This window comes from Trachemys scripta, chromosome 4 (genome assembly GCF_013100865.1).
Source record: "Trachemys scripta elegans isolate TJP31775 chromosome 4, CAS_Tse_1.0, whole genome shotgun sequence".
In the NCBI taxonomy this organism is placed as follows: Eukaryota; Metazoa; Chordata; order Testudines; family Emydidae; genus Trachemys; species Trachemys scripta.
In genome coordinates this window covers 120,450,229-120,592,425 of record NC_048301.1, presented here as the reverse complement: position 1 = coordinate 120,592,425, position 142,197 = coordinate 120,450,229, and the positions used below count along the sequence as shown (strand labels likewise).

At 44.9% G+C, this 142,197-nt stretch overlaps 6 protein-coding genes across 25 annotated transcripts in view; 5 read left to right on the top strand and 1 right to left on the bottom strand.

Moving 5' to 3' along the window:
* The window catches only part of LOC117875725 (bile acid receptor-like), an 18,071-nt gene extending 3,891 nt beyond the window's left edge, over nt 1–14,180 (bottom strand). The window contains exons 1-4 of one of the 8 annotated variants that reach the window (XM_034767052.1): nt 13,929–14,180; nt 7,354–7,486; nt 6,571–6,697; nt 2,816–3,178 (exon numbers count right to left, since the gene is read on the bottom strand). In XM_034767052.1, the coding sequence (XP_034622943.1) occupies nt 2,816–3,178; nt 6,571–6,661 (454 nt within the window). In that variant the 5' untranslated portion in view covers nt 6,662–6,697; nt 7,354–7,486; nt 13,929–14,180. Of the gene's footprint in view, nt 1–2,815; nt 3,179–6,570; nt 6,698–7,353; nt 7,487–8,953; nt 9,093–10,075; nt 10,100–13,928 lie in introns of those variants that run through there. The other 7 variants (XM_034767053.1, XM_034767054.1, XM_034767055.1 and 4 more) reach the window with 7 other exon arrangements.
* A 17,072-nt stretch (nt 14,181–31,252) lies between these two features.
* Nucleotides 31,253–36,558, top strand: SIKE1 (suppressor of IKBKE 1). Of its 4 annotated transcripts, XM_034767050.1 has the most exons (6): nt 31,347–31,503; nt 32,020–32,186; nt 32,274–32,379; nt 33,166–33,308; nt 33,732–33,845; nt 34,512–36,558. In XM_034767050.1, exons 2-6 carry the CDS (start codon nt 32,028–32,030, stop codon nt 34,611–34,613), a joined length of 624 nt encoding a protein of 207 aa, XP_034622941.1. In that variant the 5' UTR covers nt 31,347–31,503; nt 32,020–32,027; the 3' UTR covers nt 34,614–36,558. The 4 variants fall into 4 exon arrangements, with proteins under 4 accessions (XP_034622938.1, XP_034622941.1, XP_034622940.1 ...); XM_034767047.1 differs by lacking the exon at nt 31,347–31,503 and adding an exon at nt 31,253–31,339 and having other exon boundaries at nt 32,020–32,379; XM_034767049.1 differs by having other exon boundaries at nt 32,020–32,379.
* A 2,001-nt stretch (nt 36,559–38,559) lies between these two features.
* CSDE1 (cold shock domain containing E1) lies at nt 38,560–86,653 on the top strand. Of its 5 annotated transcripts, none has more exons than XM_034767044.1 (21): nt 38,560–38,710; nt 44,323–44,713; nt 48,308–48,334; nt 50,394–50,592; nt 51,457–51,566; nt 51,941–52,033; nt 52,677–52,774; nt 54,046–54,127; nt 55,135–55,263; nt 55,376–55,501; nt 56,626–56,838; nt 60,034–60,174; nt 60,253–60,411; nt 61,101–61,208; nt 64,867–65,042; nt 65,949–66,061; nt 67,628–67,747; nt 68,041–68,219; nt 72,302–72,465; nt 74,769–74,901; nt 85,390–86,653. In XM_034767044.1, exons 4-21 carry the CDS (start codon nt 50,394–50,396, stop codon nt 85,435–85,437), a joined length of 2,391 nt encoding a protein of 796 aa, XP_034622935.1. In that variant the 5' UTR covers nt 38,560–38,710; nt 44,323–44,713; nt 48,308–48,334; the 3' UTR covers nt 85,438–86,653. The 5 variants fall into 5 exon arrangements, with proteins under 5 accessions (XP_034622935.1, XP_034622934.1, XP_034622931.1 ...); XM_034767043.1 differs by having other exon boundaries at nt 48,243–48,334; XM_034767040.1 differs by having other exon boundaries at nt 48,185–48,334.
* A 361-nt stretch (nt 86,654–87,014) lies between these two features.
* NRAS (NRAS proto-oncogene, GTPase) lies at nt 87,015–93,416 on the top strand. The gene is made up of 6 exons (XM_034767046.1): nt 87,015–87,148; nt 87,447–87,573; nt 89,601–89,779; nt 90,296–90,455; nt 92,098–92,221; nt 93,046–93,416. Exons 2-5 carry the CDS (start codon nt 87,463–87,465, stop codon nt 92,215–92,217), a joined length of 570 nt encoding a protein of 189 aa, XP_034622937.1. The 5' UTR covers nt 87,015–87,148; nt 87,447–87,462; the 3' UTR covers nt 92,218–92,221; nt 93,046–93,416.
* Nucleotides 93,417–113,334: 19,918 nt separating this feature from the next.
* On the top strand, nt 113,335–127,027 carry AMPD1 (adenosine monophosphate deaminase 1). The gene is made up of 15 exons (XM_034768789.1): nt 113,335–113,396; nt 116,428–116,637; nt 117,828–117,990; nt 119,271–119,436; nt 120,110–120,329; nt 120,754–120,883; nt 121,147–121,341; nt 121,651–121,782; nt 121,912–122,075; nt 122,257–122,383; nt 122,974–123,137; nt 124,977–125,097; nt 125,776–125,949; nt 126,234–126,344; nt 126,695–127,027. The coding sequence occupies exons 1-15, from the start codon at nt 113,335–113,337 to the stop codon at nt 126,851–126,853; spliced, it is 2,298 nt and encodes a 765-aa protein (XP_034624680.1). The 3' UTR covers nt 126,854–127,027.
* A 3,608-nt stretch (nt 127,028–130,635) lies between these two features.
* The window catches only part of DENND2C (DENN domain containing 2C), a 49,995-nt gene continuing 38,433 nt past the window's right edge, over nt 130,636–142,197 (top strand). For 2 of the 6 annotated variants that reach the window (XM_034767039.1, XM_034767031.1), the window contains exons 1-2: nt 130,639–130,702; nt 135,874–136,074. The gene's annotated coding sequence lies outside the window, so the exon portion shown is untranslated. Of the gene's footprint in view, nt 130,703–131,264; nt 131,486–135,873; nt 136,075–141,370; nt 141,494–142,197 lie in introns of those variants that run through there. The other 4 variants (XM_034767032.1, XM_034767037.1, XM_034767033.1 and 1 more) reach the window with 4 other exon arrangements.

The window sequence follows — 142,197 nt, the reverse complement described above, 5'->3', positions numbered from 1 at the left end:
AGTTGCTGCAGCAGTGATATAGTCAGGGCAGCGGGCATAAGGACTGCCTGACGCTGCTTGTGCAAGGGAACTCAGACAGACCCCCTGGAAGGGGAAATCACAGTGTGACCTGGCCACACTGCCAAGTCACAAAGAAGCCATACTGCGACTCAGTGAGCAGGAGAAGAGCTGCAACAGTGGAATAGAAGAAAGGGGGTAATCCCCAGAATTGCCAGAAGGGGGTGCCACCCAGTGACGAGTAGACCACCTTGTGACACTGCCCCGTCTCAAAAAAGATACATTAGAATTGGAGAAAGTACAGAGAAGGACAACAGCAATGATTAGGGGTATGGAACAACTGCCATCTGAGAAGAGATTAAAACGACTGGGGATTGTTCAGTTTAGAAAAGAGATGACTAAGGTGAGATATGATAGGGATCTATAAAATCATGAATGGTGTGGAGAAAATGAATAAGGAAGTGTTTTTTATCCCTTCACATAACACAAGAACAAGAGGTCACCCAATGAAATTAATAGGTAGCAAGTTTAAAAGAAAAATAAGGAAGTATTTCTTCACACAATGCACAGTCAACCTGTAGAGCTCGTTGCCAGGGAATTTTGGGAAGGTCAAAAGCATAACTGGGTTTAAAAAAGAATTAGCTACGTTCATGGAGGATAGGTCCATCAATGGCTATTAGCCAAGTTGGTCAGGGACGCAACCCCATGCTCTGGGTGTCCCAAAACCTCTGACTGCCAAAAGCTGCAACTGGATGATGAAGGAGGGATCCCTCGATAGATGCACTGTTCTGTCCATTCCCTCTGAAGCATCTGGCACTGGTCACTGTAGCAAAACAGGATACCGGGCTAGATAGATCATTGGTCTGACCCAATATCACCATTCCTGTGTTCTTATGAATGCACCACACCACTTTGTAGGGATTTGGCCATTCTTAGAGCTGTATTATCTGGTTCCTGAGAAATGAGTTGGTTTCCATGAAAGAGGAACTTTGATAAATGCAAAATCGCAGTGATCCTCAGGAATCCAAGTCCAGCAGAGAGAGAGAAAAACACAGGGCTAATACATAGGCATTATGAGCCCAAGTCACCACCAGCATAAGCAGACACAACTTCATTGAAGTCAGCCAGACCCGAGAGCCATGTGTAGCATTGTGTGAAATCAGTTTTCACCTCACATAATGTTTACTGTGAAAATAGATATTAATTAAATTCCACAAAAATGTGAAACTGGGACCAGTATTATAATGTATTATCTGTTTCTGATAGCTTCCACAATGTGCTAGGCACTTTTCAAACGCAAAAGGGTGCACAGTCCTTGCCCTGAACAACTTAGAAGCTAAAAGACAAGCAGGCAGATAAAAGATAGAGGAAGAGGAGTAATGTGGATAAAGTGGTCAAGGGGGTAGCTGTCCACTGCAACATATTGCTTGAATAACAATAGCTTTGTGTGTGTGTTGTATGAGAGAGTTCCAGAATTTGTCCAACCTATAGTTCTCATAGCAGCAATAGATCTCTAGGAGGGATTTTAATGTGGTGAGTGTAGTGGTCTTACACATAAGCTCAGGAAGACTTTGTATGCAGTGGGGGAAGCAGGGAAGGATAAGGGTGGTGATGTTTTTTTTACATACCTGACAAATGAGTGGATGAGTCTGGCATCATTGGTGGAACAGAGGGGATGGGGAAACATGTAAAGAGACAAGGGTAGATAAGTACAGAGGAGTTGAGTTATGTAGATCCTTGAAAGCAAAGACAAGAAGATGGAGTCTGATGTAGCAGAGAAGGAGCAGTCAGTAGTGGGATTCAAAGGAGGGGATCCCATAAGTTATTCCACTCTTCAACTAGACTGCAGCTGTCCTCCAAAATGTCAATTGAAAATTAACATAAATATGTTAATTTAAAATTGCACATGTGGAATTTCAGCATGCTGCACTGATTAATATGAGGCACTTTTCTTTTAAATCACAAAATAAAACTACCATATATACTTGTTCATAAGCCGAATTTTTTTAGTAAAAAAGGGAAGCACCAGAGAAGGGAGTCGGCTTATGAACGAGTATACAGAGGGAAAGGTGGGACACAGCCTCTCCCCCCATCAGAGGGAGCAAGGAGAGGCAGCACAGCCAGAAGGGAAGACGCGGGGCCAGAGTCTCTCCGCTTCTGGCCACGCTGCTCTCCACCCAGCCTCCGAAGCAGCTGCAGCTCCAAGGCTGGCGGGCTGCAGCCGCGCCGCTCGGCCCCGCCCCCCAGAGCAGGCTGTGGCCGTGCCGCCCGGCCCAGCCCACTGGAATATGCTGCGCCCGCACTGCCTGGTCTGGCCCGCCGGAGCAGCCTGCAGCCGCGCTGCCCAACCTGCTGGAGCAGCTCCAGCCAGGCCAGAGACATCCTTCCCAGATAAGGTGGGAAGGGATGGGATGGGAAGAGTGTGGGGATCCCGGGCTAGGGGTGGGGTCATGTGGGGGTGGTCACAGGGGTTACTCCCCTGACCCCCAGCTTCTCCCCCACAAAAAATGTCCCCACCGGTTGCTGTCCTGGCCCGTCAGGGTAAGCAGCTGGTGCACCAGGACACTTTGTTTACTTAGGTTTATCTCCGTGCCTGAGGATGCTCGAGGTAAACAAACCATCTCGGCCCGCCAGCAGCTTCTCTTCATGGCCCGGGAGCCAAAGTTTGCTGACCCGTGAACTAAAGGGTTGGCTTATGAACGGGTCATAAAAATTTTCCATTTTTACATATCCATCTTGAGGGGGGGTCGGCTTATAAACTAACCGGCTTATAAACTAACCATCTTATGATCGAGTATATACGGTATTTCTCCCTTACCTTTACAGCCTTCACAAGTGAGCGCATTGTAGTGGTATCCTGAGGCTTTGTCCCCACATACAACACAGAGCTCTTCCTGACCCTTCATTCGCAAGGAGGAATGACTTAGTCTTGGCCTTTTTAGTCCATGATATACATCATCATCATTATGGGCAACCATGCAGGGGGGCTTGTTTAATTCACAATTACTGATTATGTACTGCCCATCATTGTACTGAGAATCCAGGCTGTATGTGTTGTATTGTGACTGGGAAGGTTGTGACTGTAACACTGGAGGAAACTGAACAGTTGAATACTGGCAGTAAGGAGTAGCCTGAAAGTCTGAGTCTTGCAGCTGATAATTGATGTGCTCTGGCAAAACATCTAGATAATGAAAAAAATGAGAATAAAACAAAAAGGTTGTGGAAGAATTTGTGACTTCATATACTGAAAATATTAAATTATTTTTATAATGTGTCAACATTAAGAGAAATTTTCAGAAGGGTAGCTTCACTTCTGCACCTAAAAATTGGTGCCTGCAATTTTTCTTAGTAAATTCTTTTCGTGTGTTTGGTCAGTGTCATATTGTGGGCTACTGGAATCCTGTAGATTAGTAATTTCATTTTCCATTGATCATTAAATTGCAGGAAATTCAGGTAGTGAGAGTTTGGTATACTCACACTTATGCCTGTAGTTCATTAATGTGGACTAAGGTTGAGCTCCAGAAAAGAGGCTGGGTATCAGCCCAGCAGAAAATTTACCCTTAAATAAGTAAACATTTTAAGTAGGGAAACATTTATGTTTTGTATTAAAACACATTCCAGGCACAATATATGAAAATGAAAAACATTAACAAGCAGAGAAGGGCATTTCAGAAATTCCAAAGGGTGACATATTTTACCATCACATACACATCTCAAAGCTGATATTCAACAGACCACAAATGCCAGAACATGTTTTATTTAATATTTCTTTGTGTAACCCAGATTTCATATAGTCATATTTGCATTAATATGTTTGTACAGCATTGTGATAGCAGTTGTTTTTACAGTTATTTATCATGTTTGCAGTTGATTTAAAAATGAAACAAAATATACAAGAATCACAGAAATGTAGGGCTGGAAGGGACCTTGAGAAGCTATGAAGTCCAGCCTCTGTGCTGTGGCAGGCCAAGTAAACCTGGACCATCCCTGGCAGGTGTTTGTCCAACATGTTTTTAAAACCTCCAATGATGGAGATTCTACAACCTCCCTTGGAAGCTCATTCCAGTGTTCAACTACCTGTATAATTAGGAAGTTTTTCCTAATATCTAACTTAAATCTCCCTTGCTAAAGACTATGCATATTATTTCTTGTCCTATCTTCAGTGGACCTGGAGAACAGTTGATCAGTCTTCTTGATAATAGCCCTTAACATATTTGAAGGCTTATCAGGTGCCCCCCTGTCTTCTTTTCTCAAGACTAAACATGCCCAGTTTTTTAACCTTTCCTCATAGTTTAGAGTCTCTAAACCTTTTTTAATTTTTGTTGCTCTTCTCTGGACTCCCTCTAGTTTGTTCACATCCTTCCGAAAGTGTGGTACCCAGAAGTGTATTTAGTACTTTAGCTGAGGCCACTCCACTGCTGACTAGAGTGGGATAATTACTTCTCATGTCTTACATACAACATTCCTGTTAATATACCACAGAATATTAGCTTTTTTCACAACTGCATCACTTTGTTGACTCATATTCAGTTTCTGATCCAGTCTAACCCCCAGATCCTTTTCAGCAGTACCACCACCTAGCCAGTTATTCACCATTTTTAGTAGTCCATTTGATTTTTTTCTTCCTAAGTACTTTGCACTTATCATTACTGAATTTCATCTTATTGAATTCAAACCAATTCTCCAATTTGTCAAGGTTGTTTTGAATTCTAATCTGTCCTCCAAAGTGTTTGCAACCCTTCCCAGCGCAGTGTCACCTGCAAATTTTATAAGCATACCCTCCACTCCAATACCCAAGTCATTAACAAAAATATTGAATAGTACTGAAGCTATTACTGCCCTTGCAGGACTCCACTAGATACGCCCTCCCAATCTGACAGTGAACATTGATAACTACTCCTGGCTTACAATCTTTCAAACATTTGTGCACCCATCTTACAGTAATTTCATGTAGATCACATTTCCCTAATTTGCTTATGATGGTCACATGGGACCATGTCAAAAGCCTTACTAAAATCAAGATATATCACATCTATTGCTTCCCCCTTATCCACTGGGTTAGGAACCCCATCAAAGAAGGAAATTAGGTTGGTTTGGCATGATTTATTCTTGACAACTGCATGCTGACTATTCCTTATCGTATTATCTTCCAGGTGCTTACAAACTGATTGTTTAATAATTTGTTCCAGTATTTTCCAGGTATGAAAGTTAGGCTGATTAGTTTATAATTCCTCATGTCCTCCTTGTTCCCCATTTTAAAGAAAGGTACTATGTTTGCCTTTCTCCAGTCTTCTGGGACTTCACCCGCCCTCCAGGAGCTCTCAAAGATAATTGTTAATGGTTTTGAGATTGCTTCAGCTGGTTCCTTAGCTACCCTAGGATGAATTTCGTCAGGCCCTGCTGACTTGAATGCTTCTAGTTTATCTGAATATTCTTTAACCTGTTCTTTCCTCTTGTTAAGAATATGTGTGCATATTTCAGTACATTATGTATCATGTTTCAGTCTACCTTTCAAGCCTGATCCAAGGAGCACTGAAGTATCTTGAAAGTCTTTTTGCCTTAAATGGGCTTTTGATCAGGACTTTAGTGTTCACTCATTCAGAACCAGATACTAACTTCAATTTCACAATCACATTGGAGCGGAAGCAATAGTCATAGGGCCTTTACAGTATGTCTGGAATAGTTGAATGACATCTAGACTTTTAACCTTTGTGTGCCAGAGGACAACAAAAAAAGTCCATTATCAAATATTTGTTCCCCATGTAAGTACTTATAGACTGTAATCAAGACACCCCTTAACCTTCTCTTTGTTAAGATAGAATCAAGGAGCTCAATCTGTTTATCACTATAAGGCAAATTTTCTAATCCTGTAATCATTCTCGTGGCTCTTCTCTGAACCCTCTCCAATTTATCAACATCCTTCTTGAATTGTTGGCACCAGAACTGGACACAGTATTCCAGTAGGGGTCACACCAGTGCCAAACACAAAAGTAAAATAAGCTCTCTAGTCCTATTTGAGATTCCCCTCTTTATGCACTCAAAGATCACATTAGCCCTTTTGGGCATAGCATCACTTTGGGTGCTCATATTCAGCGATTATCCAGCACGACCCCCAAATCTTTTTCAGTCACTGCTTCCCTGGATAGAGTCCCACATGACATCCGGTAAGTATGGCCTACATTCTTTGCTCCTAGATATTACATTTAGCAGTAATACAACACATATTGTTTTCTTGTGCCCAGTTTACCAAGCAATCCAGATTGCTCTGTATCTGTGACATGTCCTCTTAGTTATTTACCACTCCCGCCAATTTTTATATCATCTCATACTTTTTTATCAGTGATGACTTTACCTTTTCTTTGAAGTCATTAATAAAAATGTTAAATAGCATAGGGCCAAGAACTGATCCCTGTGGAAGCTCAATAGAAACATGCTTGCTTATCATTCCCCATTTGAATGTATAAGTGCCTAGATCTTTAAGGTAGGCACCTTTTGTAATAATAAACCAAAAGAAAAGAGTAACTGCTGCAGACAGTCTGAGTTTTCATAATACTTTCATTTTGCTTTACTCACCATAATATTGAATGGGTTCAGCAAGACAGTACCCATCAGATACAGTTACAAAGGTATTTGCCATACTCTGCTCCAGCTCCCACTGTTTCATTCACTTCGGTGTATGATGGGCTTTTAAGAAGAAAATCTGAGGAAGTAGAACATTGCCAGTTACTTCAAAAGGCATGACTCAGGCTTTCATTAGAAAGAAGACAAACATTATTTCAGAAAGAATTGTTGTGGGAGGCAGGTTAAACAGCCCTGAAAAAAAAGAAACATCTCCAGATAATGAGGCCATTTGCGAATTATGAGAGAAATGCAGATAGGTGGAAAGTCACTGTGAGTCTACAGCATTTCAGACTGTGTTGGTGCTAATGAACAGGGTTGAGGATTCATTTATAAGTCTTCTCATGTCACTGATTTTATTCTAAACTATGTTCCCATTCCAAATAATTAGCCTAGGATTAATATTCTCCAACACTAATCTCATAGCAGCAGTGGAGTTGCTCTGAAGCCACTACTGCAGCCTAAAGTCTGGTGTAGCTGCCATACATAGCCTTAGTGTCCTTCTCTTCCCTCCACAGTGGGGAAGGATTAGGGGAACTGCATTGATTAAAGGTACCAGTCAATTTGACTTTTCCAGAAGAGGTGAGGCTCCAAAGGGGGCCTCACCACTAAAATATTAATAGTCTCTCCTTTAGCAAAGAGGAGGGATGACAAAGATGAAGAAGGCAAATAATCATTGGTAAAAATAAAAAGTGCATGATAGGAGTGAGTACAGAGGGTCAAAGAGATGAAAAGTACCAGTCTGACAGCCTTGGACTCAGAAGTTCTATGCATATCCCCAGAGCAAGTACAAGATGGGCAGTGGCAGTGCAAACTTCTGGCCAGCACTGTCCCCAACCAGTATGCTTCAACTCAGCTCAGGAGGAACCATCTGTAGAGATGAGAAGGGACATTAACTCTCCATGGCTCACTTGGTTCTTGACCCCTCTGCTGAGCTTTGTGACCAGTAGGGGGGTGAGACAGCAGACAAGGGTGGCAAATTAGCACTAATTGTGATGTTGATTTTGCTATTTTATACGTCACAGAATATCATAAATGAAAGCTCATTCTGTTAACTGTGAAGTTGCTTTCAAAGAATTACAGGATTTGATTAAATATAAAGTCAATATTTTGCAAAATCCAAAACTCAGCAGTTATTTTAGGTAACAACAGGATAATGTGGGCTTTAACACCTATGAAAATGCTGCATGCTAGAGAACTTCAGATTAACACCTACTGAACTGGGCTGAAAATACTGTAATTAAGCCACATTTCTGACTATTGAAATCATCACAGTAAAGCTATTTTAGGTAATATTTAGAAGTTTCTAAAGTTGATTAATCATCATAATTTTCTCTCTAAGTACTGAACAGTTGGACTCATGATAAATAAGGCACCTTACTTCACAGGAGGAGGGATACAAGGAATGCCTGTCTAAAAAAATGTAAAATGTCTAAAACATTTCTAAAATAAACTTTATGTAAAATATGTAGTGTGTACAAAACATATGCTGTAACTGAAAACTTGTATGAAATGCTGAAATGTGCTACAGAAAAAGAATATAGTATATACTCACACTATGGATACATCTGTATTTGAGCTGGGAGATGTGATTCCCAGCTCGCACAGAGGTACTCACACTAGCTTTGCCTCAATCACATCCCCAGGATCAAATGTAGATGAACCCTAAGAGAGATGCACTTTTTACATTTCTACTGAAACTTTTATCCCAAATTTCAGAGTAGCAGCCGTGTTAGTCTGTATCCGCAAAAAGAACAGGAGTACTTGTGGCACCTTAGAGACTAACAAATTTATTAGAGCCTAAGCTTTCGTGGACTACAGCCCACTTCTTCGAAATTCACAGTTGATACAAAAATTATTGAACAGCAGCCACTAAGCACATAATATGCTCCACAATGGTTTGGGGGAGATCCTAGATTAAACTCTTACGGTATGTCTACACTGCAGCTTGGAGCACTACCCCCAGACTAGGGAGACAGACTAACTTTGCTCTAACTAATGCATTAAAACCAGCAGCCTGGGCATCAGCATGGCCTAGCCACCTGAGCTTGGAGCCACAGGGTCAGGCAGGCTTGTACTTGGGTGGGTAGCTCATGCTGCAACATCCATGCTGCTATTTTTAATGCTCTAGCTTGAGAAAAGCTAGCATGTGGCTCTCTGCCTACCCAAACTGGTAGGCACACTTTCCTCTGCAATGTAGACATAGCCGTACTCTGAAAGAAAATGACGGCATCATGGGATCAGTAAGGACTCCTGCAGAGCAGATAAGAGCTTGGATCTTAAAGGCTACCTGAAAGATGGTCACAGCAGGGTACATGGAATAGTTTATCTACTGTACCTGAGAAGATGATTTTATGACTCCAGGGAATCTGAACTGAAGCCATATCTTGAGGCATATACCTCCTCTCCCAAAATATACATTAATACCCTCCCCCAGCATAGACATATCCATGGAATAGAAAACTTTCCCCTCATGTCACCAGCACAAGGAGAAAAGGTGCTGTGAGGCTGGAATGCTGCCATTGTGTTATCTCTGCTAGTAAATATTTGTTTGAAAGAGAGTGACTCAATGAATCCTGGGTGGGGGCCTTATCAATCAGATCAATTTGGCATGGACAAAGTCTAAATTTTTTCCTTCGGTAAATATGCATTTTTTAAAACTGATGTGTGTGTTTCCAACATCCTTTTGTTGGTTGTTCTATGTGAAAAAGTATTCCAAAGTAAAATAAAGTTACACTGATCCAGTCTATCAAAAATGTAAATTGAGCATACAAAACCCACATTCACATCTGTAATGTGTCAGATTAATTAAATTGATCCTGATATAATGAATTAGTCTTTATTCAGGCGAAGTTTCCACGGACTCAAATGAGTGTTACTTGAGAAAGGATTTCAGGATTGGGCTCTTTGTGATGGTCTTTCAAGGTCATGGAGAAACAAAAGTTAAATTATGTTCTATATTTCATCCAAAAAATGACATGAGAACATTAAGGTTGCATAGCAAAGCTCTCCACAGTTAGGAAATGCCAAAGTTAAGATTGAACATTCAACTTTAATTCTATCATCTTGTGTTGTATGCATTACAGTATGGGGCTAGTTCCACAAGAGGAGATAGGTGCCAACATTTAGGCACCACGGGGATCCTCAAAATTCTTGCTCAGCTGCTGCCATCTAACCCTGGAGGCACCTTAAGTTCCTACATATCTATATTTCCACTGTTAAATTCCCAAGTCACGTAATTTTCTGCTAGTGAGCATACCCACAGCTGCCTCAGTCTAAGCACACGGTGCCTATCTCACACTTAAGCCCCAGTGGGATACTCAAATTAGGCATCTGTCTATCTACCCTGCGGGATGCAACACAGTATGCATAATCAGAGCATGTCTGACCCCACATAAAACAGCCAGGCTGAGAGAGGAGATGGCAGCCTCCCTTATAACCAAGTGGTTAAGGAACTCACCCAGGATGTGGGAGACCCAGACTCATTTCCCTTCTCTGCCTGATGTGGAGAAGGGATTTAAACTTGGGGTGTTCCTCTAGTTAGCTGAGTCCCCCAACCACTGGACTATAGAGTCAGTCTGACATGCTCTCTGACCCAATACATAGTTAATTATGTATACAAAGTGGTATAACTTTAACAGGGGAAACACACAGCCAGTGGTTAGGGCACTCTCCTGAGAAGTGGAAGACCCAAGTTCATATCCATTCTCCATAGCAGGTAGATGGGGGAATTGAACCTGGATTTCCCACCTGCTGGTTGAGGGTCCTAACTACTGGGCTAAAGATAAGAGGACTACTGCTGCTACTGCCTCCTGCCCCCAACATTTCATGTAAAAAACAACTTAGGTGCCTAACTCCAGGAGAAGATTCTCAGCTGAGAATCCCTGCAGAGATAGGCACCCAGCTCCTTGCAAGGCTAGGACTTAGCGCGCTCCCCTTTCCTTGGCATTTCCTATTGGCTAACTTGGCAGCACCCTGCTCAGCATGTTGGTTTTTGTGGATCCTAGTCTGAGGCACCCAACTCTCCCCAGGCATTATATAGGGAGCCTAGGTGCTTAACTCAGGTCTGTGGATTGCACTGGGTGACAAGGCACCTACAAGTTAGGCATTGCAGTGCTAAGCACTGCAATAACTAAGTCCCTTTGTGATTCTAGCCCAGGATCCTTAATTATATGTTCACAGTTATATATGTGAATGTCAGCTGTGACCGCTGAATTTTCAGCTTACACTGGGTCAGTGTAAACTGGAGTATTTCTTCACTTTAGAAAACAATCAAAATTATATTAAAATTAAGAACCACATGTTTATTTGAGAATTAACTAAAGGCTGTATATTGTCATCATGATGCATATGCACAAGGAACTGGAATTTCCTGACTTTGAGAGACCATTTTTAATATAGTTTTCAGGTATGAAATTGCCTTGGAGGGGTGAGTAGTAAATAAAAAATATGGAAAATAGAAAAAATACTAAAAGAAGGAACGTCAATCTCCAGGACATTAAAGCTCTGCTGGTTTGCAAAATTGACAATAGCATGTGTATATGCTATAAACTGGAATCTATAAACTCTATCTTTCACACTTGAGGAGGTCGGCAAGAATGAGGCCTTCACCTGCAAATCGTATGAAGTGCAGAGTTCTTGTGGTGCCTCAGAGCAGAGCACCTACATGCACATCTACAATGGGTGCAGCAGCTGTCTCTAATCTCTTACAGTTTACGAGGTCTGGAGGGACTGAACCAAGAACTCTGTGGAAGTATTTCCTCACCCCACATGTCTACCTGCAGTATTCCTTTCACATACTCTAAGTTAGGCATGCATACATACAGAACACAGCCTTCCTTAGTTGCCCATGCTGAACTTAGCAAAAAAAATTCAATTGCTCCGCATGCAATTTTCAAAGTATCATAACTTGATCAAATCATAACCAGATTTCATGAGAACACTCAAAAGCTCTTCTCCTCAATGACAGCTGTTTCTCTGACAAATTTTAATGTTTTACCCCAGTCAGAAGAGTTACAACCATTTTTTTTATAATGGAAAAAGAATATTACACACACACACACACACACACACTTCTCTTATTCAACCATTATTACTTACACTTTAAAAAGAAAAGAGAAAAAAATCACCTTTGCACAGAGATGAAGTCTGGGGAATTTTAACCTAAAAAGTAAACGTTTCTGAAAGTTGCGACTGAAAACGGGGTGTTAGACTGGGAACTGTGATGCACACCTTAATGAGAGCAATCATATCAGTTATCTAGGGTCACAATTAGTGCCACATTTAGGGCCCAACACTTTAGTCCTTAATTAGGCTGCTTTAAGGCGAGTTTTTCATATATAAAGATACACATTATGCCCTGCTCATTTTTTACTGTTTCTGATGATGCTAAGCCTTTTGTATGGAAAGTCTTTTTTCATAGTTATTAGGAAGCATATAAAAGAAATAAAATGTCCTTTCCACAATGAGTTAGCGAAAATTTTTAAAGTCAATGGTACTTAGGCTCCTAAGTAACACAGGCACATCTGAAAATCATACTGTTTTACTTTTCTAACCTTACTTTTGATAGTATTAAATCTCCATCAGGTGACAAAATGTAAACTGGAACATCTACTGAAACAGTAGGTTATCCATCCACTGTAAATCTTGCGTGTCATACAAAGGTTCAGGAATATTCAGCTATTAGTCCTAATCAAAGGATTTGTCAGTCATCTTCAGTTTATCAAAAGTGAAGGGAAAGTGACGTTTTAATGGTAAACTCATCAATGTATAAAAAGTAAAGTATGAACTCGTGACACAAAAACATCTGAGTCACTTACCAGAAGTCACGTATACAAACTGAAGACATACTGTGCATCTGTTTTCATGTTATTAATGGCAGAAGATGCTATGTTGTTTTTCATAATTTTATTATGATAACTATTACAATGTGGAACATATTTCTTTAAGGAGACCCTCCAGGGAGCTCTTCAAAATGTCTGAATTGACAGTACATTAACATCTATCGTAAATATTTTGACAGTTGTGTCAAAAGGGAAATTTCTTGTTCCAAAGGAATGTCAGGAACTTGAGCTGAAGGTCTTTTAGATTTATTTAGTGCACCCTATATCCTGGGAAAGAAAGCATGAATGAACAACTACACGAATTAGGCAGTGGATTTCAATCTCAGTTTTGATTCCAGCTTTGTTTTGTCTCCGGAATGGGAGTTGTACTTTCTGAAGTTATGAAAATTAAACCAAGAATTGACAAGAAGTTACCAGCCACTCTCACTGGCTATTATATTCTGATATGCCAGGTAGTATATTTGGCTGCACTCAAAAGGCAATCCTCTAACCACATCGGTGATTAAACTAAGAGTGGATTCATTTTGCAAAGAAAGCTAATAGAATCAGATAACATAGTGCTGCATAAATCAGGCCTTTTAATAATATGAGCTCTGGTGGGGATTTTTGTTTTATTTTGGATTTTTGTTTTCTAATATGTGAAGAATCCCAAATCAAACTGCTCTCTGAGGAAAGCTTACCCCCCCATCCCGTAAATGGTATTTGCTCTGTTCATCTGTCTGTATGGTGTCTTTTTTGGGACTTTCCGTAACAGGGATTGCTTTATCCTATTGATGGATAGTTTTGTATGTGACGATTTTGTAATCTCTGCTATTTACTTTTAAATAATTGCTATGTGTGTAATTATTTAAAAGGAATAATTTAAATTAATTGGAAAAATAAAGGGAGACAGGTCCTTTATAACTGTATAGCTTTGATGTCTGCCTGTCTGGTTTGTTGAGAATGGGTAACATTGAAATGGATCCACCACTAAAAAAAAGTTAGTTTAGAAGGACATCAACAATTAAATAAATTCAATTTTTACACAGTTAACAGAAACATTTGTACTTCAGACACAGGATTAATTTTACCACCAAATCTAATCCTGAATGTCACACAGAATCCTTGGGGCTTAGAAGCTGCCATTGCATAATAATTATATGACTAAAATACTTCTGATTATTATTGCACTGAATTTTGCACTTCCTTGTTATCTTCAGGAGGGAAAAATGCATCTCTTGAATGGCCAGTATATTGTAGGTCACCAAAGCAGTTTACATATGTCTAATACTCCTAAAACAAAACGATTGGCAGTAAAGAACACCTTATTTAAAAGGTATAATTTTTTCTATTGTTCCTTGATCAGCATTTTAAAAATCAGATGACAAAAGTGTTCTAAACTGCAAATATCTTAATAGAGCACAGTTAATTTTTGTGTAGACTGATACTGTAAAATACACAAGATTTTAGAGAACTGAATAAAATACTTACATACAGTAGTTCTGGAGAGAATGCCCTCTCTTCCTAGAGTGGGTCTGTGAGGATGCAGCAGTTACTTCAACTTTCTGATTTCCAGCTGGAGCAAACTGGGCCTTTTCCCTATTTATCAGTTTCTTTGCATACACTTAGGCTCCAGACACTCTGCAGACCAACGCTTCAGCCTATCTGAGACACAAACTTCCCACACAGCCCTTCCTAGGGTCAAAGCAAGGGCAGCTGCAAGTCCACATAAATCAAATAATAACTGTATCATCAGGGACAGAGGCCACTGGGAGTCTCACGTCATATTTTCCCAGAGTTCTCTCTAGGCAGCTTACTAAATATTTTGCTTTCTTGATAGAGTTTGACATTCTCCTAATTTAATTGCTTAACACTGGCATCTCTGCACATTAATAGATAACATACGTTGCTTAGTAAGAGAGCACAGCAATAGTATTATTTTAACATATATATGTGCCATAATAAATTGAATTTGGAAACTTTATGTGAGGCCAGTGTCTCTAAACTATGTAAACATTACACTTTTTCTACATATTTTAATTTTAACATACTATGCTGCTGTATTGTACAGGAAGATTAATCCATGTCTCCACTACACATTGGCTATAGTTTTGCCATTTGTTTGTAAGCACTTAGGCAGCTGTTATGGCTGTGTATTTCATAATTTGAACATACCTAGAATTTTACAGCTCAGGATCACTCAGGATCCCAACAGCACATAATTCTGATGGGCACACCTCCAGAATGGGCTCCAGAGAAGTTTAGGAAATCTCTGTATGTGGGTCTTTTGTAGTGATTTTCTGTTGTTTCTTTTCATTTATAAAATGTTGCATAATCTGGCCCTTGGCATTCTTTAATTGCCCATGAAGAAGTTAGTGCTACTTTTTTCATTAAATTAACCAGAATAATTTGTGCTACATTGTATTATGCACACTTTTGTAGTACGGTGCTGTTCTGTATTCTAGCATATTGCATTGTAGTTGAGCAGTCTTAGAGAACAGTTGCTTAGCTATATTTCTTTATACTAATTTCACTTTTGTGAAAGAACTCAAAGCTCCTCCATTCTGAAAGATTTTTGTTGATTTAGCTATTACAGCAATGGGCTTTCAGGACTTCCTAGGGTACAATATAAGAGTTTTGGGGTTCAGGGCCTTCTCTCATTAAGCATCATGATTCTCTTACTCCCTGCCTGATATGATGTTAAGGAAGCATCAGATGGTTTAAATTTGGACTCAGGTCACATTTCATATTTGCCCCTGGTTTTACTGACATTTCACATTTACAACAGCAGTTTTTGATGTTACCACAGGATTAGCTGCTCGTTTCTATACTTTTTTTTTTGCTATGACAAAGCCACAACTTTTCTCATTTTTTGCTATAGATTGTTCACAAAAACCAGTCAATCTTGATAGCATATCTTAGTTCCCAACACAGCAAATTAATTCAAACAAACAAATCAAAATAATCATATGAGGCAAATAATCAGTATAAACTGATTACAAATTGTTTAGCAATAAGGCATAGCTCAGGTTTGAAAACACTACTAACCCTATCTGGTCGACAGCATGATGGCAAAGGAAATCACCCAATTCAGTGAACATGCTTTGCTTGACTGGGAAGGTTTACTTCATTTGACTTATATATTCAGGCTCCAGAGATTGATAGAACACGTTGTGTATGTCAGGAGCTGGAGTCTGGAAATACCACGGTACAATGTATGGAAGGCACATGTAAGTTCATATTCAAGAATAATCAGCTGTGATGATGCTGTGAGTCTGACCTGAAAGACCCTCTTATATTTGTCATGCCACACTACTTTAGCAACCTCATTTCATTCATTAGCATCATTGTGGTCCCTTCTACAGGCCATCCGATGTGGTGAAGATGTCTCTATCTATTCAATGGTCTAAGAAATGTGATGAGCGTCTTCTGGAGTCTGAGCTCAGCAGACAGCTTGTACAGAAAGTTGCTGTTCCTAAATCCTGTTTTATGTTCCAAGCCCAGCATCAATTAGAACCATAGAATTCAGAACTCTTATGGGTTCGAGTTCTCAGGAGATCTTGTCTATAAATGGTTTGGTATTCAAATAGTTAAAGGAAATCATATCTGTTCCAGCTGGATCTTTTCTGCATAATTGACCCTTCCTGCTTGATCTGGCATTGGATTGTTTATGCCACGTCAGTAATTAACCACTATCAACCTCATTAATGAAACATAAACCACCTCTTTTGCTCATTTATAAAGCACTTGTCAAACAAAATTTAAACAAAGGGCAGAATCTCAGAAAAGTAATAGTCCTTTAAAAGCTACTGAGACTTTGATTGCAAATCACTGTGGTCACTTTTTGTTGTTTTTCATTAAAAATAAAATAGAAATTATGGAGTCATCTATTGCTTTTGGCTAACTCTCTGAGAGTCCATCTGAGAGCTGTTATATAGGGGCAACAGTGCCTGGATAGTAATGTTGGCCATTTCAATGTAAAATACTGATGTTTCAGTTCTTTACTGTAAATCACTACATGATAAAAGAAGAGTCAAACCCAAAACAATCAGGAATCCTTGGAAAACTCATTGTTGATTGCACCACAATGACTGTTGTTTTGTGTGGGACAGAAAATATGTTAAGATGATTGATTATACTATTAAATCTTTTTTACTATATGCCATGTAAAAGAAGCATAACTGATGGCAGCAAAATGTTCAAAACTGGGAAAGAGAGCAGTTAAAAATGAATGTAATACTTGTTCATCAAAAATAGTCTAATTTTGGCTGTATGTATTTTCAATTTTACAGGAATAAAGACAGGCATAAAGGTATACTGAAAAAAATAATAAATGCCAAATATACTGTGTTCTGAGAATTACAGAAATTTTATTGGGGAAACTGCGAAATCTGCAAGTTTTCTGCTCACCTATTTCTTGGATGAATAATTGCCCCCATTAATCTATTAAGGTGATAAAGGTACAGATGTCCTTGCAGTGTTTCTGGTATGGGTATATTTTTCCAGTCATGCAGAAGCTAGTGTACAAAATTCTATGAACTAGGGGTGAAATTCACCCCATGCAGAAGATCAGCCCCAGAGCCTATCCACTACTTAGATTCCACTTAAGATTTCTGGGTGTAAGTGGTGCCAAGCACGTCTGCTGGCTCTCTGCATGACAATCAGTTTCAACCTGATTGGATACATTTTTGTTGGCATTGCACTTGTAATGATTAGTTCACATGTACCAAGATAAAAATATCCGAGCCAATATCTGCCAAAATGGAAATTGTCCTTCAGCATGTTCTGGAATTTTCTGCAGCCACTCATGTAAATGGCAATGCATATGAAAGGAAAATAATTGCCTGCCCCGCACATTAGGGGTTTCATGGCCAGAATGGGGAGATGACAGAACAGTACGATCTCTGAAGAAATACAAGCTCTCAACTGCTTGCTCTTCACTTTATGGCACCTTTCATGATACAGTACAATCATTGATGGTGACTAGAGGCTCACTCCTTCACCACTGATGTCAATGGGTGCAGCTCAGGCCCTAGGAATCGTAGAATGGATGAGGGTGGCTTTTGTAGTGATGTCACTTACTCATATAAAGTTACTGATTACAAAGAGGCTGGGGAGTAAAGAACCAGAAAAAGGGTTCTAGCCACATGCTGTATTGTTACGAAAAAGAGAGGAATAGTCAAAGGCAGGGGTTCTCAAACGGGGGTCGGGACCCCTCAGGTTATTACATGGGTGGTCGCGAGCTGTCAGCCTCCACCCCAAACCCTGCTTTGCCTCCAGCATTTATAATGGTATTAAATATATTAAAAAGTGTTTTTAATTTATAGGGGGGGGTCGCACTCAGAGGCTTGCTATGTGAAAGGGGTCACCAGTACAAAAGTCTGAGAACCACTGGTCAAAGGGATCTTAATTCTTTGTTACTGTTCCTTGTTAAAGGATCTAGGAGGGTTAGGTGCATACAGCTAGTCTGTGAGAAATGTTACTGTTACCCCATCCCCTCTCCCTGGCACCTGATCCCCCTTTGTTTATTTCACTAGCCTGTTGCATCTTGTCTTAATCTAAAAATGCCTGCTCAGTGGGCCAGGGTCTATCTTTACTATATGTCTACAGCACCTAGCAATATGGGGCCCCAACCTGATTGGGGTTTCTAGACCCTGCTCTTATACATATAATAAAATAATAATAATCTAAAGCCCTGAAATCTGGGACGAGGGAATAGTTTTGATTGCAATACAAGTTCATCTTGTGGTTTCCTTCTTTGGCAACTTTCAGGCTTGTGCTCACTTCTGTAGCTCTGGCAACAAGATTTGTTTGGCATTTCCTGACTTTTGAGCACTTACTTATGCAATCTTAACCTTCCCTTTATGTAGTTTTTTGTACAATGCAGTTAAATCAAAAAGAAGAATAGTCTTCAGAAGGCAGAATTCGATGTTATAGCATGGGGGTGAAAACCAGAGATTGAGCTTCAGCCATGGAAATGTCATCAGGCAGCACCTTTCAACTAGGATTTACACAGATTTCAAAAATTCCATTACTCAGCTATGACCCAGGGAGAAAAAGCTCTGAGATACAGTGAACAGCTCCTGTTTAGCATTAGAGGGTGTTCATTCTTCTCTGGAGCTTATTCCAGTTGGCTTGGTGTTAGATAATATGAAGACTCTTCTGTTTAATGTCAAAGACATCAGAGAAATCTTCCTAGTAAAATTAATAGAGAAATAATGTCAATGGAAGATATAAATTCTCATTAAGTTCTCAAATGCTTTCCTAGAATAAAGTGGTGGGAAAATATCTCAGTCCAGGGAGAAAGATGGGCTTGAATTATTTATTCTTAAAACACTGCATTATGTTCTCTTGCAATCATGAAAAGCAAAGTTTTATTCTTATTCTCACTATTCATCCATTATACTGTCAGGAATGAGGACTGGGTGTTTCATAGCTACCTAAGATAGTTAGGCACCCAACTCCTGCTACATTTCAATGTGATTTGAGTGCCTAACTGCTTTAGGCTCCTTTGAAAATCCTATCCTAGGTCTCCGTCCGCTTTGGAAATGGCATTATTCCATCTACAAAGATGTGGGTGTTCAGAAACTGGGTCAACTGGGTAGGCAGCAGAACTGGCACAGTCCCAATGTGCATGGATAGGATAGGAAACAGGGAGGTTGCATAGGGTGTCTGCACCCCTTCACCTCACAGAGCTGTGCTGAACTTTGCTGTTCCGTGGGGGTCATTTTGAAGCACCATGATAGGATGGGATAAGGGAGCTGGCTTCCATGATAATACAGATCCTTTGGCCAAACCTCCTCACTATCCCACTTGGCCGGTGGGACAACAGCCCCAGAGCCTACTTCAGCATTGAGACTCCAGTAGTGGCTGTGGATAGTAATGCTAACAAAATGGCAGGCTTGCTTCCCCTTCTGCCATGGAACACCCTGTGCACACTCATGTACTTGATCTAAGCACAGAAACCCAGGTTTGTTCCTGAAATATTACAATGCACAGATATTTGCGGATTTACATATAAAATATTAAAGCACCTACATATTAAAGCAAGTGGCCAATTTACACCTAATCAATGCTAGATCACAAATTCTTGTGATGCTGGTGAATTTAAATGAACTTATAGGGTAAGATTTGAAATATTCAGCTCATTACAATACCAAACTATGCTTTTGTAAGTACATCAATGAGATCCCAGACTTCAAACTTGCTTTCCATAAGGCAGAGTATCTTGACACCCTATATTAAGCACTGCAAAATAATTATTGTGGAATGCATCCATCAGCATTTTATCAGGAATGGAGTGTAGCTGCAGGGAGACTAAAATAGCTAGATGTATATTTCATCCATTTATCAATGATCATGTTTTTCTTTTCTTCCAACCTGGATTCCATCTTATGGAAGTTTGTTTTAATTATATAAAGAATATTAGACTCATTAACTTAAACTACACAGTGTTATGGGTGATTCTTCCAGATTTGTCAAAACTGGGTAATTAAGATTAACAATGGGGCTGCATTTCTTAGTAACTTTGAAATCCATTTCCTCCAATATGTACTCCTTTGTCACCGAATTTCTGTTTTGCACAGCAATGGTACACATTAGAATATAAGGATAAGAAATGGGTAGATAGGATTTAGTCAATGAAGTGAGAGAGTTGTGGGGATTCTGTGGATGCTGCTAATTGCTACAGTTTTTGTCAAGGTGAGTAGCAATTAAATCACAACATTACCTGCCCTTCACATTAATACCATAATCAAACAGCTTTTTAAAGTGAGCCATCCAAAAATTGCAAATTACATTTATATAATAATTATTTAATTATATTTTAGGTTCAATTTCTAAATTGTGAGCCGAGATATCCAGCCTGTAAGCACCTCAAGGCAAGAATTGGCTTCTTTTGGGCCTAATTCTTTTCTCACTTCCATTGGTGTAAGTCCAGAGTAACTCCACTGAATCTAATGGATTTTCCAACTAGCAGGGATGTGAGGAGAAACACTTCCAGCCAGGGACAGAGCCCATTTCTGCTGGCAGTACTCTATGAGAACTAAACCAGCAGGGAATTTGGCCCATAGTCTCTTGTACCATGCTGATCCCACCACTAATAGTGATTATTGGTGCCAGTCTAATGCTGTTTTTGACTAAATGCAAGAATCTCCTGTGGTGAGGAGGCCAGTTTCTTCAGTCATTCTCAGCTACCATCCACATCTCTGATATTGTCTCGTCCTTCTCCTGACACTCACTATACAAAGAAGCAACAGAGGGTCACTTCTGAAGAAGTGAGGTTCTTACCCACGAAAGCTTATGCTCCCAATACTTCTGTTAGTCTCAAAGATGCCACAGGACCCTCTGTTGCTTTTTACAGATTCAGACTAACACGGCTACCCCTCTGATACTTTATACAAAGAAGGAACATTTGCTTTATTTCCACTTCTCCCAGTTCCAACATTTTGGCTGCCAGTGGGGCACCATGGATGAGGAGTGGCACACATGATGGCACTGTTTTAAGGCCCCTAGGACCAGTTCTTGAGGTTGCCCCTCATTTTACTGACTTTGTTTTGCACTCAGGACTCTATAAAACCCCTCAATCCTGCCCAGTGCTGAGGAATTCTCCAGGCTGTTTTGTGAATTCTTTCTCTAAACTGCAAGTCTGACCCAAAAAAATCCATTCCTTCCTGGTTTATGCTGTGAGCTACACCTTGTAAAACACTTTACATTAATTTCCAGTGCAGAAATACTATGTGTGACTTTTCAAGATGGCCTAGAAGCATTTTGCATTGTAGCACTTTTGTTCTTTTTGGAAGCATCATTTCCTATCTAGCACATGCTTTTCCTGGTAGAACCCATGTTCTATTTGACAAAATACAGCCATGTGGTTAAGAGTTATTAAAAGCATTAAAGCATTAACCTCTTGTAACCTCATTTTTCACTTTGTACACATACATAAGTGTTTAATCGAACTGAAGTTAAACACTGAAAAGTTTGAGAGGCCAACTTTATACATTCTCTGCAGTTTATACAGAGTCAATGTGATAAGAAGCCAAAGGAATTAGAAAGAAGACTCCACAGTACAGACAATGCTCATCACTTGATTTGTAGTATAAGCTTTGCTGCTGCAGTTTTAAAAGGACTGCTCCATTTGTGGTGTTAGACTAAAACCTCAACTGATGAGAATTTCCAGTGTTCAAATGAGTTCTGTATTTCTGGGACATTGGATCCCTGCTCCTATGCTGCACTTCTTTTTTAATTTAACAAATTATTTTTGTCAAAATATTCTATTGGGGGAGTGGAGAGCCCAATCCTTGAGCCTGAGAGAATGCAGATTGGCCTCCGTAAGGCACTTGCTGCTTCTGCCCTCTCTTCACTTGGCTCTTATATCTCAGCCAGTGAGAATCTTAAGCAGGGATGCCTTACTTCTTGAAATGGAAACCTAAAACAGTGATATACTCCATTTTACCCCTCTTCTTGGTTTTGTCCTTCTCCAGGAGTGACAGGCCTTGAATCTTCTTTAAAGTCAGAAAAATTAATAATAAATAATCATTAAAGCCCAACAGAAAGACAAATGGCTTGAAGCCAGGTATTGTGGATGCCTGGAATGGGACAGGCCAGAGACAAAGACTGTTACATAGAACTATATAATTATATTGCAGCAGAGGTGATGGACTTGCTGATGGTCTGCTTGCTACTCTAGTGAAGCTGTTCCTTTAGCGGACTCAGCAGACTAGAGTTCTTGGCACTGAAGTTCTGAATGGTTCTTAAAGTTGTATGCACTGTATGTAGGATATGGTTCATTGCAGATGGTCTCCTGACTGTGGGACTGAACTCCTATTAACCCCCTTATATTCTACATTCTTTGGGCTACACTAGCCGGGGGGGTTCAAACCAAGATACGCAACTTCAGCTACGCTATTAGCATAGCTGAAGTCGAAGTATCTTAGTTCAACTTCCCTGGCTGTCCTCATGGCGGCAAGTCGACTGCCGTGGCTCCCCCATTGACTCCGCTTACTCCTCCTGCTGAGGTGGAGTACAGGCATCAATTCGCGGATCGAGATGCGATAAATCGATCCCCGATACATCGAACGCTACCCGCCGATCCAATGAGCTCTTCCTTATACTGGGCAAATAGGCAGAGTACTGTTTTTTGTACATATGTACGATTGCCCCCACAGAACCATATCAGATGTACTCTGTATAACAGTTCAGGAGCTCTGTCAATTTGTAATGAGATGCACTGAGAAAGCTGTAGGACACCCAGTATATAGCAGAGCCTGCTACAGGTCAGATCTGAGATGCCTCAGCATCAGCAGAGTTGAGATTGGGTTAGGACTGGAACAGCAGGAGATGCTGTGGGGCAAGACAGAAATGAATTGAGAGAGTTAGTTGGAAGCCTAGGACTGGCCTAACCCTGTGTACAGTAGGTCAGGATTAAGATGCATTGATAGAGCTGTAGGCCTGCAACAGTAGAGGTGTGCTTTAAGTAGGACTGAGGGGCACTATGCCCATCTCAGACCAGTGTCATCAGTCTTTCACCTGTCCTCTTTCGGTAATTATAAAGTGCCTATAGTATCACTGTAGCATGTGTGAGCATTCAAGAATGTACCTTATTCACCCAATATGAAAAAGGAAAACAGATACTAAAAATATTCCAAACTTAACATACAGCAATGAGAAGGCAACTTAGAAAAATGTCCAGAAAGTAACAGAAAACTACGCTATAAAACTCAGGCCGGTTTCTACTTCCATAAAAGACCTACCGTAGTCAAAGTGACATTACATTTTCCAGGATTGCCAAATGAGTCACTCTAATATGTTACTAATTATATAAATGCTGTATAAGTATTCCAAATATGGCTGCTCAAACGATACCTAACTGACTCGTAATAAAATCCTAAAATTCAGTTGTTGATCTGAAATTGTCTTATTCAGCAATTCTTGACTTGGCCCTTTGGAATATTTGTCTCTGTGATAACAAAGAAGCTTTTATCCAGTAAAGAGCCTTCAAAATTATTTTTCTGTCTCTCTGTTGACAGATTTTGAAACATTAAGGGATAAATTTATTTAAGTATTGTAGATTTAGCTCACTACAGTCAATGGGAATCCTGTGGCTATAACTGCCTTATGCTTTGAAAAATATAATATTTTTGGTAATAATAATGGAAAGCTAAAAGCCCTGTAGTAAAAGGTACATTAAGCATCAAGGACAGTAAAATGTCACTAACAGTCGCTTCACTTAGCAAATAAGTAACAAAGAATCAAGTCAGCATAACAGAAATTCTGTTATTTTAACTTGGAGGATGTTTACTGTGAAAAGGAACAAACAGGAATATTAGATAAGATGATAGATCAACAGAACTCAGCCCAGAATTTATCAAACAGTGTTTAAGGGGGTATTTAAACAGGTAACCAGAACCCCTTTGGGTCAAGGATGCGTGCCCTGCTGCAAATATACAATGCTGCATGGCACTGGCATTCATTATATACCAACATAAGTAGTAAATACTGAGTCAAAATCATCCCAATAGAATTCCATTTACTGAGTGCTACATTAGGGATTAATTTTATTTATTATGTTTAAAAAACCCCAAAGTCTTTTAAAATTGCTTATATTCTCATGTTCTTAATTAGGGGAAATGTTTATTGTAGTCATTTTCACTAAGATTTATTTTCTCTAGACAAAAACATGTTAAAAAGACTTAAAAGTCTAATTTGTTTTTATTCTGCTTTCCAAGGCTATGTCTGCAGTGAGTGCCTATGGGGGATGGGGGGAAAGGGAAACAACCCTAAGGAACTGTTTTCTGAGAAATCTGAGTTTGTTTAGAAAATACATTTTCTAGTTCAAGAGACTCAATCACAAAACATATATATATTTATACACAACCTATTAAATGAACTAAACCAGAGAAATGTTAGGGTCATCTTTATGCAAGGACGTCACCACATAATTTTCACAATGCTACTGGGAGTTACACCTATGCAACCCTGCAGAGTGGGGTGCAGGCGGTGCTTACCTCAAACGGCTCCCGGAAGCAGCGGCATGTCCTCCCTCTGGCTCCTATGTGGAGGCGCAGCCAAGCATCTCTGCTGCACACTGCCTTGTCTGCAGGCGCCACCCCTGCAGTTTCCATTGGCCGCAGTTCCCGGCCAATGGGAGCTGCGGGGGCGGTGCTTTGGGTGGGGACAGCATGTGGAGTGGAGCCCCCTGGCTGCCCTATACGTAGAAGCTAGAGGGACATGCCGCTGCTTCCAGGAGTCAAGCGGAGCGGCCCACAACCCTGCTCCCCGGCTGGAGCGCCGGAGCAGGGCAAGCCCCAGATCCTGCTCCCCAGCAGGTGCTCGAGGGCCAGATTAAAATGGCTGGCAGGCTGTAGTTTGCCCACCTCTGTTGTAATAGAATGCTAAACTGTATTATACTGTTCAGCCACTAGGTGGCTCTGTGTGTAAACTACCTTATTTAAATGAATCTCACCGATACCGGGCAGAATATTAAAGGCATAAAGCAACAGAGAGTCCTGTCTTAAAGGTGCCACAGGACTCTCTGTTGCTTTTTACAGATCCAGACTAACATGGCTACCCCTCTGATAATTAAAGGCATAGGCGCCAACACAGGGAAAAATTGGTGGGTGCTTAGCACCCACCGGCAGCTCCCCACCCCGCCACCCCCGCCCCAGCTCACCTCCACTCCGCCTCCTCCCCTGAGCGCGCCGCTGAGTCCTGCTTCTCCCCCCTCTCTCCCAGCGCTTGCACCGTGAAACAGTTGTTTCGTGCGGCAAGTCTGGGAGAGAGGGGGAAGGAGGGGGAACGCGGCGCACTTGGGGGAGGAGACAGGGTGGGGATTTGGGGAGGGGTCCAAAAGGGGCAGGCAGGGGGCGGAGTCGGGGAGGCGCGAGCACCCACCGCCGCCAACGTAAGTTGGCGCCTGTGATTAAAGGATCTTATGATGAAAACACCTGGTGCAAGCTCTGTGACCAGTCCATATCTGGCACAGAGAAACATGGCATGGTGTCAGGAGTAAACCAAGAACAGGAACAGCAGGAACAGCAACAAAGGTTGCAGGATCTCATCAACATGCCACTCATCATTGCCCCAGAGAACTTTAGCTTTGACAAACCTTCACAACGGACAGACTGGAAGCAGTATTTTGCAAGATTTTTGAATTGCAAACAAACTCCACAAAGAAGCTGGAGATAGACAGGTATCTAATTTATGCTAGAGGGAAGCAAGCAGAACATATATTTCAATCCTTTGACTTCACTGAAAACAGTCACAAAGGTGACCATGAAAGGTTTCTGGCTATGTTTGATGCATATTTTATACCCCAGAGAAATGTTGTTTATGAAAGAGCATGTTTTCCCCAATAAATTCAAGAATGAGGGGGAAATGTTGAATGTTTTATAAGAGCCATGCATACACTGGCTGAAAACTGTGATTTGGGGAATGCAAAACATGAAAATATCAGAGACAGGTTGATTATTGGGTTACCAGATAAAAAACATTCACAGCAGCTACGGTTCAAGAGGGATTTAACTCTTTCCACAGCTATATTGAGAGCAATGTATTCTGAGCTGGAAACAGCAAAACCTAGAGCAACCTGACAAATTTGAAAAACCTGAAACTATCTTAGACTGTATACAGACATTTGAGTGTTAAAAGTCATGATCATAAACAGCCTGAGGCAAAGAGAGAGCACTCCCAGGCTAAGAGGGACAAATTCCAGCCTACATGCAAGAGATGATGCATGTCTAGCCAGAGGCACACAGTATGACATATGCATGAAATAGGAACATTTTGCATCAGTTTGCCACACCAAAGCAGTTAGGAGGTTGACTCATATTACAGACAATCAATAGCCATTGTTTCTGGGATCTATGATGTGTGATGGCATACAGCCTGCCTGGAGAAGGAAACTGAATATTCAGGGCAAGACTATTGATTTTAAAATTGACTCGGGAGCTGACTTCTCAGTCATCTGTGGTTCAAACAGGGTTAAAAAAAAGAACTAGATAAATTCATGGAGGATATAGGTCCATCAATGGCTATTATCCAGGATGGGCAGGAATGGTGTCCCTAGCCTGTTTGCCAGAAGCTGGGAATGGGTGACAGGGAATGGATCACTTGATGATTACCTGTTCTGTTCATTCCCTTTGGGGCACCTGGCACTGGCCACTGTCAGAAGACAGGATACTGGGCTAGATGGACTTTGGTCTGACCCAGTATGGCCATTCTTATGTTCTTATCTCAGAAGGGATTTACAATCACTTTCAACCCTCCCATAGTTTAAGACACCTGAAAGAACTCTGACTAATCCTGGAAGTATTCTGAACTGCAGAGTTCAGTTCACCACAGAAATAACATACAAACACAAAAGCTTTGCATTCAGAGTGCATGTGATCAAAGGATCAAAGACCACCAGCCTTCTCAGATGCAGTGTGGCCACCCTGATGGGCCTATTGAGACAGGTGGAAGAACTTGGAGGATTTGATGATATTGGACTTTTGAAAGGAGATCCAGTATAAATCAACTTAAGAGACAACGTTGAACCATACAGTTTACAAACACCTCTACCAAAGAGATCTTGGGAGAGGCTAGCTGCAGCTTTATGCAAAATCAGAGGACATCATTATCTGGTCGTACTGGACTATTTTCCCAGGTATATAGAAATAATGTAATTAAAGACATAAGATGTTGCAGTGTTACCGAGAAACTGAAGTGCACTTTTTCTCACTTTGGTCTTCCAGAACAACATGTGATGGACAATGGACCATAATTCACTGCAGCAGAATTTAAGTCATTCCCAACTAAATATGATTTTGATCATATTATCAGCGGAGCACTTTAACACCAAGTGAATGGAGAGGCTGAGAGAGTTGTATAGATAGCTAATAAAACCCTACATCAGGAATATCCATTCTGTGCTCTTCTGAGTTACAGATCAACCCCAATAGCAACTACTGGATATAATCCAGCACAATTCCTGATGGGAAGACAAATCAGAACTGCTGTTCCAACTTTGGAAAAGAATCTATCTCCAACGTTGCCAGACATGAAGAGAGTGGCCAAATCAGATAAAAAGGCTAAAAGAGTTTATGAACACTTTTATAACTGATGTTACTCAGAGAACTGCGAGGTCTAGAATATGGTGACCATGTTCATGTCAAATTGGATGGAGAAAAAGGATGGATAACTCTAGCTGTCATGATGAAAAAGAATTCAGCGCCCAGATCATATGTAATCGAGACTAACAACGGAGTTCAACAGAAACCATCAACATCTACAGTTTGTTCCTCAAAAAGAACAATCAGCAGAGTAAACTCTGTAGATGGCAGAGGGAGAACAAGAAGACTCGAGGATTCCAATAGGGTGACCAGATGTCCCAATTTTATAGGGACAGTCCCGATTTTTGGGTCTTTTTCTTATATAGGCTCCTATTAGCCCCCACCCTCTGTCCCGATTTTTCAGATTTGCTGTCTGGTGACCCTAGATTCCAGACTGACCACAGCCCATCATTACAACTAATTGACAGCCAGATGACCAAGATGCTACACGTTCAGGTCATGTAATTAGAAAACCAGTATGATTCAGAGACACTTAACAGACTGATATGTATTGAACTTCAAAAACCATGTGATAGTGTAAATATTATAAATGGTAGGAATGTAGAACTTAAAGGGGAGATGTATTATATTGTTCAGCCACTAGGTGGCATTGTATGAAATACCTTATATTTAACTTCAGCCATGCCTGGAAGAGCATTCAAGGATCTAATGATTAATGGAATGCATCTGGTGTGTATAAGAAATCTCCTGTGACCAGCCCTTATCTGGTACAGAAGTACATGGCAGGCCTGATCATCCAAGCCATCTGCATGTGCAATTCCCACTGAAATCATGAAAGACTTTAAAAATTGGGCCTCAAAATGGTAAACTCTTGGGGAAAGAGACTGTGTCCCTGTTTTGAACAGCACTGAGTAGGATGTCGGTGCTGTACAAATTATAATGGTGTGTAACTTCATAGCGTGCACAATATCCTAGGTTTCAAACTTGCTCATATACAAGCACCTAGAGGCCACAATCAGGAATCAGAGCCGCAGTGTGATAGACACTGTTTACATATATAATTATATACAGATACAATAAAAATATATGCCTCTTACATAAAGTTTATCCGCACTGGTTTGGGATGTGCTGCATAACTAAATGTGTGACCGGGTCACTTGTGGAGTAACAAACTTCCCAAACTCATTATGATGAAATTTCCAGAAAGTCTGTCCCATCATGGACATCATGTGCGCACAGCTGCCTCACATTGAGATGTAGGTCTCAGAAGATGCACACCAGATCCACCCAAGCACCACCATGTGAGCTGTCCACTCTTCATGTTATGACTTTTACTGCACATCCTTGTGATACAGCATTGTCACTCGGTGTGTGTGTGCACGTGCATGTTTTACAATTGTATTTACAATAGACCCTCAGAGTTACAAACACCAGAGTTACAAACTGACAGGTCAACCACACACCTCATTTGAATCAGAAGTACACAATCAGGCAGCAGCAGGGACCAAAAAAAAAAAGGAGCAAATATAGTACAGTACTGTGTTAAACGTCAACTACTAAAAAAGTAAAGGGAAAGTTAAAAAAAAAATTGACAAGGTAAGGAAACTGTTTCTGTGCTTGTTTCATTTAAATTAAAATGGTTAAAAGCAGCATTTTATTTCTGCATAGTTGTTTCAAAGCTGTATTAAGTCAATGTTCAGTTGTAAACTTTTGAAAGAGCAACCGTAACATTTTGTTCAGTTACAAACATTTCAGAGTTATGAACAACCTCCATTCCCGAAGTATTTGTAACTCTGAGGTTCTACTATACATAGATGGTGGTCAAGTCAAGGTGTCAGTCTCAGTGTCTGAACAAGTCAACAGCTGAGGGTAGGGCACTGTGCCAGTCCACAAGTGAACCAGGCAGCCCTTGCTGATGGGCCCAGTCTGCAAGTATGTGGCCTACGTCCTCTGACTGGCTGCAGTGCCAAAGGGGGTGTCAAGAGGGCCCCACGTATAGTCATTAGCAACACATCTAATCAGGGCACATCTGGAGTGATTGAGTACCACCCAGAGGTGGGATGACATCACACAAAGGCATGATGACATTGTGATGCTGGCAGGCCAGATGCCAGCTCTTGCCCAGGCTACAGGCATTCGTTAAGAACTGACAAACGAATAGCTGGAGTTCAGACCAGTTCATCTGTATGTTAGTTTTCCTCAAAATAGCTGTTAGTCTGATAAGAATGTATTTAGTGTTTAGACTCTGTGAAACGCTTGTAAGCTTCTGCATGCATTAATCTCACTTGTAATGTCGGTATTCCATGCAATAAGAAAATATGTACGTTTTGCTTTATAACTTTGAAAATGTTTGTTCTTGAACTTGCAAACCCAGGCACAGGAATGGTCCCCCGCCCATCCAGAAGAACTATCCAAATCTCATGGGCCATCAAGGCATAGCATCTGGTTAACAGCCTTATCATACCTGGAAAATGCTATGTGCAAGGAAGCTGAATGAAGGAAATAAAACAAAACCACAGGAAAATGTTTCGTCTGTCTGCACACTGACCCAGCTAGCGACCCCCGCAAAGCCGGAGATTGCAGGACTGCCTCCTGGGCGTGCCCTGCCAGACACCTGGCCTTAGTGATCGCTGGCACGCTCAGCAGTTCGACGACAACTCGTTTGTGTTGCTCGCTTTGGCCTGTAACAAGCCACCTATGACGTGCTGCTGCAGCAGCAGCTGCCGGCTCCTAGCGGCCCGGGCTCAGCGCCTGGTCAGAAGGTGAAGAATGAAGTAGAACCGATCTATCTAGGTGTGACCTTAGACCACACATTGAGTTACCATGCCCACCTGAAGAAGACAGCAGTTAAAGTTAAGATGTGCAACAATCTTCTTAGCAAACTGGCAGGTTCGTCATGGGGTGCTCGTGCTCCAACTTTGCGGACATCAGCTCTTGCCACCTTGTATTTGGTGGTGGAGTACTGCGCACCAGTTTGGAGTTGATTGTCACACACCAAACTGGTGGATACACAGTTACGTGCCGCCATGCGTATCATCTCCAGCACCCTGTGTCCGACTCCATCCCTATGGCTCCCAGTTCTGAGCAATATTGCTCCTCCTCATATCAGATGAGAGGTTGCCACTGGCTAGTTACTGGAGAAAGTACATGCCAACTCAAGCCTGCCACTGCACAATGACCTTTTTAAACCACCAGATGCACGTTTGGCGTCACATCGCCCATTATGGTCTCATCCGCCATGCCAGGATGTTAGGGCAGAAACACTCTGGCGAGAGGAATGGATCGGTTATAATCCCCAACCAGTCCCTCATCGCCGACCCCACAATCTGCCCCGTCGCCAATGGGCCCTGGTGAACAGGTTCCGGACCGGGCAAGATCTCTGTGCAGCCAACCAGTATCGCTGGGCCGTCGTGACAGCCCTTGGTGCAGCTGCGGCGCAAGAGAGAGGCCGCCGCGCATTGTCGATGACTGCCCGCTGGCTAGGTCTGTGTCACGCCACTGAAGATGCCCTGGCTTGGCTGGACGACTCTGCACACGCTAAAAGCGCCCGGCCCTGGGACTGACGGGTGGGGGCCGAGCCCCAGGCCAGCCTGGCTGGGAGGCAGCGCCAGGCTGGGGTAGGGCCAGGGTCACAGGGTGGGGTCGGAGGCAGAGGTCGGGGGCCGCTGCACCAGTGACTCCGGCGGGACCCTGAGCGAGGACTGGGGAGAAATCTGCCCAGGCACTATTGCGCATACTGCGCATGCGTAGATGCCCGTAGCCCGCGAGGGTGCCAAGACCCGTGCTAGGGAGATACCACGCATGCGCCGACTCCCGGGACCGGGTGGGGGCGCGGAAGCGGCGGCTGAGGAGGTGAGTGTCCGCGCGCCGGGCTTCCTTTGCCCCCGCCCCGCCCCACGTCTGTGGGAGGGGCCTAAGCAGCGTCCATCGCCGCGGCCTCGGGCACCTGCCCGAACCCCTCCCTGTCCCCTCAGCGCCCTCCGGCGGGGACCGGATCTCGCCCCGCTCGGCCTGGGGTAAGCGCGCTGCGTTGCGGGTGCGTGTGGCCGGGCTGGGGGGTGGCAGCGCTGGGGGTGGCTGTGCTGGGGGGTGGCAGAGCTAGGGCTGGCCGGGCTGGGGGGTGGCAGAGCTGGGGCTGGCCGTGCTGGGGTTGGGGGGTGGCTGCGCTGGAGATAGCTGGAGTGGGGGGGAGGGTAGGTTGCAAACCCTCTAGGATTGTCCTGGAGTCTCCAGAAATTAAAAGATTAATCTTTAATTAAAGATAATATCATGCGATGAAAACTCTAGGAATTCATCCAACCAAAGTTGGCAACCCAGGGGCCAGCAGCGCTAGGGCAGTTCCCCAGCTGTACTGCAGGGGCAAACCCTACACAGCGGGCTGGGGACAGACACCCCCATCATAGTGTCCTCGGCATTCCCCGATCTCCCCAAATGGGTCCCGCTAGAGGCCAATCTCCTGTTAATTCACCTGGCACAGGAGGGCACGCTTCCCACATGGGAAGCAGGTGCCTACTACCGCTGTTTGTTCTCAGTGCTCACTATGACCTGCACAATAGAGAAGATCTTAACAGATGCCAAGACCTTGCTTGAAAGGCTGAAGGACCATGATAATGCAGCAGAGTCTCTCATTGATCAGTCTACTGTTCTCCATAAACGGGTGGCAGCCATGAAGGAGATTGGAACGTCACTATCAGAAAAGGTTAGTGCAGGAGACACCATTCTTCTACGCAAAAGAGTTATACAAATGTATGTTATGCTTGGTAAAAGCGTCCCTTTGTTTTGCAAGTACCAAGAAGATGCAACTGATCTGAAGGACATATCTAAATACAAACCTCACATCTTGCTATCACAAGAAAACACACAGATCAGAGACTTGCAACAGGAAAACAGAGGTTAGTAGTCTAGAGCTACATGAGTGCTCTTCACACTTGAATGCCTAGAACCTTTAGAATAGTAAATTATATACCTATAAGCAGCATAACATGAAAGGGAATGCAGATGCACTAAAATACCTAGCATCTTGTGCTTAACTGTATGTGGAAAGGTAAGGCATCACCAACAAATATGACTTCACATTTTACCCAATAGCTTCTTATAATTCTTAAGTGGTATAACCCTGTCACTACGGTCTCAGAAGAAAGAATCCCTTCAGTGGACTTTCTTGATGGGGTTTTATTGTGAAGAAAGTGTGTTAAAGGTGGGAGCTTAGAAACATGCATTTTGGAAAAATGTGTAATGACTTGAGGAACAATGAAAATAAAGGCATCCATCTTCTATGAAAAGGCTATTTCTTCTCTGGAGCCTATTATATTGAATAAAATGTTTGCTGCATAAATAAAACGTCAGGGTCCTGAGGCCAGTAACTTTTCCATCATAGTGTAATGTATTGGTTTATTTTTCTCTAGTTTGTAATCAAATGTGCAATTCTAGGTGGAGGGAAATTGGGTTGCTTGAAAACTTTACAGTATGTTCTTTTTGAAGTAACTTAATTGAACAAAAAAAGAAGAACAGGAGTACTTGTGGCACCTTAGAGACTAAGTGTGGGAGATTTTACACACCTGCTAGGAACTTGCCTTTATTAAGTTTGTGTGTATAATGGAAGGTAACCTCATACAACTGTAGTGAGGAAGGTGCCCTTCAAGATTGTTGTTTCATGATGCTTGTATTGTATGTTGTAGAGTTGTGGATCTCCTTGGAGGAACATCAAGATGCTTTGGAACTTATCATGAGCAAGTACAGGAAGCAGATGTTGCATTTAATAATGGGAAGAAAAGATGTGGATGCTGAGCCAGTCCTAAAAGTGCATGAGGCTCACTCTTCGGTAAATTGGGGAGGGCGGTAATCATTATTTTACCTGTTTCTGGCAAGCGTTGGGAATAAAGTTTGTACTTTAAAAACCCTGTGCTCTGCCACTATTGTTTACCTTTATGTTTGCTTTGTATCCTTTCCCACAAACAACTCTGCTCTGAAATATCCTTCCTGATTCCATAAGCCATGGAACCTCCTGCACCTTCCATTCCTTCCTATAAACACTGCAACAATAACCCAGAGTTCCATGCCAACTTCAACTTAATAAAATCTACATTTTAAAAAGGAACTAATAAAATACATCATAAACTTCATTCAAGAAGGGACAAGTAGGACTATTTGTCCTACTTGTAGCTATTGGAAAAGTATTTGGAAGATGTAAAACAGTGTCACTGTGAACTGAGCATAGTATTGTCCTGCTTCAATGTATTTGCAGGAAATTGAGAATCACGTAGACAGAATCTGTGAGATGGGGGAAGCAATGAGAAAAGCTGTTCAGATGGATGATGATCAATTCTGTAAAATTCAGGAAAAACTAGCCCAGTTGGAGGTAAGACCTTGGTGTGGCTTTGAAGTTGGTTGTGGGATGGACCTGTTGCCTACTTGTACTCACTAAGGGTAAATCTAGGTTTTGGGATATTGACTGATTTAGAGAAATCCTTTCTGCTTCATACAGGGATATGACCCAGGCTGGCTTTTTAAAGGGAAATCCTAACAATCTCTTTAAATTTTGCATACAGTAAGTAAATGTTAGAAAAAATTGACCAAATAGCAAACAACTTTAGAAAGACATGTCTTTCTATATTTAATATTTCTGTAGCAGTCAGCAACTAGGATTTTACTTCATAGAGGCTGCTGTTTTGTATAGTATGCACTAATCCTGTTCTGAAATGCTTCTTCTATTCATGAAGAGCAGAAAATAAGGGACAGAGGGATACCCCATCTGTGCTCACTATTTTTGTGTATTGGGCACCAAAATAAAACATTTAAAAGTGGAATAAAGAGCACAGCCCCTATGCCTCTCCATTCACCCAAGGTTCTTCTGTGGTGTGTGGGGGTGTGTCTGTATGTGTAGAATTAAGAGAATGTAGTTCCCCACTCTGCCAGTGCAGAGATGTTCCCCACTGCACAATTTCAGTATTTTAGAGCTATTTAGTACTGTCATTTAATTATGAATTAGTTCATTTCTGTTTTAGCCAAAATGTCGATTTTGCAGCTTGAAAATAAAGAGCTGCGGGAGCTGTTATCCATCAGCAAAGAAACTATCGAGGTGAGGCGAGAGGAGCTGCCTGACATTGCATCTCAAGCCACAAAATAACTCTCTCTCCAAACGCTTGACTTTTCAAACTCTATGGAAACCAACCACTGTACAGGAAAATGTTTTATCTTAGTTATGTTTTATTACTTCATGTGTTTCCTGGTATCCCTGTCTGATGTCACCCTCTGATGGCAATGGTTTGCATTGCTGCTCAGTCTTAACAGTATTCAACAGCTTAACAATGAGGCATTTATGCAGCTATACTCCTTGCAATTGTTTGTTTCCTCTCATGAAGAATGTTTCTGGATCAGCCCCAATGGGAGACATCTAACTCTGTAGGCAGCAATTCAAATCCACTTTAGCATTCTCACTTCATCGGTGGTTACAGAGCATTTTACAAGTTATGATTGTTTTTAATCTAATAGATATGAGTGAAAGCATTTATTGGAGAAGTTGTCTTGTAAATATTAAACATCACACATTTAATTTTGCTTTAAATAACTCTCCAAACAGTATTTGGCTGGGTTAACAATGTCACTTAGATACAGACTCTCTGCTTTTTATTGTAAACAGACCGAGAGAATGGCAGAGCTGTAGTTGAGCATGTTTTCTAGCTCTTGTGTTGGAAGGAGTGAACACACCCAAAGCCCAGAATACTAGGTAATGTTTAAAAGCATCACTCTTAATCCAGAAACAATCAATTTTTAAATGCAGGCTTTCCATCCCTGTTAGCAAGAATTCAAAAGATTTTTCATGAATTAATACTAAACGTCTCAGTTCCAACACGAGTGTACTTATTACTTCATCCTCTTCTGTGAGTGAGGGTTCTGTTGGACACGGATATAGGCCTTATGTTTTTGAGTGGAAGAGACTTCCTTCCCTCACCCCAGGACATCTTTGGCAAGTGTGAGTTGGGTAGAGACAAGGGCTTTCTGGAAAGGAAAATAATGGGAGAAAAATTATCTCTTCTCCTTTCTTCCATCTCAGTTGAAGAATAAATGAAATAACCTAGTACGCTATTTTTCTGAAGAACTCAGTGCTTTGAGACCAGACAGCAAACAGAGTAATTATTTATCATGGCTCTTGCTTTTATGGCAACGTGTGCTGTGAGATTGGCGTAAATGCATTCCACCTCATGACACGACACGGGGTCGTACCACAGCTTGATTAAGATGTGGAGTTTAAGGAATTGGAAGCTGAGCAGCAGTCGCCTTCTCAGACAGTCATCGCTGAAATCCTTACGAGGAAGAGGAGTCAAGAGGGTGCTGTTTTAATGAGTACTTCTGCTAGTCCACTTTTCTAAACATAAATGTTCACTGTAGAATCTGAGACCCTAAATGTAGTGAGTGTGACTTATTGCTGTTGGAGGGATTTCCAGAAGAGCATAAGATGGCTTAACTCCCATTGAAGTCAGTCAGTTAGGTGCCTAACTGTTGAAAATCCAACCTTTCATCACAGCCCCTGAACTTCAGTCCAAGAGCAAAATACCTCCTTGTTGCTTCACTTTCCACAATTGATCTTCCCCAATGGAAGTGCTGAGGAATAATTTGGCACCTTTCTACATCCTGTATGACCATACTGCAACCACTAGGAACTGGGATCCTGAGTACAGAATGTGGAATTGACAGGAAAACTGCTGCTACTCTGTGCTATACAAACATAGACTAATTAGTAGAACTGGTTCAAGTTTAGTAGAAACTTCCTTAGCATCAGTTGTAGCTTTATGCCTTTAAATATGCCATCAGTGCCACTTTCCGTGTCAAATGAGTTCCTGTAATGAGCAGATATGTGCTCAGTTTGTTTGATTCTGATTTATACTGTAAATATTCTAAGGGAGGAGATACTATGAATAAATTAGTGTTACTGTGGTGTGCTACGATAATTCTTTGTCATTTGCCTGCTCTAAGCGGTCGGCTGACTTGAAACAGTTTTCTTTACAGCTCAGGTTTATCAAGTATGTATATTGGCTTTTTATTTTTCTTGAAATAAATCTCTTGAAGTATTACCATGTGACTGTGCTTTATATAGATGGCTATCTACCAACACTTGTAACCCCATGTAATGCAATTACTTTGACTAATTACTTAGAAGTTATAATAGAGGCAAAACAAAAATGAGTGCTCTGTGCACAAACATCCAGTTTGCATAAGAAAAGGGAAAAAAGGAGTTAGTTCCACTAATACAAGGAGTCTGGTGGCACCTTAAAGTCTAACAGATTTATTTGGGCATAAGCTTTCACGGGTAAAAAACCAACTTCTTCAGATGCCACTGGCCTCCTTGTTGTTTTTGTAGGTACATACTAACACGGCTACCACCTGGTACAGTTCCATTAATGTGGCCTTCGATTTCTATGAGAGGGTGACATATTGTATCTGCAGCAATGTCTCCTGAGAAATTCCAGCTGTCTGTCAGATTTGACTGAGGAACATTCTCTGAATGCTTTTACGTTGCAAGCTCTCTGGGGTACAGGACTGTATTCCTATATGTCCACATAACCTCTAGCACATGATGAGTTTTACTGTAATACCAGAGCTGTGAATTGGTAAAATTACATGTGTTTATATTGTATGAGACCATATACTCCCCTACTGTAGCTTTACTGTAAGAGTGAAGTGCTCTTATGGATATTGATGATGGAAGTTGTGTAACTGGGGGCCAACAATGGAAAAGCCCTGCTCCCCCTCCCTATCAACACAAGATTAAATGGGCTATCCACATCTGAAAGACCACTTTGTTCTTCCTGTTGCTTTCTACTTAGCACTTTAATCCACGGAAAGAAAGGATACAATCCCTTCTCCCAAAACTTTGAAATGTCTCTTTAGACAAAGTAGGGCCCAATTGAAAAAACCTGTAGAGAACAGCTATCAAATCTTTATTTCTATTCCTAATAATAGACCCATAATAATGAGTGTTTTTGTTTTAGCTTTCAGGTCTGAACATTTCTGACCCTTAACAGAGTAACAGGACAAATCCATCCAGCATCAGTATCTTTGTTTTTTTTTCTGATGCTTCATTTCTTGGAGTTATTTCAGGCTTTTATGTGAGCAAAGGAATCCTGCAGTTTACTTGTTGTGCTGCTTCTCGTGTCCCTGTTAACAATCCAAAAAAGTAGAACAGCTGTCTGTAACACAGTATGGACATTGCCAGGAATAGATCTATTGCATAGGGCAAGATCAGCAATTTAAGGTCTCATGACTGACACTGAAAGGCTATTTTGAAATAGTACTTTCATCCTGGATAGTAGAGCACTCTGTGGCTTTGTAAGTTATTGTAAATAATTTTCAAATGCTTAGAACTGAATGCTGTCAACTATAGATGTTACACAATTGGAGCTGCCTCTTTTCTAGAAAAGCAAAACTTCACAAAGATTTCCTACAGTTAGCTAGACCGATTAACTTCATTGCTGTGAGCACCGTTGGAAGCCATAATCTAGAGCGAATGCTGTTTTAAGCACTGTCTCGTTTAAGCCTGTTGGCGCGAGTCTTGGGCTGGTGTAAAACACACCAGCCCTGCCTGCCCATGCGTGCAGAGAGCCAGGGGGCTGGTGTGAGGCTGGGGGATTGTTGCTGAAGGGGCCGAGCGGAGCAGGCGCTTGGTGCGGGATGCGGACGGGCGGTCTTGCGATCCCGAAGCAGCAGGACCGGCGTGCCCATGCCGGCAGCGTGGCTGGCACTCCGCCGAGACACGCCCTGCACGTGGAAAGCCGGGTTGTTTTGCCGTGCCGAGTCCCGCGCTGCCACTAGGGGGCGCTGCCGCTTCTCGCCATGCAGGCTGGCCCTGGGGTCCCGCGCCCCCTAGCAGCGGCCTGGGCACAAGGGGCCCGCGGGGCTGCGCACGCGCGACCACCAGTTGCTGTCACGTGCTTAGGGCCCTAACACCTCGCCCGTTGGCTTCGCTTCCCGCACAAGCGCACATCGCCCCCTGCCCCAGGGATGGGGGGGGAGGAATGCGCGCATGCGCACTGTCCCCAATGAGGGGGCTTTATGCGCTTGCGCATTCCCCTCATTCCGTGAGTCGGGTTCCCCGCGCGCACGCGCGTCTCTTCCTCCGTTGCCGGCCCCTCCCCACGGGTCTCTCGCGAGAGGCCGGGATTTATTCCTACGTGCTGTGCCGTGCTGCTCATGGCGGCGCTGGAGCGGGGGCGCTGAGCTGTTGGGGTAAGTGCGGCCTGAGGCGCGGCCCTGGAGCGCCCTTACCCGCCTAGGCGGGCCCCGTGAGCTCTGAGGGGCGGCGGGAGGGGCTGGGGCGGCCTGAGAGCCCGCGTCTTCATCGCCCTCTCCGCCCAACGGTCCCGAGCGGGCAGAGCCCCTCCCCCGCCCTTCCTGTGGTGAGGCGCGGAGAGGCCGATGGGGCCCGGCGCGGGAGGCCGCGGCCGGCGCGGGAGCTGCTGGGGGCCCGGGGGTGGTGGGCCGATGATGGGGCCTGAGTAGCGAGAACACTACAAGTCCCAGCGTGCAGTGGGCGGCGGCCTGCCGCGGGGACTGCTGGGGGTGTAGTTCGAGCTGCGTGGGGCCGCGGGCCGGGGCAGGTTCAGGACTACACTCCCCGAGTGCCGCTGAGCAGGGCCGCCTGCCGGGGCTGCTGGGGGATGGAGGCCGGGGCGGTGCTGGATTAGTGGGGCCTGGGCGCGGGGAGGGCGATAGGTTCCAAGGTGCTGCATGAGGGGCCCGCCGAGGGCTCTGGGGGATGGAGTGTGGGCCGCTGCGGGTCTGGAGCCGGGGAGAACTACAGGTCCCGGCATGCAGCGCGCAGTCAGCCCCGCCCGGGAGGGAACGCAGGCCTCTCTTCCTTTGTGTGTGGGGGAGCAGCCGCCATTTTCCTTTCTCTCCCCCCCCTCCCCTTTGTATGCGGCGAGGGTCGCAGGCCCGGCCCCTGCTGGCTCGTCGGGGAGCCGTCATGGCCGGCGGACCCATGGGGCTACGGCCTGCCTGAGCGGGTCTGCGGGGAGGGGCGCCCGCCCGGGCCGATGCTTTGTCACGCTCTGGGTCTCCAGTCCCTCACCCGCTTCCGCTAAACCCCCGGCAGGACTGCGCTACTTCTCTGCTACTCACGTCCGGGACTGAGGAGTTCGGCACCACCCCGAGCCAGGGCGTCCCTGGGTTTTTTTTTTCTCCTCAGTCTTTCACAGTCGCCACCATCTTGCTGCAAAGTAACATGTGTTGTAGCCAGTTTGGAGGCCTGGATGGGGAGGCTGCTGCTCCCTCCAACCTAACATACGCCTGGATACCATGGAGTCATAGAATATCAGGGTTGGAAGAGACCTCAGGAGGTCATCTAGTCCCATCCCCTGCTCAAAGCAGGACCAATCCCCAACTAAATCATCCCAGCCAGGGCTTTGTCAAGGCTGGCCTTAAAAACCTCTAAGGAAGGAGGTTCCACCACCTCCAGATGTAACCCATTCCAGTGCTTCACCACCCTCCTAGTGAAATAGTTTCTCCTAATATCCAGTACACTGTAAATGTCTGCATAGGCCACTTGGTTTGCTGCAGGCCCTAGTGTGGGGGCCCTGCTAATGAGAATGATGCATCAGATTCTGTTCTTTGTCTGGTGTAATAACGTCATTCTGCAAGATACACTGGCTAGCTCTAAACCAGTTTAAAGGAAAAAAACTAACTTTGCTTTAATATTTACCCTTGTTTCAGTTTGAATTGTTTTTAAATACATCTGTTAACTTGCATGGCCCACTAACAAATTTGTCACTTCAACCTCTGTCTTGATTCTCTCCCCCCCCCCCCCCCCCTTTCTCTCTCAAATGCTTTTAAACAATCTCAGCTTCAGAGTAATGGCATCTGACAATTGCTACTTCATTGGCCCAGGTTTGTGGATATCATATGGAGCTCTCTGGAGTTCTTACTGTTACCTTTAGCTGATAGGTGCTTAAACAATGAAATATTTGAAAGATCTCCAAAAGAAACCTTACTATAAAATAATTATTAGTATTATGTCTTCAGAGCTGTGGCTTGCTAGCTAAAAATGAAACATCCAATTTCCATTAAACATGGCAGCATTGTTCTCTTAAGATATATTCTAAATAAACACATTTGAGTTAAACAAATGGTGTTTTAACCCCATCTGTTGCCGTGTGTGAAACTACATGAGAATACCCATTGTTTCAAAACTGGGATGTAACAGAAAATGGCTGTGGCTGCAGCCTGGCAATTTTTTTTGATTCTGGTGAACTGAAAACATGCATGTGCAGAGTACTTAATAACCCTCTTATTTAAATTAATTAAAACTTGAAAGACCTTAAACTGCAAAACATGCATAGCTTTAGCTTTGTCTCTGAGTTAATCCTCTCTGCTGTAAATATACAAATGCAGAGACCAGTGTGACAAGGGCTGGGCAGCTGCTCTGTGTTTATGGCTGGGAGGAGTATTTATAGCAGATGAGTTGAAAAGTAAAGAATTTGAGGCAGACACAAATTCAGATTTTAGTGAGGCAGACAGAACTTGACTAAACCTTTTTCAATACTGTAAGAATGGTAAACTCATCTCTACATCAAACCAAAATTATGAAATGAAAGTATGTGCTAAAACTTTCTCCATATCTAATTAAATTAGCCCTAGGCAGACATGTAATTAGGATAAGAAATGTTTTGAATTGCTTCATGAAAGAACTAAGTCATGTTCCTGCAGGGCTAAAAAGTGTTTAATGTAGCATTAATTTAACAGTAACCAATAGTGTGCTAGGCAATTTGGATTCAAAATATTTTAATAAGGGGATCCTGGCTTGTTTGCAAGGCATCTCCCCCCACCCCCAAATCTCAATAGGTTCTCTCCATTCTTATTGTGTCCCTTAAGTTTCCCCGTTGTCTTCTGTAGCAAGTCAGTATAAAATCTTCATACTGAGACATGAAGCCCCATTTGCACTGATGATGTCATGTAGTACCAATTGGCCCTCCTTAAGACAACATGGTCTCTGTACATTATGGGCAAGTGGATACTGTCACTTGATTTTGGTAAAGCTTCTCAATTTACTCTCTTCTGCATCTCTCAAATAGCTTGATTTGTTGCAGGTGTTGTGTGGGTGTAGTGAGGGGAGAAATTTTAAAAACCTAATGCTTGGAAACATTTGTAAATAACTTCAAAATTTGGTGCACATTCTCAGCTTTTTATGACAAGCTGGATGAAATGCAGAGCTGAGAGAGACCCACCCATGTTTCACCAAAATGTTAATTCAAATTCCCTGTTCCTGACAGAGCATTAATGATATGGCCATAAGCTTAAACTTTCAAGAAACATCAAAAATCAAGTCTTTTTTTTTTTCCAGGCTGGATCATGCAGAGAGATGCAAACTTGTACTGCTGGTGTGTTTTATGTGGAAAATTACTGAGATAAACTAGGACTGTGTATATCTGAAAAAAACCTTCATTTTGAGTGCTAAGGTGTGTGTGTGCTTTAGTGCCTTGGGGGGCCTCTAGCCACAATACAGTGGAGTCTATCCTTGTGGATCTGGCTCTGTGGATTTATTTAGATACTAGGAGGTTCTGGAATCCCCATCAGAGGTTTTTAAGAGGTTTTCAGTGGATCCCTGAAATAAAATCTTCAGGGATCCACTGAATCAGAGCTATTTGCATAGAGGCCTTATGCTTCTGCAGTACCTGAAACCCTCTTGTATCTCCATAGTAGCATAGTTGTGTTAACAGTTATGGGTTGTCTTACAAGTTTCTGATGATCAAAATTTCCCTCTTGGGGTATGGTATTTTAAGATTCCTCCTCCATAATCTGAAATCAGTGTGGACTCAGTCATTATTATACTTCACAGTGGATGATGGTTTCTCAAGTCCTGCTGGGAGAAAGGGGGAATGATGCTTCAAAGAAGGCACTCAGGCTGAGTTGCTGTCCTCAGCCTCCGGATGATGTGGGGAATATCATAGAAATATAGTGTTGGAAGGCACCTCAAAGTCATCCTGTCTAGCCCCCTGCACTGAGGCATGACCAAGTAAACCTAGACATTTCCTGACAGATGTTTGTCCAACCTGTTCTTAAAAACCTCTGATGGGGATTCCAGAACCTCCTAATATCTAACCTAAATCTCCCTTGCTGCAGATCAGACCCTTTATTTCTTGTCCTGCCTTCAGTGGACATAGAGAACAATTGATGACACTCCTCTTTCTAACAGCCCTTAACATATTTGCAGACTGTTATCAGGTAGCCCCTCAGTTCTCTTTTCTCAAGCCTGATTTTTTTCATCTTTCCTCATAGGTCAGGTTTTCTAAATCTTTGATCATTTTTGTTGCTGTCTGCTGGGCTCTTTCTAATTTTTCTACACCTTTCCTAATGTGTGATACCCAGAACTGGACATAGTACTCCACCTGAGGCCTCACCAGTGCTGAGCAGAGTGGGATAATTTTCTTGTCTTACTTACAACTCTTGTGTTAATGTACCCCAGAATATTAGCCTTTTTTGCAGCTGCATCAACTGACTCACATTTAATTTGTGATCCACTTTAACCCCCTCCCAATACTTTCTAGCAGTATTACCACCAACCCAGTTATTCCTCATTTTGTTGTACCATTGGTTTTTGCTTCCTAAGTGCAAATTACTTCACTGCTTTATTGAATTTCATCTTGTTGAATTCCGTCCTATTCTCCAATTTGACAAGGTCCTTTGGAATTCTAATCCTGTCTTCCACAATGCTTGCAACTTCTCCCAGCTTGGTGTTTGGAAATTTTATAAGCATGCTTTCCATTCCCTTATCCAGATTGTTAATGAAAATATTAAATACTAGACCCAGGACTGACCCCTGTGGGATGCCACTACATATGCCCTCCCAGGTTGACAGTGAGCCATTGATAACTACTCAATGAGTAGTGTTTCAACCAGTTGCGTGATATGTAACTTCACTGTTTTCCTACCCAGGGAACACACTTCTATCCTTCACACAAGCCAGTACACTTATGCCCTCAATGGTTTCTTTCACCTAGTAGTCCAGTGTATTAGATGTCAGTTTCTGTTTCAAGCCCTCTGCTTGTGGAAATTGAAACAGTATGTGTTCAGAAAGGATTGTAATGCCCAGTCATTACTACAGAGTGGAATAGTCTAATAGTACAATTATGCCGTTCATTGGCTCTAGGTGTTGCATAATGAGGTTTTGAAATGTCATAAAATGACAAATGATGGTACAACTTGTCTATGTTGTGTCAGAATATGCAGGCTGTTCACTTACAGCAATGACAGACACCCTTCAAGGGACACCCTCCGTTGCAAAGCAATTTTGTTTGTTCTAGGTACTAGACCTGCACGTATATCTCCCTGACCATATTGTTTTTTTTTTTTAAGTTTCTGGTTGTATCAAAGACCCATACCAACAGCAGGGGAGGCTTGTTGATTAAACGGTGTAACTGACTAGACATAAAGTGCTGTCAAATGGATCATATAAACAGTTTAGGAGAAAAGGTTCAAATTTACATAAACTACCCCTTTCATTCACTTGGTATCGATCAAAGCAAGGTTACTGTTGCAGTGTGTTTATATGTAATAAAATTTGGAGCTTTCTTGGAAAGCATTACTGCATCTGCATAGGCTGTCATGAGTTGGAAATGTTTCTGTTCCGTCCCTGTTTGGAGGTGGATCCTCTTGGGAATCTAAGACCAAAAATGGGAAAACTAGAGTGTATCTATAAAAGCAGATAATCTTGTCCAACATGGGACAAACCTGCAGCATTAAGGTAGTGGCAAAGTACTTGGTGGTAGGAATTTATGGTTTATAATATGTTTATTCCAATTATACTTAGTGTGTATTGTTTTTTTTTTTTTTTTCTTTTCCAGTATGAAGTGTAACAGAACAGAATTTACCACCTGAAACTGCTGCTTCAAGTTCAGATCAGGAAAGGAAAACGCCACATTGTAACAACAAAACAAGACCAAAGAAGAGTAAACCTATACTGAAGACACAACACTTGATCTGAAACAAGAAGTTTGTGCCTACTCAACAGCTTCAAAAGAGCACGTCCCAACGCTGCTAGTAGTCTTTGTTTTCTCCAGTGCTGCACTGAAACTCCCCAGTGCAGCAGCAGTTATATTCTTTATTAGCTTCATAGATCATTTTCCTCTCGCTGTCTTTTTTTAATAATAGCAGTCTTCGTACTTTGAAACGTGTGCTGAAACAGAAGAATCAGCGAATACTACTGAAAGTGCAATATTTGAATATCACTGCGAGGTTGGTGCATGTACTATCTCTATTAAACAGTTATAAATGGTTCTGAACTAAATCCTTCAATTATTTGGAGTATAACACAACTTGTTAACAAATGTTCACTATTGCCTAGACTAGTGTTTATTGGTCTCAAATGTATGAGGGTAGAATTAACAGAACCCGATTGCTTCCATTTAAAATTATTTATGGAGTCTCTTTAAGAATTGTCACTTGTAGCTTGTGGTCACTTGGCCAGTAATGGAAAGCAATCTTGTAAATGCATGCAATCATTTTTCAAAGCTTCTACAATTTTCTCCAGGTTTCTCTTGAAATCAGTTTACTCTAATGCTTTAGATGGGTATCTTTTATTAATAAAATTCCTATTTATCCTCAAATACTGATATTGCTGCAGTTGATAGTCCCCACTTCTGTAAACTGGCAGGCTAGACGTACAAGATGACTTCTTTTGCTAGTGGACTCCTGAGTTGGAGAGTACCCATGGGTCCAGTCTAGCAAAAAGCATCTGGCTTCTGCATTGCAAAAAGCGATCCAAGCTTCTGTAGACTAGTACAGCAATTCCAAAGAGGCCAGATCAAAAAAAAAAAAAAAAAAAAAAGTTGGAAGTTGCCTCAAGAGCACCTTTTGTGATGGGACTCTGGATAAGTGGCACATGTAAATCGACAAGGTTCTTATTTGATTTTGTTTATTCAGCATTATAAAATGAAGTTGAAATAGGCGTAGAAATATGTCAAGCACTTGGAAAGAACTTGTTGAATTTTCCTTGCTGTTTTCTCCCCTTACTGCATACCTTAGTGCCAACCTGGGCAATGCATCTCCTATTGGACTGAATTTATCATCTAATGGCCAATCAGTAATTTTTTTTCACCGTTCTAGAAATAGTCTTAACATTAAACCCAAACTAGCTCAAATGATATAATTCAAAGGAAGTTTTTGTGTAAGAGAAGTTACAGCAAAGTGTTTTTACCTTGTTAGTTGAGGTTTTTTTGAATGTAGTTTATAATTTTTTTGCATATTTGTAACACTTGAATACCTCTAGTTCCAATGGCATTTACTGGCAGTTCTTCAGAAGCATGCAGAGGCCATTTTTCAAATGGATTTCATAAAACTTGGGACCCTTTTATCAATGTGAGGTGTCTCTCCTCACTATAGCTCTTTCAAAGTAGGTTAGTTGCTTCACCCATACTGTTGCTGAGCTGTTTTCAGTTTGAAAACCATTTCATTCCCTTCCCCCAACCATTTCCTCACTATTGACCATTTGCAGGACACCAGCTCCTCTTTTTTTAAATAAATTTTAGTGCTGATGGCTGTTAAAGCCAATCAGTAGGGAGTACTTAAAGGTGTTGCCTTCCCTTGATGCTGTCTGCCTCACAAAGGAAGGTGCCCTAGGGGTTGCACCAATTTGAACATGGGTATCCCAAAGCCTGAAATTCTGGTCTGGTTTATGCTTATGGCAGAGGGCTCTGCTACAGTGTAGAACTGTGGAGGGCATTCTGATCATTGTAACATTTAAGGAATAAAGATACTTTGAGCATCTGTCTGAATATACCAAGATTATGGTTTTGAAGCTTCTTGTAGTTTTAGAATTTTGCCTTTGGAGCTAGTGTTGTAGTGGTAAGTGCATTTGATATTCTCTCCATTATATCATATATTAGTACATTTTGGCATAGCTACTAGAAATTCTTTAGGTGTTCTCTAAAGCTTGTACTACTTGCTAATATTTAAACTGAGGATGTAACTGTCTTGTGTTAAGCTTTAGTTGATGTATTTCTTGGTGCTTGATTTGTTTGAAACACTTTATTCAGTCATAAGTTATGAACCTTGGTTATTACTGAGTTGAGAAATTGCATCAGTCTGAACAAGACTCAGGTAAAGTGGTCAGGTTTCTTAAAAGCTTTTCACTCTTGGGTGTTACTTAAAAGAATGAATCCATACAGAATTATGACGTATCAGAAAGCTCTAAAAATTCCAGTGTAGCAGAAAAATCTCTCCTATTCTGATGTAACTGCATATGAAATCTTTCCTGTCACTTGGGATGTCCCAAGAAAATAGTAAAAATGGTTTTGAAGCGGCTTGGTGGAGTTACTGTTTTCGCAGAAGAAGGAAAGTGTTCTGCCCCACATATAACTTTACTTATCCAAACTTGTTTTTATTCAGCTACAAGTTTTAATGTGGTGGCAACAAAACCTGGGATAGTTAACTTGACTGTACAGCAACTGTTTATAAAACTCAATATTTGCATTTTTTATCTAATATTTACCATAAATGATTAGTTTTCAGTATTTTCACTTGTACCCTAGCTCCATGGAAGAACAGATCTTTCTATGACATGCTTCAAGGCTTTTTAATAAAATGCTAAGTATGGCTGAAGAGAAATCAACTGCCTAAACTAAGGCTTGTAGCAAAGTTGCTGGCCATTGTACTATACCAAACGGAGAACAGTTAAAATCCTGGGCAGTAGAAGGGTTCAGCTTGCTCTTGACATTACATGAAGGGCCAAATCCTGTGGGAAGTGTACCACTTGCAGTTCCCAGTAAGAATAGATGGAAGTTTTCAGGTGCTCAGCACCTCTCAGGATTTCTCTGTCTATGTTCTGCCCTCTCTCTCACAGAGAAGCTCTTGTAATGAAAGACATGGAAAGTTGTTAAAAATGGGAAAGGAGAAATACTTAAGCCTTCCTAAAATTGTAGGTTCTCTCAGACTTAACTAGTCTCTCAGCTTTCAGATATTCCAATTTGAGTTTTGTATTGCTAGACGCAGGATTTCTACAGAATTTAATTTGGGGGAGCTCTTCACTGGCATAGATACAAAGCAAACCCCTGATCATGTACCCATTTAAATCAATGGGAATCTTCCCACAGGTTTCAATGGGAGCCATATCCAGTCCCCTGACAACTGTTGGTAGTGTCAGGTTCAATCTTGCTGAAGTGGTAACTACTGCTTCCCTTAAACTAACCTGTGCAGCTCTCCCTTTAAAATGGAACAATAAAACACTACCTATCCTATTTTCAGTGGGGAGCATACTGTACAATGGAAGAAGTTTGAAGATGGAAGGGGCTTTGAATTGAGTTGACTTTTAGCAACTGCTATTATAATTGCAGTTTAGAGGATTTTAAATTAGTCCATGTATAACTACCTCTGCTGTAGAGGTACTTCTATACACTTCTCCTGCCAGTGTTTATCCCCTTTTGGCCTCTAGCTTTTGTGTAGGCTCTGGTTATGCTCCTGCTAGTTTGAGCAAGCCTGTGAGTGGAAAGAAAATGGAAATACAGGACTAGAAACGTAGCCACATATGCTTTTCTTGAAAACAATTCAGAAAACCTGTGCAAACAACTGAAATGTGGGTTTAATATTTTTGTGTGAAGTTCTAATTAGTTTAACCTCTTATAGGATATGGACTTGACTAACAGTGACTTGCGTGTGTTTAAAGTTGTGCTAAATATTGACTAGTTATAATATTGTACTATGTTATCACAGCTGTATGAGATGGAGAACCATTATACTGTGTCATCAGATCCTCTCCCCCCTCCTGCAGCTCCCCTTCCTTCTCTTCTTTTACCTTTCTCTTCATCTTCTACCTCATCTGGGTCTAAAAAGCAGAAGAGGACCCCCCTGTATCAGAGATCTGTAAGTCAGGGCAGCAATCTATACATCTGTGTTTTAATAGCATGGGGAGTCTTAGGGGCTAACAACTTTGCACATACGTTCTCCCTTTTCAACTTTTCTAATATCAAACCTTTTAACAAGTTAAAGAATCCAATTCCTTCTGAGCCAATTAGAAATCCTAGCTGTTTTTTGTTTTCCTGTATCTGTTTCAGAAACTTTTTTACCACATGAAGATGCCATTTTTCTCTCCTCCCCTACCCTCCCCCCCTGCACCCCCCGCGCCCCCCCCCCCCCCTTTATTTGGTGCTATGTATGTATGTGTGTGTTTAACTGCCACTTGGTCCAAGTACATCCTGTGGGGATGTATATTATTGACTTTGACTATTTCCTGGTATAAGCTACCCCATCTGCCTTTAATCTTAAACTATAAAATGAGGGGCTGGGATGGATCATAGAACTAAAACAGCACTTGTGGTCTGTGTTGACACCCTTACATGACACTCCTTCATTTTTAAAAAGCCAGTATGTAACAAATATGTTCCAAGTGAAGTCCTGTTGAGAAGCAGCAAGCACAGTACCCTCAGTTAGCAATAACTTCCAGACTGGAAATCATGTCACTCTTCTCTTATGCCACCACCCAAAGCATTGATGTAGTTTCTCTTTGCAAAAGAGTCAGAAGCTGGCCCTTGCAGGCATTTGATTGCCCTAGGCTTACTGTCCATTCTACTTAGCAGGAAATCCATTACTGTTTTGTGGCTTAAGAAATTTACAGCCAGAGTTGCGCTACCTGCCTCGAGATCAATAACTTCACTCTGGCCGGCAAACTCTAATATGCACTGCTTTAACCATAGATTTGAGTACACAGAGTGCCTAATGCTCTGTTCTATAGTAAAAAGTATTGCCATTATACGAGCTATTCTGAAGCCTTTTAACCCTATTAATGTTAACTGGTTTTGAATGTTACTCTGGTGCTGTGACAGATCAGAATATATAGGTATCTGAGAACAAAAAGGAAACCTGCAATCAGTTTCTTAAACAGATACATTGGAAACTGCAACAACTGAAAACATTAAATGTAGTGTCTCAAACTGCATGTTGATGGCACTTTGTCTTGAATGGTCTCTGTGAATTGCACGATGTTCATGGTTTCTTGTAATGTTAGGACCTCTTTATAATAGCTACTAATTTGGTCATCTTTTAAAACATAAATAGCACACTTCTACTTCCAAGTATCAAAGTGTTAAGAATAAGAGAGTCTTATGGAGGGCTCCCACGTTGCATATTTATAAATCTAAAGAAATAGTTTTTAATGCATTTCAGAATTGTGTGTGTCTCTCTCTAAAGAGTCTTATAGAGAAACATTAAAGGATGGTTGAATTAATCTAACTTTTTTCCTTCTAACTCCATTATTATTCAATGAAGTTTTTAAAAGCTCTGCCAGGCTCCAGCCAACATTTAATTACTATGACAATCGGGTTAAACTTTTTCACTGGTTTGACAGTCACCAAATGTATGCGCAAACACAAATAAAATTTGGCTATTTAAAAGCCTTAAATATTTACTGGTTCCATGTGGGAAGAATCTTAATATTGCCTAATTTCCTTAATGACCAACTTCATCAGTGAAACCAGGTTATATTTTACCTGGATGCTAATTCTAGTTTAAGACTGTCAAATGTAAAGCAGTGAATATAAGAATTCTTCTACTGAGGATGCTCTTAATACAGTCTTTAATTTAAAAAAAAAAAGAAAAAAGTCTAGGTAAATTAGAATGAAATCTGACTTGATGAGCAAACTTTATTTTTATGTAGTCATTACAGCATGTTTTCTGTTAAATCTATTAGTTTCTTAAATTTGAGTATTACAATCTTAAGTTAAACTACTTTAGAGATGTTTTATCATGAAGAATTGTCCAAAATTCTATTTGCCTGTTGGTCAGTTGTTGCTTTTTCATAAAATTCAACAGGCTCTTCACTTCATATTTATTATACTTATCATGCACTGGCATAAGATTTTCAAGGGTGGGGAAGAGAAACTTTGTTTTGGAATAGTTATAGCTTACCTTTCATTTCTTTAAATAGATGAGCTTTGATCCAAACCTTCTCCACAACAATGGACACAACGGGTACCCCAATGGTACTTCGGCAGCACTGCGTGAAACTGGGGTTATTGAAAAACTGCTGACCTCTTATGGATTCATTCAGTGTTCAGAACGGCAAGCTAGACTGTTCTTCCACTGTTCACAGTATAATGGCAACCTGCAGGAGCTTAAAGTAGGAGGTAATAAGTCAACCAATAAGATTCTCTCCATTCTAAATTGAGAATTGCAGTCTTATACCTTGTAACACAAAGTTCTGATACATCTAACCACCCCTACAGACACATACAGTTACTTCTGACTGGCTAAACTGACAATTGAATCAGAAATCTTCCTGTAGAAAGGAAAACCAAAGAGAAAATTCTGGGTAATTGAAGTCTTTTGTCTTCTGTCAGTGATACTGTTTTATGGCTACCTTTGAGAAGGAGTCATGCTGGGACAAATTTAATTGGTAGGGATAGGGAAACTATATACAAAAAGCAATACATCTTTTGCCTACTTCCCCCTGTTCGTGAGTCCATAGGCTATGTTATTCCCAGATGTACTCCATTAATTTCAGTGGAGTTGCACTAGGGATGGATGACCTTATTTCAATAGGGAGACATTATTCCCCCACAATTCTGCTTGATCTGGCAGTAAAGATTAAAAACAGAATTTCACAACGCATCTGTCATGGAATTGAGTCTAAAGTGTCTGGAATTGAGTCAACTGAAGGTATTAAAATTAGGTTGGAAGTGGCAAGACTTTAAAACATAGACCTTTAGATCCCTAGCAAAAGGGGCGAATAAACTGAGTATTATCAGGAGAAACTTCCACAAGCAAAATGACCTCCAACAGTAGTAAGGGAGTTGAGAATTCACTTATGGTGTTCAGACAGCAGAGTGTAGAGCTAATAAATGTCATTACTGTATGCATGTTTCTCCTTTCTCTCCCCTTTTTTTCGTTTCATCCTTTTGTTCTCTGCTTATTTTTGACTCTTTTTAATTTTTAATGTAAACATAGAGCTGGAGGGTCCTGTGTCACTATTATGGTTTTGATTCTTGCAGATGATGTTGAATTTGAAGTATCTTCTGACCGCCGAACTGGAAAACCCATTGCTGTTAAATTGGTGAAGATAAAACCAGAAATTTTACCTGAAGAGCGAATAAATGGACAAGTTAGTTGCTGTGATGTCTAATTTCTATATGCAAATTTATATCCGTTTTACTCTAATACAAAAGGACAAATCCCATTTTTGCACGCATAATCTTAGTTGCATAAATTTTTCAATTAAATTGAAAGTGTTTTTTACCTGACTTTGGCAAAAATATGAAGATTCAGTTTGGGCTTTTATTTAACCCCAAACACTTCTTACAGTCAACAGAAGTACTGTGAGTTTAAAACTTTGCAGCATGGCATCCTCTTGTGGATTACATTTAAAGTGCATCCCTGAGTGTGTAGTAGAGGATATTAAAGTTCAGTTTGTATTGCACAGTGCTGCTCCTGAAATGATTAGCAATGGATATTTTTTTTTTTTTTTTTGACTGGTAGGTTGTGTGCGCTGTTCCTCACAATTTAGAGAGTAAATCTCCAGCTGCCCCGGGTCAGAGTCCAACAGGGAGTGTATGCTACGAACGTAATGGGGTAAAACTCATGTATTTTACTTAAACTTTTGAGTGACCAACCAGTGTGATCTGTACACAGAAAAAAAAAAATTAAAAATTGGCACTGTTTTTGAAGTAGACAGTTTAAACTGCAGTTGTCACCCAGTCTTAATTTTTTTCTAAGAACTACAAACACTAATTAATTACCACAAATATAGAAACCTCTGTTGACTTCCATATGTTTTTGACAACTTATTCTGCCATAATACCTTTGTTAAAGCATTTAATGTAGAACTAAAGACCTAGTTATAGATTCTGACTAGTTATGATTATGATTTAATGTCAGTTAATATTAACAACTAACTGTTCATAGGATCTTTATTTTCTTGGACTTAACTCTTTTACCCTTTGGAAATCAACTTAAATGTAATGGCAATACTGTGTACAAACCTTTCAACTCCTCAAGTTGCTGGGTATGGACTCAGCAAAACCACGAGCACCAAGGAACCAAAACGTTCTCGCATGCAACGTTTTCACAATTTCCAACTTTTCACAAATGTTGAAATAATGTAACTTGAAATGGAAAATAATTTATTAAATTAATGCCACATTGATATTTAATCTTGTTTAAAGCACGGCTGCATTTTGCAAATAGAGTAATGCTAGTGAACCTTAATTTGCAGGAAGTGTTTTACCTGACTTACACCCCTGAGGATGTTGATGGAAATGTACAGCTGGAAACTGGAGATAAAATAAATTTTGTAATTGATACAAATAAACAGTAAGTTGATACTTCTATTTCCTGATTACACACCGAATTAACAATGTGGTGTTTCAGAAATGCAGGGCTGGAAGGGACATTGAGAAGTCATGTGCACTGAGGCAAGACCAAGTAAACCTAGACCATCCCTGACAGGTGTTTGTTCAAACTGTTTTTTAAAAACCTCCAATGACGGGGATTCCACACCTCCCTTGGAATGCTATTACGGAGCTTAATTATTATTATAGTTAGTAAGTTTTTCATAATATCTCACCTAAATTTTCCTCTAGATTAAACCCATTACTACTTGTCCAACCTTCAGTGTACATGGAGAACTGATCACAGTCCTTTTTGAATCAGCCCTTAACGTATATCTGAAGACTGTTATCGGGTCCTCCTTCAGTCTTGTTTTCTGAAAACTACACATACCTGGTTTTTTACTTTTCCTCAAAGGTCTCTAAACCTTTGCTCACTTCTGTTGCTGTCCTCTGGACTCTTTCCAATTTGTCCCCATGTATCCTGATGTGACACCCAGAACTGGACACAGTACTCCAGATGAGGCCTCACCAGTGCTGAGCAGAGTGGGATAATTACCTCGTGCCTTACTTATGACACTCATGTTGTTAAATGTCAGAATATTAGCCATTTTTGCAACTGTATCACATTGACTGTTTGGAAATTATGGAGAGAGGGAAATCAGATTCTTCTCAGCAATACTACTGTTTAGCCAGTTATTCCCCATTTTGTAGTTTTGCATTTGATTTTTTTTTTTTAATCCTTCCTAAATGTAGTAGTTAGCTCTGTATGTATATAGTTTCATCTGGTTAAATTCAGACCAGTTCTTCAATTTATCATAGAAGTTAGTGGTTACACACAAGATTTAGAAATCAAAACTTGTTTACCAGAATTCCTGAAACTGTTTGGCGTTGGCCAAAGGCACCATATGTCTGATGTAATTACTTTATCATCAAGTTTAAAAGTATCTTGTATATTTAGTACTGTAAAGATCTATCGAATCTCAAACATAAGTCTAGCATTTCTTGCTTTAGTTCAAAGATCTTAAATTGCAAATGGGTGTATATTTAAAGCAAGAAAAGATTAGCTAATAGACCTTTACTTAAAATTTCTAGGTTTATTTGGTAAGAGTAGTATGTTCTAGTTTTCTCTACCTTGCCCAGTCAAATAGCAAATAAGAAGGCTGCGTTAAATCTGATATGATTATTAAATTTGTCTCATTGTTTAGAGGCACTGCTTAGGTCTACTTTGTCATCGTAATCTACCCTTTTTCCTAGTACTGGTGCTGTAAGTGCTCGTAACATTATGCTATTGAAAAAGAAACAAGCCCGCTGTCAAGGAGTAGTTTGTGCCATGAAGGTAAGCAGAATTTACTCTTAACTTTTTAAAGCTGTTTGAAAGGAGCAATATATGTATATGCTCTCCATAGTAAAGGTTGGGCACAGAGGGCACTTAAACACTTCAGAACTTGATCCATTAACAGTTTAACACAATTACTCTTCTTGACTATTCCTTTTCTTTAAGATGGCTGTAGTAATGTGTGTTTTTCCCATTATGTGTGTCTTAAGTTTCAAAAATATCTTTATACGAACGGTTCAGTAGCTGTAGATCAGCGTTTCTCAAATGCGGCCACCAGGGGCTTGGCTTTGCAGTCACAGCCTCCTGGGCTGTTATAGGGGGAGGGAGGGAGGTAGCAGCCCCGCCCTCTTGCTCCTGGATGCATTGTCTTGGTGTTGGTTGCTGGGGCCGCCAGCAGTGGTTGGGCCCTGCTCTCCCTGTAGAGACACCTGGGGCACAATGCTGGAGGACCAGGCAGCTGGTGAGTTCCCCATCTTTCCAGGGGTGATGGGGTTCAGGTTTTAGGCTTCAGCCCTGGGGAGGCAGGCTCTGGCCACAGGGCTTTGGGCTTCAGGCCCCCACCCCCATTACCCCAGTCCCCGCTGCCTCCACCAAACCTCCCATCCAGGGCTTAATTTGTCCCCAGGCTTGACAGGGCTGAGTAAGTCTGCTGTGAAAAGCAATACTTGTATGCTTGTTAATATCACTTTTCACAACAGACTTACTGCAATAAATAAATTACAATGATTCGGATGTGTATATGCACATATTTAAGTATTTTAAGAAAAACTGAGAGTGGCCACCAGCAAGAGTTGGAGGCTGCACTCTGAGGCCACCAAAAAATTTGTCCTGAGAACCCCTGCTGTAGATCATCTGGGGGCACACTTAGTCTGTAACATTTTATTTGGCTTTTTCTCATTGCTTGGTTTTATCTGAGAACTTTGCTTTTTATCAGAGTTCAAAGTACAAGCTATTGTCTTGGTGTTTTAGACAGTTGACTATTTGCTAAACATTGTATGTTCTCTTAGGAGGCCTTTGGATTTATTGAAAGGGGCGATGTCGTAAAGGAGATATTCTTTCACTATAGTGAATTTAAAGGTGACTTAGAAGCCTTACAGCCTGGTGATGATGTGGAGTTTACAATCAAAGACAGAAATGTAAGATCAAATCCAGTAAAATTGAAGACAAGATTCAAATATATATAAAAGAGGAGTCTTCTAGTAACTTATAGCGCTTCCATCTTTGTTTTGATTTACTTTCTGTTCATAGGGTAAAGAAGTCGCAACAGATGTAAGACTACTGCCTCAAGGAACTGTTATTTTTGAAGATATCAGCATTGAACATTTTGATGGGACTGTAACCAAAGTAATCCCAAAAGTACCCAACAAAAATCAGGTAAATTTAAATATTTCCTAGAGGTCTTCTTCCCAACACTTGCATGTCTGAAATAGAAGAAAGGTATTAATCTAGTCCGAATTGTATAGTGCTACTCGTACACTTCAGCACAAATGCTGAAACATGAAAATACTGCTGTAGAGTGGTATGAATGAGGGCTTTATCTCCAACAGCACAGCTTAGACTCTGGCATCGTAGTCCCATAACATCATTCAAAGTAAAATTATTACATTATTATGGCTATGTTACTATATAATCACTGTATGTATCTGTAGTGGCTGCTACCAATGGGGAAGTTAAAGAACAAGTGTTAAGGTGACTCCACATATTTATGTGAATGTTAAAAACTATCATCTGAATGTAAAGAACTGTTGTAGAAATGTGAGCTAAAGAAAGGGACTGTGGTGAGGGGAAAATCCTGCCTTTTAAAAGGAGAGAGACAAAAGGGGAGAAAGATCTTTTCATCTGCTGCTGGGTTGAAAAGTTTGGGGGTTGGGGTTTTTTTGTCTTTTCTCCTTGAGGATAGTTGTGGGTGATAACCCAGACAACATCTAAGGTCCTAAATGCAGACATCGTTTGATTTGATTTGCCCTTTGAGGAAAGCCTAATAGGTGTATGCTTGGTACCTTACCTTTCAGAACAGTTTGTGTTGCTGTATCCCTGTTTCTTCAAGAAAGTACTCTATCATAGAAGGTATCTCAGTTTCCTATTATTGTCTTGAGGCTAAAGGGACTCCTACATTAGACATACTACCCCATCTGTAGGTCAGAAGACTGAATATAGAAACAGGTAGACATTCTTATTCAACAAGTGCTTGAAAACGTTAATTCTGTTTTGGGGCAACAGCTGAAGTCTTATTAGTTTTATGTAGGCGGCAGACAGCATAGGCCACTGAATTGCTGTAACACTGGGCAGGTCACTTAACATCTGTCTTAGTGTTCCCATATGTAAATCTGAGGTCTGAAGTCCTAAGTAGTAACCTACCAATACTTCCAGGAAAACTCAGAGACCAGTTCATAGTCAGTTGAAGTACAACTAATTAATTTCTTACAAGGCTCAGTTTACAGTCTGGAAGGAATGGCTGGTTCATGAAAAATTTCTTTTTCTTTCCACATGGTCACTAGAATGACCCATTGCCTGGACGCATCAAAGTTGACTTTGTGATTCCGAAGGAACTTCCATTTGGAGACAAAGATACAAAATCCAAGGTGACACTACTGGAAGGTGACCATGTTAGATTCAACATTTCTACAGATCGACGTGACAAATTGGAACGAGCCACCAATATTGAAGTTCTTCACAATACTTTCCAGTTTACTACTGAAGCTAGAGAAATGGCAAGTATCTTTTTTTAAAATGGATCTGTGTACATAGGCATGTACTCGGGGGGGGGGGGGGGTATGATGGCTTAATCAGGATTGTTCTGAGGTTTTTTTGCTTTAAGTTGATATATTCTGATGCATCTTTTGACATCTTCACTGAAAACTACTCTGAAGAAAAATGCTTTCCCTTTATTAGTAGTTTACGCTTAATACAGTACTATACTGTATTTGCTTTTTTCCTCTACTGCTTCCTGATTGTGTGTTTCTGGTTCCAAATGATGTGTGGTTGACTAGTCAGTTCATATTGCTGAGGTTCTACTGTATTTTAAATTAAGGCTTCCTGCTTGCCAACTTTTAAATCAATCCACTCGCCCTGAGGTTCAGACTCTGTAAACTGATGTTAACCCCAGTTGTTCCTCTCTAAATCCACATAAGAACTTGTTAGCTCTTCAAACTGTGTATGCTCTCTACTTCTAGTTTAAGAATTAAGCATAAAAAATTCCATGTTTGCTCCAATTCACAGTGGAATTCAGAGAGCTGTTTTGGATGCAAAGTCTCTAACAGCATACTTGCAAGGGATAGATTCCTGAAGCTTAAGGTAAAAGCTGCTGCAGGATCTACTTGACTGCTACATAAGGTTCTTCCTAAGGCTTCCTGCACATGTGACACCTTTGGTATGGTGTAATAGAAAACTGGTTAAAAGACTTCATTTTCTTCTTCACAGGACAGTTTGCTTCCTAGTGATTTCGGGAGCTCAGACTCTGTGGTGGACAACACCAAAGAATGTGTGCTGAGGGGGGTGCCTTTCATCCCTATAGACAGTTGAAAAGGAATTAATTGTGGTTTTCAGCATAATTTGGGGAAGTTGCTTGGGCCACCATATAATTCAGTATCTCTAATCCAACCAGACATCATAAAATATACTAAATTCTAGGTGATCTGCCTTAAAGAACTTTTCATCTATAAGTCCTGACATGCATTTTCCATATATTATAGAAGTGGACAAGTAGGAACTTGCTCTTGGTATCCATGTTAAGAAGCTGTTTGAGTAGCATTTTATTTACTCAACAAAGTCGTGGAACTAATTGACTTATTAAAGAAAAAATATTTGCTGCTAAATAACTCACTCTTCCTTTGTTGGTCATACTGTTTGAGTAGCTGGATGACAACTGGCACTCAGGAAAGTTTTCACAAATGTTTCATGTTTCCTGAAATTCTCCCCAGATCTGGATTACTCACCATTGGCCTGTTAGTCTCTTTTCTAGTAACAGAGTAGAAATAATACCACGTGACCAGTTGCATGCTGTTTATTGCAGAGAGTGGATACTTGTAATGAACAATTCACAAAGTATTCAAGGTCTGAACTTAGTCCAAACTATTTGGCAGAAATCAGGAATTACTCACATACAGAAAGACCTAAATTACTTGTGTTCAAATACTGTTTGACCAGCTCAAGCAAAGAAAATACCTTGTGAGCCTACCTGAGCTGAAAATGCAATGTTGAATATGAAGTGTCTCAAAGGGATTGATGTTTGTCTTCAAATGTCTCCTTTGTAAAAACGATGTATTTTGAGTCCCTACTTTGTTAGACAGTGGAATCTAGTCTCTTATGGGATGATTTTTTTCTTCCCAGCTACGTACTAAACTTCAACTTCGGTTTCTCAGTTTTGCTAGCATCAAACCTTTGGTTCTTCTGCCAGTTCATGTAGAGGTCCTGTTGCAGGCAGGTTCTTCACCAAGATCAAATATTTCTGGCAGCTGGGATCAAGGCATTAGTCATGAGGTCAGATACTGATTGCTAATGAGAAAATAAATAAATCTTTCTAGGCAGCCATAAATCTTTCACAAGAGAAGCATATGCTTTAAAGCTGAAAATATAATATTTGGTTTCAGTCAAATGTTCCAGACTTTCCCTGAGTTCTGTTAGGGTCACTTGGTAGCTGTATCTGCATACAACTACGGTTGTGCATGAATCCTCTAATAGTACATCCTATTAAGTTCTTACACGGACTACTGATCCTTCCTCACTTGAGTCTTAGGATTTCTGTCCATTGCTTGCAGAGCTTAAAGACAGGTTTTGAGCCTTGGGGTGATGTCTTGGAAATTTGGAATTACTTTTGTCCTTTGGACCACCCTCTAAGAGTTGTTACTGCTAGTTGCCCAAAATAGGATCTATATCAGCAATTCTGAAAAGGAGAAAGATGCTTCTTTATACTGTAACTCTTCTAGGTGAAAAGAACAGGAGTACTTGTGGCACCTTAGAGACTAACAAATTTATTAGAGCATAAGCTTTCGTGGACTACAGCCCACTTCTTTGGATGCATATAGAATGGAACATATATTGAGGAGATACATATATACACACACACACACACACACACACACACAGAGAGAGCATGAACAGGTGGGAGTTGTCTTACCAACTCTGAGAGGCCAATTAAGTAAGAGAAAAAAAAACTTTTGAAGTGATAATCAAGTTAGCCCAGTACAGACAGGTTGATAAGAAGTGTGAGAATACTTACATGGGGAGATAGATTCAATGTTTGTAATGGCTCAGCCATTCCCAGTCCTTATTCAATCCTTTGTTGATTGTGTCTAGTTTGCATATCAATTCCAGCTCAGCAGTCTCTCGTTGGAGTCTGTTTTTGAAGTTTTTCTGTTGTAATATAGCCACCCGCAGGTCTGTCAATGAATGACCAGACAGGTTAAAGTGTTCTCCCACTGGTTTTTGAGTATTATGATTCCTGATGTCAGATTTGTGTCCATTAATTCTTTTGCGTAGAGACTGTCCGGTTTGGCCAATGTACATGGCAGAGGGGCATTGCTGGCACATGATGGCATATATCACATTGGTAGATGTGCAGGTGAACCAGCCCCTGATGGTATGGCTGATGTGATTAGGTCCTATGATGATGTCACTTGAATAAAGATCCATACTTACACTCATCTCCCTTTTCAAAGACTTTGAGATGCAAAAGAAACTGGTTGAACCTGTTTTGCATCTCCTCTTGTCCCTGGGGTTGAGTACTATGATCTACAAGGGAACATGTGCATGTACCAGCAATCATTCTTATAATGCTCTAGCCATGCACTAAGGATGATATACATCCCACAAGTGCAGCTCTGTTCAGACAGACATCTAAGAACTCTAATTACTTTTCACTGGCTGCAGCAACTGACAAGGTGTCCTCTATCTTTGTGTGTCCCCAGGGTGTGATTGCAGCAATGAGAGATGGCTTTGGTTTCATTAAATGTGTTGACCGGGATGCCCGCATGTTCTTTCACTTCAGTGAAATTCTGGATGGAAACCAGCTCCACATTTCAGATGAAGTAGAGTTTACTGTGGTTCCTGTGAGTAAAATTACAACTTTTAAAATACTAATACAAGTATTGTGTTCATTTTAAAGTACTGTGGGTCTTGTTTTCCAGGATATGTTGTCTGCCCAAAGAAATCATGCTATAAGGATTAAGAAGCTTCCTAAGGGCACAGTTTCATTCCACAGCCAGTCAGATCACCGCTTTGTGGGCACTATAGAAAAAGAAGCCACTCCTGCCAAAGCCACTAGCCCAAATAAAAGCAAAGAAAAGGTAATGCTGTTTCTCTAGGTGTGCATTAGCTATTTAGTGTTCTGCTTCGAACTGAGGATACACTTACAAAATGTATTTAACTTAATTTCTGGAAATATTTGCCTATTCATGAGTGACTGTATTGCATGGCTAATGGTAAAAGTCAGCCAAACAACTGGTATGGTATTTGGCTGAAGCAGAATAATAGAAGTGCAACTTCTGGCTCTCAGAAGGGATGTAGTAGCTGAAAAAATTAGTTCCAGTTTTGTGTGGGATAATTGTCTTAAGAGACTTGTGGGAAACTTCTCCTCTGGTAGTGGTTTGCCAAGATGCGTGAATTTTCCAAAACACAACCTAGAGGTAGAGTAGGCATATCCGTGTCTCCCAAGTGTTTAAATTTGCACCATCAAAAGTGACAGTGCTCGCTACTTAAGTTTCAGCTAAATGCCTATTTGAAATAGTGGCACATGCCCATTTCAAAAATGTTGTATAGGTAAACAGTGTTTAACTGATAGCATAAAATTTGGGACTGTTCCTGTTTTCAGGTTCTGAATTATGTCTGCCATTTGGTTATTGCCTTTACAGAGTACTGGACAGCTGTCTTGTAAAACATGTTACATAAACTGCATTTGTATTGACTCAAGCACTTAAAAAGCATGCATCTATCAATTAGTCTCTGCTTCATAATGAATCTTGCTATTTCTCTTTAGGAAGCTGAAGAGGGAATAATCGCATATGATGATTGTGGAGAGAAACTGACTGTTCCTTATCAGGCAAAGGATGTGGAAGGATCTACTAACCCTCAGATAGGAGATAAGGCAATATAACTAAGTTCCCAAAATATATATATATATGATCTTTCTGTGAGCTACAAAGTGTGACTTTTGCTTTTCATAGCTATTGCAGTCAAAGACTAGTTCAGAAAGGAGTGAAGAATGTGTGAATTTTTTTCCTTTTTACTCTACTCTTCTGCAATGTATTCCCTTTCCCATTTTGGTTATCAGAACACTTCTTCAACCAGACCCTCCCCCCCCCCCCCCCCCGCCAATTATACAGAAGATATTTCTGAAGCTTTTAAGGTGTGCCTCATCTAAGAGTTATACATTGCTTTACTGGTAATTACTTATATGGCATCATACATGTAAAGGGTGTTCAAATGATAAGAGATTGTTCCTGAAGAACATATACTAATTCAGTCTAATATGCATGGGACAACTGTCTACATGTTTTCCTGTGAGGACTGTCCAAGAGGAGATGGATGAAAGAAGACTTTATGCAAAGTGGATTTGAAGGAGAAGGGAGACTGCTTGTTCATGGTATGTAGGAAGCTATTCTTACTGTGAGTGGTAGTATAAAAGGCAGGGACCAATGAAGATCTGGAAGGAATCCCAGGTACAGAGAGCGGGTGGTCTTCGGATGGCATACTACGAAGATACTGTTTGTTCAAGCTAATAACCCCCTTCCTCGCCACAAGACCTAAACCTGAAATGGACAGTGTTGTGACACTCAAGCTTCTTGAGGATGGAGACAACTGTAGGACAGAAAGGTGAACTATAGGGAAATTATGCCTTGTATGTGGGTAAGAGAATTGATACATCATGCTACGTGGTTAGCCTGCCTTTAGCAGTAGCTGCTTACTGCTCACCTGCTGCTTCAAATGGAGTAAGGGAAGTCCAAAGGGAACCTATTGAAGTAGATATAAGTGTAATGGGCAAATGTTTGAAGAGCAGTCATCAAGAATGCACTTAGCAAAGGTCCATCGCACTTGGTGTCAGTGGCTACACTGTATAGCTTTATTCCAGGTGTCTAAAGGCTTGACAGGGTTATTACTGATCCAATGCAACCAAGTTAATGATGGACGATTATGTGACTGCCATCAGACCGTGGCCAGGTAACTTCTTCTCTTGAGCTCAAGTCCAGTCTTGAGGGCTAAATGTGTGGGACTTTATCTCTGAGGCAGAGTATATGGTCAAAAAGTGCCAGACGGTGACTTCAGTCTTCTGAAGGCCTGTTCTCATTGGGATTCTCTGTCCCTAGAGGAAGTGTGTGAAGACGGGACAAGATTATGATGATCAATAGATGGCTCAGGCAGTGGTGGTATAAAGAGGGTTTGGGGATGTTTAACCACTAGAAAGTATTTCTGGACAGAGGACTGTTCTTATGGGATGGACTTCTGGGATGGAGGTTGGCAGAACAGCTTTAAACTAGGAGTTCAGGATAGATGGTTGGTAGATGCTAATATTGAGAGGGAGGAAAATAAACTCGGATGATACAGTAATGGGGGAAAGGAACAGAGGATAGGCAAACGGATAACGAGGAAATATGATGACAGTAACAGGTAGGCAATACTGACAGTAAAATTACTATGTAATTGGGTGGGGAATATGGGTGAAGCCAAGCAGAAACAGGTGTCTGTACACCAATGCAAAGACACTGGGTAACAAATGGAGGAGCTAGAACTACTGGTGTAGGAATTGAAACCATATATCATGGGGTTAATGGAAACAGGGTGGAATAGCAGTCAGACTAAAATATAGGTATTGAAGGGTATGTGCTGGTCAGAAAAAGACAAAAGGCAAGGGTGGTAGAGTAGCAGTTTATTAATGATGAGGTAGTCTAGGGCCTGGTCCCCACTAAGCCCCCACTTCGGACTAAGGTACGCAAATTCAGCTACGTTAATAACGTAGCTGAATTCGAAGTACCTTAGTCCGAACTTACCGCGGGTCCAGACGCGGCAGGAAGGCTCCCCCGTCGATGCCGCGTACTCCTCTCGGCGAGCTGGAGTACCGGCGTCGACGGCGAGCACTTCCGGGATCGATCCCAGAACATCGATTGCCTGCCACCGGACCCTCCGGTAAGTGAAGACATACCCTAGAGAAATGTAGCAGTGATGGAATAGATAAAATGGAAACTGGGTCAAAATCACTTGAGAGAGAACGGTAACAGAGGCTCCACTGGGATAGTGCTTGTGCATAACCATTTTAGGGTTAGTATTGTTAAGTCTTGAGGACCTCAGAAGAACTGGTTGTAGAGGACAAACTTGGTTCGAGTCATCGTGAGTTAATTCAGTTTAAGTGGAGGGATAAACAAGAATAGGTCTCCAACTAGGGTCCTTGATTTTGAAAGGGCAAACTTTAAAAAATTAAGGGAATTAGGGAAGTGGAGTTGATTTTGAATAATTCAGGGATCTGAATGTTGGAGGAGGCTTGAAATTAGTTTCTGCAACTTAATAGTCTCGGAAGCCTGCATCCCAAGCAAGCAGAAGAAATTCGTAGGGATGGATTGCAGATCAAATTGGATGGAAAAAGCGTCTGAAACAAGTTACTGTGAGGAAAGCAGAATGGATGGATCAGCAAGGAACGCTACCTCTCGAAGGCCTTAAAGCAGTGATCTCCAAACTTTTTTGAGCACGCACCCCCTGCCGCTCTGGCTCTACCACTTTTGCCAAAGCGCCCCCAAAAAAAAAGGCCACTCGGACTCCCGCCCGAACTGCCGAAGCGCACCAAAAAAAAAGCTGCTCGGATGAAGGAAAAAACGCTCTTCCTGCTGCGCACCCCCAAGGATCCTCTTGCATACCCCACTTTGGATACCACTGCCTTAAAGTGTAGGGGGAAAGTGAGAACTGCTAAAAACCATGCATCTTTGGACCTTGCAAAGGAAATTAAATATGGCTAAAGAATCAGCTTTAAAGAAGAAAAAGGAAGAAATGGGAGTGCTAAGCATTGAGGATGGGGTGGAGATTTGGGCCACCTCCTAAACAAATACTTTCTCAGTTTTTAACAGGGATAGTGAGGAGCTTGGGGGCAGTGGCAGGGTGACTTGAGGGATAAGGAAGTAGAAATTACCACATCTGAGATGGAAGCCAAACTCAAACAATGGGACCATATCCACAGGCCTGTATAATCTCCATCCAGGAATATTGGAGGAACTGCAGCATTGTATCACTTGTTGCTTTGAACTAGAGTAAATGGTGGATTTTCTGTAACTGGAAGTCATCAGTAACTCAACCAGTGGTTATGGGCCTCCTGCAGAAGTGGGTGGTTGAGGTTCTCTGGCCTGCAATACATTCAGGAGGTTAGACTGGATGATCATGGTGGTCCCTTCTGGCCTTTAAAATCTGAGTAATGCATACCTATTGCTGATAAAAATCAAACCATCATGTGCATAGTAGTCACTGAAATGCTTCCAGCTTCCTGAGGTCTTCTGTAAGCAATGTCCATGTTTTTGATCTGTATAAGATCAGAAATGCAAAGGTTTGATAAATGTGTACATTTGTATTGTAGCCAATTATTTTAGTTTATTCATTTGTGTGATGTTATAACTTTACCTTGTTTGGGTGAAGAGCAGTAGCTGGAGTAATACTGCTTTCTCTCTTCCTCCCCAGAGTGCAGACATTTCATTAACCCTTCTAATAAAATAAATACGAAAGTTACTTTTTTCTTCATTTTGACAAGTCTCTCTCTCTTTCTCAAACAGGTTGAATTCAGTGTTTGTGAAGTGAAGAGAACAGGTTCACAGACAGCAGTTTCTGTCAGAATGCTTGGTCGCAACTACAGCTCCAAGAGGCTTGTGGGGTATGTGGCAACCCTGAAAGATAACTTTGGATTTATTGAAACGGCCAATCATGATAAGGAGATCTTCTTCCATTACAGGTGAGTAACACTCAGCAATATAAAAGGGAGTCAATCTGTTTTCTACGCATCACGTGCATAAGTTCAAATATCTGAGAAACTTCTCATTAACCACTTCCACAGGGCTGCTGCAGGCTTTGCTGTTTAACATCCTATATCTTAAGTATTCAGAGATTATACTGTAGATTAGTAGTATAACTACAACTAGAGGATTGTACTTTCTTAGAGCTTTCATTGGTGGTGGCTTATGCAGGTTGAGACTCCTGGTGCAAAGGTATGCTCTCAGTATTCTGTGAGAGGACTTCCCTTAGGAGAAATGGGAATGACAGACTTCTTTTCTGAATCAGTCTTAACTGCCTGCTAGCAGGTTGAAGACACTCTGGCAAGCATGTGTAATGGTAAGGAACCAATATCCTACATCAGGTAAGTTGCCCAGCAGAGAACTTGGGAATTGATCAGAGATGCAGTCCTGACTTCTAACGAGCTGGGAAACTCTTGGGATTTGGAACAGCCGTTTCATTTAACATGGGTTTATTTAAGGGATGCTCAGTTTGTCTGTCCTTCATACAGAATTTAATGCATTATCTTAACAGTTGCTGGTTCAGATTAAGTCTAGTTATTCATGCCCTGAACTTGGATTACTGACAGTAACCTGCTTCATGGGAAGCATAATTTATTTCATTCTGTTCCAGTAGCCAAATGGATTACTGCAAACTTCTTATATGAAGAGGAAAATGGCTATTGGGCAGACTTAAATAATCTGTAAACACTGAGCAAAGTGCTTGCATCCAAACTGTAAAGTCTTGTAGTAATGAAAATGGTGAGCCAGCTGAAGTGTAAAGGTTCTGTCCCTTCCACTTTGTTGCTGAGTGGCTTAGTTGATGAGCATGTAACTAAAGCAGAACGTGTATAACTTCTCTCATGCAGTGAATTCTCTGGTGATGTCGATAGCCTGGAACTTGGGGACATGGTGGAATACAGCTTGTCAAAAGGCAAAGGAAATAAAGTCAGTGCAGAAAAGGTGAACAAAACACATGCAGGTAAAACTATGTTCTGTAACTTCTCTCTTAGCAAAAGGGCACTTGCAATTTTGTAAGGAGTCCTGGATTAGTGGAACTCTGGTCTAAAGTACATATCGAACACGATTGCAGAAATTGTGATGATGGTGCACAGCAGACCAGAATTGGGCTGATCACTTTAGGATTTCTAAGAAGAGGGGAGAGATTCCCTCAGAAAGAGCTCTTTGAGAGCTGCTCATTGTGTCAGAAGTGGGAGCTAATCGAGCAAGAACAGTCTGTAGACAGCAACAGCTCAAAGATAGTGGCCCTTACCTGATTCCAGCTTCTAGAGTATGCTGCCTGAGTTGTATCATGATTGGATTACTCCTGTCTACCAAATACTGACAACGTGCTAGTGACTGTACAAGACAATTGGCAACCCATGCTATGAAAAGCTTAGTCTAGGAGGGGCGTAAAATAGATTGTGTGAGGCCCTGAGGAAGAGTTGTTGGGTAACTTTCCTCAAACTTTTAAATTCTGTTCATTTGTTTTGGGGGCTGATTCCTAACAAAAATAGGTCTCTCGAAAGGATTTGAGGAAAGGGTTGTTGCCCTGATATTTGGGGAGTGGGAGGGAATTCAGTGCATAGAAGAGAGATAAAATGATGAGCAATAGAAGATCAGGGTGGAAAGAACATGTGAGTGAGAAGTCATGGTTGTGTTAAGCAGAAGAAAAAAATCCTTTACAAAAGAGCATTTAGAAATGTCATAGTGCCTCTATATAAATCCATGGTACAACCGTATCTTGAATACTGTGTGCAGATGTGGTCACCCTATCTCAAAAAAATATATTGGAATTGGATTATATTTTCAATTGACATATGCTGAGCAGATCAGTCTCACAATTAAGATTGTGCACCAATAGCTATAGGTTGTGCACCATAGTTTTGTACTGCATAATGAATAGATGTAAATGTGTGTGAATTCCTAACGTAACGTTTCTCCGTTTGTAAGCCTAGAAGCTGGGAACGAGGGACAAGGCATGGATCACTTGATTACCTGTTCTATTCATTGCTTCTGGGGCACCTGGCATTGGCCACTGTCAGAAGACAGGATACTGGGCTAGATGGACCTTTGGTCTGATCCAGTACGGCCATACTTATATTCTTTACTCCTGCACATAAATTAAGTACACCAGAAAAGAGAGCTGCAGCTGAATAGCCTTGGTTCTTGTAGGAAGAATTTAAAATGAAATGAAAACTATAGAATGCCTGTTGAGACATCACAGATTCCTGTCTTCTACAATGGGAATGATTAGAATGGCTCAGGATGCTCTAACCCACTCAGCATTCCTGAATAGGCTGTCATGGGGTAGAATGAGAATACTTTGACTCTTTGGTTTGCTATCCAGTTTCTAGAAGCTTCTGGGTTCTTGATTAACACTTGCCCATCCCTCTACTAGATTCTGTGTGTCTCGGGTATTGGGCTGAATACAGAAACTGCTAGTAATATTGCGGTGTTATCGAATGGCCCCAATCAGGGGTAAAGGTCTCATTGGGTTAGGCTCCAAATTATGTAATCTAAACAGTGTGTACTGTCTGTTTTACAGTGAATGGTGCTACTGAGGAAGCTGATCCAACTGTCTACACGGGTAAAGTAATTCGTCCCCTGCGGAGTGTAGATCCCACACAGACTGAATACCAGGGAATGATTGAGGTCATGGAGGATGGTAAGTAGAAACAAACCTGACTCAGCACTTCTCTGATTAAAGTGCCAACATACTGTTTGTAAAATTGAGATTACTTTTTTAATGGGTCTGTTCAGCTCACACTTGATGTAGTTTGACAATGAGCTTTGGCTGTAGCGTAGAAACCTATAAACTAGCAACTTATGTAAACTTTTTAATTCTTCGAGTTTCTAGCTAGAAAAACCATTGTGTCCAATGTAGAAACACTTCAAAATACTTCCTCATGAAGGAACAGAAATAGATCTTAAACTGTGTTTTCCTTCCCTCTCTGCTAGGGGAGATGAAAGGAGAGGTCTATCCATTTGGAATTGTGGGGATGGCAAACAAGGGCGATTGCCTGCAAAAGGGGGAGACAGTCAAGTTCCAGCTCTGCGTCCTTGGTCAGAATGAACAGACGATGGCTTGTAACATTACACCTTTCCGCAGAGCCACTGTGGAATGTGTGAAAGATCAGGTTAGTGGATTCTTCTTTGAGACAAGAGTTTTCACATAATCCTAGAAATACAGGGGTGGAAAGGGCCTTGAGAGATCATGAAGTCCAGCCCCCACATTGAGGCAGGACTAAGTAAACCTAGACCATCCCCAACAGATGTTTGTCCTATCTATTCTTAAATTCCCAATGATGGGGATTCCAGAGCCTCCCTTGGAAGCCTCCCAGTCAACAAATTCCAGAACTTAATTATGAGGGTAGTTAGTTTTTGTATTAGGAAAGACTTCCTAACTACTACATGAGTGACCGTCAAATGGTTCTAACTTGTGAAGATCTGAAATACTGGGACTTGAATTTTGAAGGAAAACAAAATTACATAGCAACATTTGTTCTGTTATCCCATGTGCCCAGTCACAGTTCCCTATGTCAAGGAGTCATGGAAGCTTGCATCATTCAGCCTCAGTAGGCATGCGGCAATTCTCTAAAAAGAGCCGTATTTTTGGAGTTTAATGTACCCACACTACACACCCACATCATGTATCATTTGAAAGCTTATTTTGGGTATGTTTAGATGAGGTAATATGTAGAGCTGTTAAGTGGTGCCATAAGCTTCTGGGGAAGATGAAACAATGGTACCCAAAATGAGTGACTTTGTGCACAGTTCCAGAAACACTCCAACATGATGGATTGCAGTTTATTGTTGATATTAATTTCAGTACTTTAATGTGTGTGGTGATCAAAGCTACCAAAGAATGGTGTATTGAAAGATTTGTATTGGTTTTGCAAGGACAGGTATTTTTTTTCCAGAAAGGAACTTTAGCATGTGGCAAAAATGGCAAATAGAATACTGCAAATGTTAACATGAACTGTTTTCATATCACATCTTAGTTGTCAGAATATTGTACAGTGATTATATTTTCAGTTGACATATGCTGAGCAGATCAGTCTCACAATTAAGATTGTGCACCAGTAGCTATAGGTTGTGCACCCTAATTTTGTACTGCATAATGAATAGATGTAAATGTGATAATTCCTAATGTAATTTTTCTCCATTTGTAAGCTTTGTACATACAATGTAGTTTCTAGCCTGTTTGCTAGGTTTTTATTTGTAATTTGCCTAGGCGTGTAGTACTAGTCTTTAAAATATTCTAGAAACTAGCTTTTTAATTGACATTTATGCACAAGTCATTAGTGTTGGAAATGACAGTACACAACTTCATACTATGAATGTGCAAAAGGTATGAGAGAAGTGGCCTAACAAGAAGTAGTGAGGACAGTCCACAAACAAGTTCTTACCTTTGCACTGAAGAGGGATGAAGAGCATGGTACAGTTCTTGACCAGCCATGTCACCAACAATATGACAAACCCATTTGACTCTGAATCCCATCCAGAGGTGCTTATTAACTTATGTACTGGACTGCATGTAACCTCAGATTTACAACAGTCTCTACTGAAAATACCAGATGTTGAAGAACAAATAGAGATTTGTGAGAGGTGTACTTGATTCTGATGGGACACACTACTTCTTCAGCCCAGTCAATAAATCTGTCATTAAAACACTTTGCTGGCATGGCCAAGATGACTGAATTTAAGTCTGGCAAGCAAAGGACTTAATCACAGCAGCTGTCAGTCCAGAAATTTGTTTTCCACAGAGCCTTGTCCTTCACAAGATGCAGAGATAATGTTTCCATGGCAACTGTTAGTCACACAGTCTGACCTGTGCCGCTGCCCCTCTTCCATGCTGATGGAACACTTAAGCTTGGTCAACACTACCAACTTACATTGGTATAACTGTCATTCGGGGTGGAGGGTGTAGCGTTTTCAGAGCAACATAGTTATACTGACCTAACCCCTGGTGTAGACAGTGCTGTGTTGATGGGAGGGCTTCTCCTATTGACATAGCTATCGCCTCTTGTGGAGGTGGAATATGTACATTGATGGGAGAATCTCTTCTGTCTGTGTCGGTAGGGTCTCCACTAAGCGCTACAGTGGTGCAGCATGGTGCAGTGCTCTAAGTGTAGACAAGCCCTTAAAAGGTCAGACTAAACTGAATTAGGGCATCACCTGGAAGCTCAAGCTGAAAATTCAAGAGCTAAGAGCATGCAACAAAGAAACCACGGTGTACATTAGAAATGCCCATGGCTGTCATACAAATGGCTGGAGACTCATTCCACGCTTTCACTGAATTGGCTGCTGAGTACTTGAGGTAGGTCCTAACAGGATTTGACAAAGCTAATTCTGTAATCAAAATCTTTGACAAATATGACAACAGTAACTCTGAAAACTTTGGAAAGACTGCACTGGATAGGTTCTAAGATTGGATGCAACAAATAGCTTGACTGGCGAATGCCCTGTGCCTCCATAGAAAGTTTCTAAACTAAAGTGGCAACCAGCAAGCAGTCGCTTGTAAAAATTTCTGACTACATGGTTCAAAATGCACCTGAGTATAGGAGCATATCTCCTCCTCTTCCCCCCGCCCCTCCAGCGATGTGACGGTTACCCCTATTTGCTATATGTGGGGGAGGGGAGGGAACCTTTTTAATGTTGTCAGAACAAATGGAGCTCACTGCTTCAGAGATCTACCAAATTGGGGGAGAGCACAACTCAGCCACAATTTCTGCAGCAAGGATGTTGGTAGCAGTGCTGCATGACCAGAAAGAGAGAGAAGGAGCTCCACAGAGACCTGAATTGCTTGCACCTCAATCTGTCCATCAAAGAGGACAAATCACTGGCCAAACTCTCCCCATGTGAGGACCGTTCTGAGAGCATTGTAGAAGAGCATCTTGGCGAACAAAGATTTGGATGCCTTCACACATAGGCAAACCAGATATTGGATCACCATTGCAACATGGGTGAAAAAAATGTGGATGATCTACTTTCTATGTTCTTCAAGGGTCCAATAGCATTTGAGCTTCTGCAGGAGTTTATTTTTGCAGTGATGCTACTGTTTAGGCACAATCAACTAATTATCTGTAGTTAAGTCTTCCCTGCACAGAACTGTGTACATTCCAAGGCAGTGAAGACTGGTATCCCATATGCACATGACTGATAACTAGAAATGTCACCAGCACTATTACATTTCAGTGATACCTGTACAAACTTTTGGCTATGTTTAGCTTTTAGATTGTTGCTTTCAGGTCCCAAAGAAATCCATTGTCTTGAAATAATACATAGTAATTTAACACAAATTAATGCAAACAATTCAAAGTGGTCTTTAACATGTTGATGGTGTCATTGTTCATACCCACATCCATGGTAACAGCACCACTGGACAGTCCCATATCCTACCTCATCTTGGAAATAAGCTTTCAAATCATTTGATATGCATGATGTTTTTCTTATGGGAGAAGTCTGTTCCAACCTCAAGTAGTTAGTCGTAGCTGTGTCCTGAAATATAAGGGCTGATATCCCTTCAGTTTTTATCCTAGCTAATGTCACTGCCAATAGATTATTCGTATAAATGTCTAATCCTTTTTTATTTTTCTACTAAACTTTCTGTGTGCAAGTATCTTGTGGCAGTAAAATCCACAATCTGCTTGGGAAGAGCTGAGTGCAGGAGGTGGAAGGATGGAATATGTTGCCACCTTAATTTCACGGGGCATTCGCTTCTTGTATTAAGAGTCGTTAGGAGCACCTGATGGAGGTTTTTGGCCACTTATTGTGTATACTTTCAAAAGAGTTGAATATATTACCTCCTGCCTCCTTTCATTTGCTTTCTCTGGACCCTTTCTGCTATCAGACTTCTGAGACTGAGTGTCTGCAGTTTAACTCAGTATTCCACATAAGTGTTCCCAAAAAGAAAGATGACAGTATCCGTATTAGGCCACGATTTTAAAAACGAATACATAAAAGTTAAGCTTCTAAGGCCATATTTCGGACCATAAGAGGCCTGACTTCCAAAAATGATGCTGCAACACTAACCGTGCCCTTTGGCTTAATAGGTGTCTAAATATGGATTTAGAAGCCTGATGTCAGGCATCCATTTTTGAAAACCTTGCCTATATTCTGTCCCTTTTTAATACAACATATAAAAGTGGAGTTGAAATGCAATAGTGTGTCCATTTGAAATGACATAAATGAACTAAATTGCACTGCTGTTTTTCAGTTTGGATTCATTAACTATGAAGTGGGTGACAGCAAAAAGCTCTTTTTTCATGTGAAAGAAGTTCAAGATGGTGTAGAGCTGCAGGCTGGAGATGAAGTAGAGTTCTCAGTGATCCTGAATCAGCGCACAGGGAAATGCAGTGCCTGTAACGTATGGCGTGTCTGGTGAGGAATTGGGATTATCTGGTTTAATCAGGAACAAATACCCAAATATCTGCATTTGGGGGGAAAAAGCACAAAGTTTCCTGTGTGGGAAAGTGATGCTTGTTTTACATGACAGACCTTAATGTGCTTTGTGTTAACTGGGTATATTTGGTAAATGACTGCCTCCTGTGTTATCAAACATATTGTATAAATCCTGTTCTTAATAGCCACCGGATGGACAGCAGCATTCCTGCCTATTGAAAGGATTAGTATTGTAATTTACAATGGGAAGCACAGGTAAACCAAGTAAAATAATTAAATTAGAAGTCAATATTTACTAGAATGTGCCACAGGGCTCTGTGAAGTATGAGACAAGGTGGATGAGGTAATATCTTTTATTGGACCAACTTCTGTTGGTAAGAGACAAGCTGCATAAGTTTGAAAGCTCTTCAATCTTACGGAGCTTCTCTTATCAACAGAAGTTGGTCCAGGTAAACCACCTTGTCTCCAATACCCTGAGACCACCATAACTACAACAGCATTGCATACAACATATGCAAAATGTGTGGCAGTTCAACAAGGGTTGGAGTCAAAGCTTATGACTAGCATTTTACTGATATTCAAAAAACTTCATTGTAGCTCTGCTGTATTTAGAGGCTGCACACTTGTGTTATAAACTTCTTTCCACTAATCCCTTACTGGTAGACATTTAATGGCAAGAAAATATGGCAGGCAGCCAACTTTGGGTGCTTTGGAAAATTGAGTGTTATGCACTGAGGGAACTTTTGAAAACTATGCCAAACTGAGGGAGAAATCACCCTGAAGCAAGTGTAGAACACAGAGAGAAGAAATACTTTCCTGCCCTGTGCTGGCTAAGAGTGCACAAATCAAGGTAGAGATTTGTAGATGTTTGAATAAATTGCTTTGATTTTTTTTAATAGCTGACCATTAATACATCAGTTTTACTTTAAAAAGCCTTTTGCAGTAGTAGCTAGGCACACACAAACTTTAAAGCCATGTGGTCACTCTCAAAAATGGGAAAAGGCTAAATCAAAAAGCTTCTTGCATTTGAGTTAGAGCTAATAGCCTTTGTTTCTGTCACACTCAAGCGAGGGGCCCACCAGGGAGAACACTGCCACCATTTGCAAAATGTTTAACAAAGAAGCTGACAGCAAGAGCCTCCCAGCTATTCTTAAATGCTGTGAGAGGTATGGGCCAGTCAATCTTAGATAACTAGGTCCCAGACAATTGTTTTTCAATTAACTTCAAGTATTGAGAGTCCAATGTAATGACTCGAATGTAGGAGTTGTGCAGTCACAGTGGCCTGCCCCACTCAGGAAGCAGGCAATTCAGGCTTTCTGCTGGATCTTCCAGATGTATTTCAAGCATATTCCTAAAGAGAAGGGCATTAAGGAGCAGCCAGGCTAGGGTGGGGAGTGGTGCTTTTTCCAAGCTCTGCATACAGCGGTGTAGTGGCTGAGTGGTTATGGCGCTCAACTACAATTCTGAAGGTCATGGGTTTGACTCGCTTAACCCCCTACTGTGAGAGCCTGCCTCCAGTTCACCTGGCTTCAATATGGCTACCTGATCCATTGTGAGGGCAGTCAAAGGTGGTTGGATGTGATTCCTGTACCATTGGCCATGAAATTGATGTGCCTTAACTGCATCAGCCTGAGGAGCCATTGGCTCTGGGGACCTATGACTTTGACTGTGTGCAAAATTTACATACCCCCCTAATTCTTATGTGAGGAATTACGTTAAATATCAAGATCACTGGGCATCTGCACTAACCCCTTCTGAGATGAATAGGTATCTCATGCTAGTCAGAGCTATTGCTCCAAGCTCTGGAGACTCATGCGTTTTACGTTTTTGAGGTAATCTCTGCAACTGTAACAGCCAGTTGTTTTTTCCAGAGATTCTGGAGAGTTGTTGGCATGTTGTACTACAGCATATCAATGGTTCCTGAGCACTGGCATTAAGCTTAATTGGGATGTGACAAACACATGGGCTGACTGTTGAAGGTTTGCATTGAGAAGAAAGATTGTAGCTTTCTGGCTAGTTGTAGAGGATAAAGCTCTGTGGTCCCCTGCTGCCATCTGAGAATCCAGAGACAGCAGTAGTTATCCTAGGACCTTGAGGCTGGTATAACATACTTTCCAGAAACCCCATTTCAAAATAAGATGAGTTCTTTAGTCTCAATTTCCTTTTTGTCTTGGTACAAATTATCCAATTCCCTGTCATGTCATGTGCCTTCTTCCCAAATGTTAGCACATTGTCCAGGGAATGGCTGCTGCTCCAAGTAACTAGCTCCATTTCTGTTACAGTGAAGGCGCAAAGGCTGTTGCTGCTCCGCGTCCTGATAGACTTGTTAATCGTTTAAAGAGCATTACTTTAGATGATGCCAGTGCTCCTCGCCTAACAGTTCTTCGTCAACCAAGGGGACCGGATAACTCAAAGGTACACTCTTACGATAATAGCCTAGTGTGCAGAATTACTCTACATAAGTGTCTAGAAATAATGGTAATTGAATCGTGATTCTTCAAGATGTATTATCCATATGATTTGCATTCTTGGTGCACATGTACCCCAGATACATGAGATCAGATTCTTTTTTGCCAGCGGTACCCATTGGGGACAGTGCCTGTGCTCTAATGTCCTTGAACATACACATCTCCATCGAAGGATGTAAAGGGGGGGGCAGTAGGCCCAGCTATCTTAATTCCTTTTTATTCTGATAGCAATGAGATGAAACTTCTGCAGTATCCACTTGCTTCTGTGTGTATGTAGTTGTGTGTTAGGCTTGTTGCCAGTTGGCAGTACACAAAAAATCCTTATTTTAATCAGCTTCAGGTTTTTAGGACAGAAACCTTCCCCTCTGTACAAGGGCTCTAACAAAATAGCCAAAGTGAAATCTCCAGGATTTAAAATCTGCCCCTCTGTGCCAAACCTCAGTGCCACTTAATGGGCACCTGGTGCCTATTTTGGGAGAGCATTCTACTGCGGGCAATGTGTCGTATATATGTAGATCTGAGTGACTCAAAGAACTGGAAAAAAAACCTGCTGAAAATGGTTCCTCCTGGAGTGTTCTGTGGAAGCTTTCCTGGACAGTGAAAGGAAGGATGCAGCTAGACCTCAGTCTTCCTTGAACACCTCGGTGAAGAGCGATTCCACCCCAAGCCCCTGGGCTTTCAACCAAGAGACCCAGCATCTGCACCCATTCCAGCTTCAACCTCTGAGGTAGGAAGGAGCGCCACGCCAGAGTTGAGCTGAAGTGTAGGTCACCTATCCCTACTGAGCAAGTTATTTATATCACTGTGGTGTTTACAAGTCCTAGTCTTAGACCAGGACAGTATGGTGCTAGGTGCTGTACAAAGACAGTCCGTGCTGCAAAGATTCACAATCAACGTATAGGACAAGGGACAGCAGCTGGATATAGACAGGGTCTGGGGAAGAGTACAAGAAAACAGGACAATGTTGGTAAGCATAATAGGCAGTTGTGCATCAGTGGTCTAACCATCCTCAAGTTTTTCAGAGGCATCACGGCAGCTGGAGGATAATAAGGTAGCTTTGTGGATGCTTATGGGGAGCTTCTCCTAAGCACAAGGGACAGCATGGGAGAAAGGATGAAATTGCTTGCTTGTTTTGAAAACTTTACAAATAGGTGGGGAGAGACTGGTACCATAGGCCAATCAGAGTTGAGGTATCTAGATGAATAAGACAGAGATAAGGCAGGGATAGACTGTGAAGAGTCTTTAAGATGACAACAAGCAGGTTACATTTGATCCATAGAGAAGGGGAGCCAGTAAAGATGCAAAGAGAAGCAATATTGGCAAAGTGACAGGCTAGGAAAATGATCTTTGCAGCAGCATTCTGAATGGATATGAATAGGGCAAGATTACATTTGTCAAGGCCAGCGAAAAGGATTTTGCCATAATCGACAAGAGTTAAAGCACAAGATTCTTCTAGGCCTCTCAACAGTGAAGGGGCACCCAACGGCTAAAGAAGGGTCCCTCTGGCATCCTCATATCAACTGTTAAGAGCACCAATGGTATCCAGTGGACCTGCAAACCATGTCTCTTGATATTGAGCCTTTGGTACCCAACCTACTAGGTGAGTTTTCACTGGGCCTGGTACTGGAGTCTCCAAGTTTCCTGCTATCCTAGGACTCTCAGGATGATCATGTGGTACTTCCCTGGGCCGTACTGGATGCTGTGGGAGGGTGGGATGCAGCCATAGTCACATAAGCCTGCATCATCAGCCCCTTCTAGGGTAGGTTCACCGTCCCCAAAGAGGCAAAATAAACCATCACAGCCAGGTCAGCTAATGCCTTTCCAGGATCTGAGACTGCAGAAGGAGGGGAGTGAAGAGGAACAACATCTAGAAGGGGAAGAACTTGTCCCTGCTGCCACTTCCTTATCCTGTTCCAACCGGGCAGTAAGTATCCCTCAGCTCCTTTCCTTTGACTGGTTTCAAGGTGTTTCAGGACCTCACCATTAAGCACATGGCAGGCACTCTAGATATATTTCTGGAAGTGGTGCAGAAGAAACCTCAGATTCAAGGACATCTTTCACCCTGCCATTCCTATAAATGACTGTTAGAGCCTTCAGAAAACCTGTGGCACAAGCCAGTGTCCATTCTGCCCATATCAAAGTGAGCTGACAGGAGGCGTCAAGTCTCTACAAGGGTATTTGAGTACTTGTATTGTCACCTCTTACCAGGGTTGTTTGTGATAGCTGTGGTCCAAGAAAAGTCATAGCAGGAGTGGCTTTCCAACCCTACACCTAGGGTGTGAGACCCAGAGACTGGACCTGTTGGACATGCAACCTCTTTATGTACTAGCCTCCAGATGTCACTGATTACAAAGCTCTCCTGTTCAGCTGTCTCAGTATGTGAACAGGCTACCTCAACACCAAGAGTAACTAAAGACTATTTGTCTGAAGGACAGTTGATACCCCACATGTCTTTACATGCTGTGCCAGATGTGGCCGACACAACACCACATACTATGGTTATGTTGGTGGCCATGAGAACTCCCTGGCTCTGATCATCAGGGATTCCCAAGGAGGTTCAAACAACTGACGGTCTTCTCTTTGATGGCAACAAATTCCTTAATCCAAAGGGGGATGAGGCCATACATTTCTTGAAGGATCTAGGGCCATTCTGTGCTCCCTGGGCCTCTCGGCCCCAAGAAAGAGGCAAGCAAGACTAGACTTTCGGGCACTATTTCTCTGCTGATTACTATTACCAGCCTCAAGAGACCTCAGTTGCTGAGAAAGTAGAGGTTTCAGCAACAGTGACTGACTTTCTCTAGTGCTTCACAATGTCTTTCCCCTGGCATTCAGTTTGACACAGTTGTCATGAGCCTAGCAGAACCTCCAGAGGATCTAGTCACTTCTGCCCCCTGTGGCAACCACCTCTTATTTTTGAGAAATCTGGATTCAGTCATCTCAGACCTGTGGGTCCAAGGAATTGTAACCAAGCCAATTACAATCCCTTCCTACTTCTTATCCCCATTTCTCATCCCTTTTCATGGATCCTTCTCCTAAGATTCTGTTAAAACAGTGGACTTCTACAACTAAGCAGTGGAAGAGGTGATCTTGGTAGTCAGGGGCAAGGGTCTTTATTCCCATTACTTATTACAGAAAAGGGGATTGGCCTCCCATTCTGGATCTTTGTTTCAACACCTTCATCTGCTGTTTCAATTTCAGGATGGTGACTCTAGCCTCCATAATTCCCTCCACAAGATTGGTTCAGAGCTCTCGACCTGCAGAACTCCTCTATTTTTACAGTAAGGTTATTTCCTGTGGGTAAGATGAATTAGATTCCTGGTAGGAACACCTCATTACCAGTGTGGGATCCTGCCCTTTGGTCTTCCATGGCACTGAGGATGTTCACATCTGCCAAACAGCTGATGGTAGCTCATATAAGGAGACGAGGGATCCAGATCTACCTATATACCTTGAGTGACTGATTCAAGGAAGATCTCCCCCACCTCCAACATGTGACCAATTCAAATAACCTTAAATTTACCATTTGGGGCCTCAAAGTCCAAGAGAAATCCATATACACTCAAAACTTAGCACTCATAGTAGCCATGTTAGATTCCAGGTCAGTGAGAGCTTACCTTACAGAGATTAAGTTGTTCGAGGTTTATCAAGATCACTCAAGAACATCAGCAAGACTGGCCTCTCGGACTCTTGAGACACATGGCCTCATAGAATCTTAGAAATGTAGGGCTGGAAGGGACCTGAAGAGGTCATCAAGTCTAGCCCCTCTGAGGCAGGAGCAAATAAACCTAACCTATCCCTGACCAGTTAATGTCCAACCTGTTCTTAAAAACTATCCAATGGTGGGGATTCCCCAGCCCCCCTTGGAAGCCTGTTCCAGAACTTTTCTGCCCTTTTATAGTTTAATTTTTTCCCCCTGATATCTAACCTAAATCTCCTTTGCCGCAGATTCAATCCCATTACTTCTTGTCCTACCTTCAGTGGAGAACAATTGATCACCGTCCTCTTTATAACAGCCCTTGCCCTATTCATAGATTACAAGGGCAGAAGAGGCGATTATGATCATCTAGTCGGACCTCAGGTATAACACAGGCAATAGAACTTGCCCCAGAATAATTCCTAGAGCCAAGCTCTTAAAATCAAGATTTGGTTTCTTTTCTAAAAGTCCACCATGACCTATGGTAAATTGTTCCAATTGTTAATTATGTTCACTGTTAAAAATGTACCTTATTTCCAGCCTGAATCTGTCTAGCTTCAACTTACAGCGATTGGATCATGTTAAAACTTTTTTCTGTTAGATTGAAGACCCCATTATTAAATGTTTCCCATGTAGTTACTCTCTAATCAAGACACCCCACCTTCTTTGTAAAGCTAAATAGGTTGAGCTCTTTGAGTCATCACTGAGGCGTGTTTTCTCCTCCTTTTAATCATTCTCATGGCTCTTCTCTGAGCCCTCTCCAATTTACCACCGTTCTTTAATTGTGACCACCGGAACTGGACATAGTATTCTTGGCTTGCAAATTGAATGAGTCAGCAGTAATCCCTGGATCCTTTTCAGCAGTGGCCCTAGCTATTGCCCTTGACTGCTCATTTCAGCACTAGTGAACTGCTGACTAGCCTTGAAACAATGTGGAATATTTCCGAGGGTCCATCTGGGAGCAGAATCTGTACATCCTACTCCTATTCAGGGCCATACTGTACTTTGCCACCCTTCAAAGCCTAGATTTTTTTTTTAAAACTTGCGTTCCTTCCTCCTCCCCCCCCCCCCCCCTCTCCAGTCTTTCTCGTGTTTGAAGACTGTTCCTATTTCTAAAATCTTTAGGGCAGCTACTTGGAGTTCAGTCCCCACACTTACAATATAGTATTCCTTGGTAGAGGCTGCCGGATTGGATGCCTGCTTTGATAGGGTTGTCTTACAGTCATTATCTAAGTATGAGTCCTATTACCCACCCTGCCAAGGAAACGCCTAACTTTTGGTTTGAGTCCCCAAAAGTGCATCCATGTGGACCAATGTCTGAAAAGGGTTACTTACCATACTGTAACTGGCTCTTGTGTTGTCCACATGGGTTCCACAACACACCCTCCTTCTCCATTACTGTGGATTCCTATTCCTCTGGGATTCTGTATTGGCGAAGGAAGTGGGGAAGATTGGGCCTGCTCTGCTCTTTATCTGGCATGGGGATGCAAGAACATTAGGGTGCACGGGTAGCCTCAGAGGACACTACCGGCTAAAAGAATCTGATCTTGTTTATATCGGCCACATATGCACCAAGAGCAGAATGGCTGTGCATGACACATCACGAAGAACCACATTACTAGAAGGTAAGTAACCGTTCTTTTCATAACCTGTATAATGCTAAATGCTGATTAAGGCTAAAACTGTTCTTAATTTGTTTAATCCATTTAAATGTAAAAGTCAAAAATCAAGGCTTCCTATCTTGCTGTGTTTGCCACTCAAGCTGCTTATCCCGGAAAGGACTGTAATGCATGCCCACCTTGCACTAACGTAATTAATCCAAATTTCAGAGCTGGGTGTATAGTTACCTCTGCTGGCGGGTGACGCTAACTGTCTTTAAGAATGACAAATTGATTGCTAGAAGGAAAAATGTACTCTTCTGGAACAACCTGTTTAAAACTCCTAGAGAAACAGCTTCCTAATGAAAGAGCCTGTTCTCCTTTGTGCAGAAATAATCCACCTAGGAGAAAGGGGAAAGAGCTGGAGCCTCAGCTCATTGAATTTCATAGGAACTTTGGTTAGCATGGAGGAATCTGGGGGAGCCCAGCAAGCTCACGCCTCACCTGTGTTCCCTCTAAGGTGTGTGCCTGCACGGCCACACAGGAGTCCATCAAAGGGCCACGCACACAAGTGAGTGTGGAGGGTGGGTGGGGGCAGTGGGGTGAGATGCGGGGCAGTGATGGTAGGTTGGGGTGTGCAGGGGTGGGGTGGGGAGATGAGACTCCTCTCTCTCCCCACCCCAGCTCCATCTCTCCCCTGGTGAGCACAGAATCTTGATTAGCAGAATGTGTTTTGTCACTGTGATGGGTTGGTTCACAGAAACCCCCTGGGAGCTGCCACCCGATGTGCCAAGACTACCTCTACCCCTGCCTTCCCTGCCAGCTCAGGGCCCCAGCACCCTGTCTTGCTGAGCCAGACGCTCCCGTCTGCTCCAGTAAAGACCCAGGGTCTGAATTACTTGCCCCAAAGCTGCAGGTTTACCTGAAAGCAGCTAACAGAAGTGTGCTTGTCTTTAACACTCAGATGCCCAACTCCCAATGGGGACTAAACCCAAATAAATTCATTTTACCCTGTATAAAGCTTATACAGGGTAAACTCATAAATTGTTCGCCCTCTATAACATTGATAGATATGCACAGTTGTTTGCTCCCCCAGATATTAATACATACTCTGAGTTAGTTAATAAGTAAAAAGTGATTTTATTAAATACAGAAAGTAGGATTTAAGTGGTTTCAAGTAGTAACAGACCGAACAAAGTAAGTCACCAAGCAAAATAGAATAAAATAATGCGCAAATCTGTCTAATCAAACTGAATACAGATAATCTCACCCTCAGATGCTTCAGTAAGTTTTTTTTGTTTGTTTGTTTCTCTCTCCCTCCCCCCCCCCCCCCCCCCCAAAAGACTGTACACCTTACAGGCCTGGGCACAATTCTTGCCCCTGGTACAGCTCTTGTTCCAGCTCAGGTGGTAGCTAGGGGATTCTTCATGATGGCTCTTCTCATCCTCTTTGTTCTGTTCCATCCCTTTATACATCTTTTGCATAAGGTGGGAATCTTTGTCCCTCTGGGTTTCCACCCCCCCTCACTGGAAAAGCACCAGGTTAAAGATGGATTCCAGTTCATGTGATCACATGTCACTGTAAGACCCCAAGCCTTCATTCCCCCCAGCCTGACTCACAGGAAGGCTTGCTTGCAAACAGAGGCATCCAGACAATTGTCCTGGTTGATGGGAGCCATTAAGATTCCAAACCACCATTAATGGCCCACACTTTGCATAATTACAATAGGCCCTCAGAGTTATTTCATATTTCTAGTTTCAGATACAAGAGTGGTACATTTATACAAATAGGATGACCACACTCAGCAGACAATAAGCTTTGTAAAGATACCTTACAAGAGACCTTTGCATGAAGCATATTCCAGTTACATTATATTCACTCATCAAATTTTTATAAAACCATGTGACTGACATTGCAGTCTATCACTTGAATAGCCAGGAAATAATGCCTCAAAACAGTCGAGCTTGCCAGAAGCATCTCTCTGGCAAGCTCCACACCGGTTGATAAGTTTTTTAACTTCATGTAAAGGTCTTATAAACCTCATTCTTGGCCATTACCTATCATTTGATTTTTTTTTCTCCATTGCACTATCTACATTATTTTTTCTCATCCTTTTAAAAAATGGCAAAAATAGTATTTCACAGTTCCTGGCTTACCATTGCATATTAGACCAATTACGGGGATCAACTGGCAGAAATTTTCTTGTGTTGAGGTTAGTCACTGGATCAATATAACATTGCCCCTCAACATCAACTGTGCTCTGAATTCAGAAGTACGAGCATGTGTCAAGCATTCCATGAAAGCTTTAAGTATCAGGCTGAAGGAGTGACCTTTCCCATTTATAGATTGCAAAGGAACAGTCTCTAGGTAAGACAAATAAAGTTGAGACAAATTCTGATAAGTGTGTTTTGGTTGAGCGCCCCTTGGGGAAACTACAGGGTCTGATGGTTGCTATGTGCAACCTCATTAGGGTGAATGTCAGCTGTGCACACTTTTGTTGATGAAATTCAATGTCGATAAATGCAAAGTAATGTACATTGGAAAACATAATCCCAACTCTACATATAAAATGAGGGAGTCTTAATTAGCTGTTATCACTCAAGAAAGATCTTGAAATCAATGTGGATAGTTCTCTGAAACAATCTATTCAACGTGCAGCTGCAGTCAAAAAAACAATGTTGAGAATTATTAAAGGGATAGATAAGACTAAAAAATCATATTGCCTCTCTATAAATCCATGGTACGCCCACATCTTGAATACTTAGTGCAGATGTGGTCTCCTCATCTCAAAAAAGATGTATTGGAATTGGAAAAGGTTCAGAAAAGGGCAACAAAAATTAGGAGTATGGAATGAATGGCTTCTGTATGAGAAGAGTAATAAGACTAGGACTTTTCCTCTTGGAAAAGAGGCGACTGGGGGGATATGATAGAGGTCTATAAAATCATGACTGGTGTGGAGAAAGTAAATAAGGAAGTGTTATTTACTACTTCTCATAACACACGAACTAGGGGTCACCAAATGAAGTTAATAGGCAGTAGGGTTAAAACAAAGGAAGTATTTTTTTCAGACAACACACATTCAACCTGTGGAACTCTTTGCCAGAGGATGTTGTGAAAGCCAAGACTATACCAGGGTTCAAAAAAGAACTAGATAAGTTCATGGAGGATATAAGTCATCAATGGCTATTAGCCAGGATGGGCAGGGATGGTGTCCCTAGCCTGTTTGCCAGAAGCTGGGAATGGGTGACGGGATGGATCACTTGATGATTACCTGTTCTGTTCATTCCCTCTGGGGCACGTGGCATTTGTCACAGTCTGAAGACAGGATACTGGGCTAGATAGACCTTGGTCTGACCCAGTATGGCCACTCTTTTGAAATTCACCCAGGAACACAGGTGGCCACAGAAAATCCCCCCCAATGCAGAACTGTTGTGGTTACACTACATGTGAATGGGTAACTTCAGTTGGGTGCACAGAGTACACTGTACCTCCTGTATGTGACACAACTGGGTTCCACACTAGCTATGCATTGGCCACTATAGAAAGGGGCTTAAGGAATGGGCAAAGGAATGGAAAAAGTCCATGGTTACATATATCTAGTGGGCATGGCCAGGAATGTTAGACCAGTGTGCAGGAATCACAGGGTCTGGTACAGCAACTGCAAAGAGGGTATGTATCTACTCTGGCCACAGGTTGGGATGTTTGTTCTGTAACCCCTCCCCTCCCCACTGTGCCTCTATTTCCCCATTTTCCAGATGGGAATAATGATACTGGTCTTCCTCTGTAAAACACTTTGATATTTATAAAATCACTAAATATTGTTGGCTTTTATATTTGTTTTTAAAGGAAATTACCAAAACTAGGACTAATGAAAATGTTTTTGTCTGATTTCCAATTATGACAACTCCCTGTTGTGGATTTAAACCTCCCCCTAGCAATGTTTGCAAAGCTTTTTGTGGGCAGGAGGACATGTAGTTTATCTAGGGGCCTGATCCTGCAAAGTATTACTCATGTAGCCATTATGCCCATGGAAAGAAGTAGAAGAACTTTCATGTCAAGTGAAAGTTTGCCTGAGCTCATGTGTTTGTAAAGTGCTGTGTAAATTTACAGAGCTATGTGTTTCTCACTGTAATAACTGAGACACTGGAACATTGTATGCGTGCATGGGACTCTGAAGGTGAACTTGACTGCTACTTTAATTGTCCAAGCTGATCCAGTGTAAAAATATAAACCACATGAAGATTAAAAGTCATACAGACTATTCAAAGTGCTTTGTATTCTTACAAGAGGATGGTAAGGGGAATTTGAGTGGTGTTTTAACTATTTTGAGCCTTAATGTCCTGATTTAAAAAGAAACATTTACTTTGATTTCTAAATTGTGGTATTATATTTTACATTCAGACGAGACCTTTACAGATGAAGCCCTGTCTGAACATTAAATATCTCCACCATTTTGCATAAGTGGAAAAGATTCTTCCTATCCAAAATTCCCCTTCTTTCCAAACTACTGCACAGTGCTCTGCGCTGCTGGCCTAGCTGGCTGCTGATTTTCCTCACCAGGTGGCTGCCTTTCAGTGGTACATTTATATGCATAGTTTGCAAAGCATGCACTGATCCTTGTGGAAGGAGGCTGTAGGAATGAACAGATAGGTATTGCCGAGGTCGCACAGACCTTTCCTAAGACCCAGCCAGGTACTAGCAGTAGGACATGTTGAGCTCTTGGTGGGATAAGGATTGTTGTGAAAGTACGGAGATGATGGCGCACATCCACATATTACCTCAATATTGGTGCTGCCCATAACAAAATACATTCCATACATTGATGGAAAAAACTGGAGGGAACACTGCTCTTCACCCTTCCAGGTGTGTAGAGGGGATTCTTCAGGGTTAAAGGAAATGGTATAGAACACGGTGCCTAGGTAGAACTGCAGACATATGCATGGGAGCTCTGTGCTAACTTGTTCGTATTTGGGGACAAAGCTGGCTCATCAGAAACCTTGCTAACACTGTATCCTGTTAGAAACAAAACCTGAACAGTGGGCTACACTTGAATATTCTAGCTCTCTCAATTTCTCCATCTCTCTGTTAACCATATGCATTATTTCACATTGCAGTTGATTAATGAGGTTTTATGTCATTACAGGGATTTGGTGCAGAGAGAAAGATTCGTCAAGCTGGTGTTATTGACTAACTGATCCATAAAGCACATAACTAAGTATGATCAAGCAGTGGGAGCTGGTGAAGGGTACTGAATATCTCCCTATTCATCCCTTCCAAATTCTAAGAAGCTGTTACACCAGTTTTAACACCTTCCTCATGTTATGTTTAAAAAATTTATGAAACCATTTTAAAATTATGCACAGTTGCATCCTGAAGACTTAAGGTGGCGCCTTATAGTATCACATTTTAGACGCTTTTTGAATGGTGCATTTAACGCAACTGGTAACTGCAAATCTACATTGCCTATGTAAGTGAACATTATAGACAGTTCTACTCTGGTAGACCTTATGAAATTCTGCACTAAAAAGATATATATATACTCTACCTTCATTATTTCTGCCAAGGTGTTACTATGCCTTAGCTCTCAGTTGCATTATCTTCCCCTCCACGTGGGAGGCTCACTTCCTGTTTGTTCAGATCTAATTCTGAGGACCATATGAGGGTGGACTATATTAACTTTTTTTTATATAAATCTGTATGAGCATTCAGATAACTTTATTAAGTTGATGGCCAAATGTTACAATGTTGTTTTCATATCTCATTTAAACTTGAGTCCAGGTAGGAAAGTTCTGTTAGATCTCAGTGAAAGTACCTTCCAGAGTAGATCTGTTTTTGTAACTTTCTGCAAATAGTATGTGCAGTGCAGAATTTCAGAAGGATGAGGTGTGCCATCGGTGTGGTAATTTAAATATATAAAACAATGCACAAATTTTGCTGCTGCTTAGAACACTGCAGCTTCTAAACCCAGTTTCTTTTACCGATTTAAATTTAAAAATTGTGCCTGAAGTGAATACATTTTTCTTTTTGCAGCCAGCACCCAGTGTACTGTAAAAGAATAAATACTTAGGCTTTCCATAGCTGTATTGAGATTTTCATCAAGGTGAAATAGTTAATGTCTGTGTGCTTTTTTTTTTTTTCCCCAGTCACACTTTATCAAGCAAGAAAACTGAATGATTGGTCTAAGTATTACTTTAACCAAAAAGATCAGGAGTTATTTTCTTTGAATAGAGGGCAGTACTGTGTTTTTTTTTTTTTTTTCCCTCCATATTACCTCTATTCTCAATTTAGGGTTTTTCTTCTCTGGGAGATGCATTATCTTTGTGAAACAAACATTGCTTTCTCCAATTTTCTGTTAATGGCAAAGAATGGAAATAGAATAAAGTTTTACTGATTTTGAAAAAAAAAAATGCCTCCAGTTTTGTCTCAACGTACACATTTAGTGCTCAAGGTATCTTAATTCCCAAGCCTAATGCTCAGTTAGCCCTCTTAGTTCTGCATCGGTGTCCAGCAGTGCCTGCAGGACTTATGAAGTAGGGGTTGGAGCCTCTCCCCAGCACCGGGGCGTTCACACGAAGTGGGGCTGTTGAACGCCGGTGCTGTCTGATGCAGTCCCCGCCTGCACACCCCTCAGGCTCATGGCGGTGGCAATAGAACTGCCCAGTGCATGGCAGCGCCGGCCCATGCCTCGCGCCAGGCCCTGCAACGCTCCTCAGCCGGGAGCCCCGCCTCTCTGGGCCCCGCCCCCAGGGGCCCTACAGCTTCCGCTGGGCCATGGGGCGCCGAGCGGCGTGCTGCCCTTCCGGCCCCGCCTGATGACGTCAGGGCTGGGAGCCGGAAGGACGGACCCACTTCGCAGGGGCGTTCCGCTTTCTCGGGCCCCGCGGAGCCTGTCGGGCCGCAAGGTGAGAGGCTCCCTGGGCCGTGCCCCGCCCCGCTCCGGAGTGGCTGAGCCCGGGGCTGTCACTGGTCCGGACCGCGCGGGACCGGCATCCCGAGCCTGGGTTGGGGGGTTCGGGGCCCCGTAGGGCTCTGTCCAAACTCGGGCCAAGGCCCCTCCGTGTCTTGGGGGGAGGAGGGGCTGGCCTTTGCCCCCGCCCCCTGGGGTGGGGGTCCGAGGCCCGGCTCTCCCCCGCCGCCCCGTGTCTCAGGGGGAGCGGGTCCCGGGCCTTCGCCCCACTGACGCGTGTGCTGTGACCGCAGGTTCCCGGGCAGGGCGATGACAGAGTACAAGCTGGTGGTGGTGGGAGCTGGTGGCGTTGGCAAAAGCGCCCTGACCATTCAGCTCATCCAGAACCACTTCGTGGACGAGTACGATCCGACCATAGAGGTGAGTCCCTGCTGCGGGCGCTCGCTGGCCCGCTGGGGTTGGGAGGCCGGGCGTGGCAGGCTGGGCGCATGAAGGCAAAGCTTGGTCTGTACAATGCTCCTGAAACAGACGTATTTATTCTTCGGGCTGATTTGACATTCGGTCACTTTTTGCAGGTGGGCTGTGTTTGCACTGCAGCTTCTGAACCCATTCAGGGAAGTGGCATGGCTCAGAAATAACTAACAAGGTTCAAACGCATTTGTAGTTCCTGTAAAGTAGTGCAGCAGGTTACAATCCCTCGCCTAGCTCTCCAGGTGGGGCTGACTTAGGCTGTAATGCACTTCTGTGCAACAGGTTTCATTCACCCTTCTCCACTGTAACATACACACAGATTTATTACTTGGGCTTCCCAGGCAATGCCACATTGTACAACCCAGCTAAGTGCTGACAGCATGCTGGACTTCCAAGCTGAGAAGTTCACAGTTTTTATTGGTCTTCATGTTCAGATCTACAAAAAGTTTATTTTGAATGTCCACTACTCCGGGTAAACCAGACTATGGCCATTTGAGCTGAAGCAGGTCAGTTGCATGTACCTTAATGTACAGCTTATTTGTTTCTGTACATGATGCTTTACAGCGTAGATTGTCATCTCCTCCTGTTGTCCCACAGAGAGGGAAAGGACAAGGGAGAGTGCTGTCTGATTATGAAACTATTTGGGAAACTAATATATCCATCATGAGGCAAACAATGGGTGTTGTCTGTATAAGTGGTTCAAGTATAAGTGGTTGTAGTTTGAGCCTCTTTTGAAGGACTATTTTGAGACACAACTATTGAGTGCACTGCAGTACAGGTAGGCACCTGTGTGCATTTCATCCCATATTCATGTATCCTTTATTTGCCTGTATGTGTAATCAATCACTACATGTATTTTCATCATTACTATTTTGCTGAAAGAGGGGGGGCATCCTCTCCATTGCTCTGTCAGTTGAGTAAGTTCTGTGGGGGAAGAGACCAAGAACAGGAGTACTACCAAATTTCTTTTTGCGGATACAGACTAACACGGCTGCTGCTCTGAAACCTTTTTGTTAGTCTCTAAGGTGCCACAAGTACTCCTGTTCTTCTTTTTGTTCTGTGTTTGTACGGCCCCTAGCACAATGGCATCTTGGTCCATGACTAAATCTCCTAGTTGCTACAGTGGTACAACTAATAAAAGTAACTATGAATAGGGTCATAAATCTGGGGGAAGCACATTCCTGTGTCCTACACGACTGGTTTGATTTGGTTCCCAGGACAGGCTGTTGATGACTTAATGGGGCTTTATTTGGTGCTCGTCTGGCCAGGATGATCTTATAGTTAATGCAGTAAAATTATCATTAGTTGTATCATTTGAGTAATGTTTTATGAGGTAAATAGCATTGAATTATTTGTTTTTATAGGTGAGACATGCATAAAAAATAAAAATAGATGTAAGTATATAAAGCAACCTCCAAATGTTGGACACTTGCTTCTTCTAAAAAGGACATAAACTGGAGAAACCTCTTCTGAGTCATGCTCAATATTAGCTTCTTCTTTCTGGGATTCTGTTTGGGGATTAAAGAGTCCACTGTATCTGGGGGCATATTCTCCTTGATGCATGGTACAGAGGTACATCATGGGGGCTGTTTTGTAAGATATTCGGGTTTCCTTTGCTGATCTACAGTTTTATAACTTCCTGTAGATATACTCAATGAATCACAGCAGAGGTTCCTCCTCCCCCTACAGCAACAGTGCAGTAGAAGCCAGTATTTTGCCTTTCCAGAGGTGAAAGGCCTTTTTGTCACAAAAGTCCATGCTGTGTTAAGGTCACTAGTAATATACCCTGCACTTGAAATGCTTCCTCAGTTAGAGTTCAAGAGAAAGTGGGGCAAGACATGGCACTGCTGCCAGTTTTAAGCTTTAGACTAGGAGGTGCCTTTAAGACACTCACTAACAGAGTCTGAAGTAAGGGATTGCAGCAGCAGCACTAAGTCTTGTCTTTGTTTTCAAGGTTGTCTTTGTATCTCCCTCAGGATTCATATCGGAAACAGGTAGTTATTGATGGTGAGACCTGTTTGCTAGACATTCTGGATACTGCAGGGCAGGAGGAGTACAGTGCTATGCGAGACCAGTACATGAGAACTGGTGAAGGCTTCCTCTGTGTCTTTGCCATTAATAACAGCAAATCATTTGCTGATATCAATCTCTACAGGTACGTTCTGCTCTACGGGAGGAAGTTTTTCCTAGTTTTATTTTGGAGGGGGAAGGCTGGAGTGGCGCAATCTTCAACTGGCATTGAACATTATTCACCACTGGAATTAGTGGAGACCAAACTTGCAAGACAATCAATGATCTTCAAATAATAAATGCTGGAAAAATTCCATACTGGGTTTCAAAATGCCTTTTAAAATCAGACTCAGTGTTTTAGAGTGGTACATAAATTGTCCACAAATGGAGAATGGAACAGCCACCAAGATAGCGTGTTGAAGATTAGGTGGTATTTCAGTGGCGTAGCATACAGGACAAGACACCTGAAATAGTAGCGAAGGGGGAGCCCATCAAGGTGGATGCACTGATGGGGTAAGGAGAGGGACATATTGGTTAATGGGCTAGGGGCTAAGTTCTGTGAGGTCCTTTCCAGCACTAATGTCTGGTTTGTAATAAGATGTCAGTTTAAAACTCAGTTTTTGTACAAGAAAAGCTGGTTTTTAATGTATTCTTTCTCCAGAGAGCAGATTAAGAGAGTGAAAGATTCAGATGATGTGCCAATGGTGCTAGTGGGAAACAAGTGCGACTTGCCCACAAGGACAGTGGATACAAAACAGGCTCAAGAACTAGCTAAGAGCTATGGGATCCCCTTCATTGAGACGTCAGCCAAAACAAGACAGGTGACGAGCTTCCATTCTTCCATTTCTCTCCTTGGTGCTATAAATATGGTAGCAGCCTGGATTCTGTGTGATACTGATGGCCAGGGGGTGGAGATGGAGATGTGTAAATCACTTTCCCGTTTTTACCTTTGAGTTCAACCGGAACATGCAGAGTAGAACTTTAAGAACATAAGAATGGCCATACTGGGTCAGACCAAAGGTCCATCTAGCCCAGTATCCAGTCTTCCAACAGTGGCCAATGCCAGGTGCCCCAGAGGGAATTAACAGAACAGGTAATTATCCCAGTGATCCAGCCCCTGTTGCCCATTCACAGCTTCTGGCATACAGAGGTTAGGGACACCATCCCTGTCCATCCTGGCTAATAACCATTGATGGACCTATCTTTATCTAGTTCTTTTTTGAACCCTGTTATAGTCTTGGCCTTCACAACATCCTCTGGCAAGGAGTTCCACAGGTTGACTGTATGTTGTGTGAAAAAAACACTTCATTTTGTTTGTTTTAAACCTGTTGCATATTAATTTCATTGGATGACCCTAGCTCTTGTGTTACAAGAAGGAGTAAATAACACTTCCTTATTTACTTTCTCCACACCAGTCATGATTTTATAGACCTTTATCTTATCCCCCCTTAGTCATGTCTCTTCCAAGCTGAAAAGTCCGTCTTATTAATCTCCTCATGTGGCAGCTGTTCTGTACCCCTAATAATTTTTGTTGCCCTTTTCTGAACCTTTTCCAATTCCAATATAACTTTTTTGAGCTGGGGGACCACATCTGCATGCACTACTCAAGATGTGGGCGTACCATTGATTTATATAGAGGCAATATGATATTTTCTGTCTTTATTTAATTTCTTTTGCTCTGGACGATATCAACACCTCAGTGACTTCTCAGGCTCACATTGATGGCCTCAGTAGCTGAATTCTAAAAATGCCAAGTCCTTACCAACCAGATGAGAGTTCAGCCATCCCTCTCTCCTGGAGTAGTTTGTAGTAAGAGCAAATGCTGTTCTTATGAGATTTTGTCCCAAACTGCCACGTTTCCCTTGGCTTCTAATTAAGGCCAGTGTTGAAGCTAAGTCCGTGACATGTCCTCAGAGCGTGTGTGTTTATATAGAGTATTCTCCACTTATCGCCCTCTGTTCAGTAGGCTCCCCCAAGTCATTGCTCTATCCACATCGTTTTTCAGAATGAATCTGGAAAGGGGCAATAAATTGCTAAGAAATAGTCTGAAAATGAAACTTGAACAGGGAGGCAATTTGCCAAGAAATAACCCCATTTCCTACTGAGGACATAAGCTTCAGAAACCTACCTCCTCCTATAGCTACAGTCAGCCATTGCCTCCATCGTTAGAAGGCGGCTGCTTGTTTACGGTTTCCTCAGAGGGAAAATTATCAAAGTCAAGAATGTAATTGTGGGAAATGTGGGCGTATAGTATTGGTTCCCTGCTGCAATGAATTGTGGGATAAGTTGGCCCCTGATGCTCCTGGCTCCCGGTTGGCTAGGAGCTGCCCTGGAAAGAGGAATGCATTTTGAGTAAGTATGTCAAAGAATACTTTGGCGGAATAGTAAAATGATGGATGGAGTGCAAAGTGATGTCCAAGCACCAGGGGGAGAGAATACCTGACCAGGACTCTTTGCATTCAGGGTGTCGAAGACGCTTTTTACACATTGGTGAGAGAGATCCGCCAATACCGGATGAAAAAGCTCAACAGTAGTGAAGATGGGAATCAAGGCTGTATGGGATTGTCATGCATTGTGATGTGATGAGGTAAGCTGAGATTAAATCTTTCATTTAACTCATATGAATGCATCTATAAGCCTTGGCAAAAGTAGATTATAATGGACCAGTTGCCACAGCCTTTGCTATATTGTAGAACCTGTTGGTTGATGTCCCATAGATTTAACCAGACCTAGAACCAGTTACTTCTCTGAAGTTTGTTTCATCAATTAGGAGCAAAGTTTGAAAGTGAATAGTCTGTTCATGTATCAGAGGGGTAGCCGTGTTAGTCTGGATCTGTAAAAAGCAACAGAGAGTCCTGTGGCACCTTTAAGACTAACAGATGTATTGGAACATAAGCTTTCGTGGATGAATGCCCACTTCGTCGGATGCATGTAATGGCAATTCCCGTCTTTGTCATTGCTGTCCTTGCCAGCTGCCTCTGTCCTTTGGGAAACACTGGTTTAATCCAGAGAAGCCCAGCACACACTTCATATTTCCTTATTCTCACACCAATGCCACCCGTGATCTTCATAGCTCTAAAATTAGCTTTTGCTTGTGACCTGCGTCTGTACAGCTAACATGGGAAGCACAGCTCTGGGGGGAAGGGGGGGGTTTGTAATTGCATCTTCACAGGCAACAGAGGGAGAGCCATGTGCCATTCTTGAGCAGCTCAAACAAAACTGTAGTAATTCAAACAAATGAAGAACGCTGTGATGGAGGGTTAGATTCTTTCCAACAGCTGTTCTGAAAGCATTGCCCTGCTGAATAAAGTGGGTAGGTTACCCCAGTACTCGTTACACAGACACCCTGTCATATCACATGTCCATCATGAAATAGTATAAAAGCTAATCAAAGATGCTTTTCCCTTTTAGCCACCAAGAATACCTGGTTCAGATGTAGCTGGAGGACAAGTCTTGATGCCACTGTAAAGCATCTCACGATGATACCCTGGTGCCAGCCAAGCAGTATAAAGTCCTTTTCTGTGCTCCATCTGAAGAGAACATCTCTGAACAGCTACCTCCTTGCTCGGCTAACTGAGCAGAGAAAGCCGCATCTGTTGATGCACTTGGGATTTCTTTTTTCTTTTTTTTCCTGGGTAGGTTCAAACAGAAAACTGGTCACAAGAAAAGCGAACTTTAAACACCAAATACTGTGAAAAAGATGACAACATTTTTACCTCTAGAGTAGATGCTAGAAGTGATGTTTGTTTCCTTTGTATCAGATTAAGACCTGGGGAGGAATAGCTCAGTGGTTTGAGCATTGGCCTGCTAAACCCAGGGTTGTGAGAGCAATCCTTGTGGGGGGCCACTTAGGGATCTGGGGCAAAAATCAGTAATTGGTCCTGCTAGTGAAGGCAGGGGGCTGGACTCAATGACCTTTCAGGGTTCCTTCCAGTTCTATGAGATAGGTATATCTCCATATATTATATTATTATTAAGACCTGCAGGGCTAACTGAGAAATGTCACTAATCACTGACTGGCAGATAATGTCAGAAATGGCTTTGCCACTGTTTCTTAGTACTCTGCTACCTGTTCCAGATTGGTATCTGCCCTCTGTGTGCCCCACACAGCCTACTCACAGCACACCATTGTGTCATGCCGTTTACTCCGATCCTCTATCTTTCTGTAATAAAAAGGAGAGATCTTTGTTAATTAAGTGCCTGCTTGCAAAGGAGCTTTAGGGCTTTTCCCCACTGTCAAACTGAAGGAATTATCAAGGATTCAGGTTCCCTTGAGAGCTGGTGCACTTGTAAATTATCATGTCTTTGAGAAATGCACATGGTCAGTTTATTTGCGTTACTGGACTCTGCCTCTTCATCTAGAGAAAATTCCCGGCTGGAAGCTCCAGTAGACATGTGGGAGGAGTTCTCCATGTCTAAGGAGCACAAGGCGATGGATCTATTTTCTGTTCTGTTTTAGTGGGTAGACTCATGTACATTCCCTCTAGCTTTGTCACTGTGCCCAGGGCTTCCTTCATCTCCAGGTAGGACCAAACTAATCAGCTGCTCTTGTTAATGTTGGTTGGAAATATATGTGATCTGCTACTTGACAGGTAACCACACCAGTGGATTTTACCGGTTTGGGTGACTATTCATTGTTCAGATTTGTCTAGAACTTGCAATTCTATTTTAAAATGATTTGCCTCATCACCAAACTTCAAATAAAGCCTCTGTCAAATGAATCTCTGAGAAGAGTAGCTGGAGGACATTCTCAATGGGGAAGGAGTCTTGGATTTCTGACTGGCTTGCACAGTGTGTAGTGTTTGCTCCAGACTGCAGTACATGCAGTCCCTCCAAAAGTGGGGGAGAAGCTAGCGATAAAATATAGCACAGAATACTGATCTAGCTTCTGATTATGTCTGACTTCAGAATCATCTGTGGCAGGGGTTGGCAGAATGAGGAAGGAAATTCAGTGATCAGCATAGAGAAGTTTTCTTGGTTTGCTGATGGGATTTTGGTGCTTGTTCTACCCCCAGCAGAGTATGACCGAATCCTTGCACAAATCATGGAGATTCTTCCTGGAGCAAGATACCATTTGCTAGTTGGCATGAACTAGGCCTTACAAGTAAGGGCACTCTTGTAATACTCTCCCAGTTATACAACCCTGTGGTATGTTGGGTCCTTCACTAGCCAACGTACCATTGGAATTGGACTCTGTGACCAGATGAGCTAAAGTAGCATATTTCAAAACCAGTCATCATCATCATCATCGTGGTAAATCCCAAAGGGACATGGCCTCCTTGCAGATCAAGTGCCTCCTGGATCAATCTCTGGATAGGACCTTAAGGTGGTCTGGCTGGATGTTCAGTTTAGGTCTATCACTGGCAATTTTATCACACCATTAAAATTTTGGGCACCCACATGATCACTGGCCATCTAGCAGCATTCCTTAGTAAATGTGCTTCAGAATTAGTTGTTTTTTCATACTAATAATATGTCCATATCAAGAAAGCTGCTGGAAAAAAAACAGTGCTGAAGGACGTGGTTGCTGGGTTCAGCTTCAAATGTCTTTGTTTCTGATCTTGTTCTGCTATTTGATACGGAACAGCCGATGAAGACGACGAAAATTGAAAATGTCATGCCTATGTTCTTCAGCCTTCCTCAGCACCCATGTTTCACTTCCATACAACAGAGTTGATATAACCATGGTTCTATGGATCCACAGCTTTGTAGCAAGCTCGACGTTATGATATCCTCACGGCGGCCACTGAAGGGCCTGAAATGTTGCATCACGTTCTGCTGTACAAGTGTCCACATCTTTCAAGCATCCTCCAGCACTGTCTGTGACGCTGCCCAATTATCTGACAGCTCCCATCTTTTCAGTATCTCATCCAAACAAATTAATAGTAAGCTGGTTGTAATCTGGAGCTGGAGGTTGCTTGATGGTAATGGCCAGGGACCTAATTTTATCCGGATTAATAACCAGACCAATGCCTGCTACTTCTCGCCTGACCAGATCAGCCATCAGCTGTAGATGCACCAGACTGAGCCAACAAGACAATGTCATCTCCGTATTCAAGATCTCGGAGCGCAGTGGTGTTCAGCTCAGCGTCACCAACAGCTGCCGCCTCAAGCTTATCCATCAACCAATAGTGCCGCAACGGAACAACAATCATGACTGAACGCAGCCTTGCCAAACTCCTGTGGAGCTAGGAAACCAAGCTGTGTATCTGCCATTGACTCAAATGCAGCTTTCCTTTCCATTATAGAGCTCTTCTGTCAATGACACGATCTTCCTAGGGATGATAAATCACTTCATCAGATCCCACACACTTACTTGAGGCATTGAATCAAAGGCCTGACAGAAGCCTATACAAAGTGTTGTTCAGGGCTTATTAAAGTCAGACACCTTCTCAAAAACCCGTCTGAAGGTAAAGATCTGGTTGATAGTGGAAAAGCTAGGTCTAGAGCTGTAGGGAGTATCCCTGCCTTTGCCATGCAGTCCATTGTTGAGTCCAAAGCAAAGTGTGGTTCCAAATCCCATCCAACCTGATAGTGTGTTGGCTCTAGGAAGAGCAGTTGGTGTATAACTGACAGAGGGAGCTCAGAGCCCTAACATGGACCCCACACAGATAGCAGCTGGTGAGGGTTTTGTTTCAGCTTGCTGATAGCAGGATCATAGATTTTACTTTGAGATTTCCTCCTCCAATTAGAAAATGTTGAGATAAAGTTAGCCCTTTAATGATTCTTCCATAATCAGCTACATGCCTGCTCCTCCTCCTCAAATGCAGAGGGGAATGCTACTCTAATTACTGTATACCCTCAAATAATCATTGGTGATATTATAATCAAGTGTAGTTCCTAAAATAACTTTGCTTTTGGCTGGTGTGAAACTGATACCTTATTTCAGAGTAAAATCTCTGTACGTAAAACATTAGCTTCCAATGATATGCACACGTGCGCAGGGATGGGCAGCATTATGGAGAGAGCTGCTTCGGATCTGCATGTTGGATTCTTGACTGGGGTCCTTTTGTCTTGTGATTTCTTGATCCCACTGTTTGAAGTCACAGGTCCCTCCTTACTGGGACAGGTCCAAGAAAACCCTCGGTAGTAAAACGTTTACTGTCTTGTCTGTCAGTAACTGGAAACGTGTACATTTTCTTATGTGACAAGATGTAGTTCTTGATTTGCAAAAACACTCCTAAAACCTTGTGTTGGTGGTTGGTTATGTGTCCGGGGTCGGCAGGGGGACACAAGAATTGTGAGTCTGACATAATGTGTTGTCTGCTTTCTCTAAGCAACCATGATTGTGTTCTGAGGTGGCCCTGTTGTGAGGACTTTGGGTCTTGTGTCTTGCGTCTTGCATCTGCTCAGGTTATTGAAAGTAAGAGCCCACCTGGAAAGATCGTGGGGATGCCCTGTGCAGGAGAGGCAGGTGTCTCTGGCCGCTAAGATTCTTTTAGCCAGGTCTGTGCAAATTTTGTAGATTACCTAGAAATGTGAACTATTTTCTTCTGCCAGACTGTGTGGGAAAAGGGACGAGTGCAGTGTTTAAGGGATCTCTTTAGAAACTGTGCTGTCAGAGCACACTCACAGGAAAGTATTAAATCTTGTTCCTTTACAGCTGGTATTTGATGTTTAAAGGTCATGAGTTCAACCATATGAAGATTAAATATCCTATTTGGCTGGGTCTGCAGCATGTTAACTAGCTGAAAGTGCATCTGAGATGCGTTCTCTGTGTTAAAACAGTGTAACACATGCTATTTGTTGTTAAAAACACACTAACTATGACTCCAGCTTCTGGGAAGCTCTGGAGTTAATGTTTGCGCTTGCAAACTCTATCTACTTTTTCTATAGCCCCCCTAAGTGAACCCTTCCTGTTGGGAAATACCAAATCATAAAGTTAATGAGACTGGACAAGGGTTGTGTAATGTGGATTTTACTCTAGGATCCTTGGACAGGGGATTCAGTGGGAGGTTCTGTAGGACTCTCCCAAGGGTTGACCTTCACAGTCTCTGTATCATATGAGTTTAGAAACAGCTATAGTTAAAGCAGTTCAATCCTCTAGTGTGGCCACAAATATCCCAGTGTGCTGGTGTATGTGTACAGGAATAAGCTGTACTGATAACTGCAAAGAAAGAGTAACTAGTAATTGGAGCAAGGTCTCAAGTGGGGTTTCACAGGGATCTGGTCTGGATCCGGTGGTGGTGAACATAGAATCATAGAACTGGAAGGGACCTCGAGAGGTCATTTAGTCCAGTCCCCTGCACTCAAGGCAGCACTATGTATTATCTAGACCAGTGCTTCTCAACCTGCGGCCCAATCAGCACAGAGCTGTGGTCCATGTGACATCCTCAGGGCCATATAAGTAGTAGTGGATGCAGCCCACAATGGTAAATAGGTTGAGAACTACTGATCTAGACCATCCCCGACAGGTGTTTGTGTAACCGGTTCTTAAAAATCTCCAACGACGAAAGGTTCCACAGCCTCCCTAGGCAATTTATTCCAGCACTTAACTACATGACAGGAAGATTTTCCTAATGTCCATCCTAAACCCCACTTGCTGCAATTTAAGCCAACTGCTTCTTGTCCTACCCTCAGAGGTTATGGAGAACAATTTTTCTACCTTCTCCTCGTAACAACCTTTTATGTACTTGAAAACTGTTATAATGTGCCCTCTCAGTCTTCTCTTCTCCAGACTAAACAAACCCAATTTTTTCAATCTTCCCTCATAGGTCATGTTTTCTAGACCTTTAATAAATTTTTTTGTTCTTCTCTGAACTTTCTCCAATTTGTCCACATCTTTCCTGTGGCACCCAGAATTGGACACAGTACTCCAGTTGAGGCCTAATCCGCACGGAGTAAAGTGGAACGTCTTTATTACAGACCTGGATATAGGAATAAAGAGCATACTGATCAAATTTGCAGATGACACAACGAGGGGGGGATTTGCCAACACTTTGGAGGATAGAGCTAAAATTCAGAGGGATCTTGATAAATTGGAGAACTAGGCTATAGACAACAAAATGAAATTCAACAGATAAATGTAAGGTACTACATTTGTAGAAGAAAAAGCAAATGCACAAATACAGAATGGGGGATAACTGGCTTGGCAGTAGCACTGCGGAGAAGGACCTGGGAGTTGTGGTGGATCACAACCTCAACACGAGTCAGCAGTAGGATGCCGTTGCAAAAAAAGCAAATGCTATTTTAGGTCGTATTAACAGAGGAATCCAAGTCATGGGAGGTGATAATACTGCTCTACTCGGCGCTGGTGAGGCCTCAGCTGGAGTACTGTGTCCAGTTTTGGCCAACAATGTATAGAAAGGAGATTGTAGAGAAACTGGAAAGGATCCAGAGGTGAGTGACAAAGATGATCAAAAGGATGAATTGCAAGCCATATGACCAAAGGCTGAAGGAACTGGGTATGTTTAGTTTGGAAGAGAGGAGATAAAGGGGGGACATGATAGCGCTCTTCAAATACTTGAAAGGCTGCCATAAAAAAAGATGGAGAAAAGTTGTTCTCTCTTGCTGCCCAGAAGGCATGACAAGAGGTAATGGGTTTAAACTACAGCATAGCAAATTTAGATTAAATCTCAGGGAAAAACTTCTTAATTGTAATAACAGTAGGACAGGGGAACAGACTGGCGAGGCAGGTCGTGGAAGCTCCTTCGTTGGAGGTATTCAAAGAGAGGCTGGATAGCCATCTATCTTGGATGGTTTAGACCCAACAAATCCTGCATCTTGGCAGGGAGCTAGACTAGATGGCCCTTGTGGTTCCTTCTAATCTATGATTCTAAAATTCGATAACAAGCTCCAGTATAACGGCATCCACAGTAGGGGTTGCACGTATTAACTATATGTATTTCTAAACCAGTATTGTTAAAGTGGTTCAAAAACTGTGGCTAAGACCAATGTGAGGCAACTGACTGTACTTTGCCTCCTAGCTATATTTAACTGTAATCACCTTCATAAAAAGGCCATTAACTCTAACAGCCCCCAGTGCACTCAGGTCTCAGGCACACCACACCAGAGTACATAAGATCTCAAGAGTCCTCTTCCCTGTGTGTTATAACACCTGAAGTGGTGTTGTGACAGGTGCTTTTCTCACCTCAGGAATGTCTGCCTTAATCTATTATTCAGCTGAGCGCCATAAGCCAAACTGAGCACATCCATCCCTCGTTCACTCAGGGTAACCTGCTGTAGGAGGCTCATTCCCTCCCAGTCCAGAGACTTAGAGTGACAGGCTTGATCAGGGAAATGCATGTTTGGGCAAAAGTCTGGGGCAGGCAGATTGGAGAGACTGTAGATGAGATGGTCAAGTGCAAGCCCAAACTCACTTGGGAGCTAGTTCGTCTGTGTGCTGAGCTCTTACCTAGTATTGCATTCTGTACCATTGCCTCTGCAGCATGAGAGCAGGCCCTTGAGCTATGTCCCTCTGTTGGTGGAAGGCTTCTTCTCTTCTCCTTGCTCTTCTGTTTTGTTTGTTCTCCTTGGTTCTGTTGTCTGGGTCACATCAGGTCATTTCCTAGGTCCTGATCCAAAGCCCAGAAAAGTCCATGGAAAGACTCTCATTGATTTCACTGGGCTTTGAATCGGGCCCATTGTACATGAGCTCTCATACTCCATATCGCTCAGTGGTGAGCTCCTGCCAGGATAAGTCTGATCTATCTAAGGACTTTCTAGCGGTTCACTCCTCTTAGCATCAGCACTGACACCATAGCTCTGTTACTACGAACGTCAAATCTAAACCAGGTGTGTGGTCATGATGAAACTGGACTCATCCTTATGCACTCTCATTTCTTCTTCTTTCTCTTCTCCCTCCTCCTTTGCATATGTTGCTACCCCATGGGGTGATCTCAATAAAACTCGCAGCAAACATATTTACCTTCCAAGTGTTTCATGGCTGAGCTGTATGTTTGCTGTTCTGATTGTTCTCCGTAAATCCTTTCTGGTACTGCAAGCTAGTTGACTGATTCTAACACCCATTAAGAATAAGGTTGCTGTATCCTCCATGCACAACATCCATTACAGAGTGTAATGTGTTTACTGGTTTTGAGTTGATTTGGGAGAGAGCTAAATGGGGAAAATCTAAGCATATAGCGTGAAACCAGCACAGCACTCATCTTGCTGGTTAATGCTTTTATCTGCTGGGATTTTTCAAGCTACAAAACCTGATTTATTATTTTTAAAACATATTTTACATTGGGTTTGCATATACATAGCTGTGGCCAAATCTCAGTCAGTGTGTCGTCGGCCACTTGTAGGAGTTCTGTGTAGTGGGGGTGGGACTCAAACCCAGGAATTTTTTAAGGCTAGTTGGGAAGCGAGGGGGCCACAAATCCAAATACAAACAATATTTTAATGTAATTTTTTTTTTTAAATTAGTCAGTTTAGAGAGTATCAGAGGGGTAGCCGTGTTAGTCTGGATCTGTAAAAAGCAACAGAGTCCTGTGACACCTTATAGACTAACAGACGTATTGGAGCATAAGCTTTCGTGGGTGAATACCCACTTTGTCTGATGTCACATGTGTCTGACAAAGTGGGTATTCGCCCACGAAAGCTTATGCTCCAATACGTCTGTTAGTCTATAAGGTGCCACTGGACTCTTCATTGCTTTTTTCAGTTTAGAGAGGTCTTCCAATGTGAATGTCCACTGTCTGTTAGTGCACAGTAGCCTGGAAGTGAAACTCGCAATGCTACTTTCACTGTCTCAGCTGAGAGAAACAAAGACACAAGCAGCATAAATGAGACCAAGAAAATGAGATTATTTTTAAAGGTAATCATTGGTTAATAATCTCAAGTGATGGTAACAGAGGAAAGATATTTTTTTAAATACATGATTTTTATATCCTGACTGCCCTTGTATCCCTTTAACCAGATAGCAAAGTGGTGACTAGCACAATATTGCTTTAACATCCCCCCTCTGCTAATGTTTAAGAAAGTTCAATATGTATTATTCTCACTGTTCAGTCTACTGTTTGTAATAGAATTCAGGTATTTACAAAGGGTAGATTTGGTTTCAAGTAATTTCTGGGCTCTTTGGTGTTTCAGTTGTATTCACATGACACTCCACATGCCTTTGGACTGCCAAACCCAGATGAAAATGGTAATGTGCAATCTGCGGGATAATGGGAACTGTCGGGAGTCTGTATCCTGGATCAAAGGGCTACTTTATGTTCCGTTTTCAATAGACTCTCATTGATTTAAATTTAAAGTCAGTTATTTTGCTTATAAAATTATTTTTTAAAAGAATAAACCTGTGAAATCTTTGGTTATTTATGTGTTGGGGATTATTAACTGGGGAAGGGTACCCACCTGTTACTGCAGCATGCTCACTGGACAATGCTGGCCATCCTTTCTCTGCAAGAATTGTAGATTTCTTGAACAATTCCTCAAATTGTCATCACTGTCTCTCAGCATCAGCAGTAGCCACACACATACATCTGTGAGCTATATGGGGGACTGAAACGGCTACAAGGGACCAATACTATTCTTGGTGGCCACTATCCTGAAACAGGACACTTCCTACAAGTGTGAAAAAATATTTGCATACCTCCTGTTCATTCTTTGCTGATCAGTGTCCCTGATGCAAAATCAGTTGTACTGGGGAAAATTCCATCTTAAATTCTTGTTCTATAATAGCTTTTGCAATTGTTCAGTCTTTGAGTTAATAAATTCTATGGCGTCAGGTTTTCTGCATGCAGTGGGTTGCAAGTGCTCTTTTAGGACCATTAGACCACGTGTATGTTTCTCTTTGCCATCATGTTGCTGCAATTTGGTGGTGGACAGAATCTAGACTGTTCCTTAAATGTTAAAAAGGAACAATACTATGGAGTTTTGTAGTCACAGAATGCTTCACAATTTGAAATGATAGTGAATAAAAAGAACACTGATGTTAAACAATCCGGGTTAACAGATTTTAATGTTAGAAAGGAACCATTGTGATGTAGTTTGACTCTTGTATATTGCAGGGCAAAGAGTTTAACCCAGTGAATCTGGCAGTGAAGAGAATTCATTTTCCCTCCTACATAAGTGACACCATCAAGCCCAATAACTTGTGGTTGAACTAGAGTATCTTTTAGGAAGTCATTCAACCTTGTTTTAAAGAGTCCAACTGATGGGGAATTGAGAATCTTTGCTGTTTAAAAAAAAAAAATTACCTCCATTCCAATTTGAATTTTTGTAACTTCAATGTCTACGCATATGAACTCTATGCGTGAAACCAAGTAGCATGAATCACTGAAACCACAGTATCTGAGCCAAGTCTGAACTCTGCCTGATTAGGTTTTTATGCCATATTTGTCACTGCTGCCAGAGTGCTGGTGTGGTGTTCAATTTTCAAAGAAACTTAGGCCATTATTTAAATGTTGACAGTTCTCAGCTCTGTACAGCCACTCTGAGGAGCTCCCCATCTAAATGCACCCCAAACCTCTCTGGTCATGCAGAAGAAGACTATCTTAAAACATTTATTTTTCCATCTTTAGGAATCACATTTGTGAGCTTTGTGGAGGATTGGAGTCTACTGCTCTCCCTCCATGCACATACTGTTCACCGCAATTCCTGAGAGAGCTATACCTTAGCAGAGTGTTAAAGTCAAGGTGGGCTGTGAAGACATGGATGGAAGAAGCTGCCTCTTTCAAGTGGGATCAAGTGCCATGCTGCCTTCTGGTGCAAGCCTTTGCTTCGCACCAGACTGAAATCCCGTCTGCCTGGTGGTGGCCGCTGCATGTAAGGAGTGTGCTGGTTTCCAGTTCTTTCTGAGCAATGGACTTCTGCCAGTTTTTGCTGCTAACTCCAGCCAGCCCTGTAGCCTTCAAGGTCACCCAAAGTCGAGTTTAGCTGCATGGTTATTTGATATCCCCCAAAATAAGTAGGTCGGATGAGGCCTATCACTTGTACTTATTTTCCTCACCCTCCAAACAGGCACAACAGAATCTGGAGTATGTGACAATCACACAGCAAGTCCCAGCTCCCATGGGGGAAACTATTGTTGTAAAATTTGGAGCTGAGGACTGCAATCTGAGCAGAGATGACACAACAGTGAAGCATCAGGGATTGCTGTTAGTGTAAATCAAGCTGATAAGAGGCTGAGAGAGCCATGTGGAATGTTTAGGTGAAGTTTACCGTAGAACAGCATTTTATTTCTGGTGCTATAGGGAAATCTTTACTCTGGCAGGACTCTGGTCTCTCCCTCTGACTGTTACTGACCTCCTCCTGGGATCTAAGTGGCTTATGTTGCAGGGTGGGATGCAAGGCCATTTAACTGAACAGGCTCAGCTCGTATTGGAGGAATCTGGTCAATGAATAGCGAATGGCTGAGAGGAACTCTCTCTGGGAATTAGTGCTAATAACTGGCCCAGTGTGCTGGTGAGGACCTACTGCGTGAATTTCATCACATCATTCACAAGCCAGGGTGTGCCTATGAAATTAATGGAAATGTAATATTTCTCTGACAACTGAGGCTGCCTTTTGGCTTGCCTGGCAAAACTGTCAGCCAAGGGTCCGGATCTGGACACCTCATCTGGCAACAGGTGCACCTAGAGACAGCAAGACTGGGGAGAAGGATGTCGCTACACGCTTAGATCTGCCCTACTGTCGGACAATGTTTCAGCCTCCTCTCTTGTAAGGAGGCCTGTGCTGAGGAGCGGCCAGGAGCAAGCAAGACTAGTAGGAATTTAGTGCTGGGTTTCTGAGGCCTGTGCCTGGTCAGGCTGCTCAATGGTGAGAGTAAATGGCTCACCAGTGATGCAGACCAAAGGCTGAAAAAGGTCACAGCTGGACACAAGTGGAAAGATCACGCATTCATGTTCAGTGTTTCAACTTCATGAAGATTTAATTCTGATTATTGTATCACATAACACATCCCTACTAATGTTTCTGCAGATGACCCTGTGATGGGTTGGATCACAGAAACCCCCTTGGGAGCTGCCAACCGATGTGCCAAGACTACCCTGTTCCTATTTTCCCTGCCAGCTCAGGACTCCAACACCCTGTCTTGCTGAGCCAGACACTCCCATCTGCTCCAACACAGACCCAGGGTCTGAATCACTTGCCCCAAAGCTGCAAGTTTACCTGAAAACAGCTCACAGAAGTGTGCTTGTCTTTAGCACTCAGATGCCCAACTCCTTATGCGGTCTAAACCCAAATAAATCCGTTTTACCCTGTATAAAGCTTATGCAGGGTAAACTCATAAATTGTTTGCCCTCTATAACACTGATAGAGAGAGATGCACAGTTGTTTGCTCCCCCAGATATTAATACATACTCTCAGGTAATTAATAAGTAAAAAGTGATTTTATTAAATACAGAAAGTAGGATTTAAGTGGTTCCAAGTAGTAAGAGACAGAACAAAGTAAGTCACCAAGCAAAATAAAATAAAATGCGCAAATCTATGTCTAATCAAACTGAATACAGATAATCTCACCCTCAGAGATGCTTCAGTAAGTTTTTTCTCAGACAGGACACATTCCAGGCCTGGGCACAATTCTTTCCCCTGGTTAGGGTGACCAGACGTCCCGATTTTATTGGGACTGTCCCAGTATTTGCTTGTTTGTCCCGTGTCCCGACCAAGGTTAGGTCGGGACACTGGACAAACAAGCAAAGGCTCCGGAGCCCGGAAGGGCTCGCGTCCCCCCTGCCCCCTCTTTCCCCCATTGGCTCCCTCCCCAAATCCCCGCCTCTTCCCAAGCACGCCATTCCTCCTCCCTCCACATGCACTGGAGGGAGGCCCTGGAGACGCAGGGGCAGCGTGGGGCCGGGGTGAGTGAGAGTCCGGCCTGCCCCCGAGCGCAGGCAGGACTCAGTTGGGCGGTACCTGGGGGGAGAGTAGGGGGTGACCCGCGGGGCCAGGCGGCGGCTGTTCTCCCCACCTGGGCAGCAGGACTAGGGAGCAGCCCCTGCTGCAGCTCCCACTGCATGATCACATGTCACTGCAAGACTTCATTACTCACTTGCCAGCACACACACATACAGGAAGACTCACAGGTAAAACACAGCCATCTGCAGACAATGGTCCTTGTTAATGGGAGTCATCAAGATTCCAAACCACCATTAATGGACCACACTTTGCATAATTACAATAGGCCCTCAGAGTTATATTTTATATTTCTAGTTTTAGATATAAGAGTGGTACATTTATACAAATAGGATGATCACACTCAGTAGATTATAAGCTTTGTAATGATACTTTACAAGAAACCTTTTGCATGAAGCATATTCCAGTTACGTTATATTCACTTATTATCATGTTTTTATAAAACCATATAGACTGCACAATGTCACAGACCCTATCAGTGGAGCTCAGCTGAACTGACTTTTCAGTTTAAAACAGTGAGAGGATCGAGAGATCATAGGAAAAAGAAGAAATTTTAGCCTTCAAAGTCATTCTTGGTTTCTGATGTGAATCCTCTGACCTTGACATCCAACCCAAAAAGATTATAAGCAAATGTAGCCTTTATAGAGTAATAATGTGCAGGAGACAGTGGTTATATAGGATTTAAATAAAAGAATCATCCAGACAGTGATGTAGGGTCTGGGTTCCTAGAACCAAGTCTCAGATTTTATTATTTATAAAGGTTAATCAAAGGAGCAGGGCTAGAAGGAAGCGGTGCAAGCCCTGGCTCTAGTCAGTAGTCTTCTATATCTGACAGTGTCTTAGACCAAGATCATAAAGCCCAGGCCCGAGGAGAGGGCACAGAAATCTCTCTTGATTGACAATGGGGTCTGGGTCATGATGAGGGCTCCCAGGTGCTAAGGTAATACAAATAAATAATCATAACATGAGATGGACCATCCCACCATTCTCCTGATTGCCAGCGGCACGCTCATTTGCAGGCAAGTAAAGCAACTCATTTGCCAAGAGTCTTTGGCAAAGGGCAGGTCCCAATGTACCATCAGGGAAGATAACTGGAGAGTGTAAAAATCAGTGATATAGTCCGAGAACCGCTGAGAGTATCTTGATTATAACCCAGCTGAGCATTAACATGAGAAGCAGTGACACCCACAGAACTTGAATGAACAATGTTTCTGAAAGGTGCTTTGAGTGACTTGGAAATTATTTGTGAAGGTTCTGGACTGGACTCAACACTTCTACTATAGGCTTCCTGTGTGACCTTGGATAAATAATTTCTTCTCTCAGTCTCAGTTCGCCATCTGCAAAATGTGGATAATACTTCTTTAGACCATCCAGCTGTTTAGATTGTAAGCTCCTTGGGGCAGTGCCACTATGTGTATGCACAGTGTGTAGCACAATGGGCTCCTGAACTCAGCTGATGTCTCTAAAGGCTACAGTCATGCAAATAATAAAATAATAAATAAGGTCTTCTCGTGGGAGAACTGGTCAGTCTGTTTTCTTCTCTGTTGCACAATCACAAGCTGTGTGACTATGACAAGTTTAGCCCTGGGTGTTTTGAGCTGTACTAATTTTCATTCAGATTCTTTTAACCCCTTCCCCAATAAATAAAAACAAAGCCAGCAGCTGGGCCCGTTGCAGACCCAGTGCTGTCTGCTCCCCGTGTTGCCCAGGCAGCACAGTTCCCCCATTGCTGAGTCCGAAGCTGAAGAGGGATTTTGTCAGCATACTGTGCTGTACGCATTCCCGGTGTTTCTTTAACCAGGAACAGCTCTTCAATTCCAATATTTGCTAAGTCAAATAATATCCGGGAATAATGTCAACATTTGCCAAGTCAAAAGGGCATGATGAATAATTGCAGCAATTATCTCCTGGTGGCACAGACTCTAAGTTCTGCATTAGCTTTCTGGTACTTCAGGGTCACTAAAGTGAATGCTGGCCTTCAGCTTCACCTGTTTCACTGAGACTGCTCTTGGCTGCAACTTTAAATAGTTCCATATCTGATCCCTCCTCTCCTTTTAGAGAAGGGACTCTGGTTACAGGGGGATATAGAGAAGTAACATTTGTGTTAGGCTGTTGTGCAGCTTCACTCAGCCGCCCGCACTCCCTCACCGCAGTGAGTTCCTCGGGGCTCCAACAGCTTGTAGCAAAGATGCCACAAGTGAAAGTTGCAGGTAGGTCTAAAGAAAGTCAATGAGGTGAGCAGCCAGAGAACGCTCTTTGCCAACTGCAAAGTCTCTCTTGATGTGCCCATTATGTCTGGTGATGCAGATGGCAGCAGCCAAACCTTAAAGGGGGTCTCTTGCTTTTTGTTTGGGGATAAAGAGGCAGCTACATGCTATATTGTAGATGGCACAGACACAAGGTGAAATTCTGGCCCCACTGAAGTCAAGGGGAGTTTTGCGGTGGATTTTAATGGTGCCAGGATTTCACATAGAAGAGGTACAGGGTGATAAGCCAAATAAGGGAGATACAAGGCTGCAAATAAATGACTGAATTAAATGGCCAGGTGAGTGGATTCCACCATGCAGAAGACAAAGCCAGTGGACAGGTCCCCACAACTAGGACCTGCTGAGCATGTAGAGTGGTGCTGAAGCAAATTGGGTTCAGTCCTAACACTCAACTTGCAATTGTGACTGATGCCAGCACCCCAGCTGAAGCCAAATGTCTGGATGTATCATGAATGCATCTGAAGAGAGAGAGGGTCGGCAAAAAGAATTGGGGCTACTGGAGATTCCCTGTTGCTCTGTCTGGCAAGTAGAGAAGCAATGTGCTCCTGCAGATTTGGACACTGAGTGAAGTTGTGGTGCTCTACTCACGTTAAACTAGCAAGAAATGATTTGTGACTTAGGGAGAACGTGGAGCAGAAACGTGAAGGGAGTTTGCAGCAAAGGTAAGGAGCTGACTTAGTAGTTCAGGACTGAACATCCTTCTTGCTCCTCCATCACTCATCAAGCCTCCAGCATTCATCAGACCAGCCTTCCTACCAAGTGCTACGCTGGGTCTGCCCGCATCACAGGTATACCGAGGTGTGTAAGTCTGTTGGATTCTAAGGCTGTGCTAGGTTAATGGCTCAGCGTACTGTAGGGTGACCAGATAGCAACTGTGAAAAATCGGGATGGGGGTGAGGGGTAATAGGCACTTACATAAGAAAAAGCCCTGAATATCGGGACTGTCCCTATAAAATTGGGACATCTGGTCATCCTAGCGTACTGACACAAATCCCAATTGCTTGGGACACGGAAAAGTGAAAGGATCCTCTCTGAGTGACCACACCCAGCAGCCAGCTTCACACTGACTGTGTCAAACAAGTGTCTGGCATTGCCTGGCCTTGGGCAAGAACAGAGCAGCCTGTAACATGGGAGATAAGAGGGAGCAAACAAAAGAAAAGAGCTGGGAATGGAACCTGCAAGGCAATAACTAGGATCCCCTGAGACTTGGCAAATTATATGAGAAGTGTGATTATACATTATATAGTATACATTGTACATCAATAATTGTGGATGTGTTCAGGGATCCCAACATGTGGATCTCACAATCTGTGCTCAGTTCTACAGACTGCACTAGTGACAGATCATTAGTCCAGATGATTCAGACTAAAGGGGATGGTGGGGCTCTGGTATGCATCATCCAGTCTCAGTGACAGGAGAGTAAACTTCACTAATCTCTTCCCAATGTGAGTGGGACAGGCAGTGAGCCAGAATTACCTAGAACCAAAGAAAACATTAGGTGGAATAGAAGAGATCTGGCGTGTGTCAGAGAGGTACAATGTGAGAAGGACTGGAGCCAAAGGAAGTTGGTAGGAGGGGGTAAAGGTCATTAAGGAAGAAGTATTGGCCAAGGAATTCATCTGATCCAGGTTCACTCTAATCAGAAGTGTTCAGCAAGCAGCAGCCAACCAAAGGCAGCGGGTCAGGCCCCTATGACAATCAGCCCATAGAACTTGTTTGCTCTATAGTTTGAATTCCAGATCAGGTGTTTCCACACTCCTGCACTCAAGGGCAGGCAGCACAATCCAGCGCAAGATGCCAGAGCACGGAGTTAGCAGAGACTCCTTGAGCTCAGCTTTTTATATTGAGCTCTAGAGAGTATAAAACTCACGAAATGTCTATTGTCAATTGATTTTCAATAAAGATAATAGCTGGAAACTTGTTGAATATAAATGACAGGTATTTCCCCAATACCTAACTGTAATCATAACCAGGAAAGCAAGCCCTAGCGTGAACTATGTTTGAAAAGTAGCGGAAGACTGGTGGAACATCTGCCTCCAAAAACATTTGGTGAAAGAACATTCCCAACACATATGATCAAAGTTGCCCCTTCTGCTACTCTTCCAGCAGCATATCATTCTGAGATGTATTAATAGGAGTGTTGTGTGTAAGACATGGGAGGTAATTGTCCCACTCTACTCCGCACTGGTGAGGCCTCAGCTAGAGTACTATGTTCAGTTCTGGGCGCCACACTTTAGGAAAGATGTGGACAAATTGGAGAGTCCAGAGACGAGCAACAAAAATGATCAAAGGTTTAGAAAACCTGCTCAGGGGGAAAAGTTAAAAAACTGGGCATGTTTAGTCTTGAGAAAAGACGTGGGGGGTGGGAGGGTTGAAAACAGTTTTCAAATATGTTAAGTGCTGTTACTAAGAGAATGGTGATCAACTGTTCTTTATATCCACTGAAGGTAGGACCAGAAGTTTAATCTGCAGCAAGGGATATGGGGGTTAGATATTAGGAAAAACTTTCTAATTCTAAGGATAATTGGGCTCTGGAAGAGGCTTCCAAGGGAGGTTGTGGAATCCCCATTGCTGAGGGTTTTCAAGAACAGGTTGGACAAACAGCTGGCAGGGATTGTCTAGGTTTATTTGGTCCTGCCACAGTGCAGGAGGCTGGACTTGATGACATCTTGAGGCCCCATCCAGCCCTACATCTCTATGATGCTATAAACCTGAGTTTCTCAGACACCAAATCAAAAGTGCAAGCTTGTAGCAATATTCATTTCTTTACCTCCCCTTGCTGAGGCACAGGCTGTGGGAGTTTCTCACAACCTTTGTTTCTCCCATTGGTGGATCCAGAACAATTCCCAGACCAGCCAAATCGCTAAAACATCAGCTTCTTGTTAGGAGCCAAAGGAGTCTCTGCTAACTCTGTGCTCTGGCATCCTGTGCTGAATTGTGCTGCCTGCCCTTGAGTGCAGGAGTGTGGAAACACCTGACAAGGGTGCCTGGATCTTATTTGATGAGTAAATGTATTCAGTAATTATTCTTATATAATTCTGAATAGGCCATGACCTAAGTGACGATTATGGAGTGCTAGCTGTCCCATCTCTGGCTGGCCAGAGGATAGACGCCATTAGCAAAAGCTGCTGCCTTGGAGGTTCCCAGCTCTTCTCCATCTAACCCTGGTCAGATCCTGTTATCAAATGCTGCTCTCCTCAGATGGACATAGGAAAATCCCGGACCAGGTTTTTAGATAGAGCTTTTGCACAGAACTGAGCTGAAGTTGTTGATGCAGATTTTAGGCTCCATGTAATGGCTGAACAGCCCCCAAGTAGGAATGAGATGTTTGCAACACAGTTATTTCTGGTGTAGCATTAAGGCAACGTTGTAAAACAGTCAAAGCAGAATTTGTATGTGTAACTGAGATATTTCCTATCACTGCAAAGTGACACAGTGCACTAGTCTAGTGCAAACAGAACAATTAGAATATTTGCCACTGAAATAATTCTGCACATTTTTCTGCACAAATGCTAATATTGATGGGAGGGAGAAGCATCTGGGGACTTGTGAGAGCTGATCATCTCTGTTTTTATTTTACCTCCAACAGCAGAAGAGAAACGTGAATATTACTGGCCCTTTCTTGTGTGGCTGCTGGAGTATGAACCAGATAAATTATCCCTGGAAATAGCCAATAGACAAATGACCATGGCAATATGTTAACAATCCAAGAAGCAGCCATTTCTCAGCAGTACATGCCAGGAACCAGCCTGGACCACAAGTAGAATTGGTTTCCAGATGTTTTGACTGTCTGGCTGTTTACAATCACTAAAGCTGCTATTTATTGTTAAACATTTCCTTAACAGTTGGTGTTTTGTAAAGTTCCAACTTGACCCTTAACTCCTTGAGCCTGCAGCTCAGGCCAGTGGAGAGGCTGGGCCTCCATAACTTGGGGTAGGGTGACCAGGTGTCCCGATTTTATAGGGACAGTACCGATTTTGGGGTCTTTTTCTTATATAGGGTCCTCTTACCCCCCACCCCGTCCTGATTTTTCACACTTGCTGTCTGGTCACCCTAACTTGGGGTGATATCTCATTCTCTGTGAAACGAGCAGGATTAAAGGGAGAAAAATTTTGGTTTTCTTCCAAATCTAACAAGTACCTCACTTCTCTGCTGTATGACTTATGCTAACCTAGCATTCTCTGGCCACCTCCTGCTCTCACTGCAGTCAATCCACAGACTTGACTGGGACCAAGACCGGAGACTTAGTCTCCTTTATCCAGGTCAGGGGCCCACAATGCGCAGGCCCTTGCACCTTCCCCTTCTACCGTGGACATGGTGAGGACAAACTGATAATCTGCAAATGCTGGGAAACTCACACACCCAGTGTCCCCATCTGCCAGCAAGATATGAGCAGAGTAGTGGTTCAGAAGTTGCATTTATTCTGATAACGAGAATGCAAATAGCTACGACAACTCAGTGCATCCCTCAGGCTCATGGCAATTTACCACGGCCTGGCCCTTGTGTCACATAGATCTGGAGCTGCTTATATAGCAAAACCTGAACTGCTGAGAAATGGACACAACTCCTGAATTTGCAGTGACGCTGCTGCTGGATGCAGAGTTGAGCATGAGTCTCTTTGCCCCAGGATCTTGCAGCTGCTGGGAACAAGGTTGCCTCAGCAGCCTTCTCTCAAGGGTGGAACCTTAGAGCTGAAATTCAAATGCCAGGGGATAAAATGCTGTTGCCTCCCTAAGGCCATGTCCGAGTAGAAGCTGTGGGTTCAGAGCAGGAACTCCCCCAATGCAGTTGTTTCTGTCGTGCAGATGGGGCCCAGTCCTGGAACCTCATCACCTGCTCGTTGTGGTGTTGCATGTGCATATCCCCAGCATAGGCCATCCTCCAGCCTTCTGCTCATCACAGTTCACATCCCTCCTGCCATACATCACATTCCTGGGCTGCTCAGCTCACGTTCATGGGCTGCCCAGGCTCACTGTGGGGCGGTTAGGTCCAGGGAGCATTCACTTTCTGGAGCTGTTCCAAAGTGTCTGTGCCCTGCAGGCGGCCGTGCAGGAGGCCAGGCACTGCTTCAACCCCCCAGAAGTGGCTGAGTCCTTGCTAGTGCCTTGCAGCTTTAGGTGGCATGTCAGTTGTGCATAGTTATGCTGGCCTCCTGCACAGGCCCCTTTCCCTTCCAGCAATCTCTGGAGCTGCACCTTGAGGGGTACAGGAGGTCATTGGTTTGGCTCCCAGGTGGCTGTTTCTGCATGCTCCATTGTTGCTATAACATCTGGTAGCTTAAGGAAACCCCTTTCTAGAGGTAAGCGGAGGAATGGTTCTGCTATCATGGGGAACTTTCCTGGCCTATGTGGTTGCCAATTTTGGCTGAACATATTCCTGGACAGGGCAAGCCTTAGGGGCGGGGCCACCAAGCAACTGCCCGGGGGCTCCATGGGCAAGGGGGCGCCATGCAGCAGCATAGAGGTGCGCACTGCCGGTTTAAAGTCAGAACTTGCTCCTGGTTGAAGGGAGAGCCGCGTGGAGGGGCGCCCAGATTTCTCCCTGTTTCCTCCTGGCTGAGGAACGGGGTGAGGGACAAGCAGAGATGCACAGATACTTCCCCCAATGTTCCTCTGCGCCCTGCCCCAGGGGGCTGGGAATGGGGGAGCGAGGAGCAACACCAAGCACTTACACAGCCCAGGAGAGGAAAGTGATCTGGATGTAGGGAGCCGTGATGCCGGTCCTCGCTTCCCTCTCACAGCCCCCACGGGTGCATGGAGGAGCAGTATTTGGGGGTGGGGGGGAGAGCAAGCAGTAATGCCAGCTGCTTCATGCATCCAGGTCAGTTTTCCCATGTGGGCGCAGGAGAGGGGTTCAGGGCTTAGGGACAAAGGGGGCACAATGCACGGGTTCGGGTGCAAGAGAGGGGCAGGGGTTGGAGATGCAGGCAGCAGAGAAGTGCAGGGGTTGGGGGTGCAGGCGGGGAGTCCATGGGGACCAGGGACAAAGGGGGGGCACCAAAATGCTAGTTTGCCCGGGGTGCCATTTTACTTAAGGCTTGCCCTGTTCCTGGAGGTTTCATCAAGACAAAATCTTTAATGGAAAAATAATTTTTAATTCATAGAGACTCCAGGGCAATCCTGGAGAGTTGGCAACCCTAGACACCACCCTTGTGGAACTGGCTAGCTAAAGGATCTTAAGTCCTCGCTCCCACTCCCTTTACCCAGGAGCCTGCCTGTCCTTGAGGGTCCCCTTCCTCCCTCCCATGGGGCACAGTCCTCGTAGCCCCGACAAGGCCAGGCCCAGGATCCCTCGGGGGCTGGATCCCCAGTCTCGTTGTAGTCACTTAGGACAGTGGCTAGGGTGTCCCCACGGCGGGGTGCTCTCTCTGCCCCGGCCACGTCCCCGACCCACTGCTCATTACATAGAGTTCAAAGCAAACACGACTGATTAAACAGCAACCAACAAACAAAATAAGGCAGGGATGCTGCGGGTGGGCTGCCAGTTTTCAACCGAACACCCGGTTGAGAAAGGGCCCTCCCCAGCCCGGTGAAAATGAGCGAGTGAATGGGGGGGGGGGAGGAATGGAGTGAGTGGGGCGGGGCCTCAGAGAAGGGGCGGGGCAAGGGTGTTCGGTTTTGTTTGGTCAGAAAGTTGGCAACCCGGGGCCGCCCTCAGGCTCTAGGTGGCAGGGCCCTTCCCCCCAGCGTTGCCCCCTCCCAGTCCGGCCTGTGAGACCCCTTGGCTGGGGACCTCTCCCTGCGCTGGGCCCTCTGCCTGGGGTCCCCCCTCGCGCTCCCCAGCTGCTCACCGCACTCGGCTCCGGACGGCCCCAGCTCCTGCCTCAGCGCGGCTGCGGCTCTGCCTCCAGCGCAGCTCCCCGGGCTGCCCCTCTGGCCAGCGCGGCTCTGCTCCCGGCCCGGCTCTGCTCTCTGGGCTGCTCCTTTCTGGCTCTGCCCCCGGCCCGGCCCCGGCCCCTGCTCTCCCCTTAGCTCTGCCCTGCGCTGCCTCGGGCAGCTCCAGCCCACTCGAAGGACGGGACCCCAGGCTTCTGACTCCCTCATTGGCCTGTCTGCCCTGTCAATCGGGCTGACCTGGAGCACTGACCTCTCCCCATTGGCTCTGGGGACTGTCAGTCTCAGGCTCCTGATTTCTCATTGGCTCTGCCCCTTTCCTTTGGCACTGGGTGAGGTGCCAGTGCTCCCTTTGTGCCATTACAAAAAAAGCACTGGCAAGGGCCAACCAAAAACCCTACTAAGTGCCAGTGGGCGGCCAGCAGTCCCCTTACCTAGTGCTCCCAGCCCCATGGGGCGAAACAGGCCAGAAACCCCAGCGGCCCCAGCCTCGCCCCAGAGTGTGGAGCGCAACCAAATGGCAATGAGGTGTCTGGGGCAGCCAAACACCAACGCCATTCATCCCCCATTTGTGGAAGGCCCTGAATGGCACAGAGTAGGGCCACCACCAAATCATGTCCATGGCACCAGCTCTCCCAGTTCAGGCTGGATCGTCTTTAGCAAATGTTGGGTCCCACCTGCTAGACAAGGTCGCTGGAGCAGCAGCAGGGAAACTCCTGCTCTCCCAGTCCTACCCCCAGGGTCAAGTGAATATAAGAATAGCCACACTGGGTCAGCCCAGTGGCCCATGTAGCCCAGTGTCCTGTCTCTGACAGTGGCCAGTGCCAGAGGCTATGAACAGAACAGGGCAACTATCACATGCTCCATCCCCCGTCATCCAGTCCCAGCTTCTGGCAGTCCAAGGCTTAAGGACACCCAGAGCATGAAGCTGAGTCCCTGACCATCTCAGCTAATAGCCCTGGATCACCCTAGCCTCCATGAACTCATCCAGTTCTTTTTTGCACCCAGTTGTTCTTTTGGATTTCACAACAGCCCCTGGCAATGAGTTCCACAGGTTGACTGTGCATTGTGTGAAGAAGTAATTCCTTATTGTTGTTTTAAACCTGATGCCTAATAATTTAATTGGGTGACCCCTGGTTCATGAGTTATATGAAGAGGTAAATAACACTTCCCTAGTCACTTTCTCCACATCATTCAGGAGCGTATAGTCCCCTGTCATGTTCCATATACCACTTGGGGAGCAGCCGTATGTCCATCTTCATCCTCATCACTGCCTCCATCCTACCTTGGATGCGTGTATAAGTGACATGCGGAGAGCAGCACCCAGCTGGGGGGTCAGGAAGGGGCTTGTGCTAACTCTCACTCCCCTCCTGTGTGTTCTTCCACATGTCTGCCCCTTCTGGGTCCACCCCACTCAGTCCCCTGCCCACGGACTTGTTCCCCCCTCAGCCCCAGCCTTCCCCTCAGCTCTGGACCTGCCCCAAGCAAGCATTGTCTATGGAGCTGGGTGAAGTCAGGACTAGGGTGACCAGATAGCAAATGTAAAAAATCAGGACAGGAGGTGGGGGTAATAGGTGCCTATATACGAAAAAATCCCCAAAATTGGGCCTGTCCCTATAAAATCGGGACATCTGGTCACTGTAGTCAGGACAAGTCTCTAGCCCCACTTAGCCCATGACAGGCCCTGAGAAATTAGAATCAAGACAACAGCTGTTCCCTTGCTCCCCTGTCCTGGGTGGCTGGGACACGCAGTCCTGCTGGGAGATGAAGTGCAGGCAGAAGGGACCAAAGATGTAGCTAACAGCTGAGTTTGGCTCTGCCAGATGGGTATGGGGGTTGGAGCACCTCATCCTGCTGAGTGGGAGAAGTCCTGCCTGGTCATGGGTGGCTGGGCGCAGACTGGCCAGGTCACCAGGGCACCTTCTCCCTGCAGAGATGGATGAGGCGATGCGCTCCTTCGCTGAGAAGGTCTTTGCCTCTGAGGTGAAGGACGAGGAGAGCAGGCACGAGATCTCACCTTTTGATGTGGAAGAAATCTGCCCCATCTTGCACCATGAAATGAGGGAACACATGATCCACCAGGAGACCACAGCCACGGCTGATAAGCGGTGAGAGCTGGGTGAAGGGCAATAGGCCTGGGGCACTGTGGGGAGGGACAGGCTGAAAGCTTCCCACCTCTGACACCTGCCCTGCCCCTGCTAGCCCCCAGCGCCGGCCCCTGCCCTGCCCCTGCATGCCCTTATACCAAGAGAAGACGATGGAAACTTTAACTATGGCTTGGGAATATCTCAGTGAACTCTCTGGGACAACCTGGGCTGGCCACTGTCTGTCTGGCCTAGAGGTTCCCCGGCCATGGCCATGGAGCGCCTGCTGGGCAGCTCATGCTGTTCGTTTCCAGGTGTTTCATCACATTACCTGCCCCCAGCACACACTCCTCCATGAATGCTGGTGTCTGGTGGCCCCAGGAGTGTTGTCTTAGGGGCTGGGCCCACAAACAAATCCCTGTGGTAAGAGGTGGGTACTCCCCTGTGAAAGTGTTTGAAAGCCCTGATTGACTCCGGCCATCCATCCATCCAGACTGTCTGTCCAGTCACTCTGTGCTGCAGGCCTCATCGTGCTGCCTGAGCATCGTCCACAGGCTAGTGCGTTCAGCCACTGCTCCCCAGAGACGAGTGCTGGGTTGGGCCTCGAGACCAGGGGCCTGGTCCAGGCTCCACCACAGATGCCCTGTGTGTCCTTGGATCGGTCACTTAGCTTTCCCGACCCTGCCGCACAGGGGGCAGAGGAGCAACCCCCACTAGTGACTGTGAGGCATTCAGAGACTGTGGTGACAAGGGCCATGCAAGTACTCAGACAGCGTCCAGTTATTCCAGCCAATCATCTAGGATTAGTGTCGAATTAAAAGTTGCAAACCCTGCTATGGCTGGAAACATCACGGAGCTCTGACTCCCGGAGAGCCAAGTTTGTGGGACCAAAGCTTCTGCTGCAGCCTCTGCTCCCCCCACCTTTTGGCACACCTGGGACAGGAGCTGGAACATGTCTCTCGCCAGCCATGGTTTGACCCAGGGAGACAAACAGCATCTGGGATGGCCGAGGCATTGGATTGTACTGTTCTATCGATGCAGACAGCCCGGGTTTGCACTGAGACAGGAAAGGACATGCTGCTAATTGCACTATTTCCCTTTGAATACCTGGGCATAGTCCTTTGACCCCTAGCACTGGGCAGGGCCCTGCCTTGCCTGCAGGGCACATGGTGCTGCCAGTGCCCAGGCTGAGGTTTTCCCCCCGTCCTATGCAGGAAGAAGCTGATTTCCCTGAAGACAATTGCACTTGCTCTGCCCATTGCTGAAACTTCTGCAACCAAACTATCCACCATTGAGGAGTTCATCGCTGCCTCGCCACTGTACCAGTCTGTGCCTGACTTCCAGCGTGTGCAGATCACAGGGGACTATGCCTCAGGGGTAAGCGCCAGCGTGCCTCACTCCCTCCCACGTCTTAGTGCCATTTCCTCTCCCGGTCTCCCCCTCCACGCCCTCTGCCCTCCTCTCTCCTGGCTGCTTGCCTCAATCCCTGCTATCACCAGGGAGCTGGGAATGTGCACGGGCGTGCCCCTTGTTTAAAAGCATAGGAGAGGCCACTTCTCCCAGCTCAGTCTGGGCAGATGGCAGCACCCTGCTAATTCCCTAGTGATCCCAAAGGTGCAAGCCAATGTATGTGGCAGAGAAACTCATGGGCTCTTCTCTGTGGGATGGCTGGGAAGGCACAGGGCCCTTGTGGCCCCTCAAGAAGAGATGCTGCAGGGTGGCAGATGGAGCAGTTGCTGAGACCCCTTAGTACCTCCCTGCATAGTGCTCCAGCCAGTCACCAGGCCAGGGCAGGGGGGCAGAAATGCAAGGCTGTGACTGTGCATGCGCTATGTCTGTCACTGTGTGAATTGCATGCACACACCTGGTGCGGTGACTGCCGGACCCATGCTCAGCATGCATTCTGCCTGTGGAGAATCACAGAGAGGCCCCTTTCACCTCAGCCCCCACCATGCGCAGGTGCAGCCCCGCCCTCCTGGGTCAGCCTGGGGCCAAGCAGCAAAGGCAGGGGCCATTACAGGATGGCGTGGGTTACAGGTTCTTCTGGCAAGACACTCCTCGGGGCACTGAGATGGCCGCTCCAGCATCACTCCCCAGCCGTGGTCCCAGCCAGCCACTGCAGCTGCTGGGTGGCAATCCCCTGCTCCTGTCGCTCGCCAGCGACCTGGCCTGACCTCCCGGGGCTGCCCACACAACACTTGCCTTCTGCAGTAAATGAGAGGTGCTGATGATGTGCTGGGTCAGATGAAATTGAAGCGGGACCAGCTTGTGCTCCTAAAATAGCCCCTGCAGCACCCTAGGCTGCAGCTTCAGAGTGAGATGTCAGACAGCAGCTGGGAATTGCGCTCCAGGACAGTGTCCCTAATGGCTTGTCCTGGCCTCTGGGGCTTTCCTTCTACCTCAGCAAGGACCTTTCCCATTGGCCCTGGCTGAAAGGGCAGGGCTTGGAGAATGGCGGCCAGGCTGCCTGCTTGGGCCAGGCATGTGGGGGTGAGCTCCAGGGGAACCCAGGCCTTGCCTTGATTCAGCTGTTCTCCAGCACGTGCACAGCGAGCGTGTCTGTCTGCGTGTCCCAGCCAGGCCAGGAGCTCCCACAGGCCCAGAGCAGGCCCCCACATGCTGCACACAACACTGTCCTCAACAAAGAACTTTTGCAGGTCACAATTGAGGATTTTGAAGTCGTCTGCAGAGGCCTCTACCGGGCTTTGTGCATCCGGGAGAAATACATGCAGAAATCGTTTCAGAGGTTCCCCAAGACCCCGTCCCAGTATCTGCGCAACATGGAAGGCGAGGTTTGGCAAGCCGATGATGGGCATGCCCCAGGTACCTAGCAGCCATGACTTCCAGGGTAACTCACAAACAGGACGCCTTTGAAGAGCAGCTGGGGAGCCCAGGGCTGTGCAGGCGAGGGGGTGTCCCCGGTAGCAGTGCCGGGGGTGCTGAACCTGCATCTATCTGGAGGAAATGACTCCTGTTGTTGAGGCTACAGGAATGCAGCCTCACCCTATCTAGCTTGGAACCAGTCTCCTGCAGAGACTGACCCCATGATGTGGGGGGAGTGGAGCCCCTCTGAATGCCTTAGCTGTCTGCCACGCATACACTCGTTCGTTTCCGTGACCCAGATCCCTCCAGGGCTGTCAGATCTCCGCCAACAATTTGTGTCTCTGGGCAAGCTGTGCTCTTGCTCAGGCTTTGCGGGGCTGGAAAGACTCAGCAGCCAGAGAGCTGGGATGCCGGCTCCACCACCAGAGAGGCAGGGAGCAGCCCAGGCACTGGGGCAGGGAAGGGCCCCCAGAGGAGCACGTTGGCGGCAGCACTCTGTGTCTGTCTGGGCCCCATGCTGGGCAGCCATTGGCCTGGCCTTGGGTTCCAGGGTGGGCTACCTGTGTTCATGTGCAGGCCGGCGCTGACTCTGCCCTCAGCCCCGGAGTACAGCCGTGTGGCAAAGGCTGCCCTGCCAGGCCCATTGCTCACCTGCACTCTGCCTTCGGGACAGTGTTCACCCCCCCTGTGAAGGAGGGTGAGGACCCTTTCCGGTCGGACAATCTGCCCGAGGACCTGGGCTACTGCGTCTGCATGCAGGGCGGTGTGGTCTACGTCTATGCCGATGCAGCAGCTGCCAGACGAGGGAAGCCCAAGGACCTGCCCTACCCCAACCTCGAGGACTTCCTCGATGACATGAACTTCCTCCTCGCCCTGATTGCACAGGGACCCATGTAAGTGCCCAGCCAGGCCCCCGCCCCTGCCACACAGAGGGATGACAGGGGACCCCAGTCCGGCTGTGCTCCAGAACTTTGCAGCCCTCAGGCAGGACACCAGCTCCCACTTCAGTCAGAGGGGCTGGCCAGGCCCCCAGCAATACCTGCCAGGCCCCTGGTGCCCAGAGGAGCCCAGCCCTGCTGCAGGCCTCCATGACTGGGCCCGCTCTGGGACTGAAACCTGGCCTGGAGGAGTTTGGCAGGATGCTGCCACTGCCCCAGCCGCTGGTGCTATAGGATTCAGGTCATTACAGCAGGAATTTCATGACATATGAGCTGCGTGGCAGCCGTGCCCTTGTTTGCACCACCTGCAGCATCCCCAGGTCCCACGCACTCAGCTGGTCCTGAACGCGCCTGGGTTCTGACCCTTTGTCTCTGTCAGGAAAACCTACGCTCATCGGCGCCTGAAGTTCCTCTCCTCCAAGTTCAATGTGCACGAGATGCTGAATGAGATGGAGGAGCTGAAGGAGCTGAAGAACAACCCTCATCGGGATTTTTACAACTGCAGGAAGGTGAGGGCCTGGGACAGACGCACAGACATTGCTGGCCTGTCAGGCGTGGCTGGGGTGCAGGCACAGGGAGTACCCCCTCCCCCCGCTAGTCCCTGGTGGTCACCATCGCTTACTGGGATCCAGACTGATGTGCTCCCTGATGCCAGGGCAGACTTGCCATGGCTGCAGTCAGTGTCAGCAGCATTCCGTTCTGTGGGCCTGGCTGCCCTGCCTCCGCACCACCTGGGCCCTGGCTAGACTGATGGCTCCCCTCTGCCTGGCAGGTGGACACCCACATTCATGCTGCGGCCTGCATGAACCAGAAGCACCTGCTGCGCTTCATCAAGAAGTCGTACCGTGTGGACGCGGAGAGGGTCGTGTATGACGCCAAGGGCGAGAAACTCACCCTGAAGCAGCTCTTCGAGCAGCTCAACATGCACCCCTATGACCTGACGGTGGATTCTCTGGATGTTCACGCTGTGAGTCTGTTGGCCTCTGCTGTAAGACGTCCCACGCCTGCCCTCCTGCAGGGCCATGTCCCCACATGCCCCATGGGCACCCTCACCTACGTCTCCTAGGGGCACTCCATCACATGCCTTCTGTCACCCGGGACCCCTCCCCAGGCACATACTGCACCAGCTCTGTCCCATGGCAGGGTGGCCAATGTTCTTCTCTAGAATTGGGGTTAACCCTCTCCTCTCCAGCGAGGCCTTAGTCCATCACACCCCGCCCCGTTAGGTCCATGAAGCATTATCCGCCCTCGGCTCTGACCCTGATTTGCACCCCAGGGGCGCCAGACCTTCCAGCGCTTTGACAAGTTTAATGACAAGTACAACCCCGTGGGAGCCAGTGAGCTGCGTGACCTCTACCTGAAGACAGAAAACACCATTGATGGCGAGTACTTTGCCACCATCATCAAGGTGAGCCGGGGGGGAGGGGGACACAAGGGGAACCCAATGCAGCAGGAAGGAGCCTGTATGCCCACAGTATGCCGAGTTCCAGCCAAGTGAGTGGGGCACACGTGACCACCTGCACCCTTACGTCTGCAGGAAGTCGGCTCTGACTTGGAGGATGCCAGGTACCAGCATGCGGAACCCCGCCTGTCTATCTATGGGCGCTCGCCAGAGGAGTGGCCCAAGCTGGCCAGCTGGTTCAACAGGCACAGGGTCTACTCCCCCAACATGAAGTGGATGATCCAAGTGCCCAGGATTTAGTACGTGCCATGGGGTGAGATTCCGGGTGTCGGGGCAAGGCTGGCGGGAGCAGGAGCATCCTGACTTACTGACGTGGCAGCTGCGGGGCGTCTGTAGAGGGGCCTCAGGGGGAGGTGTTCTGTCCATGCTGGGGGCTGTGCAGCTCTCCTGCTGGAGGCTAATCCTGGTCTCTGTCCCCAGTGACGTGTTCAGGGCCAAGAACTTCCTCCCCCACTTTGGGAAGATGCTGGAGAATATTTTTGTGCCTGTGTTTGAAGCGACAGTCAGTCCTCAGGCCAACAAGGAGCTGAGCGTATTCCTGCGACACGTGAGTGCTGTACAGAGAGGCCTGGGCCTGACAAAGCGCTGACGGGAGGGGTGGTGCCTCTGGGGCTCAGACCCCACCACTATCTGCCACACTGGTAAGCTCGGCATTAGCACCGAGCCCTCCCCCACAGGTCGGGGAAGTCAGCCTTCCACCCTCCCTGCTCTGGCCCCAACCAGAGAAATGGGTTGGGGTTGGGAGGTGCCAGGAGAGGGAGGCCTGTGAGATGAGCGAGCAAGCTCCTTTCCGAGTTGCCTGGTGCTGGGCCCAGGCTAGTGGGCGGAGCCCGGCACCCCTCCTGCGCTGCATGTGCCAGGCTCTGCATGGGGTTCTGGGCAGGGTGGGCAGGGGATGTGCTGTGGGCGCTGGGCCCCCTCCTGCACTGCATGTGCTGTGGTGCTTGGGGTGAGAGCGGTGTCAGGCACTCAGTGCCGTGTGTCCTGGGTCGGGGAGATGGATGTCCAAGGTTGCTTAGCCCATGGGGAGGGAGGTGACGTCTGGCTTTGCTCACAGAGACCCCCCCAATTGGGAGAGCCCTAGGAGCCAGCGGAGGGCGGTGGGGCTGACCCACTCCTGTCTGCTCGTGCCAGCAGATCACCGGCTTCGATAGCGTGGACGACGAGTCCAAGCACAGTGGGCACATGTTTTCCACCAAGAGCCCCAAGCCGGACAAGTGGAGCCATGAGAAGAACCCGTCGTATACCTACTACCTGTACTACATGTACGCCAACATCGTGGTGCTCAACAACCTCCGCAGGTGGGTCACCGCACGGGGAATATGTGCTGCTGGTGCCCTCTGGCGGGGACCTGGGTCACGGGCTGTGACCGAGTCCTAGTGGGGGCCATCTGTGGTCACTCAATTAGGGTGAGCTGCAAAGAATGGGGCAGACAATCCCCATAAAGCTGGTGGATATTCCAATATTTAGATTTATCAAGCCAGCATAAAACAGCTTCTTTATTACCTTACCGGTTACTCAGAAGTCCAAACAACACAGTTCCCTTAAAGCAGGGGTTCTCAAACTGGGGGTCGGGATCCCTCAGGGTTATTACATGGGGGGTCACGAGCTGTCAGCCTCCACCCCAAACCCTGCTTTGCCTCCAGCATTTATAATAGTGTTAAATATATAAAAAAGTGTTTTTAATTTATGAGGGAGGGTCACACTGAGAGGCTTGCTATGTGAAAGGGGTCACCAGTACAAAAGTTTGAGAACCACTGCCTTAAAGTAATCCAGTCTCAGGCCTCCATCTGGGTACCCACGTCAAATATGATGAAAATGTCTTTAAGTCTTATTTCATCATATAAAATAAAAGGTTCTACCAATCCCAAAGGATCAGACACATTACCTCCCAGGTTATTGAATATTCCAGATCTTACCCAAATACACGCTACAGACAATTCTTAATAACTAAACTAAACTTTATTCAAAAACAAAAGACAGAGAGTAGGGTTAAACGATCAATATATATACAGACATGAGTTCAATTCACTGATGTTCAGATTAATCGCATAGATGGTGAGCTTTGTTGTTGCAAAGAGCTCTTTCAGAAATAGTTCATAGGTTATAGTCCAATATCCAAAGATCATATTCAGGGCATACCAGCATAACTGGGACCTCAGTCTTGCGACTCAAACTTCCCCTGATGAAGCCCAAGCAGATCTGAAATGACAGAATCAGGACCCAAGGATCTTTGATACAATTTCATGTCTTTTGACAAGTTGGAATTGAAAAGGTGATTAGCCTGACTTTGAAGGAGGTCCATCACCGGTACTTAGCTATAGAATTAATATAAGGCAATTTGCTTGTTCCTCCATCATTCACAGATTATTTGCTATACATTTCAAAGAGAGATGAATACAGACCTATCCTGTGTTCATTTAAACTATAGGATGTTCTTTTGACCTCTGAATTTTCAGAATCCAGCATAGACAGGGACTGTTGATTACATTGTGGACCTTACTTATACATATGTAAATACACAAAAACACAAACATTATCTCCCCATGGTGTCTTTTGAAGGTTATTTATTTTGCAGGATGTTTAACCCTTTCTAGCCATGCGTCACACGGACATTGCGCCCCATATGGAGGGAGGGGATGTTGGCTGTGAGTTGCCTCCAGCAGAGAAGGACCTGAGTTCGTGCTGTGCAGGCGGTGCTAGGATGGCTCTGCTGGGGTCTGTGCTTCCATCGTGGAGATTGCCCAGTGGAGGAGCCCAGAGCCAGGCATTTCTAAAGCTTCCTTGACAGCAGGGAGACATGAGCGATTGTGGCAAACACCTGGGCTCAGCTGAGAATGTCTCCTTGCACCCAGTCTGAATGCACTAGGGAGAAAAAAGGGCAAACATTGAGGCCTGGGGCTGGGCTGGGCTCTGGGGGTCCTGTCCCTGGGAGCGGGTCTGGCTGGGCTCTGGGGGTTCCTCCCTGGAAGTGGGCTTCCAGTTCAGCTTCAGCTCCCACCCAGCAATGCCCTTCCACTCTCTGCATTAGCCCCATGTTTAGGTGCTGGAACTAGGGGTGCTGGGGGTGCTGCTGCACCCCCTGGCTTGGAGAGGTTTCCATCAGACACAGGGGTTACTGTATTGCTGTCTGTACATAGGGAACGCGGCATGAACACCTTCCTGTTCCGACCCCACTGCGGGGAAGCCGGGGCCATCACCCACCTGCTCGCAGCCTTCATGACAGCAGATAATATCTCCCATGGCCTGAACCTAAAGAAGGTGAGTGTGGGGGAGAGTCGCTTAATGTTGTCCCCCCCCCCACCAACGCTCTGATGAGCTGCATGGCTCCAGCGGTTCAGGGCGATGGTCTGGCCAAGGCCCTATCTTCACAGCCAATGCCAGTGGCTCTTGCTTCACACCCTCCCACTGGCCCTGGAGGGCTGGGGCCCGCACGCAGACATTAAGTGACTTGCCCAGGGCACCCTGGAGGTGTGTGTGGCAGGGCTGGCAATTTAACCTAGCTCTCCTGAGCCCCAGTCTGGTGCCATAGCCGCACCTCACATGACTCTTACACACTGAACTGTAATATGCTATCCTATGTCACTCAAACGCAGCCCCCCGCCTGGAGCACCACGTGTTCCCCAGCACTGAGATCCCTGCTCTGGGCCGTCTGCTTGGAGAAAATGCTGAGGAGGTGGGAATCTGCGCTTGCAGGGTGCACAGACCATGGAGGAGACGATTGGCTTAAGCCAAGGGCAAAGCCCAGATCTACTCCCCGTGGATTTATAGGACGGTGACTGACCCTCCCCTTCTCAGAAAGCAGCTGTGAGCTCTGCCTCCCAGCTCTCTTTGCCGGGGCATGGAAGGGTTGGGCTGTAGGTAGTGGAGAAGCAGCAGTGTCTGCCACCACCCTGCTCCCCACCTCTGCCCTGAAGACAGCCACGCTCTTCCTTTCAGAGTCCTGTGCTGCAGTACCTGTACTTTCTTGCCCAAATCCCCATTGCTATGTCCCCGCTCAGCAACAACAGCCTCTTCCTTGAATACGCCAAAAACCCGCTGCTGGACTTCCACCAGAAAGGCCTGATGGTCTCTCTCTCCACGGACGACCCCATGCAGTTCCACTACACCAAGGTATGGTGCCAGGGCAGGCCTGAGCATGGAAATACCACCCAGGGTCCTTCCATTGCACTGCGATATGGGGACATGGGAGCTATTTGTACAGCATCCAGCACAATGGGGCCCTGCTCTGAGAGGGTCCTAGGCACTGCCATAACGGAGTAATGGGAATGCCTGCTGCGCCCCCCTAGGCACAGAGCTGTGCAGCAGGCGCTGGGAGGAGTCTGGCTGCAGGGCCAGCTGTTGGAGCAGCACTGTGCACGCTCCTCTCCCCCGATATGATGCTTGTGTTGCTCTAGGAGCCCCTGATGGAGGAATACGCCATTGCTGCCCAAGTCTTCAAACTCAGCACCTGTGACATGTGTGAGATTGCCAGGAACAGTGTCTTGCAATGTGGTCTGTCCCATGAGGTACGTCTGTCTGTCTGCCACATCTCCCTGGGGGAGGGGCCATCTGCTCAGCAGTTTGCCACTGGCCTGGCAGTGAGGATGTCCCTTCCTGCAGCTGTCTCCATGTGTGCATCAGAGTGGGTGGGGGAGCTGGAGGGATGGCTCTGCCTGTTTGGAGAGTGACACCTCAGACCTGGCGCTAAAGGGAATTTGAGACACAGAAGCAGCTTCTCTGGGAGACTGCAGAAGCCTGCCAATGCTAACCCGTGCACAGCATGGGCAGCTGGGATCCTGCAGCGGGAGGCTGTCCGAAGGAGATGAGGGCATAGATCCATGCAGTGCCTTTCATTCTGCTCCCTTGTCTCTGCCAGGAGAAGACCAAGTTCCTGGGGGAGAATTACCGTGAGGAGGGGCCCCAAGGCAACAACATCTGGAAGACAAATGTAGCTCAGATCCGCATGGCCTATCGCTATGAAACCTGGTGCTATGAACTCAACCTCATCGCAGAGGGGCTGAAAACCATGGAGTAGATCCTCAAACTTGCCTGGACCCTGACGCCTCCTCTACTCTGTCAGGGCCTGGGGCAGCCCAGAGCCCCACCCATGACTGCACTTTGCTTTTTTGTGGTGGCAGCACTGGGAGATCATGTCCTTCCTCTGTGATGTTACTAGCCCTGGGTGTTCAAAAATCACTAGTCGGGCCCTGAAAATCATGAGATTTTTAACAAATAATAAAGTTGGCTTCTTTTTTCTTTGCTGTGTGGTTTCTGGGTCACTTGGTGTCATGTTTTCAGGCATTTCTCTGTAGCCATGAGGGCTGGAAATGTACTTTTTGCAAGCAAAAGGTGAGAATCTCTCTTAATCACAGGACTCCAGGAGCTGGAGCTTTACGAAAAAATTAGATATGGTGAGTGGCGATTAACTCACCAGAGGGGGTAACACAAATTCTGCCTGTTCAGATAGTCACAAATCAGAAGCAAATGACTCAGCTCCAGACTTCTACACGTGCTGTATCGATGCTGTATGCGGAATAACTCCCAGCCCTATGACAGTCTATACTGCACCAGCCCGCATTGCGTGGATAAGCCTATTCTGAGGGAATCAGCCCTGAAAAGCTTCAGTCTGCCTGTCCTCTTGGCAAGTGCTGACAGTGAGGGGGCACAGGTCAAGGACCACATCAAGGCTATGCTATCTCTGTCCCTTGGAGCCCATGTAAGCAATAGCCCAGAAGGCAATGGCAGCCCTGCATGGGTGGGAGTCAGGGAAGGGTGGAGCTGGCAGGCATCCACTCTCTCACACACACACGGGCATGTGCTGGAGGTGTCCTGAGCCAGTGACAGGAAGAAATTTGCTCTCACTGGACTGAAAGACAAATTGAGTAGCCAGTGAATCCCAGGTGGTAGCCAATAACTGGCCTAGCTCCCACTGGTCCATTTTTGTTCAGAAACTGTTACTCAGCATCCTAAGTGCAAAATGATTACATTATTTCCTTGCCTTTGTAAGCCTCAGCCCTAGTTGTTGTTAACAGATAGCCTAATATCCCATCTATGAGCCGTCCCCACCAATAGTTTAAACCGCTGCTGATTTCTCTCTCAGCTGTCACATCAGTACACAAATGCCCTTTCTCTGTTAGTCTCATCTAGCTAGCTAGATTCTTACTTTGATCACGACATCCCCATGACTTATGGCTGCATTGAGTGGGGACAAGAAATACCATTAAAAGGTAAACTGCAGCCAGAATCGTATAAGCGCTGGTTGTTGCCTTGCTTCAGCCCCTACTATTCTATTGAAGTAGCACCTAGGAGCCAGGGTCGTGGACCAGTCCCCCACTGTGCTAGGTGCTGTACAAACACAGAACAAAGAAGGTCATGCCTGGAAATAAATCCTTCACTAGGCTGCTGAAGGCTGAAATTGCGCTGTTCATATCAGTGATATGTAACGAATGCTAGAACATAATCAAGCACATACGGATCTGCCGCCATATCTCATCATCATTACTATTTGTAGACCCATAGCATGCAAAGGCTCCCTTGTGATGGGCACTGCACAGACAGAGTATGTTTCTTCACTTACGGTCCTAAACTGTGCAGCCTTGCGGGGTTGCTTAGACATGACAGCTTTTTTTCTATGATGGGGAAGTGACTCGTGTATGGCTAGTTTGGAAAGTGCCTTGAGAGCCTCATCGATGAAAACGTGCTTTGTAAGTGGAAGTTGTTCTTAGTAACGATTTACTGTCCTATGAGAGTCAAAGCCTATGATTAAATATTTAATAAATGTACAGTGACGGGAAGGGAATCACAGTACTGTACAACTATCCTGTCCTTTGGAATGAATGCCTAAATCTTGCCATCTAGTGGCTTTTCGCTGCAATTACACTGTTGTAGCAAACACAACAGCCCTGCAAAAAGAACAGGAGTACTTGTGGCACCTTAGAGACTAACAAATTTATTAGAGCATAAGTTTTCGTGGACTACAGAAGTGGGCTGTAGTCCACGAAAGCTTATGCTCTAATAAATAAAATAAATCTTTTTGCGGATACAGACTAACATGGCTTCTACTCTGAAACAGCCCTGCATTTACTTGCAAGGGCAGGGGCCCAAAACACAAAATTAAAACATCTACACGTGTCAAGCATCCACAAGTAGATGCCACAGCTCCTGCCTCTGAAACCCACAGAACACTGCCGGCATGCCTGGAGTAGTCCTGGGCCCTGTCTTCAGGACTTAGTTTGTCGTACTGGACTGTGGGGTGGAATTTGATTTTCCCTCCAGAGAAATAAATGGAGAGTGTATGGATAGTGTCAGAAGCTGTTAGATGGCAATAGGGTATTTAATTCTATCATGTACTAGTCTGTATTGTGTTATACTGTGTAGCTGCGCTGGCTCCCAGGGCTGTCAGCAATCCCCACCTTCCCTTCTGTCTCACAGAGGGGGGCCCAGCCAGTCCTTCCTAAAGGAATTTCCTATTAGGCTTTTGGGGCCTGAGGCAGGATCATCCCAGTCGCTGGCTCTTCAGCTGCTGAATTCTGATACCTCGGTGTGAACCAATGCGAGTAAGTGTGAAGAGGTTTTGGAAGGGCTGTGTGGTCGCTGGGAGAGGCCGCACCACACAGATAGGCACACGCCTGCTGAGCTCATCTTTGGCACCTACAGCCCGTAGCACTGACACAGCACCTTGCAGTATGCAGCAGGAGCTGGGGCTTCCTAGCACCTGAGCCTGCATGAACAGATGGCAAGGCGTGACGGGTGTATATCGCTCCGGGTGGGAGTAATGAGGTCACAGGCAGGGTGCGTCACAGTGAGCTTTGCCTGAAGTTCCAGCCTTTCCCAATCCTTGCTTTACCCTTGGCAATGGCCAGATTGTCACCAAGGTGCCAGGCGCCAAGACTCCAGAGGGTGGCACCGCTTCCTGCATGCCCAAGAGAGTGATGGAGCTGGAAAGTGGCAGACAGTCTGGGGTAGTCGGGAGCTGTTATGTAAACTAGGGCTCCAGAGGCATGTGGGGCCACACATTTCGGGCCTGGATGTTGAGGGCCCCATAGCCTCGCTGTGTTCAGGGGTCAGGAAGCTCAGGCTGGGGTGCAGCCCTTCGGGATGAGGGCCCCATTTCCAAAGGCCTGTTACCCCTGGCTGCGCTGTCAGGTCTCTGCTCAGGATTTGTCAGGAGTGTCCTCCACTCCCCGGCTGGCAAAGGGGATCCCACCATAGAGCTTGGGTGAGTAGTCACTAGCCAATGAGTGTGTGGGAACCGCTTGCACCCACGATTCACTATTGCCTGTGGCTGGTCACCTAACTCACATGGCACTGGTCAGGTCGTGCTCCCCAATTGCAGCCCTGAACCCCAGTGAAGGTGTCACTTCCCCCCGTTTTGGGGATGAATTTTCATTTGTGTGGCAATCCCTGAGATGGGCGGGGTGCCCGCCCCAGGGACACGCTAGCACTGTGGGGGCTTGTGACATAGGGAACGTGGCAGCACCATGACTCAGAGGCCCTCCCCAGATGGGTGTCGGCATAGAAGGGGGTGCTCCTGGGGCAGGACAGGTGGGGTCTCCCAGGGAGGCAGGATGGGGAGTGAGGGGCGTCTCCCTGGGGGTCACGTCGGAGGTGGGGGTCTGTCTCCCTGGGGGACAGGTCAGGGCCGTGGCTCAGGCTGACGGACCCGGATCTACCCCCCAGCGGCGGGTCAATGCCAAGGAACGAACCCGCGAGCCATGCAGTGCGTGTCCCTTTAAAAGGCGGAGCTTTGGGCGGGGCCAGGTGTCTGAGGGACTGTTGCGTTGCCCAATGGGATGTTGCCCAAATGTATGAAGCTAGAGACGACCGCGGGCCTCGCTAAGGGGGGCTGGAGGCGAGATCGGACCCGGGTTTTTGCGGGGAGCAGGTGAGACCCCGGCCTGGGTGGGTGGGCTCTGTTGCGGGGACCGGGGCCCTTGTGATGGGCGCTGCGCGGACACGGGGTAACCCGGGGGGTCCCCGTGGCGCCGGGCGGACAGAGGGTGACCCGGGTCCCCGTGGCGCCGGGCGGACAGAGGGTGACCCGGGGGGGGGGGGGGCTGTGGAAACCTCTCTTGCCTGACAACCTAAATAAACTAGACAAAAAACAGTAGCATCTTAGTGCCCCGTGTCCTGGGGCTGAGCACCGCGGTGCGGCAGAGGTCGGTGGCGGTGCTGGCACTGGGGCCCAGGCCCTGCCCACTGGACCATGCTGTCTCTCGGCACTAGAGATGCTGGCAGGTCTGTTGGGCTTTACCGAGCCTGTGACTGGAGAATCCCACTTCATCCCCAAGTATCTGTGGCTCCCGCACTGGGCAGCAGAGATGCCTGTGGGAGGGAAGCTGTCTCCCCTTCCCATTGAGTTATAATGACAGGGCTGCTTACGCGGTGGGGTGGGGGTGGAACCAGGCTCAACAAATCCTCCTCCCTCACTCTGGGAGTGAGTCACCCCTGGTTCCTATCCCTCTCCGCGGGAGAGCGCTGGCCTGCCCAGCAGCCGGAGGTCGGGGGCAGACAGATGGGACTGAGCAACCAGACTCTTCGGGTCGCAGCCTGTGTAGGCATTGGGTTTGATGCGCTGGCGTGAGTTACGTGCTGCCAGTCAGGGAGCGTGGAACGCTTTGGGAACTGCAACAGGGGTGTCCAGAGTTCGGAACAAGACCAGTCCCAGGTTAGTCTCTGGTTTAGTTGCTTTCCTATTGGAGCAGGGTCCTGTGCACTGTGACTGCAGCCAGCAGCTCCCAAATGCTGCGCCCCTGTTTTCCCAGCTGATCTGGGAATTGGGAGAGTTAATGGTCATCTAGTGTCCAGATACCCTGGTGATGGGCTCACACTAGGTACGTGGATGTGTGGCGCGACAGTGCTTTGCAAGGGCTAAACAGGATTTGTTATGTTGTTTTGAGACTTTCTTTACTGTGTGTGGCATTTAATCAGGTCTCAGAGTCCTGACTTTGCAGCCAGACATAGCGCTCTGCATGGGACCCTGTTACTGTGCCAGCTTCATGTGTGGTTTTTAATAAGCAGATGGACAGCCAGCGAAGCAGCTGCAGTTTCTGCCTAATGGGGCATGAACTTTTCAGATTCAATTCCTTTTTGTTCAGGTTTCAGTTTTGAGGTGCTAGAATTAGGAGTAAAGGTCAGGATTCTGTATGTCCCTGAATCAGTGGTTTTGGCTTTGCCTTGGCATTTCCTAATCTGGTAAAATCAATATCCCAGACTAAGTCTTGATTCCTTTGATGTTCTCATTCCAGTGAATGAACATTTAAAGCAAGAGGAATGTGCCAATGGGAGACTCTTGGAGTCTCCCAAAGAATTTCTTAAATGCAAAGACATGGCAGATTTATCAGTGGCAATGTCTATCTCGATGGATTAGGAGAAGATGGGAGAACAGCGTTTTGGGGATTGTGCGCAGGGAAGGGTAGACAGCTCTTCACATTAAATATCTGTGCAGGCTCTGCTGTTCAGAACAGGCATGGCATGGAGAGGAATCAAAGTGCCTCAATTGTAGATATTTTTTTTGTTTCCAGTGTTTTGAAGTTTTCACAGCCAAACCAGGAAATGTAGTAATGTTGTCTCGTGACCTTCCATTGTGTTTGGAGGGGATGACAATAGAGCGTTTTCTAATACAGAAACAAGGGGAAAATGTTGAATAAGGTTTTTAAATGGTATCTCAACAACCTGGTGTGATCCCGAAGGAAAAGTTTTTTTGTGTGTGCCTGCTGCAGTCTGACTCTATGCTTCCCTGAGGTAGAGGTGCCCCTGAACACTAGGCTGCTGTTTCTTTAACACCATTTAATGGAGGCAAAATGCTGTTTTAGCAGGTTGGACTTGCAGCACTGTGGGGAAAGGGAAACTTGACTGTTCTGGGGAAGTGCATTCTGCAAACAGAGGCTGTGGTGCCCACTGGAGATGAATCTAACGCTTTGTTAATGTCTTGTCTTATGCTGAACAATGTTAGGAACATGGGAACTAGTAGACTGGATCAGCCCATGGTGCCTCCTAATCCAGTCTCCTGTGTCTGACAGGGACCAGAATTGGCTGCTTCAGAGGAAGGTGCAAGAAACTCCCTAGTGGACAATTCTAGAAAAACCTGCCCATTGGGGAAGTTTCTTCCTGACTTTGTCAGTTGGAGAAGTTCTTGCTGTCCTGGAGCCAGCAGAGTCACATTTGCCACTGCTTTGTCTTTACTTTTATTTTTACGCAGGCTTCGCGGTCTCTGTCCTGACACTGACTGGGTCTCTTTACCATAATATCCGAGTGTCTTGGCCTGCAATGTACTTTTCCTCAACAGCAGTGAGGCAGGGCAGGGCTGTTATCCCCATCGTGTAGCGAGAGGCCAAGTGACTTGCCCAGGATCCCTCAGGGAGTCTGTGGTAGAGCAGGAAAGTGAAAGCATGTCTCCAGAGTCCCTGACTAGTGCTCTCAGTCACTTCCTCCTAAGGCGAGCCCTGGCTGTTAAACCCCCCAGCAGGAGAAACCCTGGGAGCTGCAGAAGGTATGTGCAGAATTCTCCTCTGCGAACTCCCTCAGCCAAGGGGGAAAGAAGCAAAGGGGGAAATTCTGGGTTTTCCCAGAAGAGACCAAGTTGATGCAATGGCAGACGGGCTCTGCCGGGAGTTCCGAGCCAGGCCTTGCACTAAGTCCCAGCCCACCGAGCACGGGCCCAGATGGCAGATGGCTCTGCAGGTGAAAGCCCTAGTCTCAGGTTGCTCTGGACTTGGCTGCCCCGGAGGAGAGATCTCAGGACTGCATTGGATTACTTCTTGGCCTGTTCAGTGCTTGCCATCTTTTGCAAAGAGAATGCAATCGTGGCTCAGGGTGAGAGACCCTGGTGATGGGTGTGGGTTAGCATCGGGGTGGGGTGCCGGGACATCCTGTAATGACCGGCTCTTGCCTTCCTGGAAGAAGCACTGTTGAAATGGTTTGTACAAATAGCAGTGAAATGTCCTTTGTAAGTGTAGCTGGCTCATGGGTTTAGTGGCACCTTATTTGCGCTCAGGGTGATGCCTGGTGAGCTGGTTTCTCTCTTATTCTGGGAGGATTGTGTTGCTAGTAGCTTATCTGAGGAAGAAACTGGTATAACGAGACGGTGTGTTAAACTGAACGTGTCCAAACAGGTACTTAATTATGCCTTGTGAGTGATGGGTTTGCCCTGCTGAATGGCTGAGGTTTCCTGTTTCTCTCCTCCTCTGAGGGAACGGTTCACCACACGTGGGCTGTTTTTTGGGAGCGTCGGGAAGGAGTGAGGAGAAGATGGGTGACTTGCGAGATGCCCATAGGGTAAAGTCTGGGGCCCAGGTTCAAGGATGTGAAGCCAAATGAAAGGCCTGTAGTTAGAGCAGGGTGTTGGGAGTCAGGACTCCTGGGTCCTATTCCTGGTTGCCTGTGTGACCTTGGGCAGGTCACATCCCTTTTGTGAGCCTCCGTTTCTCCTCAAAAATCACCTCTTTATCATGTGGTGACGTCCAGAGGCCCCAGTCAGGATCCGAGTCTGGGCACTGCACAAACACAGGTTGTTTTATACTGACCCCTGCGAACACTGTCCCACCTTGTGGGGCGGGCTGGGAGCATAGGCAGTTAATTCTTGGTAGATGTGTGGGGCATTGGACATTAGCGTTAGGACAGGATCCGAGGGCGCAGGAGTGCTGTAGTTCTTGCTGAAGGATCTGGGCTTCTTTTCTTTAAATGTGCCTGGGGAAAAAGAAAAACCAGCCCACGCAGCAGTCTGACTGTAAGTATGTTTGTTTAGGACCCAGCTGTGGCAATCTGGCCCTTTGTTATATAACGGGGAGCATTAAATGCGATGGGCGGTCACCAGAACGCAGCTGGTACAGGTGGAAAGTGCCACTCCTGGCAGGTTATTCTGTAATTATTCGTTACCGGCTGTCTCAGCCCTTCCTCTGGAGCATCCTCAGTTGGGCACTGGGGCAAAGCACGGTCTGGGCCAGTCTTGTCAGTTCCTAGGATGACAGGATTTTGAGACCCTCTTTGGGGCTTGGAATTGACTTTGTACCTTGTATTTGTGGCGTCACCGGTGGCTGGGGGGTTGTATTATTTTGCTACCCCAGTGTCTGTGCCTGTGGATGTTTCCTGGGGTGGGTCTGGGGCAGTGTCAAGGCAGACGGGCCTGTAGACTCCTTGTCATAGCTGCTTTGGCTCCATGGTTTCTGCATATTCACTTCCTGCCTATCCCAAGGGGGTGCTAATGCCTGGGTTACTGGCTGAACTTGAACGCTGCCTTCTGCTGACCCTGGAGAGGGGAATGCACCGACCTCGCTGATCCTCCCCTAGGGCTGTGTGAACAAGGGGAGTAGCAGCATACGAAGCTCCGAGCGGTGTTATTCTAGTGCCTGTCTTAACTCCCCTAGCACGTGGCACAGACCCAGTGATTAGCTGGCGTGGGGCCCCTCCACTTGGTGACAGTCTCAGTACATTGGCAGGTTTCGCTTTTCAATTTCACCCAGATCAAAGGTGGTGTTGCTACCTCCCCCATGTCCCCTCAAGGACCCACATCTGTGGGGTTAACAGCTGCGAGTGGCTGGGGGCCAAGGTGCAGGCCTCTCTCGGCGGTGTGGGTCATGTCCATCTGTGGAGCGAGAGGCTGGGGTGCAGATCCATTGCTGCCAGGAGATGCCACGTTGCAGCCTTGTGACTCCGGTCTAACTGATGGCATCTCTGTTTCTTGCCTTGCCTTTCACCTGGTAGGTGGATGACGGTGAGGGAGCAGAACAGGGCAGTGGCTCCCATAGGGACCAGGGACTGGGGATCGTGTCTGTGCCCTATGTGATGGTGGGGGGAAGGCAGCTGGCTGAGTCCCCCCCTCACCACATGCTCAGTGTAGCAGTTCTCTGCTCTTACCAGCCCCAGCTGTTTGCCCTCTGCCTTGTGGAAGATGGAGTGGTCAGCCCCTTTCCTGAGCCCTAGTATGTTAACCAGCCCTAGGACTCGGCTTTGGCAGAAGCAAAAGTGTTCCTGAGACTTTCATGGTGCAGTGGATGCTGGTCTCATGCCGATGAGTCTCAAAACGAGAAACATGCAGTCATTGTTTGGCTTTTGCAGGCTTGGCAAGCCGGCTGCTGGCATGTTCCATCCTGCTAATGCATGCTGTAGGGGCTGCCGCTCCATCCAGGCTCTGTGTGGTATGCTGCAGTACGGGGGCAGAGGAACAGCACATGGAACAAACGCTTGCGTGTGATCCTCACTACTGGCCTCTCTTGGGGTATGATGGATTAGCTTAAACCTGCCCATATCATCCCACAGGTGAGAACTGTTTCTGCTCTTGTTTTTTTCTCTTCTGTTTTGTCTCAGTCCTTGAATGTTTCCCCTGGCCCATGTGACATGCCCTGCCCAGGAGATTGTCATACTGTGTTTGCAGAAAGCAGATGTCTGCTGAGTTTGATTTTCATACTATGGGTGACTATTAGTGCAGAATCTTTTCCCTTCCCTGTTTCATGGCAGGAGACTGGAGTGAGATCAGGGCGAAGGGTTTTGGGGAAGCTGCTCCTGAGATGCTGCAGTGGTGCAAGGTGAAGTTGTCACAGCTTCTCAGCAGTTCTGGGCAGGTGGTCCATGGCATATGGATTCTTGGTTTTGGTCATTGCAAACCCTCTGCTGGCTCTGACACTCTAAATCTCTGTGTGTGAGAGGAGTCCGGATTGGGTGCCATGGCAAATCAGATTGTTGCATTAACTGTGTATGTGCCGGTAACATTAACCGGGAAGACTTTTGTGGCTGGATTCTGAAAAGCTGAGCTAGCAGCTCCGTGAACTGGCCCCCCAGTGGCTGTGTTGCTGGCAAGTTGTGGTTTCTGTTCCATTCCTGAACTGTTAGGTATTAATCCCCTTAGAGTCACAGCCACGTCTTCAGAGACCGTGCGGAGGTATTAGCTGGAATGGCAGTCAGGGAGGGTGGGAGTAATGAGGCAGTGAGCAGGAGGGGCTGCTTGCCATAGTGAAGCGAAGGACTGGTGCGGGAGCTAGGAAGGGCAGGTTTGGTGTACGAAAGTGTCCTGACAGTAAACGGGACTCATGGGACAGCAGGGACCCTAATCTTAGGGGTGCTCATAGTGGGCTGGGTTAATCCTGCTGGGGTGGAGGGAGCAGAAGGTTCTGCTTCGAGCTGGGGAGGGGAGTGAGATTCTGTGGCATCTTTGAGGGTCAAGAAGATGTAGTGAGCAGCGTGTTAATGATAAATGGCGGGTGCTGCGGACAGCCATGAGGCCAGGGACAGAGTAAAGGGTTGTGAAGAGAAAGGAGATGTGGGTGGGGAGTTGCGGCTTCAGCTTGGGGATCTTCCAGCTGACAGAGGTGAGGAAGAGAGACTCTGGGGTGGAGAGGTGCTGCAGGAAATCTCAGCAGGTGGTGGGGTGTGGGGCAGCTGATGAGTGAGATGCAGCACAACACGACTGCCTGTCATCCTGGAGCAGGAAGACCTGCTCCCTGCAAGATGGCTGTTGCTGCCCTGGGGTGCTGTGCCCATCTCTGTGCACCCCCCTCACCAGCAGGAGATAGGCGTGAGCTCAGAAAAGAGCTGCAGGATGGTTGGGGCTAGAGGGGTTTGTTGGTGGGGAAATGCTGAGCGCAACATGCCTGGCTTGGAGCTTGCGCAACAGATGAGTAATGGGGAAGTGGGCTGGGACGGGCGGAGGGTGTGCGCATTAAGGAGCCAGAGAAATCCTTGCCGGTGGTACAAGGAGCTGAACTGGCAATGAGAGGGGGCTGGGAAAGGGAAATTCAAAGCTGAATATCGGGGCTCCCTGCCAGTGAGTCTGTGTTAGCAGGGGGAGAGGTGTGTCCCGGGGGCAGTGGGAAACCCCTTTCCTTGGGATATTCAGAACCAGGCTGGATGCATCTCCAGGAAACCTACGAAAGGGAACAAGCCTGAACTGGACCTGTGGGAAAGGCTGGATGAGCTAATAAAGCTTCCCAGTCTCACTTCATAGACTCCTAGAATCTCAGGGTTGGAAGGGACCTCAGGAGGTCATCTAGTCCCACCCCCTGCTCAAAGCAGGACCAATCCCCAAACAGATTTTGGCCCCAGATCCCTAAATGACCCCCTCAAGGATTGAACTCACAACCGTGGACTTCTCCCAACCTAGTGATGTTTTCCAGCTCTGGCATCTGAATCCAGAAAATGCTTGGCCTGTTGGAGTTAGCTAATAGTACTATGAGGTTATCAAAGTGTTCTCATCCTCCACTAAATTAAGCCAGGGAAGAGGGGGGAGCCTTGTGTTTCCAGAGCGGGTTCAGGCTGGGGTGTGGCGAGAGCAAAGAGGAGCTGAGAACCATGGAGTAGGGATATTGAAGCTTCATTTTTCAGCTCTCAGGCTTGTTTGGGTTTTGTCCCTGTGACGTTATAACAATCTCATTTACAGCCCTGGGGGGGAATTAATTGTGCTGTGTATACCAGTCGCACTGCTGTTCCCCAAGGGCAGGGATTAGTCCATAGCTATTGTGGTGGCTGTGTCATTACGGTGGTGCCCAGAGGCCCTTGAGGGAAAACCCTTTTCTGCTGGGCACTGAACATGCACCAGCTGTGTAGCTGCCCTGAATAGGTTGTGATTTTTAAACTATGTGTAAATGCCATTGGTAGATATTGATAAGCCACAGTTGTGGGTCCCCGGCCCCAGCTGAGTTCTGCTCTCTGGGGTGAGGAAGGCTGCAAAGTGCAATATCTCTTGTTTCAGCGCCTGCTGTTGAAGTAACCAACCAGCTGTTTGCAAGCCCTCTGAAGAGAGGGTTCACGCTGGTCTCTTGTCAGTGCTGAAGTTAAGACAGGGGCACATACTGAATGGCTTTCAAACCCCTTAATCTCCTACCTGTGCCAAACGCTGCTGTGGTAACCCCTGACATGCTGATTCCCCTAAATGCAGTGTGAGCTTGCAGCCCATTCTCCTGGTGGCCCTCGGTGTTTGGCTCCCAAGGCTGGTGCCGTGACATGGCTGCAGTGGAAACAATTCTTCACAGCTCCGGAACACATGGAATTCCATCTGTTTGGAGTCAGATTCGTAGAGTTCAGGGCCTGAAGAAACCATTAGATCATCCAGTTTGACCTCCTGTATAACACAAGCCATTAAATTTCACCCAGTTACCCCTGTATAGAGCCTAATAACTTGTTTCAGAGTAGCAGCCGTGTTAGTCTGTATCCGCAAAAAGAACAGGAGTACTTGTGGCACCTTGGAGACTAACAAATTTATTAGAGCATAAATTTTTCGTGGGCTACTGCCCACTTCTTCGGATCCGAAGAAGTGGGCAGTAGCCCACAAAAGCTTATGCTCTAATAACTTGTGTTTGGCTAAAGCATCTCTTCCGGAAAGGCAGCCAGTCTGGAGCTGAAGACCTTAAGAGATGGAGAATCCACCATGTCCCTGAGGAGCTTGTTCCCGTGGTTGATCACCCTCCACGTTAAAAACTGGGGCCTTATTTCCAATTTGAATAATGTCCAGCTGTTAGCTTTTGTGCAGCCTTTCTCCCTTAAAGAGTCCCTTAGTACCTAGGACTTTTCCCCATGTAGGTACTGACACATGGTGACTAAGTTATCAGAAAGAATACTGAGAGGTAAGCTAAACAGATGGAACTCTTTATGTCCCTCGCTGTCAGGCATTTTTTCCAGCCTTGAATAATTCTTGAGGCTGTTTTCTGGACCCTCTCCAGGTTTTTCAACATCCTTTTAGAAATGGGGACACCAGTGCTGGATGCCTGTATCAGTCTCATCAGTGCCATATTCAGAGGTGAAATCACCTCCCTATTCCTACACCTACTTGCTCCGCCAGTCCAAAGATTGCATTAGCCTTTTTTGGCAACAGCATCGCACTGGGAACTCTCACTGAGTGTCCGTTCTGAGACTGGATCTTTTTCAGAGCTGTCTATTTCCAGGATACTCCCTCGTTCGGCAGGTGTGGCCTGCCTTCCTGGATGTATCACTTTGTATTTGACTGTATTAAATGTGTTTTGTGTCGGTGGCCCAACTTACCCAGCGATCTGGGTGGCTCTGTATGGCAGCCTGTCCTCCTCGTTATTGACCACGCTGTCAATCTTTGTGTCATCTGTGAATTTTATCAGTAGCGATTGTGTTTTACTGTTGAACACCTTCCTCAGTGGCCAGGAGGTAAGTATAAAATCCCTGCTTGTTGGGGCCCTCAGTTGTAGCTGCCCTGTTGCATGTAAATGCCATCACAAAGTGCACCCCCTCCTCCACTAGCTCCCCAGACCTGCTGCAAGCCACCCTGCACTTGCCTTGCTCCCCGAGCTGATGTAGTCTCCTCCTAGATGTCAGTCTGGGAGCAAAGTCTCTGCTGGCTTCAGCGCATCCATTTGGGAGAGCCAGTAGCACTTGCAGCTGAGAGCAAAGCCCAGGTGTGGGCAGGTCTGTGTGAGGGGTGTCCGGGGCCTCCTGTGACTGCCCCACACCCTGTGCATGCCACCCTGGTCAGCCGTGCAGTAAGAGCTGGCTGGGGTTCAGGTGAAGAACGATTTTCCCCAGTCAGTCAGTTTCCCCTTTTCCACTGCTGCCAGTTCTCGGTCAGCTGAGAGGCCTGGATTCTCTGCCGGAGCTGGAACCCAGATCTGCACTGGCCAGAGGGAGGGAAGGTGTCACCTGGGATTCCACCGCAGGTCTAAGCGAGTTCACTGTGTATTGCCCGTGGGTGCCAGAGGAGCGTGAGGAGCCAGAGTGCAGCACTGGTCTCTCTGCGGAGCTGGGGCTGTCTTGGTTCAGTGGGCACGTTAGCGGTAAACTGCAGAGTGAAGCTGCCTGTCTGCTGCTCCCTAAGCATGGATACAAGTGACTCTTTGTCTTCAGAATTTTATCTCCAGACCATAGAATACCTGGGCCCTCCCATCCGCAGGCCCTAAACTTGCTGTGGTTGAGAGTGAGGGGCTCAGGGACTCTATCCTCACCCTAGTTCCACACAGGGGCGGTACAGATCACGTGAATCCCAGTGCTGACAACTCTGAGCTGCTCCCTGACCAGTGGAGCTGAGTGTGACCGGCTGGCACAGGCAGTTTGTTGGGTTGTACATCATGGAGAGGAAAGGCAGAGCCTGCAGACTACTCTTCCGGGAGCTGTGCAGCATCCCTGTGGGGTTCTCTGCTCAGGGTCAGACTGGAGATGCGGTACCTTGTACGTCACCGCTTTGAACGTCTGTAGGGACTGGAGATGTGATCCAAAGCCTGTTGAAAGAGAGGGGGGCCAGGTGTCAGACACCTGGCAATTGGTTCCTCTCACCGCTGCACTTCACCATGACCCGTCTCCTCCTTTTGCCTGTAAAACATACAGCCAGGTGCAAGGCAGGGAAGGCAAGGCACATACCTGCCTGCCAGGCTGGTATTCAGCAGCCTACCTCTGCCCTCCTGCCCCAAGCCCACCCCACACAATGTGCGGGGTAGTAGGAGATTGAGGGCAGGGTGTCAGTCGTGTGCGCTGGTGCTCAGGCTGCAGAGGTCTGACTCGTCATCTCGCGGTGTTTGGCTGAGTTCCTAGAAGGCTCATTCACACAGGTCTGGCTGTAGTGAGAATTCCTCGTATTTCTGTTTTATTTGAAGCACTTGAGCAGCTGGCAGAGTAACCAGCCTCTCGAGGCCGGGCTGGGGCAGAGGGACGGGGAATCTACAGCAGATGAGCCCTGGGGAGGAGCAGAGGGAATAAGCAGAAACCGGCTCGAGCCCACCAGCTGTCCTAGGTGAGTCACTCTCCCTTGTGTCCGCATCTCGCCAGGCTCCGAGCTAGGGAGGATCTCTACGCCGGAAGACTATTTATGGGCAGGCTTTGCTATTTTTAGGTAAAGTTGAACATTTGTCACCTCTGGAAGGTGAAGGAGAGCAGGCATCGCTGGGCTCATGCCTGTTGTTCACTCTGACCCATGAAGATGGCCTGAAAGGTTATTTAAAACCTGCTTGGTTTTACCTAAGGAACTTCAGGGACAGCAAGTCTTGTCTGCTGTGTTTTTGCTGGAGGCTCCTTGGGAGGAAGAGTTTTCTGGGCCCTGAGCTGTGACTGGGGCTGATGAATCGTTCAGCGCTTTTTGCCCACCCTTTCTCAGGAGTTTGGGTTAAAGAGGGGCACAAAACAGCCTGACTAGCAATCCTGGCTCCTCTTGATTCGCAGGGATCAGCTCCTTGATGGGCAAAACCAGAGGGGATGCGAACCAAGATGTATGGTTTAAAAAAAAACAAAACAGCTTGTTAAAGAAACCTTTGCAGGGGTGAGAAATACAAGATTATGCCCTCTGCCAGTCAGACCCTCCTTCACCTGCATGGAGAAATGAAGCTGGCATGGGCAGTGTCGCTTCCCTTGCAAGTCGCATGTAATTTGATGGGCAAAGCTGTGTCTGTATCTCTCTGCATAGCCAGTTTATGGCTGTATGTTTCTCTCCCTCACTCCCCC

Coding starts and splice junctions, on each gene's coding strand:
- NRAS (XM_034767046.1), top strand. CDS start 87,463: ATGACAGAGTACAAGCTGGTGGTGGTGGGAGCTGGTGGCGTTGGCAAA. Junction 87,574..89,600: donor AGTACGATCCGACCATAGAG/GTGAGTCCCTGC, acceptor TATCTCCCTCAG/GATTCATATCGGAAACAGGT. Junction 90,456..92,097: donor CGTCAGCCAAAACAAGACAG/GTGACGAGCTTC, acceptor CTTTGCATTCAG/GGTGTCGAAGACGCTTTTTA.
- CSDE1 (XM_034767040.1), top strand. CDS start 48,194: ATGGAGAACCATTATACTGTGTCATCAGATCCTCTCCCCCCTCCTGCA. Junction 48,335..50,393: donor CCCCCCTGTATCAGAGATCT/GTAAGTCAGGGC, acceptor TTCTTTAAATAG/ATGAGCTTTGATCCAAACCT. Junction 54,128..55,134: donor GAGTAGTTTGTGCCATGAAG/GTAAGCAGAATT, acceptor ATGTTCTCTTAG/GAGGCCTTTGGATTTATTGA.
- AMPD1 (XM_034768789.1), top strand. CDS start 113,335: ATGGGGGAGCGAGGAGCAACACCAAGCACTTACACAGCCCAGGAGAGG. Junction 116,638..117,827: donor ACAGCCACGGCTGATAAGCG/GTGAGAGCTGGG, acceptor CGTCCTATGCAG/GAAGAAGCTGATTTCCCTGA. Junction 120,330..120,753: donor CTGATTGCACAGGGACCCAT/GTAAGTGCCCAG, acceptor TGTCTCTGTCAG/GAAAACCTACGCTCATCGGC.
- SIKE1 (XM_034767047.1), top strand. CDS start 32,028: ATGACCTGCACAATAGAGAAGATCTTAACAGATGCCAAGACCTTGCTT. Junction 32,380..33,165: donor CTTGCAACAGGAAAACAGAG/GTTAGTAGTCTA, acceptor TGTATGTTGTAG/AGTTGTGGATCTCCTTGGAG. Junction 33,846..34,511: donor AAAAACTAGCCCAGTTGGAG/GTAAGACCTTGG, acceptor TCGATTTTGCAG/CTTGAAAATAAAGAGCTGCG.